The sequence below is a fragment of the Mustela nigripes genome, chromosome 5, assembly GCF_022355385.1.
Source record: "Mustela nigripes isolate SB6536 chromosome 5, MUSNIG.SB6536, whole genome shotgun sequence".
NCBI classification, from domain to species: domain Eukaryota; kingdom Metazoa; phylum Chordata; class Mammalia; order Carnivora; family Mustelidae; genus Mustela; species Mustela nigripes.
The window spans coordinates 10683946-10827478 of NC_081561.1; the positions used below are offsets into that span (position 1 = coordinate 10683946).

At 41.4% G+C, this 143533-nt stretch overlaps 5 protein-coding genes across 6 annotated transcripts; 2 read left to right on the forward strand and 3 right to left on the reverse strand.

The window, feature by feature from the left end:
* Nucleotides 1-2598: 2598 nt before the first annotated feature.
* C5H6orf52 (chromosome 5 C6orf52 homolog) lies at nt 2599-10967 on the reverse strand. Its single transcript, XM_059401497.1, has 4 exons — nt 10897-10967; nt 10489-10666; nt 6444-6489; nt 2599-2756 (listed from the first exon to the last, which is right to left on the reverse strand). Exons 1-4 carry the CDS (start codon nt 10965-10967, stop codon nt 2599-2601), a joined length of 453 nt encoding a protein of 150 aa, XP_059257480.1.
* Nucleotides 10968-15264: 4297 nt separating this feature from the next.
* PAK1IP1 (PAK1 interacting protein 1) lies at nt 15265-32039 on the forward strand. The gene is made up of 10 exons (XM_059399430.1): nt 15265-16587; nt 20047-20212; nt 23707-23827; nt 23904-23978; nt 24505-24557; nt 25129-25274; nt 25369-25466; nt 30030-30129; nt 31276-31399; nt 31547-32039. Exons 1-10 carry the CDS (start codon nt 16501-16503, stop codon nt 31759-31761), a joined length of 1185 nt encoding a protein of 394 aa, XP_059255413.1. The 5' UTR covers nt 15265-16500; the 3' UTR covers nt 31762-32039.
* A 6299-nt stretch (nt 32040-38338) lies between these two features.
* On the forward strand, nt 38339-46379 carry LOC132017599 (transmembrane protein 14C). Of its 2 annotated transcripts, none has more exons than XM_059399431.1 (6): nt 38339-38447; nt 39455-39521; nt 39841-39917; nt 40762-40863; nt 44876-44963; nt 45864-46379. In XM_059399431.1, the coding sequence occupies exons 2-6, from the start codon at nt 39499-39501 to the stop codon at nt 45916-45918; spliced, it is 345 nt and encodes a 114-aa protein (XP_059255414.1). In that variant the 5' UTR covers nt 38339-38447; nt 39455-39498; the 3' UTR covers nt 45919-46379. The 2 variants fall into 2 exon arrangements, with proteins under 2 accessions (XP_059255414.1, XP_059255415.1); XM_059399432.1 differs by having other exon boundaries at nt 38341-38442.
* A 5978-nt stretch (nt 46380-52357) lies between these two features.
* On the reverse strand, nt 52358-109689 carry MAK (male germ cell associated kinase). The gene is made up of 15 exons (XM_059399433.1): nt 109661-109689; nt 103568-103906; nt 92203-92257; nt 91405-91526; nt 87731-87810; nt 84647-84779; nt 81094-81265; nt 80041-80208; nt 77130-77441; nt 71887-72059; nt 68931-69079; nt 62268-62399; nt 60513-60587; nt 57958-58077; nt 52358-53955 (listed from the first exon to the last, which is right to left on the reverse strand). The coding sequence occupies exons 2-15, from the start codon at nt 103666-103668 to the stop codon at nt 53801-53803; spliced, it is 1947 nt and encodes a 648-aa protein (XP_059255416.1). The 5' UTR covers nt 103669-103906; nt 109661-109689; the 3' UTR covers nt 52358-53800.
* A 26559-nt stretch (nt 109690-136248) lies between these two features.
* GCM2 (glial cells missing transcription factor 2) lies at nt 136249-143036 on the reverse strand. The gene is made up of 6 exons (XM_059401498.1): nt 142989-143036; nt 142499-142624; nt 138839-139091; nt 138598-138710; nt 138012-138137; nt 136249-137193 (listed from the first exon to the last, which is right to left on the reverse strand). Exons 1-6 carry the CDS (start codon nt 143034-143036, stop codon nt 136249-136251), a joined length of 1611 nt encoding a protein of 536 aa, XP_059257481.1.
* Between the last annotated feature and the right edge of the window lie 497 nt (nt 143037-143533).

Sequence of the window (143533 nt, forward strand, 5' to 3'; positions counted from 1 at the left end):
GGATAAAGAAGATGTGGTATATAAATACAATGGAATATTATGCAGCCATCAAGAAGAGAAATCTTGCCATTTGCAATGACATGGATAGAACTAGAGAGTATTATGCTAAGCGAAATAAGTCAATCAGAGAAAGACAATCACCATATGATCTCACTGATATGTAGAATTTAAGAAACCAGGCAGAGATTCATAGGGGAGGAGAGGAAAAAAATGAAACAAGATGAAACCAGAGAGGGAGACAAATCATAAGACTCTTAATCTCAGGAAACAAACTAAGGGGTGCTGGAGGGGAAGGGGATGAGAGGGATAGGGTGGCTAAGAGATGGACTTTGGAGAGGGTATGTGTTGTAGGAAGTGCTGTGTATTGTGTGAGACTGATGAATCACAGGCCTATACCCCTGAAACAATACATTATATGTTAATAACTTAAAAAAAGAGGATAGGAAAGACCTCATCAGAATCCAAGATTGAGGAGCACCTGACTCTTGGTTTCAGCTCAGGCCATGATCTCAGGGTTGTGGGGATGGCCCTACGTTGGACTCTGAGCTCAGTGTGGAGTTTGCTTGAGATTCTCTCTCCTTCTCTCTCTTCCCCTCCCACTCATGCATGCTCTCTCTCTTTGACTCTCTTTCTCTCAATTAAATAAACCTTAAAAGAAGAAGGAGGAGGAGGAAGAGAAGGAGGAGGAAGAAGGGGAAGGAAGAGGAGAAGGAGAATCCCAAGATTTGAGTCAGAAAAACATTTCCTAGAAAATAAAACTAAATGTCCGCCATACAACATGCAGACTGTTGAGGCAGGGGCCTGCTTACCAAAGGTACAGCGGGTAAAGGAAACAATGATGTCAGCCACGTCCCCTCTCCCTCTTGACAGGTCACATCTCAGTGACTCTAGGACTCCTGTTGGCATGCAGACTCCTGTTTAAACTCCACTGGGGTTTAAACCCACTGGGGTTTCACTCAGGGAAAACTGAAGCTCACCATGAGGTCTTAAAACACCCTAGAACAATCAATGGACAACACCACGGGTCCACACCATGGTCAGCTCGCAGCATTTCCTCCCTCTTCCGTCACAAGGAAGAGTCCCATCCCCCTAGCCCCCATCTCCAAGATGGCTACTTGATCAGAAGCAAGAGTCCATAGGTCCACACAATTCTAAAGTTGCCTCATCAGACACTGGAGAGCCATCCCGTTGGCACAACGGTTTTCTTGTTCTTTGGTAAAACATAGCTACGCCAGAAATTAAAGCATTTTTCCAAGCATTCCGGTCATTACTAGGTGAGCACAAGGTTCCATCTTTGGTTTTCTTAGTTCTCTGCTTGCAGCACTGCCCGTCCTTGCTCTTAGGTACTCATTTGCATGGACACAAGAACCATAAGCAGAATTGCAAAGTCAAAGTTGATTATCTAGGACCCAACATAGGGTCCCAATGAGGGTTATCACAACGAATTAAGTCACTGTTAACTCTCAACAGAAGGACTTGAATAGGTCTGAGGCCTTCCTGGGGCCACACCAACCAGTGACCGATGACCACTGTTACCCAGAACTTTCCTAGAGGCATCCAACCACACCAGCCCCTAATATTTATAAACAATGTCAACAGTGTAAACATCTGTGTTTTTGTCCATTTTCCCCTGTTTAGAATTGAGAGCTCCTACCCCTTTTGCAGCTGTCACTCATTCCAGTTGGCAGCAATCATTGCTTTTCATACTGCGTCTCCACAATCTGGTTACTATCAGGAGAGGAGTCCTCTGCTCGCACTTGACTTTGACCCTATCATCACTAACCTGAAAATTCTGAAGAATCGTTGATCTCCAACAGAAATAGCTGGTCATTCTTGCTTTCTGTGCTCCACAACCCAGCATTTGCTACCTCCATGTTACCCACATCCCATCTGGTAATAGACAATGTGAAGACATTCTCATGCTTAAGCTGATGTTTACTCTTTTGTAGGACTAATAACAAGAAGCAGAAGGAGATCAGAGGCAACGCAGGCTATTCCAGCAACAGGGCAGGATTCTTACCAACATATACATTTATGCTGATGCTTTCATTCTTTCACTTAGTTCTTCTTTTATTCTAAATCTAGACCTTAATCAAATATTCTCAATTTCTGCGTGGGGCAGGATATATACTGCCCCACCAAACTGAGTTTCAATTACAAAACTGCCCCAAACTTTAAAGCATCATCATTCACTTGCTAACTTAATTAAGTTAATTACTATTAATCACTGCTATTAATTCCCATCAAACCAGATGATGTGACACCATACTCTTTATTTATTTATATGTCTATCCATTCATGCCCCAACCAGTTCGGGTCAGGCCCATTTTCCTATTAGACCTATTTTTAAATGTCTTCTAGTTCAGCTTGGTCTACCAGGATAGCTGTGGGATGTCTTTGGGCACTTACTTAATATAACACACTTCCAGAAATGGATGTGCTGGTAAAGTTTATTTACAACACATTTTATCAAGTCAGTCACATTCAAGTCCCAGAAATCTGCATTTACATATAGCATCCAGTACCTTCCCGGAAGAATTTTTTTTTTTTTTTTTCCCAAAAACAACAGGTGGCAATCAATAGAATAGTGGTGTAAGCTTAGTGACCGTCATGCTTCTCTGGGGGCTCATGGGGGATTTCGGAGTGAACTGTATCCAAAGGCTGCCAGTGGCAACTCATGAGAGAGTCGTAGAGCTCCTCACTTTTCACCATAAACTCCTTGTTTAATTCCTCAATATTCACATGAAGGTTTGGATCTGCGAAGGCAATACAAAAAAGTTTTACAGAACACATATTGGCAATGGCTTAAAAATTAGAGTTTCCCAAAAAAAGGAGCAGGAAAATATTGCAGACATTTTGTGTTAGAATTTTTATTTATTTTTTATTTTTTTTTTAAAGATTTTATTTATTTATTTGACAGAGAGAGATTACAAGTAGGCAGAGAGGCAGGCAGAGATAGAGAGGAGGAAGCAGGCTCCCTGCTGAGCAGAGAGCCGGATGTGGGACTCGATCCCAGGACCCTGAGATCATGACCTGAGCCGAAGGCAGCGGCTTAACCCACTGAGCCATCCAGGTGCCCCAATGTGTTAGAATTTTTAAATTGCATGCTTTCTTTCCATAAGATTTGAAAGTAGAGGGCGCCTGGGTGGCTCAGTGGGTTAAGCCGCTGCCTTCGGCTCAGGTCATGATCTCAGGGTCCTGGGATCGAGTCCCGCATCGGGCTCTCTGCTCAGCAGGGAGCCTGCTTCCCTCTCTCTCTCTCTCTGCCTGCCTCTCTATCTACTTGTGATTTCTCTCTGTCAAATAAATAAATAAAAAATCTTTAAAAAAAAAAAAAAAAGATTTGAAAGTAGAAATTAAAGCTGGAAAATCACCACTACCAGACTCAAAGGGGATCTGCGTGGTGGAAGAGATGGAGGTGAGGGCTGGAATCGAGCGAGGTTTGGAAAAGGAGTGGACAGGATTTGGAAATGGACTCACACTGGGGCCAAAGAGAAAAGGAGGGTCAAGGATGAGCCCGGAGCTTCTAGTATGAGCACCCAGGGGGACACAGAGCCTGGGAGCCCAGACCAAATCCATAGGACGGGGCTTTGAAACAATAAACATGCTGCTTTATTTGCTTAACTAACAGATTGATGTGAATGATACAAACTATCTAAAGCAATTAATTCAGAAACAGAGGGAAGCCTGGACTTCCTTCTTTAAAACCTGGAACTCAGGGTGCCTGGGTGGCTCAGTGGGTTGGGCCTCTGCCCTTGGCTCAGGTCATGATCTCGAGGTCCTTGGATCAAGCCCCATGTCAGGCTTTCTGCTCGGCAGGAGGCCTGCTTCTCCCCCCTCTCTCTCTGCCTGCCTCTCTGCCTGCTTGTGATCTCTGTCTTTCAAATAAATAAAATCTTTTTTAAAAATAAATAAATAAAAATTAAAAAAAAAACCTGGAACTCTGTGATCAGGTGGTGTTAAGTTATCGTGAAAACATCAGACCTAAATCTTCCTCCCAAGTTGCCGGGTTTCCAAGGTTTTTAATACCACCTCTTGTTTTCTCTCCTTGTACTTGAACATAACCAAAGAAGCCCTCTCGTATTCCTTTCTAATTTTTGCAAACCTTAGCTCATTCAGGACCGTAATTCTTCTACTTCCAAATACTCACATGGGATCATGATACCCATTTGTATTTACATGTGTTAGGGGCTAAATGTTTGTGTCCCCCTCACATTCATATGTTGAAACACTTCCAACGCACAAACGTGATGGTGTTTGGAGATGGGACCTTTGGGAGATACTTAGGGTTCGTTGAGCTCTGAGGGTTGGGCCCTAGTCTGATGGGATTAGTGCCCTTATAAAAAAGGACACCTTATAAAAAAGGACACCAGTGCTGGGGCACTCTCTTTCCCCCTGCCTGGTGGAGATATAATGAGAAGGTAGCCATCTGCCAGCCAGGAAGAGAGCTCTCATCAGGCAGGCACTGAATCAACTGGCACCTTAATCTCGGATTTCTTAGTATCCAGAACTATGAGAAATAACTTTGTTATTCAAGCCCAGTCTGTGGCATTTTGTGAGAGCAGCCCCAGCTGACTAACGTCCTTCTATACTTATTTTAGAACCAAGATCATCAAGTAACTCTAATGCATCTTGTACGTTTCATGAGCCACTTCCCACTTTCTTCACTGGAGTCATTCGTGACTATATGGTCTATGTGGCCTAGAAAACAGATGTAGTGTGGTCAGCTAAGAATCCCAGACGAATGATCTAGGCCCTTCCAGTGACGTTGGCCCTAGTGATAAAGAAACATACAAAAGACAAGCTCATTACAGCTTCCCTAAACCCGGGGGCCCTCAAAACCAAGCTGTCCACCACAGCAGACACTCGTCCCCTGTGGTTACTGAGCTCTTGAAATGAGACTAGTCCTCACGGAGATGTGATGTAATATACACTGCATTTTAAAAACTTGCTATTAAGATTTAAAAAAAAATATCTCATTCATTTTTATATTCATTACATGTTTAATGAAATATTTGGGGTATGTTAGGTTATAAGTATTGAAATTAATTTAATCTGTATGTCTCTTTTTAGCTTTTGTTTTTTTATTTAAATTGGAAAATTTAGAACTGTCTACATGGGTGGATTGGTATATCAAGTCATTTTCCCTGAACAGAGCTTCTCCAGCTCTCCCAAGAGCTTACACTAACCGCTGAAGGGGCTATTCCCTGCCAGATATTGTTAAAGCACTTCCAAGCACTTCAGAGCTACTGTCCTCACACTTTCTAGGAGGTCGATTTTAACATCCCATTTTACAGTTGGGGATCCTGACGCCCTGGAGAGGAGTTTGTCTGGAATTACAGCGCTCGTAAGAGAGATTTGAACCCTGGAAGTCTGCACCCCGAAAGCACACTCTTTGTAGGTTTTTCTTTAATCTTTACACTGTCTGCGGGACTGATGCAAGCAGGGAGATTTGACTTATGCTCACGTGTCAATCAAACATATCTTAATAAAACCAGAACTGCCCCATAGCATTGAAAGATTGGAACAACAGTTGCATTTCATTTGAACACTGAGCACGGCTCACCTGTGGCTACAAAGTCACAAGGTCATGGGTGGGTTTGGTCTGGTGGGGGTGTCCTGGGGATGGGAAAAGTGTGAAGAAGTAGCCAAAGGTCTTATCTCTGCCTGTCTTTTTCACTTCCCTTTCCTATAACTTAAGCAAAATAAGCCAGACATTTTCTTCCCTTCCTGGAAGACACAGTCAGAAACAGCTTCTGCTCTGAACAGATGCACTTTGTTCATACACATCAAGAACCACAAGGGGCACTGCCTGACACCACAGACAGGGCCTGTGACAGACCTCCTCCAGGAGCCAATAACCCCGAGGGAAGCTAGGAAACCAGGCCACAGTGATCACTTCAGATCTCTCCCCTTAGCAATCAAAATTAAAGAAAAATTAAGGGGTACCTGGGTGGCCCAGTCAGTTAAGGCTCTGCCTTCAGCTCAGGGTTCTAGGATTGAGCCCCACATCAGACTCCCTGCTCAATGTGGAGACTGCTTCTCCCTCTTCCTCTGCTGCTCCCCCTGCTTGTGTGTTGGCCCTCTGTGTGTGTGTGTGTGTTTCAAATAAATAAATAAATAACTTATTTTTTAAAATAAAGCAGAATTAATCCCAAAGTTTACATTTATGGAGGAAACGGATCTTAAAAACAACTTCTTATTTTCCCATTTGGAAATGCCCCCATTTCCTAGTCCCTCAGAAAGACCCAAACAGGTGGCTTTACTCAAGCTTCCCACAGAAGCAGTTTCCCAAGACCAGACAAAATGCTGAAGAAAATAGCTTACGGGACCTACGTGGGAATTTTCCAGTGGAATCTCTCAGCTCCTAGCCAGCTGAGTAATGAGTAACCTGGAAATGGGTTAGCTTTCTTTTCAACCATGGCACACAGGGTTTCTGTTACCTTCCAGTGGCTCTTCATCTTGCTTCTCTGCCAGTGCTGTGCTTTCCTGCAAGGAAATCAGGATGTTGAGAAAAAAAAAATCATTTTTTTCTTAAAGGTTTACTATCAACATATGCTTTTAAAGAAAACATTAGCTGTCAAAATTATGAAGGACTAGGGGCACCTGGGTGGCTCGGTCATTAAGCATCTGCCTTTCGCTCAGGTCATGATCCCAGGGTCCTGGGATTCAGTCCCGCATCAGGCTCCCTGCTCAGCACGAAGCCTGCTTTCCCTCCCCTAATCTCTCTGCTTGTGTTTCTGCTCTTGCTGTCTCTCTCTCTCTGTCAAATAAATAAAATCTTCAAAAAACATTATGAAGGACTATACTTATGAAATAGGTGAATGAAGTCAAAGGAAGAAAAAAATCATCAAGGAGGAGCATGCCTGACAAAGACCTCAGGGATCTCTGAAGCTTCTGGGAACTAACTGGTCTTCCAGGGCCTCCCATGAACTGGACACCAGGGACCCAGGCATCCAGACTCCACAGTCCCTGCACTAAATGCCCAACTCTCTCCTGGGGGCTCTGCCCTTCCTTCCAGGTGACAATCTACAAAATCTTCATGGGTATATTCTCCCTGTAGCCTTCTAATCACACCCCAAGCCCACAGCTCAGCTAAGGACCAGGATGGTACGTGCTTAAGCAGATAAAGAGACCATAGAAAAGCAAACCAGTCAATCAGAGAAGTAAATTCCAGAAGCACTCCCCAGATGAGTCTTGGTTGGTTAACCCAGATTCTACTGACCCTCCTGGGACAGTTAAGTTTTTATGATTCCTCTCCACAGGCACCTGTTGAGAACTGTCTTTGTCAAGGATGTACAGCTGTTTCAAGGAACCCAGCCCACCCAGTAAGAGCCCTGGTAGCTCCTGGCACCAAAAAAACTCAATTAAGCCTCCCTTGCTGACACTGATGAGATTATATTGAAAGCCAAAGACCCCCTAGCTCTTCTTTTTAATCTATCCGAAAGTATGCTTCCCTTCTCTTCAGAAATAGATCCCGGTTTGGGAAATAAATTATATGGTTACTGTAAGTTTAATCTCACCATTGGCATATTTTTCCTATGTAGAAAGGACAAAGACAGCCAGAATCTGTGTTTGAATGAGGCCTTTCTTAGGATACAATATTTCCAAATAACGTCACATTTCCTCTTTTTCAATACGTGTTCTGGTAAATGTGGATCCTACACTACCAGGCTGCGGGGAACAGATGCTCTCTAGAGACAGTTTCTCTGTGTGAGGGGCACCTGGGCACTGCCCGGTATACTTGGAGAAGGGCACTTCTAGAAACCTTCTTCCTCTGCTAGCGGGAGTTTGGGACAGATGCACCGATGGAGCCCAAAGACCTGAGAATCATTTTGAAGACATCCACTTCCTCTGATCTTAAAACACACTGTGAAAAGGCAGGGGGCTCTTGGGAGGCTGAGCTCTTGGAGAAAGAAGAGCTAAGAACACAGGTGTGCTATATAGTAGGGGAAATAGGCAATAAACTGTGACATCTGGCAGAGGTCACGCTTCCTTAGGCAAGACTAAAGCAAGGGCATGTAATTGAAAGAGACCCACCCACACAGCTTTACCACCTGGAATCTTGACGATCTGCTCCTAACCAAAACCCGCCCAGGAAAGCAGGCAGGTGGCACAAGGGTGCTCACCACAGCCACCAAAGAGAATATATTTATAATTCTTGAAATTGCATGTCATAGTAGTAATTTGCATGGAGAGTGGGCTGAAAATCCCAGAAGGTGTCAACAAAAATGGAGAGAAGAAAGTGGGGGGTGGGGTGGACAAGAAGAGAAAAAGAAGAGTTAATTTCTTTTTAAAATGTTACTTATGTTTCTTTGTTCTTTCATTGTTCTTGTTGCTGTTTCTCTCTGTCTTTTATTTCTCTGTCTGGTGTTAATTTCTTCATTTTCTCAGAGTTCACAGAAATCAGGAAATACTTTTGTTTCTGAAGTTGCTGATCTACTCAAACCTACACTTTTCTATTTAAGATAAAGTTAACCACCAGAAGACACATAGACCATTTGCCAAAAGGTCAAAAGAACTGAAGGCGTGGAAAGAAAAAAAAAATGTGCTAAAACCTCAGGCAATGTAGCAAAAGTTTCTTTTTGTTGTTGTTTGTTTTGTTTTTTAAGTGATGCAATATCAAATGTCTGCTAAAAGGGTAAAACCTGATTTGGGTTTAAAAAGAAAAACGCCAAGAAATCTAACAAGGTATTTTCTATAGAAGAAGGCACACCTAAAACAGGCTTGAAAAACTGAAAATGAAAAGTTTGGAAGAAAACAAACCACAAACAAATGCAAGTGTTAAAAACTATTAACTATTAAAAAACTAAAAACTATTAACTATTAAATTTAACTCTGGGTTTAAGGCACAGGCCATCCCACAAGGAGGACATTACCGAACAGATTGGAGACAAAGCTAACACCTCGAAGGCTATGTGCTAATTTCCATAATATCTAAGTATCTAAACAGTGAGAAGAAAGGTGGCGCGCCTGGGTGGCTCAGTGGGTTAAGAGTGGGTTAAGTCTTCGGCTTGGGTCATGATCTCAGGGTCCTGGGATCGAGCTCTACATCAGGCTCTCTGCTTGGCGGGGAGTGTGCTTCCTCCTCTCTCTCTGCCTGACTCTCTGCCTACTTGTGATCTCTCTGTCAAATAAATAAATAAAAATCTTAAAAAAAAAAAAAGAAGAAGAAAGGGGCACCACCAATGAGGGAAAAAAAGATGCACAAAAGACATCGAGGAGGTCACCAAACACAGATACCAAGAAACAGTTTAAAAGGTCTTTGCTCTCAATAGGCAAATGGCTTCCGCACCTGTCACACTGGTTAATCACACACAGAAACAGAGAGGCATGCATCCCCACAGCAACCATGAAACGTGTAAACTTAGGAAAGCTTTTTGTGTGTAATTTGCTGTCTGAAATTCGAAATGTTCTATCTTTGATCCAGACCTTCCACTTACAGAATTGTTTAAAGATCGATTCGGGAGAGGGAGAGAGAGAGAGAGAGAGCGCACACGTGCAAATGTACGAGTAGGGGGAGGAGAGAGAGAGAGAGAACCTCAAGCAGACTCCTCACCGAGCCCAGAGCCCAATGCAGGGCTTGGTCTCGCAACCCTGAGATCATGACTGAGCCAAAATCAAGAGTTGGGACCCTTAACCAACTGAACCACCCAGGTGCCCCTCTAGAAATTTATTCTTAGCCAAAAAACATTCAAATACTCAGAGATAGGTGGAAGTTAGTTGAAGCACTGAGAACATTCAAAGTGTTAGTCAATAAGGGATGAGCCAATATCACAGCACATCCAAATGGGCAACTTTTAAAGAAAGCTCTTTATTAAAAAGGCCATCTTTGGGGGATGGGGAGGGGACCCCTCCTAAGGCAACCTATAAGCAGAAGCAAGCAAAGAGTATACCAGTATGTACTACTCAGTCTGTTCTTGCTCAAGTCTCCCCTCTCTCCCTAAATAAAGCCCAATTGTGCTGATTTAAGAAGAACAGAAGAGAAAAATATAGAGAACACAGATGCACTTGAACAAGACTTTCTTCTAAGTGGGTAGGAGATGGCGAAGAGAGAAAGCATGGGGAGAAGCCAGAGGGCAGCTTTCCCTTCCTTACTCTAGCACTCCTGTGTGATTTTAGAAATTGCTTACTTTAGTAACCAAAATATCAGAATATCTTTGAAAAGCATGTTAATGTTTTCTGCTCTTGCAAAACAAAACTACCTCCACTCCTATTTTGAGTAAAATGGAATGATAAACTAAAATTTAGTAGTAAAAATTTGGGCACACATGTCACCAGCCTAGGATTTTTGTTTTGGGAAGATAGTCATGACTTAAATTGCCAAATTTCTCTAGTCATCAGCTTTTACTCTCTGGTTTTAAAATGGGGAGCAAAAGCCAGGTCTGTGGGAATTAGAAGGAGAGCATCTGGGGGCGTGAAGTTAGGAAAAAGATGCTTCTAGGTTGGGTACGTGGACGATCTAGGAATCATTTCAGGGAGGGATACCTTAGGCGTGATCAGAATTCCAGCTGGGGGTCCAGAGGTCTCTGGCACAGAAAGGTTAACTCCATTTCCTTGCGCAGCACAGCCATAGCCATAGACAGAAAGGGAGTAACCGCTGTGCTGTTGCTCAAACCAGTTGCCGGAGTGGTAAGCCTGGCAAGGCTGGAGCATTGGCTTCCCCCTAACAGTGGAGGAGAAACAACAGGAATGACATCACCAACCGAGGCAGACTCATGCAGAACCCCAGGTCTCTTTCTTCTTTCCCAGGGGCTAAGGGGTAAGAGTAAGGATGATTTCCGCATTAACTGTTTAGAAACACCTATTTCCAAAGTGATAGTTTGTAAATTGCCAAACATCATGTAAGAAAGTACGGATGGCCTTCATTGTCAGAGTAGGGAGAAAACAGCTTACCTTTGCCAGTACCAGTAATAATGATTTTGTTGAGCTAGGCCAAAACCTGCAAAACTCTCCTGTCCCGCCATTTATCCAGAAACTTGACAAAATGAGACCAGGTTCTCCACGGTTTTTATTCCTGCATCAGTAATTCCAGGTCAGGGGACTACCCGCTCTCCTGCCTGCAAATACCTCTCCCAGATGCCAGAGAACAGTAATCACACTTAGTGACAATTCCTGCTAGGCAATGAATGGCTTGACTTTCACTGCAATGGGGTTAAGGTGTGGCTGGGGCAGGCGTCCATAGGGGTCACCTGGTAGGGACTCTGCAAAGTAAGGAGCTGGCTTTCATCCTGCTAGCCCTCATCTCCCAACTGCTGGCCCCAGGGAAGGCAGCCAGAAGGCAGCGGAGAAAAGGAGGGTGTGTTTGAGGGACCAGCTGAAGTTTCCATCCCACTCCCTACAATAATTAGTCATTTGTAATAACTAAAACCTTAAGACAAAAACCACAAATTGATGTTTCCTTCCTCAGCTCTGCTATCTGCTAACTATTTGAACCAGCAATTAATGGACTTTTTTTTTTTTTAATGGCCCATACAGGTTGAAATCATTATGCTGACCAGCTGGTGGAAAGAATGTGTATTAGGAAAACACACACACACACACACACACACACACACACACACACACACACATCATATCCACCCCCTCAAAGCCAGTACAAGAAAACATTTTAAAGAATATTTCTGTGGTTCGGCATTATTTTTAAAAACACAGTAAAGTAAAAAACAAAACAAAAACACAGTAAAGTATGCCTTCCCAAATTTCAGTGTGCTGTAGGAATTACTTGGGTGTGTTTACAATGTAGGGCCCAATTTAGTAGATTTGGATTAGACCTCAGTCAGATTCTGCTTTTCTAAGTAGCAAGCATCAAAATGTTAAGAAGGTAACTTTTGAGTACACATGGAGGCACTTCGGGTCTGGCCGTTTCCCTGCAGCTTATTAATAAGTGCTTGATGTAGTCTATATTCAACCAGAATGTAAAAAATCATCATCGTGAATTCAAATCATTCATTCACCCATTATTTACTGAACCCCTCCTTACACAAAGCCGGGTTGTATCTCTAGATCTCCCCATTTTTCCTGGGAGATGATATTGATGGACAGCTGGGGGCCATATTGCTAGGGCTACGGACTATTCAGATTTTTCTTCCTTAATAACAGAACCCTGACTTGATTTGGACGCAGAGATAGGCTTCCCTAGAAGACATTTCCCAGCTCTCCCTGCACAGCTAACTAACTGCCCGTGCGCTGACTGACCAAAGTCTAGCTAGTAAGATGTAAATAGAATGATGATAAGAGGATTGAGGAAAGCTGGGTGGGGGTTTGTGTAGCTGGAAGGAAACCTCTTGTTCTCGGCCCTTTCCCCAGGCAGAGTGCTGAGATCGTAGATACGATGGCTGGAACCCAAACTCTGCAAGTAGTTTGGCCTATGAGGTGACATCATGTAGGAAGTCATCCACAAGAATATAGGATCTGAAAGAGAAAACAGGTCTGGGTCCCTGATGAATGTGGGCTCTTGGTACCAGCACTACCTCAGATTTCTCCTAATCAAGAGATCAATGTCTTATTGAAGCCACAGCTGTTTTAGGTTGCTATATATAGTTAAACACAGTTCCTAACTCCTCTAGCAGCTTGGCCATCAAATAAAACATACCAGTTAAGGATTCTTTTTGTAAAACGTTAATGAGTTTTCTGTTCCTTCTCTTATTTTAGGGCTGTATTTCATAAAAGGAAAATCAGAATTTTTGCTCTGAATGGGTGAGAGATGAAGCTGTAGTTCGAAAGGAAAGGAGAAGCTAGACATCGGTAAGAAGGTGGTAAGGACGCTGAGGAAGAGAGGTCGGTGTTGCATGTTGAAATCACTCAGCATGAAGACGGGAGCTGGGTGCAGAGGACCCTGAGCCGAGTTCCAAAGAGGATGGAACATTCAGGGGCTTTGTTGATGACAATGACAAGGAAGGATTCATATTGTTTTCTTCTCTTAAAAGCCCCAAATGATGACTTCTCATATTTCACCTGCATTATTCCCATGAAGCAGGTGAAGCGCAAGTTTATCCCAGGGCAGACCATTGGCCAGTGTCCAGGGGAGGTAACGCGCACTCAGCTTCCCTTAGCTGTGTGTGCAAAGGAGACCAAAATCCTCCAGCAAGATGAAGCACCTCTGTCGTCCTACGCGTCGACACTTGCTGCCTGCCACCGGAGAAAGGAGGGTAATTGAGCAGGAATATTAGACTCTCATCTTTGTAACAAAGCTGATTTTTCCCTGCTATTCCCAGCTTTTAGCCCAGTATATCCGCCTTACCAACCGCTGCCCGCACCCTCCCCCAAAACAAACTGGCTGTTTTTCCTTTAGCCAACCAAATAAAGCCAGGCTCTCAATAAATATTTGTTGAATGAATGAATAAATCAATGCATGGCTCAAGTGTAGAAAGCTTTTCAATCAATAATTTAAAAGCAAAACAACAACAAAAAAATCCTGTTGTGCTTTAGAGTTAATAAACTCTTAACAGTTGGTGTTTCTTGGCAACTGTAGTTTTCCCAAGAATGAGATTAAATGGCTTTTTGCATCCTGCGTTTGGAAAGAGAACAGGACGTTTGCAGGAAGTATGCTCAGTTTGAATCCAGTTGAACAAGTATGTGATTCTGTATTGTTTCTCTTTAGACAGTGAAAAATTGTTTTCTTCTTCTTTAAGAGAAAGTTTGAGCCCAAGGAAATGTAAAAAGCAGGGTCACCTGGGTGGCTCAGTCATTAAGTGGGTGCCTTTGGTTTAGGTCAGAGATCAAGCCCTGCATCCGGGCTCCCTGCTCCACAGGAAGCCTGCTTCTCCCTCGCTCCCAGCCCCCGCCCCACCCCCTGCCCCCGTCTCTGCCACTTGTGTTCCCTCCCTCACTGTGTCTCTGTCAAATATTAAAAAAAAATATATATATATATATATATATATATAAAGCAGCAGCATTAGGCCTGTTACTTAGCTGTGTTGTTCTGAAAGTTACTTTTCTAGACTAATTTCACATTTATAACCTCATACTGGACAAGTGTATATTAACTGTAGAGGGATTAATCCTTCTGAAAATGTAATGAACTTTTATCAGTGCTCTCTGCCAAAAAGATACATACACAATTTTGCATATAATTTCAGGGGAGTCAAAGCCTCCAGAACTTATCCATAAACTCCCTTAGGTGGGGATCACCTGGATAAATGCTTTTTAAGGTCTTCTGAGCTCTGCACCTGGTTCCAGTAATTTCTAACAGTTAAAAAAAAAAAGTACAGCACTTTGAGTTATGTTTATGTTTTTTACACTATGACTTTCATTCTAGAATCAGCTATATTCTAAAAGATTCCTAGTTGGAGCAAAAGACTTTTTCTAGCCATAGTATTCTTTAAAATGTGACAAGCAGGTAAAAGTGTGACAATCTGGTAATAGGTGCTGAATATAGTTAATTATCCTGTTACAGTGCTAAAATTAATTAAAAAAATGTACTGAATGAGTACTAATTCTTATCAAACAGTAGTTGAGATTTCCCTGGAGGTAAAGAGGCAGAGCCCCAGGGGCTTTCCAGAGACAACACAGAAAAGATTAAAAAAAAATTATTTATTTCTCAGAGAGAGACACCACATTCAAGCATGCACAAGCAAGGGGAGCAGGCAGGCAGAAGCAGACTCCCCACTGAGCAGGGAACCCGACGCTGTACTCCATCCCAGGACCCTGGGATTGTAATGGGAGCTGAAGGCAGACGCCCCTTTGAAACAGGTTTGTTCAAAGATTGTTTTCTTTTTGGATGAGAGAATATCACTTTTACATGAAAATAAATGGATATATCATGAAGTCTAATGCAGTAAGTCAAATTTTTCAAGATAAAATATGAGACCTCAAAAAAATGTCCTGCTTACTCTTTGTCCCATGCCCAGGGAACATGCACTGCAGCAACGCACTCTTTCACTTGAGCGGTTCTCCAGTGGCAACAGTCAAGAAGCAGTCAACAGAAAATAAATAGTAGTAGAACTTGACCTTTTGTAGGTAACTAGCACAAAGTGAAGGCATTAGGTAAAACAGTGAACAGCTATGCGTTTCCAAGACCTGGAGTTAAGACTACAGCGTTTTCAATGCCTGAGGAGGGCTTTCAGGTGGAGTCGCCAAAGTGTGCAGAAGACAGGCCCTTCCTTGCACTCAAGGGCGGCCAAAGCACGCAAAATCATTTCTGCAACACTCAGACCAGTCAATGAAAATAAACACGAGTTAGGTACGTAGTGGCAATTCACAATCCCAGAGAACGAATATTCTTTTCTAGATTTTATTTATTTGACAGAGATCACAAGTAAGCAGAGAGGCAGGAAGAGGAGGAAGCATGCTCCCCGCTGAGCAGAGAGAGAGCTCGATGGGGGGGGTCGATGCAGGCCGATCCCAGGATCCTGGGACCATGACCTGAGCCGAAGGCAGAGGCTTTAACCCACTGAGCCACCCAGGCGCCCCGAGAACAACTATTCTTGAAAAACAAAAGGGTCAAAGTGCTACAGATCAGCAACGTGGCTGAGAAACTGACACTGCGGTGCCATCTACCTCCTGCTTGTCGAATGCACCTGCTGTGGCATTTAAGACACAAATTAGGACGCCAGATGGTCCCCCATGAGGTTTGTGCAAAGCTGCCATTTCTAACAGACTCCGAATCTCCACACTTTATGAAAATCTAAAACGTCAACCAAGGCAGTCTTTGGTTTCACGAACGTTTGGTTTTGCACCCGAACCGGGAGGTGGCGGAAAGTGAACCGGGAGATTTCCTTCCGGAACCTTCACGTGGGATTGACTGCGCGCTTCTCCCTCCATCAGTCCGTCGTTACACCTTTCAAGGAAGGCGTCCTCCTCCCTCCCAGGGGTCTGCCGCAACGCAGGCCAATGGGACCCCCGAATCCGACTGGCAATCCAGCGGGAAGGAAAGGGGCGCAAGGCGGGATTCTCCCGGCGGGCAGACAGAAGCGCACGAAGCGGAGCTCCGGGGCTGACTTCGCGGTCTGCTCTAGAAACCGCTAGCCCTGAACGCCCCCCTCCTCTTTGCCCTATTGCGAGAGAACGGGAGAAAGGCTCGTTCGTGCTTCCGGCGAAAAAAGGAAACCCAATTCCTGACCCCCCGTCTCACAGCCCACAGGTGAGGTGCCTCCACACCAACAACCGGGAACTGCGAGAAGCCCCGCCCAGACTGGAAGAGGCCCCGCCCCCTCCGTGACGTTACGGAAATGAGGGGCTTCCGCAGAGGATGTCCCGCCCTACTCCCCTTAGACGTGCCTAGCTCGCAGCCACCTGGGATATGCCTGCTTGTCCTTAACTTTTTTTCTCCTCGTCATGAGAACTTCCTCATGTGGCGTCCTTCTTTATTCTCATCTTGGAAGCTCCGCGTGATCCTCAAGTGCTGAAACCGTTTCCAGGGAGGCAGGCGCCCTAAAGGCAGCCTGAAATCGTGACGTCATTTGAGCGCCGAAGCAGGAAGGACCTTACTGCCTCTGGCATCCGCTTTCGTCACTCTCAGCTGAGCGAGGCTCTTGGAAGGGGCACGTGTGCTGCTGAATGGAGCTGGTGGCTGGTTGCTACGAACAGGTCCTTTTTGGGTTCGCTATACACCCGGAGCCGGATACAGGCGGCGACCCCAAAGAGGTAAGAAGGTGCGCGGGTAAATCTGGTCGGGTTCCGTCACGGTGGAGGGAGGCACATCATCAGAGGTAAGTGAACGCATTGATCTCTTGGGGATTAATGGATGAATCAAACTCAAATGTGTAATCTAGTTTTTAAAACACAGAGTAGGCGTTTCCTAAAACGAGATCATGTCTATTGGTTTTAGTAGACTTTCTGAGCATGGTACAAGAAGGCAGCTGGCATTCCAGCCAACAGGCCAATGAGTCATAGGTTATGGATTTACGCCTCGCTCCCGTAAGTTGACAGCCAGTTTTACGTGCTCAGGACTTAATGGAAGAACAATTCGCCCTTTCACTGAGTTTTGTCTTGGAATTTTACCAAATATTACAGCAGGTCAGGATAAACCCTTCATTGATAAAAAGAAAAAAAAAAGTGTTCCGATTCATTCAGTACTTTGGACCTTTTACCCTAGTGCCATTAATTGGCAGTGGAGGTACAAAGAAGCCAAAGGAATGGATCCAGCTTGCAAACGTAAGGAGAAGAGCAGAGGAGACAAATGCATGGACAAAATGACAACAAAATATAAGTATTTTCACTAGATGTGTGAGAAAAAAGGTCAAGTAAATTGTCATTAGTGAAATAGGTAGTTAGGACATATCCAGGACTAGAAATAAGATCTTTTAACTTTTAAGCCAGTAATATTTTTCCCTAAGGAAATCCAAGTATCTCTTAGAAATCTATTTTTTCAGTATTTCTTTATGAAGTCAAGGTGTCAGTCTTGAATGAACCAGAAAACTGGAAGTATATAACTTGACTAATTACTTTTGTTTATTTTGTTTCTATCTGGTTATTAATCTGCTTTTGGCTGAAAGGTGACATCTCTTGTGTGCTTAAAGATGATGCTATTGTGTTACTCATTGTAAAAAAGTTGCTCCGTTGTTTCAGACACACAGTAGTCTGCACAGCAACCTCCTGAGTTATCCCTGTTTTATAGATGAGGAACCTGAAGTTGAGATCTATTGTGTGACCTGCTCAAGGCCACACAGCTAATAATCAGGAGACCTGGGACTCAAGTCCCCAGGTGTCTCTGAAACACAAAGTTCTTACACTGTTCACTACTGCTGCTAAATCTAGACAGACAATAGCTCAGATAATCAACATTCCTTCTATAATATGCACAAGCAAAGGTTATTTTTTGATTTCTGGCTGTAACAGCCCCACAGGAATATTGTGCTGTTACTCAAGGAGGCTCCCTTGATCCTGGTTGATGGAAGCAATGTTTGTTGCTGTAGTTCTTTAGAATTACTTTGCAGTAACCCTTCTTAAGTGTGTTTAGAGAGGTCTGATGGTTTTTTTCTTCTTTGGTTTGCTTTGCTAATACTTTTGATGCATTTCCTTCAGTTTGAAGTGTGTCTATGCATTCAGCTGTCAGTCATTCTTTGCACTCAATCAGTCTCACTTATTCAATCCAAAAGTTGCATATCAGTAAGCATAGAGTTCTTGAGACCTAATCATTGGTCATTCTAATCATTTATATTGGTACTAATGGAAGGAAACATAATCTTTATCCCATTTATTTTTCTTTATAAGACTTGTCATTATACTCATCAGCATGCGACATCCTATTTGTTTACTGTTTGTCTCTCCCACGGGGATGGGAGATGGCAGTTCAATTAGAACTGAATAGATGGCAGTTCTATTAGAATAAGGACTTTTCACCCTCAACTCTATGATCAACTCATCCTCAACAAAGCAGGAAAAAATGTCCAATGGAAAAAAGACAGCTTCTTCAATAAATGGTATTGGGAAAATTGGACAGCCATATGCAGAAAAATGAAATTGGACCATTTCCTTACACCACACATGAAAATAGACTCAAAATGGATGAAGGACCTCAATGTGAGAAAGGAATCCATCAAAATCCTTGAGGAGAACACAGGCAGCAACCTCTTCGACCTCAGCCGCAGCAACATCTTCCTAGGAACAACGCCAAAGGCAAGGGAAGCAAGGGCAAAAATGAACTACTGGGATTTCATCAAGATCAAAAGCTTTTGCACAGCAAAGGAAACAGTTAACAAAATCAAAAGACAACTGAGAGAATGGGAGAAGATATTTGCAAAGGACATATCAGATAAAGGGCTAGTGTCCAAAATCTATAAGGAACTTAGCAAACTCAACACCCAAAGAACAAATAATCCAATCAAGAAATGGGCCAGAGGACATGAACAGACATTTCTGCAAAGAAGACATCCAGATGGCCAACAGACACATGAAAAAGTGCTCCATATCACTCGGCATCAGGGAAATACAAATCAAAACCACAATGAGATATCACCTCACACCAGTCAGAATGGCTAAAATCAACAAGTCAGGAAATGACAGATGCTGGCGAGGATGCAGAGAAAGGGGAACCTTCCTACACTATTGGTGGGAATGCAAGCTGGTGCAACCACTCTGGAAAACAGCATGGAGGTTCCTCAAAATGTTGAGAATAGAACTACCCTATGACCCAGCAATTGCACTACTGGGTATTTACCCTAAAGATACAAACGTAGTGATCCAAAGGGGCACGTGCACCCGAATGTTTATAGCAGCAATGTCCACAATAGCCAAACTATGGAAAGAACCTAGATGTCCATCAACAGATGAATGGATCAAGAAGATGTGGTATATATACACAATGGAATACTATGCAGCCATCAAAAGAAATGAAATCTTGCCATTTTGCGATGACATGGATGGAACTAGAGGGTATCATGCTTAACGAAATAAGTCAAGCGGAGAAAGACAACTATCATATGATCTCCCTGATATGAGGAAGTGGAGATGCAATATGGGGGGTTAAGTGGGTAGGAGAAGAATAAATGAAACAAGATGGGATTGGGATGGAGACAAACCATAAGTGACTCTTAATCTAACAAAACAAACTGAGGGTTGCTGGGGGATGGGGGGGTTGGGAGAAGGGGGTGGGGTTATGGACATTGGGGAGGGTATGTGCTATGGTGAGTGCTGTGAAGTGTGTAAACCTGGCGATTCACAGACCTGTACCCCTGGGGATAAAAATATATGTTTATAAAAAATAAAAAATTAAAAAAAAAAAGAACAAGGACTTTTTTTCACTGCTCTATACCAACTGTCTACACTGATGCCAAGCACACAGTAGTCCTTTAGTATCTGAATGAATGAACAGTATGCAAGTCTCACATATAAGTAAATATAAGCAGTTAAGGATTTGGATAGGACCTTAAAGTAGTCTGGTCTCCATAATTGCTTTGGAGTCATGATACCCAGCATTGCCCTCCCATTTCCTTGCTGCCTGCTTTATTTCTCAGGCTCTTTGTTTTTCTTAATCTGCTATCACTGCATAATTTTTTTCCCTGTTCATAAGTATCTACTGGTAGTTTTCATGAATTCTGAAACCACTTACGTGTTTCTAGAGAACTATGATATGATTGTAACATTGTGTATTTAACTCTCCAGCAAAAATGGACTTCTGCGGCTGACTTCACTCACCATGCCCACACTGCCTCCTTGTCAGCGGTGGCTGTAAATAGTCGTTTTGTAGTCACTGGGAGCAAAGATGAAACAATTCACATATATGACATGAAGAAGAAGATAGACCATGGGGCTCTGGTGCATCACAATGGTGAGAAAATTATATCCTCTAATATGTTAAGGTATCATTACTTTACAATTTGACTTCAGTTGAAGAACTCATTAGGTGTCTACTTTGTAGCAGGTTCTGTGCTAGGAAATACAGAAATGAGAAAAATGTGTTTTTTTTAATCCTTAAATTCTCGTGGTCCATATTGGGAGACAGAGGGGAGGCACTTCACTCACACTGGGGGGAAGAAAACTTCCCCCAAATGACATCTGACTGAATTGTCTTAAAAGAGAAATACCGGTTAGCCAGGCAGGAGAAAGGGCGTTCCAGGCCGAGCAGAAGCATGAGGAGCACGGGAGCAGCCTTGTGTTCATTGCTGACTTTTTTGAGAGAGTATCACGTGCCCAGCAATGCGCCAAGAAGCTACAGTTGTACCTTCTGTTCATAGAAGAGAAAACCGGGATTCAAATGTGTTAACTTGATTTGCCCATGGTTATAAAACAAGGGAATAAGAGCTCACACCTAGGTCTAGAGCCCCTGTTTTTAACCTCTGTGTACCTGGGGAACTGTACGCAAGTCGGTATTATAAGAAGGTTAAAACAGAGGGTGGGGTGACTGGAGAAGTAGACTGCCCTGGTCCTGGGTGGTCCTGGGAGGTTAGGGATTGAGTGGGAGGGAGGAGCTGTGCGGGCTTGAGGAAAGTGCTGGCTCCCAAGATGGGAGAGAGATGCTGCCAAGAACAAGCAAAAGACTGAGAAGAGTCTTCCTGATTGAAGCTGGAGGCTCTGGATCAAGTAACATCTTTTTGCAGGAACCTCAGGCATTTTGATAGGAAGCAGAAAGCTACTAAGTGTGTGCAGTAGGTAGATTGATATACAAAGGAATTCAGGATTTTGGTGAAAGAAGAGTTTGTTGGCCTAGAGAAAATAAAGTGTCAAGAGTCTGCAGATCTCTGAAATAAAGGAACAAGTGGTCTGTGAATGAAGGGGGCCATGAATGGGCTGGCAAGTGGTGAGATTGTAGGCAGGGATGAGGCTCAGGAGTTGCAGTGTGGAGCAGGTCTAGGTGGTAACTAGGTCTGGGGTATAAGGCGTGAGAAGCAAAACCAGAGAGGAGGCAAAGCCACTAGAGTTGAGGTCAGTATTGGTGATTCTCAAGTTCAAGTCCTGCCTGGGTTTTCCACAGCTATGGTGAAGTTGTCCAGGATGGTGTTATGTGTGTGTGTTTGGTTTTTGGTTTTTTTTTCCTGAATAGGTGTGTGTTTTTTGTTTTTTTGTTTTTTCCCCAGCATTGAACATTACGGTGTTTTTATTTTATTTTCCCAGGGATACTCTGCTAAGGATGTTGGTTTCCTGCAGTTAAAGGCAGATGAGGCCACCACGCATTGGTTGTAGCAGTATATTTGGAGTGGTTGGTGTCTTTTTTAGGGCCTTTGCTACTTTGACAAGCATTCTCCTTTTTGAAGATTTTTTTTTTCTTTTTATTTGACAGAGACAGGTCACAAGTAGGCAGAGAGACTGGCAAAGAGAGAGCGCCGGAAGTCGGCTCCCTGCTGAGCAAAGAGCCCGATACGGGCCTCTATCCAGGACCCTGAGATCATAACCTGAGCTGAAGGCAGAGGCTTAACCCACCGAGCCACCCAGGCACTCGAATTCTCCTTAGAATTCTCCTTTTCAACAGAAGCTAGGCTTTGAGTGAATTCAACGGATGTTCCTTTTCCATTCTGTCTCCTGATCCCAGTTCACACAAGAAAGTTTCTCTGTTCCTTGGGCATGGAGGAAATAAGTAAAATAAGTCTGGTCTGCCTAAAGCCAGTGGTTCAGGTGTTCCCCAACAGGAAAAGGAGTGACTGAGAAGGAGTTTGGATGGGGATGAAGTATGGTTCCTGATTTCTTTCATTCCTTTCATAACTCCTGTTTGTTTGGATTTTTAAAAGATTTTTATTTATTTACTAGTACATGAGGTGGGGGAGAGGCAGAGGGAAAGGGAGAAACAGACTCCCCCGTGAGAGGGGAACCCAGTGTGGGGCTCCATCCCAGGATCCTGACCTGAGCCGAAGGTAGATGCTTAACCAACTGAGCTCCCCAGGCACCCCCAGCTCCTGTTTTTCTAATAGTTGGTATTAGAACAGCTCCTTTCCAAAGTAGGAAATAGGATAATAGGAGAGAGGAAAACAGGGGCAAAGATGGCTAAAGACTCTCGCTTTGATAAAGTTGTAGGTAACCCCATATATTATTAGTGCTTTTGGGGGTGGAGGGGTGCAGAATTATTCATCAGAGATCTTTGACTCTTTCAAAATAAAGGACAACATAAAGGGTTGAGTAGGATGTTCAGATGAACAACAGTGACCCCAGGGTTCATACCCTTATTCTGAAAAGGACAAAAAAGTAAATTTAGGCTTTGTGTCTGTGTTTTCGGTATTATTTGGCTCTGCTTTTGCAGTGTAAAAACAGCCATAGACATATTGGAACTGAACAAGTGAATCTGTGTTTCACTAAAACTGCATTTATGAAAACAGGCCACCAGCCAGGTGTGACTTACTGACAATAGTCTATTGACCACTGAGCTATAGGGCAGTTAAGTTGGGTGACAGGCTTCAAAGGACAGGGAATTTGACTTGAAGAAAGATGTATAATGGTGTGCATTGCTTTGGGGAGTTAAAAGAATGCTGGCTTCTTCTATCACCTCATCCTTACAGCGAGGTTAATATTTGAGGACAGTGAATAAGGTATGTCTTCCAGTTCCAAGAGCTGTAGGAGAAATTCATGGGAGATGCAGGCTTTAGTCTGGGCAGAGGGGAGTGGAGTGTGTTGTGAAGTTGAAAAGATAAAGGAAACTTTGTGAACCACAGAGGGAGATTACAGAGGGCATAGTTGAATAGTGGAACAACTTATAAAATAGTTCTAGTAAATCCTTTTTTAAAGATTAAAATTTTTTTTAAAATTACAATTTTAAAAAATTTTTAACTAATCTCTACACCCATCGTGGGGCTCAAACTCAGAACCCCGAGATCAAGAGTCATACGCTCTACCAACTGAGCCAGCCAGCAGCCCTCTAATAAATTCTTATGATAGTGAATGAGAACTATGTACAAATCAAAAGCAGGTCTGGAGGCATAGTTATTGGACTGTGGATGATTAGGTCACTAACTCACTGTTTGGAAAGTAGAAGGTTGTAGGTTGTACATCTTGGTTTTTTCCCCAGATTAGCTGGTTTACCAGTTGGTTTTGTTTGACTTCTGATCAAACAGTCCTCACCAGCCATCTCCTAAATTTATGATTGTGGAGATATAGAGCCAGAAAGTGAACTGATTTGCTGTTTATATACAACTAGCAAAATTCTGCTGAAAATATTTGCATAGCCTTGAAACTGTATGTTCTTATATATTTAAAAAAAAAAAAAAGGATCTCTTCACCTAAGACTTTAAGGTATATTTCAGTAGTACTAAGACATTAGATGTTTACTTACTTTCAAACCAGAAATGGAGTTTGCATTCAAGATGACTATTAAGTTTGCCTTTCTTGGTCTTTCCACAGGCACAATAACTTGCCTGAAATTCTATGGCAACAGGCACTTAATCAGTGGAGGAGAAGATGGACTCCTTTGTGTGTGGGATGCAAAGAAGTGGGAGTGCCTCAAGTCCATTAAAGCTCACAAGTGAGTCTGGCCCTTTCCCCATTGGTGGTCGCTAGGAGCCAGTCACATTGGGGACTAACTGTTGGTTTCCTTGTAGAGGACATGTGACCTTCTTTTCTATTCACCCGTCCGGCAAGTTGGCCCTGTCTGTGGGTACGGATAAGACGTTAAGGTAAGTGGTTAATGCCGAGAGCATCTTTTCTAAGTTGTGGTCTTTGTTGTCCAGGGGCAACAGGAAGCTACCATCAGGGTATATTTTAGTCCAATCATTAGATTCATTTTTTTGTCTCATCTCATGGCTCTCAGCTATTGGAAGGTAATGCAGTACACGAAAAGGTGCAAAGCTGGTGAACCTTTTCACAATGGTAGAGAGAAAATGACAAGCTCCGTGTTCACATGTACACTGTACGTTCCAGTCACTGCGAGCCGTGAAATGAAGAGGATGGGGGTCCTAAAAACAAATGTTATAGGAGGTGAAATATTTGGAAAATATATTAAACATTTTAAATATGTGACAGGGGTCTAGGAATGGCTGAGTTAATCTTGCTTGATAGTATATATTTCAGTGTTGCTGTAAGAAACACGATCATTCTAACTAGCTGCCTATGTAGTACATTGTCGTTTGAGTCGGTCTTCATCTTGTTTCCTTTACACCTGGTAAAAGTGATCATGCCATAAGTGAGCTTCCTTTTTTGCAGAACGTGGAATCTTGTGGAAGGCAGATCAGCATTCATAAAAAATATAAAACAAAGTGAGTACTTTAATTTAGAATATTTTTTATAACTTCATAGAATATGATAATATATACTTTACATATATACCTTTATTTCCCTTCATGATGGTGGTTATCTCCTAGGGCAATGCTTTAGGTTATTTTCTTTTCCCATTTTAAGAGTATATATTTATTTGAGAGAGCACAAGCAGGGGGAGTGGCATGCAGAGGGAGCGGGGGAAACAGGCTCCCCACTGATCAGGGAGCCCAATATGGCACTCGATCCCAGGACCCCCCTAGATCATGACCTGAGCTGAAGGCAGACGCTTAACCAACTAAGCTACCCAGGCGCACCCCATTCCTTTCCCATTGTAGATGGAATTCTTGTCATGACTGTCACCTACCAGTTCTATGACTTAATGATTCTTTTGAACCCAGTTCATTTTCTAAAACTTAACTTGCAAAATATATACCAGAAGTTCATTGTGAAGGTTAAATAGGATATTGGATGGAAAAATGCACAGTGCAACTATTTGCTCTTTTTATTACTACTCTGATCATTTCGTTTTTTGTTTATGAAATCAAAAAGCTTTGTGTTTTTAATTTCCAGATGCTCACATAGTGGAATGGTCCCCAAGAGGAGAGAAATACATAGTCGTCATATTGAATAAAATAGATGTCTATCAGCTTGACACTGCGTCTGTTAGTGGCACCATCACAAATGAAAAGAGAATATCTTCTGTTACGTTTCTTTCAGTAAGTGATCAGAAATCAGTGCTGGAATCTTCGTGTCTGTGGTGATGGTTGGAATTGATGATGACATTCTGGATATTCTTTTTCTCTCTGCTAGGAGTCTGTCCTTGCAGTGGCTGGAGATGAAGAAGTCGTACGGTTTTTTGACTGTGATTCACTAATGTGCCTCTGTGAGTTTAAAGCTCACGAAAACAGGTATTTTTTTTTTTTTTTTGCCAGTCTCTGTGTGTATGTATGTGTAGAGTCTTCAATAAATGTTACATATGTAGTAGTTTCATAAAGCAGGGTACATGTTTTCTCATGAACAAATACGGAGATAGACTTTCTACATAGATGCGATTTCTGGTGTGTGAGAGGATGGTGGAAATGTCTTCTTGGCATTAAGTGATGCAAAAGTGGGGAAGTTGGCACCAAGCCTGGTGATCGCACAAGATCTTTTCCCACTAATATTATTAAACTTGGGGCCTGAAATCAACCAAATCTGAAGAGGAACAAAATCAGGCAGTTGAGCTTTGCCAGGACCTCTCTTGTCCTTTTACTCTATTCCCCTTGTCCACTTCTTCCCCCTTTGTACACTCGTCGCTCTTCCCACAGGAGAAATATGTGACAGTACGGACTTCTGTTTCGTGCTGGTCTTTCTTAACCTGTTACTGCTCACTGTATTTCTAGGGGGAGACACTGATTCTCAGAGTAAACAGCTAAGTGGCTTGGCCAAGATTACCCCACTGTTAGGTGAGGGACCTGGGACCCAAACCCAGTTCTGTCTGCCTCTGCTTTTTCTACTGTTTTAGAAAAGGTGATAATATACAGTTACACTGTAATATGTTTCATTTATGTGTTCTTCTGTGTCTTAAATAAGTTCTAGTTTTTATTTTCTAAATAACTCTTTTTGAATACTCTGAATACTACAGCCAGTGAGTGTACAGGCCCTGGTTTTTCCCTGCATTGGGAAGTGTTTGTTCAAGGCCATTTCAAATGTACTGTTAAGACTAGAACTCTTAAAGTAACCCTTCATCCACTCATTTAATAGGTGTTCGTGAGCATCCGTTTAGAGCTGAACTAAGTTTTTAAATGATGAACAAAAAAGACAGGGGCTTGTATTTGTGTTTCTTGTAGTGGAGCAGCAGGTGATAAACAAGTAAGCAGACAATTATAACAGGAAGGAAACAGAAAGGTGTGCCTTAAGAGTAATAGCAGTAATTTGTATGATCGGGGAAGGGAGAGGGTCGGACTTCACAGATGAAGAGAGTTGTTTCCCAAGGGAGGAGAGAACCAAAGGCATAGTGTGCCCGAGGGAGGAAAGAGCTGGGCGTATTTTTGCAACAGATGAAAGAGCGTTGTGACTAGACCAGAAAGAGCCAAATGCTGCATGGCCTTGTAAATGGGTGAGGAGTTTAGATTTTATACCAAGGGCCTTTGTAGATTTTGTTCTGTTTATTTCTCACTGTGGAAAAATTGAAAGGCAGACCAGTTTAAGGAAGCGACCCCCATAGACCCACCACCCAGCTTCAGCAGTTGTCCGTTTATGGCCAGACTTGCTTTTTATATACGTCCCCAGCCCCTTCCTCCTTCCTGTGTTTTTTGTTTGTTTTTTTTTTTTTTTAAAAGATTTTACTTATTTGACAGAGACACAGTGAGAGAGGGAACATAAGCAGGGGGAGTGGGGGAGGAAGAAGCAGGCTTCCTGCCGAGCAGGGAGCCCAGTGCGGGACTTGATCCCAGGACCCTGGGAGCATGATCTGAGCCGAAGGCAGAGGCTTAACGACTAAGCCATGCAGGCACCCCGCCCTGTGTTATTTTTTAAAGGATCCTAGTTTTGCAGGATTTTAAACCTGGGAATAACATGATTTGATTCATGATGTTAGCCAGTTAGGCTACCCAGTGGTCCAGAAAAACAATGGCAGTAGCTTGGATGAGGGTTGGTGGCACTGGAGGTGAAAGAAATGGATATGTAAGAGGAAGCCATGTTTTATCTCTCTTGTCCTACTTGTCTCTTCATCCTGAACTTGGAGACTCTTGAGGTTAGGGACTTAAATATCTTTATTTCCTTTACGATAACATAATTATAGTTATGATCATCCCGTTGACTCTTTTTAAAACATTTTTAAATTTAAATTCAGTTAATTAACATACAACGTGTTATTGGTTTCAGAGGTACAGGCCTGTGATTCATCAGTCTTATATAATACCCAGCGCTCCATTACATCACATGTCCTCCTTAATGTCCATTACCTAGTTACCCCATTTGTTTCCTATGCATAAGAATCTCTTACGGCTTGTCTTCCCCTCTGGTTCTTCTTGTTTTATTTTTTCTTCTCCTCCCCTATAATCCTATTTTGTTTCTTAAATTCCACATATGAGTGAGATCATATCATAATTGTCTTTCTCTGATTGATTTATTTTGCTTACCACAATATCGTCTAGTTCCAGCCATGTCATTGCAAATGATAAGATTTCATTGTTTGTTTGTTTGTTTGTTTGTTTTTTAATGGCTGTGTAATATATACCACATGTTCTTTATCCATTCATCTGTGGATGGATATCTGGGCTTTTTCCATAGTTTGGCTATTATGGACATTGCTGCTATAAATATTGGGGTGCACGTGCCCCTTCAGATCACTACGTTTGTATCTTTGGGTTAAATACCCAGTAGTGCAATTGCTGGATTGTAGGGTAGCTCTGTTTTCAGCTTTTTGAAGAACCTCCATAATGTTTTCCAGAGTGGCTGCACAAGCTTGCATTCCCACGTCTGTCATTTCCTGACTTGTTAATTATAGCGATTCTGACTGGTTTGAGGTGGTACTGCATTGTGGTTTTGATTTGTATTTCCCTGGTGACAAGTGATGTGGAGCATTTCTTCATGCATCAGTTGGCCGTTTGGAAGTCTTTGGAGAAATGTCTGTTTAGGTCTTCTGCCCATTTCTTTTTTCTTTTTTTTTTTTTTAAGATTTTATTTATTTATTTGACAGAGGGAGATCACAAGTAGGCAGAGAGGCAGGCAGAGAGAGAGAGGAGGAAGCAGGCTCCCCACTGAGCAGAGAGCCCGACGTGGGACTCGATCCCAGGACCCTGAGATCACGACCTGAGCCGAAGGCAGCGGCTTAACCCACTGAGCCACCCAGGCGCCCTTCTGCCCATTTCTTGATTGGATTATTTGTTCCCTGGTGTTAAGTTTGATAAGTTCCTAATAGATTTGGATACTAGCCCTTTATGTGATTTGTCATTTACAAATATCTTTTTCCATTCTGTCTGTTGTCTTTTGGTTTTGTTGACTATTTCCTTTGCTGCGCTAAAGCTTTTGATCTTGATGAAGTCCCAATAGTTCATTTTTGCCTTTGTTTCCTTTGCCTTTGGAGACCTATCTAGCAAGATGTTGCTGCGGTCAAGGTCGAAGAGGTTGCTGCCTTTGTTCTCCTCTAGGATTTTATGGATTCCTTTCTCATATTTAGGTCTTCCATCCATTTTGAGTCTGTTTTTGTGTATGGTGTTAAGGAAGTGGTCCAGTTTTATTTTTCACGTGACTGTTTACAGTTTTCCCAACACCATTTGTTGAAGAAACTTTTTCCATTGGTATTCTTTCCTGTTTTGTCAAAGATTAGCTGACCATAGAGTTGAGGGTCCAATTCGGTGTTTTCTGTTGTATTGCATTGATCTATATGTCTATTTTTATGGGAGTACCATATAGTCTTGATGATGACAGCTTTGTAATAGAGCTTTAAGTCCAGAATTGTGATGGTACCAGCTTTGGTTTTCTTTTTAAACATTTCTTTGGCTAGTTGGGGTCTTTTGTGGCTCCATACACATTTTAGGATTATTCCAGCTCTGCGAAAAATGCTGATGGTATTTCGATAGGGATTGCACTGAATGTATAGATTGCTCTAGGTAGCATAGAGTTTTGTTGTTGTTGTTGTTGAAGATTTTACTTTGACAGAGTGCTCACAAGCAGGGGAAACAGTAGGCAGAGGCAGAGGGAGAAGCAGGCTCCCTACAGAGCAAGGAGCCCGATGTGAGGCTCGATCTCAGGACCCTGGGTCATGACCTGAGCTGAAGGCAGACACTTAACCGATTGAGCCACCGAGGTGCCTCTAGGTTGCATAGACGTTTTAGCAACGTTTTGTTGTACCAGTCCATGAGCATGGAACATTTTTCTATTTCTTTGTCTTCCTCTATTTCTTTCCATTAGTTTTCTGAGTACAGATCCTTTGCCTCTTTGGTTAGGTTCATCCCTAGTTGTCTTATGGCTTTGGGTGCAATTGGAAATGGGATTGGCTCCCTAATTTCTCGTTTTTTCTGTCTCATTGTTAGTGTATAGGAATGCAACGGATTTCTGTGCATTGATTTTATATCCTGCCACTTTGCTGAATTTCTGTATGCGTTCTGGTGATTTGGGGTGGAGTCCTGGGTTTTCCACATAGAGTATCATGTTCTCTGCGAAGAGTGAGAATTTGATTTCTTTGCCAATTCGGGTGCCTTTATTTCTTTTTGTTGTCTGATTGTGGAGGTTAGGACTTCTAGTACTATGTTGAACAGCAGCAGTGATAGTGGTTGACAGTCCATTTTATCTTGGAATTTGGACCCTGAAAAGGACTTAACTGACTCATGGGAATGTGAAGCATAGTTAGATTTTAGTCCCATTCCTTATGCAGTTTGGAAGCACTTGGAACACTGAAAAATCAAGAGATGTGCATAGAAGCTTTATGACAATATCATACTATCTGGGAGAAAGGAGACTTTATGGTGTTCATATTTCTATTCTAGGGTAAAAGACATGTTCAGTTTTGAAGTTCCAGAGCATCATGTTATTGTTACAGCCTCGAGTGACGGTTTCATCAAAATGTGGAAGCTTAAGCAGGATAAGGTCAGTGTCTTAACACAGTATAAATCAGTATAAATGCACTTTAATGCAAGTCTTACTATCAAGGTTGCTTTGAATTAAGGGAGGCAGAATAATTTTCAGGGCAGAAATCTTTAAAGAAACTTAGTCTCTTCCATGCATGTTTGATTGTCATAGTTTTAAAGTTGGGCTTTGAGAGCTACCTGGGTGGTTAGTGTTGGTGAGTCTGAGCTGGCTAGGTACCAGAACTCCTGCTTTTGCAGGCAGAGAAGTGCTACTTTTTTCTCTTATTTTTTCTATTTTTTATTTTTTTAAAGATTTTATTTATTTGTCAGAGAGAGAGAGAGGAAGAGAGAGTGAGCACAGGCAGACAAAATGGCAGGCAAAGGCAGAGGGAGAAGCAGGCTCCCTGCCGAGCAAGTAGCCCGATGTGGGACTCGATCCCAAGACGCTGGGATCATGACCTGAGCCGAAGGCAGCTGCTTAACCAACTGAGCTACCCAGGCGTCTCTCTCTTATATTTGTATATCGATATTCTCTGAAGATTTTGTTAGTTAAAAATACTGCCATTACTAAAAATTTGAAAATTACCGATTGATAATGGAACTAACCGTACTAAAAATTTGAAAATTACTGATTGATAATGGAACTAACCATAACTAACCATAGATAATTGGACAATTAAATTCCCTTTAGTAGTCCACTCTTGCAGATCCTCTTGGTTTATTATTTTTGATTGTCCTATAAACACATTCTGTGAATGTGGTTTGTTGCGTGTCTGTGCAGGGTTCTCCGTTAAAACCTAGAAATGAACAAGACATAGTCCTTTTCCTTAATGAATTTACAGTTTCTGAATAGTCAGAAACATGCTCTGTGAAGGACACAGCCAAACCAAATGTGAGTCAAGATAATAGATTTCTTCTAAGCAGCATGTTTTATTCTTAAGAAAATACTCTAACTTTTAAATAAAAAACTTAAAATTCTGATTGGCTGGCTCAGAAAAGTATGCAACTTTTGATCTTGGGGTTGTAAGTTCAAGCCCCACATTGGGTGTAGATAGGGGTTACTTAAAAAAACGAAATCTTAAGAAAATGATAAGTTCACTTGCTAAAGGAAAAAAAAATTATTGAAAATTCCCCTATATTATCATGAATTCTTCTTCTGTTTTAGAAAGTTCCCCCATCTTTACTCTGTGAAGTAAAAACTAATGCCAGGCTAACATGTCTTGGAGTGTGGCTAGACAGAGTGACAGACACACAAAAAAGCCTTCCTTCAACTGCAGAGCCTTCTCCTGGTAAGTGAAAGTCAACATTTTTAGAAAATTTGTTAGCTCTTGAATTGTTGAAATGGAGGAGATTCAGGTAACTTCACTTTATTATCAACCTTGTTTATTTGAAGAGGGGAAAAGTGGTCTTTACATGTACTATCTCTTATGTTTTAGTAAGTAAAAAACAGCCCAAAATCAACAAAAAGGAAGCTGGCGATGTCGTGCAGGAAGAAGAAAGACAATCCATACCTGACTCAAAGAAATGTGGTTTAACTGGTGACAGTAATAAGCCAATGAAAGCAAATACTCCACTGTCAACCAAGAAGAGGAAAATGGTAGGAATGTTGGAAAAACAGAAGAGAAAAAAGAAGAAAATACGAATGACATAGTGAATCCCACATTTCTCCTATGAGAAAAACTTCTTAGATGGAATCCTTTTCAGATACCCCTGCCCCAAGTAAAAGCTAGAAATTTCTTCTTTTGGAGAAAATGTACAGCTTTAAACACACACACACACACACTTTAATGTGCTTATTTTTAACAGTGGCAAAACTATTTTTGGTAGGCAACATTTTATTAATTATATGTCATGGTGATATATACTATGTCAATGTGTAATATATTATTTTTTACTGTTGTAAAAAGCAAATAAAGATCTTTTCATACACAGGTTTTGGGTTTGTTTTTTTTTTTATTTGAGATTTTACTTATTCACCTGAGAGAGAAAGCAAGCAAGCATGAGTAGGGGGAGCTGGAGAGGGAGATGGAGAAGCAGGCTCCCCGCTGAGCAGGGAGCCCGACACGGGGCTCCATCGCAGGACCCTGAGATCACAACCCAAGCCAAAAGCAGACACTTAACTGACTGAGTCACCCAGGTGCCCCTAAAGTATACACAGTTAACTTTGAATACATTCTTTACCAGAGATGGGTAAGAGTTGTTTTTCAGGTTTTCCTCCTAAATGGGGGAAATATGATAATGCCTTGCTTTGGCTTGTTCAAATGGCTCTAATAATTTCAATGCAGATTTTGTTCATTTTGTTAACAACTGTATAAAAAGATTTTCTTTCCAGGAGGCAATTTAAGACAAACTTAAAAATCATGGACACATGAAACATATATGTATAAAGCATATGTTTAAACTTAGAGCTGTGTACATAACAAAGTTATGAGGGAGATTACCAAACCTCATTAAATTACTTGGCTTCCAAGCTGTGGATGACAAGATAAGTGAAGGGTCAGAAAATGACATTTTCAGGATTTTTTTCATCTGTTTCAAGCCAACAAAAAACATTCACTTAGTTAATCTAGCAAAAGTAGTCTTAAATTCAGCCTGTTGATTATAATCTTGTCGTCTCTTACTGTATCCTCCAGTGGATTCTTGGGTGATTTGAAAAGACACATTTATAGAGGATTCGTAGATTTGAGCTGACCGGCTGCCAAATACCTGAGGTCAGCAGGGAATCCTTCCTGCTCAGGCAAAATGAGACCTCTGACATTTGGAGACTGAATTAATGCTCCCTTCACAGGAAGGAAATCTAGGAAATGAGCCAAATTCTGTGTTCTGACATGTCAGTCCACTTCTTTGTTACCTTTAGGCCTACCAGCAAAGATGAATAAGGTTTTGGGGTATTTGTTATGTTTTCCTTTAATAATTTTTTAGAACACCTTGAGGTTTCTAACAAAATTGAGAGGAATGCACAGAGATGTCCTGTATGCTCCCTGCCTCTACACACGCCCAGCCGCCCCCATGATCAACATCATTCCTAAGAATGGTACACTTTTTACCAAGGATGAATGTACATCGGTGTATCCTAACCACCCAAAGTTCGTAATTGACCTTAGGGATCACTCTTGGTGTGTACACTGTAGGGACAAATGTATAATGACATACTAATATGATCCAGACTATTTCCTCTGCCCTGAAACACCTCTTGTGTTCTGCCTGTTCATTTCTCCCCCACCGACTTCTCATAATCACTGATCTTTTCCTTGCCTCCATAGTTTTGCCTTTTCCAGAATGTCATGTGGTTAATCAGAGTATTGTAGCCTTTTCAGATTGGCTTCTTTCACTTGGTAACCTGCATTTTCTTCCGGCTTGATGAGTCATTTCTTCTTAATGCTCAATAGTATTCCATGGTCTGTGTGTACCACAGTTTACCCTTCACCTACTGGGGGACATCTTGGTGGCCTCCATGTTTTGGCAGTTGTGGTAAACATCCATGCCTAAGTTTTTGGATGGACAGGTTTTCAACTCCTTTGGGTAAATACTAAGTAGTGTGATTGATGGGCTGTATGGTAAGAGCATGTGTACTTTGCTAAGAAGCTACCACACTGTCTTCCCAAATGGCTGTGCCGTGTTTCATTCCTGCCACCAATGTCTGAGGGTACCTGTTGCTCCACATCCTCACCCAGCATCAGGTGTTGTCAGCGTTCTGGATTTTGGCCAGTTTGTGTGTAGCGGTACCTCATTTTCATTTGCATTTCCCTGAGGACATATGTGGAACATCTTTCCATATGCTTATGTGCCATCTGTATGTCTTTGGTAAGGTGTCAAAATATCTGGCTTTTTTTTTAAATAAAACTGTTTTCTTACTAATTGAGTTTTAAGAGTTCTTTGTATTTTCGATAGCAATCCTTTATCAGCTGTGGCATGGCTGGGATGGAATGGGTGCTGGTTGGGAGTGTCCCAGTGCATGAGGTATTGGGGCATTCCTGGTGAAATGCTAAAGTCAGGTGCAGGCCTGTTGGGTCCCAGAACCCCCTGTGCTAGGACCACCTTGGTGGACCGTTGGAGTTGGGGTGTTAGGAGTCCAGGGCTCACTGGAGCAACCCAAGCAGGTGAGCTAGAGCGCCCGGACCCTGCTCCCTGCCATGCTATCCAGGTGGAGGGGGAATGTAAACCAAGGCTCTCACTGGCATCTCCTACCCCAGAGAATTCCAGTAGTTCTCCCACCATTTGGTAGACATTCTAGGGTTAATATATTTCCTTTACTTAATAGTTTAGTTGCCTTTAAACTGTTGGGGCTTTTTGTTTGTTTGTTTAAGATTTTATTTGATATGGGGTGCCTGGGTGGCTCAGTGGCTTAAAGCCTCTGCCTCCGGCTCAAGTCATGACCTCAGGGTCCTGGGATCAAGCCCCACATCGGGCTCTCTGCTCAGCAGGGAGCCTGCTTCCCCCTCTCTCTGCCTGCCTCTCTGCCTACTTGAGATCTCTGTCTGTCAAATAAATAAAATCTTTAAAAAAAAAAAAAAAGATTTTATTTGATAAAGTATGGGGAAGAGAGTGCGAATATAAATGTTTGGAGGAAGGGCAGAGGGAGTGGGAGAAGCAGGCTTCCCACACAGTGGGGAGTCTGATGTGGGGCTCAATCCTGGGACCTTGGGATCATGACCTGAGCTGAAGGCAGATGCTTAACCAACTGAGCCTCCCAGGCGCCCGAATTACTGGGTTTTTGCAATGCTCTAGGGATGACGAAACCCACATGTGAGTTCCTCAGTGATATTACTCCCTGCTGCAGGTTGTTGCTTTGGTGGTGTGGTCTCATTGTTACCATGTTTCTGTCTCTTCTGCCCTTCTCTATGTGGTCCTTCTATTCATCATGCAGAAGCTATTCAATCACATTAGATCTTCAGAACTAATTCTGTGCATGTAGGTGTAGATTCAGCGTGTCCATGGGGTAAAGTGAATGCAGGGTCTTCCTATGGCGCCATCTTGAGCCACCTCTCTCCTCCTCATGTTGTAAATTGATTGAATAAACCATGTGATTCAAGCATTTTAGGTTAGTCTATGAGCCTTGCTGCTCAGTGGCCTCTGGCAGAACTTCCCTGGTAGTATCCTTGGAAGCCTTTATATTGACAACAGGTCCTATAAAACTGTGTAATATATTTGGGGGAATTCATGTTCATTCTGTTTCTTTTTTCCAAGTAGAAATGTATAGTCTGCATATAGTCTTCACCATCTAAATGTTGAATTGTCTACTTTGGTACTTGTGTGTGAGCAGATTCTCATCACAAATTCACTCCTTCCCAATTTAGACTGTGTCATGTGACCTAGACCTCCGCCCTCCTTTGTTTATTCCGTAGCCGTGTATGTGTTCATCATGTGCCAGGCACTACCTTAGGAAGGCAAAGTGTGATCCCCGCCCAAAGGACAAACGTTTTGGTAAATGTTTCATCTTTTATGAACCAAACTAATTCTATCTTGGACAAATCCGCCATGATGACTGTTTTGTGACCTGAAACCTTCCTGAGTACAGGTCCCCCCATTCTTTCCTTTTATTTAACCACACCCTTAAGTATACCCTCAGGGCATAGCATCCTTGATCTGCCCTGGAGACAGGAGACACGTGCAAGTCTACCTGTACTGTGGCAGCCAAAGAAACACTCTGTCCCCCTAATAAGTCATTACTTGCCAAGCTAGACTTGTTAGCCTTAACCCTCTCGGGTCTAATGACTTCTTTGACCTTTGGTGGTCCTTTTGCATACACCTCCTTTCACAGAACACATATAATGGCCTGGGATAGTCAGGGGCAGCTTGACTGATGACTTTTTAATAAAAAATGAGATTGAGGGGGCGCCTGGGTGGCTCAGTGGGTTAAAGCCTCTGCCTTCAGCTCAGGTCATGGTCTCAGGGTCCTGGGATTGAGCCCTGCATCAGTCTCTGCTCAGCGGGGAGCCTACTTCCTCCTCTCTGCCTGCCTCTCTGCCTACCTGCGATCTTTGTCTGTCAAATAAATAAATTTTTAAAAATGAGATTGAATTTTTAGACAAGGATAAAAATGTATTTCTGGCAAAAGAAATGGGGTGCTATCTCAGCTAAAAGAGACATTTAACTGCAAGAAACGAAGAGCAACTCTGTTTATTCCAAACTTCAACAGAGGGCATGGGGATGGATTTATAACAGACACAGGTGCGTCTGACAGAAGCTAGGGTAGAAAGAGAACCAGAGCTCAGAAAGGGACAGGGTGTGATCAGGGCAATCTCTCCCTCTTGTCTTCTTCTCTCTCTGCATATTGTCTTCATTCTGCTTTCTGCAGACCGGCCTCTCCTTTTATTCCACATCTGCTCATTCATTCAACACATGCTTACTGAGCATCCACTGTGTGTGCCAAGCACTATTCTAAGTGCTGCATAAACACCCTCATTCTCTAGGAACTTACATACTAGGGTGGGGAGATGATTTTATAATTAGTAAGTTATACAGCACTAAATATGGAGGTAAGTGCCATGGAGGAAAATACGCTGAGAATTGCATATGCATTGCAATTTCATTTTAGTTAATTTTTGAAGATTTATTTATTTGCAAGAGAGCACAAGCAGGAGGCAGAGGAAGAGGGACAAGGAGGCTCCCCACTGAGCAGGGAGCTGGATGCAGGTCTTGATCCCAGCACCCTGAGATCACAACCTGAGCCAAAGGAGACACTTCACCACTTCACCAAATGAGCCACCTGTTTTAAACCAGATGATCCAGGAACGCCTCACTGAGGAAGTGACAGCTGAATAAAGGCATAAAGGAGACCAGGTGGTGACCTGGGAGATTATCTGGGAAGTGCTGAGCAGATGAAGAAACAGGTGCAAATGCTCAGAGGCAGGGACAGGGAGGCTGAAGCATGAGCAAAGTCGGGATGAAAGTGAGCTGAGGGCAGGGAGGTAGATGTATAGGATTTCACAGGCCATTGCATGAGAAAGGGGGCCACTGGGTTTTGGTTGAGGAATGACATAGAGACAACACAAGTGAGGTCAAGGGTGTAGATTTTGAAATACCTTACTTCAAAATAACAGTTCCAGCCAGGATGAGGTTTGTAGGTAACTTACCTAATTCTCTGTGGTTCAATTTCTTTAAGTCTAAAGGACAGGAGTAAGATCACAGTGGTTAAAACTAAGGTTTAAGTTTACACCTGAATAGGGAGGAAGGCATCCCCAAATCCGTTCTGAGCTAGTTTTAAGTCCCATTGTTGGTTGTTCAGCATCTTCAGTAACTCAGTGAGGGTCTGGCATACTGGAATGACTCAAGTTCTTCTTAGTCCTTTTCTGATTTCCCTGGTTAGAATTAGGTACGGTAAACACAGGCTTCAGTTTTGGTATCTCAAAGGCAGGAACTGCTGTAATTGTAAAAGTTTTTGTTTGGGTGTATGCATGAGCTGCAGTTTCCTTCTTTCACTCAAGATTGTATTTATAAGATTTATCTACATTGATTCTTGTAGGAGATTAAGGAGAAAGAGAGACTTATCAAGGATAAACACCCCAATTTTTCTGTACAGCAATCGAGTTAGTGGTCCTGCAGGAAACGCGAGGAAGAGAAGCCGATCTGTAGCGGAATGGAGATTACGTTTTGTGGACACTAGGGCGTACAGAGGTAGTGGGAAATTATATTTAACTCATCCTCTCTCCTCCTCTAAGATGCTGCTCAAGTAAACACCCAGGTTTGCGGTCACCATCTCTGCAGGAAGAAAATACTTACCACTGTAGGCAAAAAACGCGATCTGGCTAGAGCACGCCACCGGTATACATCAGGTAAACCACAAGTCCCTCCACTAAAAGGGCCTTTCAGAGTCCATCCTCAGGTGCCCTTCTCTCGTATCCGTGGCCCCGCACCTCAGGCAGCGCCCAACTCGCGATGCCTCTTGCAAGAGCCGACTCAAATTCTGGGTTTCAGGAGGCTTTTGGAGAGCGGAGCTTCAAAGGTCGTCCGCCCCGCGGGGTCTGCGGCACTGGGACCCAGGGGGCGTAGCACAACTCCCCGCCTCAGGTCCCGCCCCGCCTCCGGGATGCAGTGCTCGCGCCTCCACGCCTCCCCTCAAGCCCCGCCCCATACGTCTCTCTTTCCTGGGACTCCTGCGCGCTCTGTGACTCCTCCCCTCGAGCCCCGCCCGATGCGTCTCCTGTTCCCGAGACGCCTGCGCGCGGCGCGACTCCACCCCTCCCCAAGCCCCGCTCTAGGCTTTGCCCCGCCCCACGCTCCGCCTTACCGCCGGGGCGCAGAGCGCGCGGCGTCGCTTCCGGCGGGACCAGTGCAGTCCGCCCCTCGGCTTGTGCGCCTGGGAAGGCCGGTGTGGACCTACGGCAAAGCGGTTCGGTACTTGGGAATTGTTATTATTCTATACCTTTGTGACTTTGGGGGGATTGCAGGAGAGGCTTTGCTCCCGCCCACTCTTCGTCCCTCAGACCCAGGCAGGAGCGTTAGGCTGCGTCATAGTTGCCTTTCTGGTCGCGCATTTTGTGCTTCCCTGAAAAACTGTGTGAACCTTGCAGAATCCCTGTGCTCTTGAGACAAATGCTTACCGATGTAGCGCGGTGGTGACTCGTTCCCTGTGGATTTTATTGCTCCAGCTCCTTGAGAGTCTCAGTAACTCGGCGCTACTTGGAATTAATCCCTGGCATTCCCCTGCCCCACAATTAAAAGTTTAAAACAAAACAGGTATGAATTGCTTCCAGGCTTTAAAACTCATTGGATGCCAAACGCATTTCTTTAAGAAGGTAGGAGTTACACCCTGCGAAGTGTCCCACGTTAACTAGGACTTGGGCTTTCCAGTATTTTACCCCCTCGCCGAGCTCAGTCTAACGAGCTGTGATTTGGATGCAAGAGTAAATAACCGTCCAAAAGTTTTGCAGATGTTGAGTGTTGCAATAATTGAATCCTTGGGGCAAGGGCAGAAAGGGGCAATTAAAGTAGCTCGATTAAGGACACAGGGGATACTTAGTTTCTGATTGAGTAATAAACTGGTTAGCTGAGGAGAAGGTAAACTCATCTGTACAGAGCTGGTCAGTGAATTGCGTTCCATTTCCTGTAGGCGTGTGTTATTAGAGTGGAGGTTATTACCAAAACGGTTGGTATCTGCTCAGCATTTTACTACGTGCTAAGCACTTTTCCTATTACCCTGTTTAATGCTCACAGGAGCCCTGGGAAATTTCTACCATTCTTACCCTTCTGTACAGTGAGGGAAGCTGAGGCTAAGAGAGTTTAGTAGCTTGACTGCTACTTCTTAGTTACTGAGGGGTGGAGCTGGAACTTAGGTCCATTTCCTTCTGACTGCTAGAGAGCCCTGCAGTTAACCATCTCTGACCTAGTCCCCGTCTCCGCAGGTGCTGGCCTGGTGTACTCTGTCTGGTGAGAGTGAAAGAGAGCAATGCAGAAGGACTCTGGCCCACTGTAAGTACACTGAATGGGAGAGGAATAGCCAGCAACTTCTCAAAACCAGAGCTAGCTTCCTTATCTGGAAAGGACCGTGAGAATAGGCTGCTGGAGAGCACCAGGGTATGTGAGAGGGTGGACATGTAGGTGCAGGGACCTGGGTTTGAGTTCCAGCTCTGTCACCAGCTACAGCAAGTCATCTGATCTCTGGGATTTATGTTCATTTGTACAGTCCTATCACTGTTCTGGAATGATGTTTTAATCCCATCCTGTAATTTTTTTTTCTTATTTTTTTAAGCCACAATTGGACACTGATTTCTTATGCTCTCATTTTCAGAGTGCCTTTACATTGGATTGGCTTTGGCTATGCAGCCCTGGTTGCTTCTGGTGGCATTATTGGCTATGCAAAAGCAGGTATGATTTGTAGCCGCTTAAACCTCCTAAGATTTTCACATTGTGGCTGGTAAAGAGTGAGTCCCTGAAGTGCGATCTCCTTTGAGTCAAGTTTGCTTTAAGGCCTCTAGCTTGAGGGCGGGCTTATTATCTGTATAGCTGCTCTTGCACTCGCTTTTCCATTATCTGGTTGACCTAAGTCAGGCTTCTTGTCTACTCACTTGTCCTTCAGTTCTTTATCTAAAGCTGCTGGGCAGGGGTGGTAGTAGGTTGTTATTATCACTGACTACCACACATCAGCCTTGACCCCCAGAGTGTCATCTCTGTGCTAAGTAGGAAGAAACCTCTTTTCTTTCCCTGCTCATTTTTTTGAAGTCTCCGCTTTAGACATAGGTCTGTCAGTAACTGTGCTGTTTCTACCTCAGTTCTAGCCTGCGTCTCCACCCCAACACACACACAGAATTCTTATTCTCCAGTTATGTTTTGTTTTTTATTTGTTTGTTTGTTTGTTTTTTAACTCCCTTCCCTTATATCCCTCTCCTTTGGGGGATTTGCCTGAGTTCTAACTACAGACAGTTCCAGCCCTTGACAGGTTAGTCAGGCCTGGTTAGGAGCCCTTCTTTTCACTCCAGATGGAAGTATCTGTCTAGTTAAAAAGAGGATTAGTGTGCTATTACCCTGCCTTTTCTGTAAAATAGCAAACTCCCCCAAACGTTTTCCTGCCTGAGAGCTCCTTGGTTATGAACTGTGTTGAGAAAAAAAAAATTTTTTTTTTTGCAGTAAAAGGTAAAGGAAATCTTGTGAATTCTGTTAATGAAATGAGTGGCTGACATTATAATGCAGGACTCTGTTTGCTTTCTTGTAGGTAGTGTCCCGTCACTGGCTGCTGGGCTGCTTTTTGGTAGCTTAGCAGGCCTGGGTGCTTATCAGCTGTCTCAGGATCCGAGGAACATTTGGGTGTTCCTAGGTATGTCAGTGTCACTGTCTCCGTTGTACAATTATGTATCCAGAGTCCTCTACCAAGAGGCTCTGGTTTGGTGGAATTTGGCAGGTTCTTCACATGAAGACAGTTTTACTACTTCTGCCAAGTTCTAGGGGAGTTTTAAAATGGGGGGGTGGGGGGAGTTGTGCTGGTTTCTGTTTGTTTTCTAAGTACAGAATATGGAAAGGTTTTCATGCCTCATGAATTTAGATTTAGCCAATGAAATTAATAATAAAGCTGTGCAAGGGCAAGTATAGGTCTCTTAATCATTATGATGGCCCACTGAAGACTGTGCTTGAGCATTCGCAGAGGATCACATGTCAGGCTTAGGTTTGCATCAATATTTTTCACATTTGAAAATATTAGCCCTTTAGCACTGAGCTAAATGTATGGCAGAGGCCTTGCCTTCAAGGAGCCTTTACCTTGACTGACATGAAACCATCTGCGGGGCTGCCGAAGTGCCCTGTGAGCTGCACAGAGAGTGAGGAGTGCCGGAAAGGGAAGATTACTGCTTACCAGGGGGCCTTTGGGGGCATTTTTATTTTATTGAGCTGCACCCATGCTCTGCGCTAGAACTGTGGGCATCTCACGGTCTCCACAAATCCGCAGAGATGGGAAATTTATAGTTCTAGCCTTTAAAAGTATAGTGGGGAGAACAAGCATGTTAACGGAGTGGTTTGCACGAGTTGCCATGGGCTGGGCAGTAGAGATCAGCAATGGCCAATGTGGGGGTGTGCTGCAAAAGGAGGAGGTGCCCAGCTCTCGGGCTGCCTCACAGCTCCCTCACTCAGGTTCCTGAAAGACGTTCAGACTTCTTTCCATTTTTTTTTTTTTTTTAAAGATTTTATTTATCTGAGAGAGAATGAGAGGGGGGAGGTCAGCAGGCGCAGCAGACACCTTGATGAGCAGGGAGCCCGACATGGGACTTGATCCTGGGACTCCAGGATCGTGACCTGAGTCAAAGGCAGTCGCTTAACCAATAGAGCCACCCAGGCGCCCAAAGAATTTATCTATCTATCTATCTATCTATCAGAGAGCGAGCAACTGCACAAGCAGGGGGAATAGCAGGCAGAGCAGGCAGAGGGAGAAGCAGGCTCCCTGCGGATAAAGGAGCCCAATGTAGGACTCGATCCTAGGACCCTGGGATCATGACCTAAGCTGAAGGCAGACGCTTAACCAACTGGGCCATCCATGTGGCTCACTTTTTCCCCATTTCTGATTCCACTCCTCCACTCTTGGCACTGCCCACCTAAAGAAGAGCAGCAGTCATCACATGGGGGCTCCAGCGTGCCGTCAGCAACCATACCTCCCGCTGTGCTGTTTCTCTTCTCTCCAAGGCCAGTCTCTCCACCCAGCCTTTGGGTCTCTTCTCCCTGACCTTCTGGAGTGTTATTCTGCCACAGATGCCATCTCTTACTTGATTCCACCATGCCGATGGCTCCCTCCTGCCTGTGTTCACGTGTGTCCTCTCTCACCCAATGAAGAAAAAAGGACCTCTTGTGACCCCACTTCCTTCTCCAAGTTGATGCCCTTCTTCCCCTTTAGAAACTTCTCTTAAACAGTGTGTTAAACTGCTCGTTTTTACTTTTAACCCTTTCACATTCTCGACCCACTCAGTCTTTTGCTTTTGTCTCCTTTGTCCATGGAAATAGTTTTCCCTGATTGTGCCAGTGACCTGAATTTTTCAGAATCCAGTTTTGTTTTTTTTTTTAAGATGTTCATTTGAGAGAGAGAGTGGGCGTGGCACTCATGAGATGGGGGAGGGGCAGAGGGAGAGAGAATCTTGGGCAGACTCCCCACTGCGCACGGAGGAGCCCTTCACGGGACTCAATCCCAGGACCCTGAGATCAGGACCTCAGTCAAAATCAAAGTTGGATGCTTAACTCACTGAACCACGCACATGTCCTTGCAGTATACGTTTTTTAATCCTTATTCTAGTGGCCTGTTAGCTTTCTTAGCATAATAGACCAATACATTTTCCACTCTCCTCTTTTCCTTTTTATTTACTTGTTCTCTCTTTTTTTTTAAACATTTTCTTTTTTTTTTTTTTTTAAGATTTTTATTTATTTGTTATAGAGAGAGAGAGATACAGAGCGCAAGCACAGGCAGACAGCTCCCTGCCGAGCAAGGAGCCTGATGTGGGACTCGATCCCAGGACGCTGGGATCATGACCTGAGCTGAAGGCAGCCGCCTAACCAACTGAGCCACCCAGGTGTCCCTACTTGTTCTCTTTTGTTAACCCATCTTCCTTTTGGCAATTACATGTTGAAGTTCTTAAGACCTGGCTCTTTTTAAATTTTTTTTCTTAAGACCTATTTACATATTAGAAAGCTCAAGTGAGCAGGGGGAGGGGCAGAAGGAGAGGGAAAGAATCCCAAACTGACTCCCTGCTGAGCACGGAGCCTAATGTGGTGCTCAATCTCAGGACCCTGAGATCATGACCTGAGTCAGTATCAAGAGTTGACTGCTTAACTGACTGAGCCACCCAGGTGCCCCAAGACCTGGCTCTTTTTGTATTCTTTATACCATCTTGCTTGGCTCATTGGAGCCCAGGCCTTAAATTACTATTAAAACAGGTCATTGATTCACAAATGGGTTTCTCCTCCAAGCTTTACTCTTAGGTATACAGTTACGTGCTTAAAATATTTTGTTAGTTGTCTCAAGGCATCTACCCAAATCTGACCTCTTGTTCTCCCATAACCTTGGTCTTCTGGTGTTCTCCATCCTTTTGGGTCTTGCTCTCCTGCCTTCCATCTTTCTGTCTCATTCACCAAGAAGTCCTCTTGACACCACCTCCAGCACATATCCTGAATTGTCTCCTTTGTCCCCATGACCACTGTCCCCATCCCAGTAATCCCTGTATTTTGCCTGCATTCCTGAGGAAGTGTCTTAATTGGTAACCCTACATGCCCTGATTTCGCCGCAGTTCTCCATGGAACAGCTAGAATTTTGTTTTTACAGCTCTCTTCTGCTCGTGTATCCCTCTGCTTGATATCTTTAAATGACTTCTCATTTCTCTGAGGATGAAGACCATGGTCCCTGGTATGGCTCTCGAGGTTCTGTGGTCTGGCCCTTCTTCCTTGCTAGTTGTAGTTTAGCTTCAGTTCCCTCTCACCGCAAGGCCCTGGATGTATTATTCCCACCTCATGGAATGTGCTTTCTTCCCCTTTTAGTTCATTCACTCCTACTTTTTAGATCTTTGCTTGATCTTTACTTCCTCGGCAAGTCCTTTCCTGATCTTCCCATATAGGCTGGACCCACTGTTTAGAGACCTTTTCTTTTTTTTTAAGATTTTATTTATTTATTTGATAGAGCATGAGCAGGGTGAGAGACAGAAGGAGAAGCAGACTCCCACTGAGCAGGGAGCCCAATGCGGGGCTCCATCCCAGGACTTCAGGATCATGACCTGAGCCACCCAGATACCCCTGTTTAAATACCTTTTTTGATGGGGCACCTGGGTGGCTCAGTGGGTTAAAGCCTATGCCTTCGGCTCAGGTCATGATCCCAGAGTCCTGGGATTAAGCCTCGCATCGGGCTCTCAGAGAGCCTGCTTCCTCCTCTCTCTCTCTCTCTGCCTACTTGTAATGTCTGTCAAATAAATAAATAAAATCTTTTTTAAAAAAATATCTTTTTTGATGATAGTTTTGTCCTCCATCCCTTAGTGCAGTGCATGGCATATAATAGGTGTTTTAACAGATGTTGACAAGAAGAGCATGCAGTATAAATACATCAGCCAGGATAGGAAAAAAAGATCTGTGGCAAATTTGGAGAAAACTGTGGCTGAAGAGTGGTAGGAGGTAAGGCCAAGAAGGCCGTTTGGCTCAGCCTGTGAGGACCTTCCATTCCAGTATTTGTTCTTAGCCCCATAGAGCGTGGGTGGCCATGGGAAGGAGATGATAGTATAAGATGGGGTCTGGCCCTTGAAAGATGGGTGGGACATCCGTTCTCCCGCATATAAGATGTAATGATCTTTGATTCTTTTTCTCTTTCCCATCAGCTACATCTGGAATCTTAGCTGGCATTATGGGAATGAGATTCTACCACTCGGGAAAATTTATGCCTGCGGGCTTAATTGCCGGTGCCAGGTATTTTCTTTTCTCTTGCTGTTCTTCACCAGTATGGAGTTTAGTTTCATACCCCCCAAGATTTTGTGCATTCAAAGACTTAACTATTGCTGTGCCTGATGCTGGATATCAATTGAAGTGATGTAATTTACACACAAATAGGGAAGGCTGCAGAAACATTAGTTGATTTAATGCCAGAACGAAGTAAGTGCGTTCATGAATTGGCTCTCACATAATGCGTTTTGGTCTGTCCTGGCTCCTGCCTACAGTGGGAGGAGCTTCATGCAAAGCCATGACCGCAGCTCTTTCTGGGACTTTCAGCATGAGTTCCATATTTCTGAGTCGTGTGGGCATCCGTTATTATTAAAAATTTTCCTACAAGGGAATTTTGATTAAATCCTATTGTCTCAAACCAGATTATTTAAAAAATAAAAATATTCCTTAAGTATAATACAGATACTCTGAGAACAGAATTTTTAAATATCTGCAAAAAGATCTCTTACCTCACTTTGATCATAGTTATGATGCTGTCAAGCATAATGCTTTATAGTCAGTGTAGACCAAGGTCAGGAGTGGTGAACTGGGAGACTGGAAGTGTACCGTGATCCAGCTCTGTGACCCTGGATAGACCTTGGTCTTCCCAGGCTTCCGTTTGCTCATCTCTTTGAATTATTGGCTGTTAGATGAGAAGCTCCTGAATTCACATGTACTGTTTTAAGGCAAGTGGGGTGCAAGACTGCCCCTTGGCATGTTACTCCTTTGGTACTTCCAGGATTGGAGGTTCACCTGTGCCTGCTCTGCCTTGGCATCTCCTCACCATGTGGTTTTGAAGGATGTGCAGTTTTAGTTCTTGTAAAAATAGTCAAGTGCCTGTTCTGTCCTTTACCTGATGTTTTTTGTTTATGTGTTTCTTTTGAACAGTTTGCTGATGGTCGCCAAACTTGGAGTTAGTTTTTTGAGTAGACCCCATCAGTAGTAGCCATGTCCCGCTTGGACTCATGAAGAATTTAAAAACTTCCACTATTTTTAGTGTATTGAGAGAAACAAATGCAGCATTTTAACATATTCTGACATTTTACTTAATGAAACAGAATAAAAATAATACTGAACTTTCCAGAAGAAATCAGTCATTATCATTACAACCCTAAAGAGGTGGGTGATATGTAACCCAAGAGCTTCTTATATATTCTCGTACAGTTTGATTATTGAACATGGTGTTCTCTCTTCTTCATGTATCTGTGGGTAAAGCCTCAAGGGGTAAAATGTTAGGTATCAACTTTGGGAGCCTTGAAACCCCATGCCCTACTCAGAACAGTATGAAAAAAGTGTCTTAAGAGCTTTAGGATTTTTGTTCTTTGGCTCATCCTAGAGCACAGACCTACTTTGGAATTATGTCAAATGAAATATCAATGAAAATAAAGTTTACTGTAAGAAATACTTCCTATGGTGTCTTCGTTGCCAGAGCTGTCTAGGTGTAGAATGAGATCTGGGTAACAGGAAACTATAGCAATGTGAAAGTGTTCTGTTAATATTTTATTTAGTAGTTACCTATTTTGAATAAGGACCAAGGAAAGTTAGTTATAATTTGATTATACATTGCACTGCTGCTCGTTTTAGAACTGATCCCTTAATAAGGATTTCTAAGACTGTGTAACCAAAAAAAAGAAGAAGAAAAATGAAAATGTGGTTAACTAGCTATTTAAAATATGAAACTAAAACACCTGATACTTGAATTACCAGGTTTGGTCTCTACAACATTGAGCGGACACTGACACGTATCCACCTCACTTTCTTTTGTTTTCAGCACTGAGCATTAACTCATTCTGGTACTCTTTGCTTTAGTTTTCTCCATTTTCAAAAGACAAGGGATATTTGCTACTTACCTCCTCCCTAACTGGTATCGGTTGGATCTATAGTATAATTTAGGCTCTTATTAATCAAGTTTATGTTTTCTTAAACTTTTTGAAAGGAGTCCTGGCTTTCTCATCCTCGTTTAATGTGACGTGGTTTTTTGACATGTCTACTAGGGCCCATTCTTAAACAGGTAATGCCCAGAGCTCTGCACAAGATGGTTGTGACTGGGTAGTGTATTCTAGACTACACATTTCTGTCAATACAGCTGGGATCAAAATCCGATTTTTGGATAGCCTCATCACAGCAATAACTCATTAAACTTATGACCTACTGAGACTTCATGTCTTTTTCTTGCACACACTATTAATAATAACTACTCCTAAATAGGAAAGGGTTGGCGCTTATTGTCATATACTTGTGAATGCTTGATTAAATAAAAAATGTTCCGTGGTTCCTGGTGTAGTCAGTAGTCGCCTTTTTATCATGTAGTTATACCAGATTCATGGTTTAAATTATAAGGACAGATCCATTTATAAATAGCTAATTGGTCTGTGGTATGACTTCATGCCCTGGTGAATCAGATTATTGTGAACTTCTCAAACATTAGTCCTGTACAGTCTAAAGGAAAATGGATAAAAAATCAAGTAGGCAGAACATTGCATGATCTTCTTGATATTTTAAAAACTGATTCTTAATGGACATGTGTTTGGGAAAAAAATAACTGGATATAGGTAGTGTTACAAAGGTCAGAATGCCATAGGTGGCCCAGGTGTTCTCTTGAGCAATGATGACCAGTCTGTGTATTATCCTTGTTCACAGAGCTAACCTTTATGCTTCCTACCCCCCCCCCCCGCCAAACCCTGCTGTGTGCGGGAACTTCTTGTTCCCCAGGTGTTTCAGTCATACGAACTAGAAGAGCAGAGGCACAGAAAAAAATTAAATAAAAAGGCAGTACTTATATATTAATTGATCAGATACATTTTGGGTTCTAAGCTAGCCTTTCCGTGATTGTCTTGACATTTAGGTTGCTTGCATATCTTAGCTATTATAAATAGTGGTGCAGTGAACATAGGGGTACATAAATCTCTTTAGATTGGGGTTTTTGTGTAAGTACCCAGAAGTGGAATTGCAGGGTTGCATGGTAGTTCTATTTTTTTTTTTTAAGATTTTATTTATTTATTTGACAGAGATTAGAAGTAGGCAGAGAGGCAGGCAGAGGGAGAGGAAGGGAAGCAGGCTCCCTGCTGAGCAGAGAGCCTGATGCAGGGCTCGATCCCAGGACTCTGGGATCATTAACTGAGCCGAAGGCAGTGGCTTAACCCACTGAGCCACCCAGGCGCCCCAAGGTAGTTCTATTTTTAATTTTTTGAGGAACCTCCATACTGTTTCTCACAGTGGCTGTACTAGTTTACATTTTGACCTCCTCACCAACACTTATTTTTTTCTTTTTAACATGAGCCCTCCTGACTGGTATCATATTTCATTGTGATTTCGATTTGCACGGCCCTGATGATTACTGCTGTTGAGGATTATTTCCCTCCTTCTGCTAACTTTGGGCTTTTTTGTTGTTGTTCTTTTTCTAGTTCTTTTAGGTGTAAAGTTAGATTATTTATTTGAGATTTTTATTTCTTGCTTATTTTTATAAACTTTTCCCTTAAAGTTGCTTTTTCTGTGTCCCGTAGATTTTGGAAAGTCTAGTTTCCATTTTCATTTGTCTTAAGGTATTTTTTGATTTTCTCTTTTTCTGTTGACCCCTTGGTTGGTTAGTAGCATACTGTTTAGTCTCCATGTCTTGTGGGTTTTTTGTTTTCAATTTTATTTTTTATTTATTTTTTTAAAAGACTTTATTTATTTGACAGACAGATCACAAGTAGGCAGAGAGGCAGGCAGAGAGGAGGGGGGGAGAAGCAGGCTCCCTGCTGAGCAGAGAGCCCGATGAGGGGCTTGATTCCAGGACCTTGAGATCATGACCTAAGCTGAAGGCAGAGGCTTAACCCAGTGAGCCACCCAGGCACTCCTGGGTGAACACATATGAACACATATGAAATTGTATACTGGCAAACTATGATTTTATTTTTATAATTTTATTTTATTATTTTATTATTATTTATTTTATTATTTTATTTTTATAATTGATTTCTAGCTTTATTGTGCTTAGAAAAGATGTTTGCAATGATTTAAGTCTTAAATTTATTGAGACTTGTTTTGTGGTCTCATGAGATCATACTGTGATCCTGGAGAATGTTTAATGTGCACTTGAAAAGAATGTGTATTCTGCAGCTTGAAGATTAAATGTTCTGTGTATATCTAATAAGTCTCTTTGGTTTGATCTGTCACTTGAGGACAGTTTTTCCTTATTTACTTTTGACTTTTTTGTCTTGATAATCTATTAATGTAAGTGGGCTATTAAAGTCTTCCATTATTACTGTATTATTGTTAGTTACCCTCTTTATGTCTGTTAAAATATTTGCTTTACATATTTAGGTACTTCTGTGTTAGGTATGTAAATATTTGCAAATGTTCTATCCTCTTCTTGGATTGACCCTTTTATCATTATGTAATAACACTTGTTGCAGTCTTTGCTTTAAAAGTTTTGTCTGGTAGGTATTGCTCCTCTAGCTTTTTCTTTCCATTTGCATGGAATTTCTTTTCCATCTCCACTTTAAGTCTGCATGTGTCTTTAGATCTGAAGTGAGTCTCTTGTAGACAGTATGGTGGGTCTTTTTTTTTTTTTTTTTTAATCCATTCAGCCACCCTGTGTGGTTTGTTGTTGTTGTTGTTCATTTAATCTTTTCACCTTGTGTGTTTTGATTGGAGCATTAAGGTCAATTAAAGTAACTTAAAGTAATTATTGATACATACTTGTTACCATTTTATATATTGTTTTCTGGTTGTTAGTTTTGTTTCTAATGTCTTCATATTTTAGAGTTACATTCATTTAGTTTTTTTGTATTTCTGTTAAGATTGTAGGATATTTTAGCTTTTGTGACTATGATGAATGGAACCTTTTTCATATGTATTTTTAAATTAGGTAACAGGTCTGAGCAAAATTAATTTGACAGTAATGTAAGTACTTTTTGACTCACTCGAGCATATTATGTGCCTTAGGTTCTTATTAGCTACCATTTATTTAGTCTTGTGGCTTTATGTTAAAGTTAAAAATAATCATATATTTGCTGCTACTGACAAGATCAACATTGTTCTAGAGACACCAGACAAAACATGAGAAATAAATAAGTATAAATGCTGGAAAAATCAAGAAATTAAACATTTTAAACAGTTAATATATTTATCTATCTCGAAAACCCAAGACAAGCAGTTAAAAGCATACTGAACTAATGAACTTCTATAAAGCAGCAAGAAAGAGTAATACTAAAACCCAGTAGCTTTCTATTAACAGTCATAATTAACTCTGCTCCATATTGTTGCCAATACCTAAGTCTAAGCCTCACCATTTTTTAATTTTCTAGTGGGACTCCTTGTTTTCATGGTTTCGCTCAACAGTTCTTTCTCTACCCAGCAGGTGAGGCATATTTCAAGTATATTTTGACTCCTACACTTAAAACCATTCAGTTGTCTCTCAACATTTAGATTTCTTCTTTAGTCTCCCTAATGTCCTGTCTTTTTTTTTCTTAACCCCATCATGGTTTGCCCGTATACAATTTCATATGTGTTCATTTAATGTCTACCTCCAGAATATATTTCTATGAGGTGAGAGAAAATGACCATTTTGTCACTACTATATATACTATACTTAGTACTTAGTAGGCATTTAGTAAATATTGCTGAATTTATAAATTGATCAAATCTTCTTTTTAAAAATACACTTTTTAGGATCATTTTGAGAAGACAGTACAGAGTTCCCACATATCCCACACCTAGTTTTCCCTATCATTAATATCTTAGGTTAGCATGAAATAATTGTTTGAACTTACGAACCAATATTGGTAAATTAATTGAAGTCCATATTTTATTCAGATTTTCTAAGTTCTTAAAAACTGATACTGTTTTTCTTTTATGGGATCTCACGTAGGATCCCATGTTACAATTAGATGTCATGTCTCCTTAAGCTCTCTTGGCTATAACTGTTTCTCAGATTTGCCTTTTTTTTGATGACTCTGATAGTTTTGAGGAGTACAGACCAAGTCTTTTGTAGAATGCTTTTCTGTTAGAATTTGTTTAGTGTTTCCCTTATGGTTAGTCTGGAGTTAGGAAATTTTAGAAGACTACAGAGGTAAAATGCTGTTTTCATCACATAATATTAAGGTTAACATATATGAACGTGGTATTATTGTTGATGTTGACCTTGATCATCTGGCTTCAGGTAGTATTCAGTCAGGCTTCCCCACTGTGAAGTTGTTCCTCTTCCCCCCTTCCCATACTGCACTCTTTGAAAGGAAGTCACTGTGCACATTCTGTACTTAAGGACTGGGGAGTTGTACTCTTCCTCCTTGAGGGCAGAGTGTCTACATAAATTATTTGGGATTCTGCATAGGAGATTTGTCTCTTTTCCCTACTCAGTTATTTACTTACTTATATCAGTATGCACTCCAGGATATGTATTTCCCACTTTGGGTTATAATACAATTACTTCTTCATTTTCTTTCTCAAATTGTTGCAGTTTGGGCCATTAGGAGCTCGCTCTTTAGGAGCTCTTTCACCTAGCCCATCAATGTGGGTGACTTCTGCTTGTTGGCTTTTTGTTTTTATTTTTTATTTTTGTTTTTTGTAACTGGTACTTTCTAGCACTATAAGATCTCCAGTATCAGCTTGGGTATTTCATGCTCAGTACTAGAATCGGCCATCTCTCCAGAAAGCCCTGGTTCCTTTTACTGGACAGTGGTGTTAGGATTCGAGATCTGGATGCTAGATTGCTACTGGGGTGAGCAGCTTTATTCATAATTGCCCAGACTTGAAAACAAGATGTTCTTCAGTAGGTGAATGGATAAACAAACTGTGGTGCATATATACCTTGAAATATTAGTTAGAAATAAACAGATATGAGCTATCGAGCTAAGAAAAGACATAGAAGAAACTTAGATGCGTCTTGCTCAGTGAGAGAAGCTGGTGTATGATTCCAGCTATGTGACATTCTGGAACAGGAGCACAGTGGAGATGAAAAGATTGGTGGGTTGCTAGAGGTTTGAGGGGTGGGAGAGAAGGGTGAATGGGTGGAGCATGGGATTTTTAGGACAATGAAACTAATCTCTAAGGATACTGTAACGGTGGATACATGCCATGCATTTTGGCAAAACCCACAGAATATACAGCACAAAGCATGAACCTTAATGTCAACTGTAGAGACTAAAGTTGTACTGATACTGGCTCATCAGTTCCAGCAAATGTCCCACTAGATGCTAGATGTTAGTAATAGTGCTAGATGTTAATAATAAGGATAATTTGGGGAAGGGCCTGAAGGGGGGTATATGGAAGCTCTGTACTTTGCAGAGAATTTTTCCATAAACCTAAAACTGCTAGAAAAACAAAAGTCTATAATGAAAATGACAAATAGCCCTCAGAGTGTAAGTATGAAGTTTAAAAGAATAAAGAAAACATACCAGTTAACCATATTTATTTTAATATCTATTGAGAAGTATAAAAGCTTCCCAGTAACACAAAATAATTTTTTTAGCTTTGAGACATTAATTAGAACTGTACAAATATATATAACCATTACCATCAACATAAATAACTCTTCAGATTATAACATTTTTCAACAAGGTGAGCTGCATCTTCTATACAAAAATACCATATTACTATCATTTTTTGATGTCTTTGGATAATGTCCACAAGATGATACCAATTACATTAGCATTTGTTACAAAGTCAGAAAATACATAAAAATAGCAGTTGATAACATTATTATTCTTTAAAAAGAATATACAGTACTGATGTCCAGTCCATAAAGTGGCAGGTTTAAATAGAGTAGTCCCTAGTTCAAAATGTGTATTTTAAGTACCAGTTTAGAAATTAAAGGGAAAAAAAAAAATTGTACTAAGTGAAATCACTGCTATAGCAACTGAATGCATTTGCTCTTCAGAGTAAATGTCAAGGTCAGAGCCAGGTCAGTGATCTGCAGCAGCAACAGTTTGCTTTGGGGGACAGGCTGGCACACCTCATTTTTGTGTCTAGTAGGAACATGGAAGCAAAGTATTTTGAAAGTGAACTTTCAAATATATATGAATATATGAAATATATGAAAAAAACTTTAAAAGTATGGTGAACATATGTCACAGTTTCAAGAACTTTCTTGATGTGAAGATGAGAGAACCTTGACTTGGTTGATCCGGGAGTCTTCAAGCCATTGGGTTTGATAGTCACCATGGATTCATGGGAGTTGTGTTGGTCAAAATCAAACAACAGACTCTCCACTAAAATTGGGTGACATAATTTTGAGATCTTTATTATTAAAGATAAATTTATTCCTAGGAAAGATATCCTGCTCAAGATGGAATTAACCATCGCTTCCATAATTTCAAAGTAGAAAAGCATATGATAAATGAGCGTCTTTTGCCATTGCCAAACTGGTAGGGTAGAGCCTTAGCCAGATAAGAACCATAACTGACAGCCCACAGAAGTCTACCTAATTGCTGTTAAAAAAACAAATCTTTGAGGCCAACTGATGAAATATTAAATTAGTTTAGCAAATAACAGATGAAACACTCTAAACACTTTCTGAAGGCCTTTAAAAAAAAAAAAAGATTCTTATCATACTTAGTAACTATTAATTTGTAGATCAAATACTTGATACTTTGGCAAATAGTTTATTCAATACTTTGTAAAGTCCTACCCGTATATCAGCACTGTGGGCAAACGATGCTAAGAATATGCATTTCATTTCTAGGAAAGAAAATAGGAGATGGTTTTTGCTCTTCAAAGTACCCACTAATGCGTATTTCTTCCAGAACTCAGTCGAAATAGACATGACATCTGTAGACATTTCCTAGGGTCGGGGGACTTGCAGGGCTCCTTGGAGCAGTGCTGTGTGGCTTCACACGAGATTCCTACCGGTGGCTGCCATACTTGGCCACCCAATCTGTCCTTCCATGCACCGAGGGAACCGGCTGTGCACGGTTCACAATATTTAGATTCTTGGCCGTAGGATGGTAAGTAGGTCCTGAAAACTGCCCCCGACCAGGTTTTGTGTTCCAGGTATATTCTGGAAGAAATAAGAATTGGAAGTTGGAATTTTATTCATTTCATTAACAAATTTAAAATCAAGCAATTTATCTTTTTTATTTTATGGGGGAATCCAGAGTTTATCTTTAAAAGATTAGTTCAGTGGTCTCTAAGATTTTTTTTAAATATTAAAACTAAAATTCTAGTATACTTTTATGTTGATACAGAATTCTTAGTAGCTTAAGAGCCAATATTTCTGGTTTACAGTTCTGATACTGCTGGTGCTTCTTTTCTGGGTTTACTCAAATGCCTTAACACATGTAGGTAGGCAGCATCAACCAGGATGACCAAGAAATTCTGGGTTCACGTTCAACAGGTAGTACCCACAGTGTCAGTGACTTTGTAAAGTCACACAGTGGTTACATCTGACTAATACTCAAATGTAATACCCAGTACAGAAAATTTATTTGTAATTATGAATCCTATAAGTCTCTGGCTTCATGGAGCTACAGGGATGGGATCCCATTGTAGATTTCTTTTAAACATGAAAATGGGGTCTTTAGAGGCAAGAAACTTCATTTTTTTAATTGGGAAAATGATGAAAACAATTCCTTTAAAAGGTGAGCCATTCCTAAGATCCCAAACCTCTGTGAAATTTTAATTTGTTAAATATTTGTTGTTACCTGAACAATTTACAAGCTAAACTTGCTTAAACATCTCAAATGACAAAGCAGTAAATCATTTTGTAGAGAACCTCAGTCCCTTCTCCAGGCCTTCCCTCACCCACTCTCACTTCCCATTTACAGCGGGTTATCAGGTGTTCTCTCTCAAGAGGATGTTTGATCTGTCCATTTGAGATTTAAGTATCTTTTCACACTGTGTGGTGGCTGTCACACTTGGATTAAACTCCTAACTGTCAATTTTGAAATGAGTCTAACCCTTTTGTACACCTAGCACTATACCATATTCACGTACATGGTTTCCCTGTTTTTGTTGTTGTTTAGTCTATACTTTCTCTAAACGTGGGAGTGGAGGGAACATTATAGGAGCAGTATGGGTCCATTGTCCCTCTGACCGCCGCTCAATGGGGAATAGCATTAAGTGAGGAACTGCCCAGGGAACAACCTGTCCTGTCCTCTCACTCTTACCAGGTTTAAAGTTCTCCAGGTTAAAGCCAACAGAAAGCTATCTAATGAAGCAGGGACAAAGTGTTTAGAAGAGCCAGTCAACCCTTAACTGTTAAGGAAAAACTGATTAAACCACTAACCAAGTTTTCCAGGAATGGCCCTTTACTTCTAACCCATGGGTGTGTAGAAAAGCGCCAGTGTGTTAAATTTGTGAACCCAAACCCGAGGTCTATAGGCCAAAATGGTACTGGGCATGGATGATAGATAGCACTGATGGGAGGGGAGGGGGGGAGGGAGACAGACCATAAGCCCTGGTGATTCAGAGAAACCCTTCGGCTAATAGGGTGAGGCCCTTGGGGTACAAAATGAGGGATCTGGGGAGTAACAGCTTTTTCTGCAGGTCATGACATAGCTACGTCAAATCCTAAATGAATTTGAAACTGTGTCCAGGCAGATACTTTTAAAACCTTCTTGGAAGAGGGGATTGTTTTGCCAAGAAGGGTATAGTGTTGACATTTAGATTTCTACCTGAAAGATAATAGTTTTAGGATTCAAGCACCATTGCTGAAGAACTTAGGGCCTGACAAAGGATCCGACATCTCGAGGGAGGGCAAGAAATGCTTTTGTGTCATTGCCAGACCGGACCCCGCACACCCTGAGCATGGGGCAGACAAAGCCTCAAAGGTTTGCTGTGCATTTAAGAACTACATGTGTCTTATCAGGGGCATTTAACTTCTTGTAAAAATAAAGTGTGCTGAAGGAAAGATGTTCACCTGTAGTTAAGAATTTAATCAGTGCCACCACTGTGTCACTTTTAGCAAGAAACAGAACCTCTGTAAAACAGATCATGATAATAGTACTTTCTGTGGTCAAGTTAATGAATGTAGCGCACTTAGATCAGGGCCCTCCCCGCCCTCATAAAGGGTGGCTGTCCAGGAAAGAAGCCCTCCTTAAAGTCCTTGTTACCATCAGAGCAAGGGGAGGAGGTGGCGTTAGGAAGTCTGGGATGACAGATTACATGGGAAAGCTGGAAGAAATTAATTTGCATTTTCTTCTCAAAACATGAGAGTGAGGACAAGGAGGAGCAGAGAGGGAGGCAGGCTACATGAGAAGGGGAAATAGTTGAGTAAAAAAGGTAATGACCTGGTTTTGTTTTCTTGTGGGAAACTGCCACCCAGATGGGAGTGCTGGAGGACTCATCTCTTACAGAACAGTGGTTCCCTAAGCATTTGCCTTGACCACGAGAATGATTAATATTTACTTCTTTTTTATACCTATCTTCCTACCACCATCTGTAGGAAAATCTGATGAGCAGAGTAAATGAAGAGATAAAAAGTTATGAGAAAGCATTTACTAAAAAAATGTAGATAGGACTATGCATGCTAATCTGACAGAAAACATGTGAAGGCCTTCAGTATCTTATAAAAATAGTCTTTTTAAAAAATATATTTTATTTATTTATTTGTCATAATAAAGGATAGAGAGAGAGCATACAAGCAGGCAGAGAGGTGGGCAGAGGCGGAGAGAGAAGCAGGTTCCCATGCAGGACTCGATCCCAGGACCCTGGGATCATGACTTGAGCCGAAGGCAGCGGTTTAACCTACTGAGCCACCCAGGCGTGCCTAAAAATAGTCTTAAAGACACCTACTTTCTCTTTGTAAGAGCAGGTACTCAGATAACAAAATAATTTGATACATTATGATTTTCTGCTTTTATTTTAAAAATTGCTATTAAGCCATGGCTGGTGACTTACCATAAGGTTGGCTTAAAATACCTGAGGCTTTGAAAAAAAAACAAAAACGCAGCTGTATATCAAGTGTTCACTTACATATTTTGTTTCAGCAGAGGGATAAAAGGAAGCAATTCTTCACAGATAAGGTAACTGAGTACTATTTATTTCTACTCTGTGTTAAAGGAGAGTAAATTATAGATGTCCAGTGCTTTTTACAGTTTTAGCTTCAACAGTGTGACTTTTAAAGACTGGCAGCTTGGATCAGGAGTTCTAAGATAAGCCCCTGGCTAGGACACACCCCAAGATTACTTTTCAAGTGAACTTCGCTATTACACTACAACTTCGTATCTTACCAAACTTCTATCTGCCTTCACCTTTAGGCACTTTCATGAGGATCTCTATTTTAGATTAGAATAATTTCAAGAATGTTCACAGCCAGATCTAGTCAAGCTCAAGTACAGAATCATGACCCTGGTCTCTGGCCATACCACCCTGAACGCACCCCATCTCGTCTGATCTCGGAAGCTAAGCAGGGTCGGGCCTGGTTAGTGCTTGGATGGGAGAATCACGACCCTGACGATCAAGGGCATACCCCTGAACGTGGCTGTCCTGCCACGCTACCGAGGAATCAGCCCTTCACCACTCACTGTTGCAAAGCCAGTGTGTGTGGAAGTCCCGCCACCATTCGGTTCAGTACAGTGGAACTGCAGAGGAAATGGCACACGGACAATGTCTCCGCATTGGTTACACTTCCCCTCTGGGCTAGGTGCCAGGTGGGAAGCTCTGAAGGATGCCATCTTCCATGTCGTTGGCTAGCACAGCATGTTCCCTGAAACTACCCAGACCCAGATGCTGTCCCGGCCGCACTGTTGACCCGCTGTGTGGCCCTAGGTAAACTGCTTCATGTCAGTTTCCTCCTCTGTAGAAGGGCTCCCTCGTCCAGTCTTGTGAAGAGTAAATGGCATAATGTGTGCCTGGCAGAGGAGCCATTGAAGCAGAGGGAGCACTTAGGACAGACCCTCAGACCACAGCTTCAGAAGAAGAAAGGACATTTTGCCAAAACCGATTAGAACTGTGTTAATGAGACTAATTTAAAAGTCTTCACTTGGGGAAACTGATGATATAAACTTCGAAAGAGCTCCTTTCTGATCAGAAATCTCAAAAACTATAAAGTTGTTCTTACCTGAAGTTGTTGCACTGAGAGGTGCTAAATGTATCCTCTGGCCAGCTGAGCCCACTTCTTTTTTGAGAAAGGAAGGAATATATCCTGACTGATTATAAGTAGCATAGCTTCCAAGATTTCCTGGTGACGCATCATAAAGTTTCATAGTCAGAAGGTGAATATTTTAAAGCACCAGAGAGTAACAAATACTACACCCCTCCCAATTCTGGATTCCGTTTTTCGAGTATTGACTCTATTCAAAGCGCTGCATAAAGGCTTTGCAGATAATCCTGTTGCGTCCGTATAATGCCCCTTTACAAGCCTATTTTATCCACACCTTGTGGCTCTTAGAACCTGCCTAAATGATCACCATAAGTGACCAAGCTAGAATGTGAACCCAAGGCTGTCGCCCTGAACATTCCAGTTGTGGGTTTTTTGTTTGTTTGTTTGTTTGTTTGTTTGTTTTTAAATGACTTCTTTCTTAACCTGAGTGTGTTTCCTGCCAGGAGGCCCCCGGCCTTCCTGTGCTCTCTGCTTTTCTTCATTCTGTAAAATCACTATAGTAACTGTACCTGTTCTCATAGGGTTGCTGTAGAGAGTGAATGAAATGTATGCAAAGCACTTAGCATAGAATCCGATGTTCAGTAAATGTCAGCTGTCATCAGCCTCGGCCTCATCACTGTTAGTGAATGATTGGCCTTGGGACAGTAGAGTGATGGGCTGAAGGGGGAACAGCTAAAGGCAGAAGACAGGAGGTCAGCTCGAGCTGAAATGAGAGTCTGAACTAAGGGAGTCACAAAGGCAATGGAGAAGAGAACGAAGTGGGTGTACGGGATAGGCGGGGTAGGGAAAGAGGACTACAAACCCCTCCGTTTGTATCTTAGGTGACTAGGAACAGCAACAGGTTTGTTGGAAAGACATGGTGCCTGTGGGATACCGGAGTTGTGGTTGAACGGGCCCGGAGACGGAATTAGCCAGGTATGGCGGTTATGGGGCTACGGCTTGGCGGAGCCAGCTCGGAGGGCTTGTGGGATGTGCAAACGTCCGGAACAGAGGCCCAGGAACACCAGCATTAAGAGACAGGAAAGAAGAGGACCCGCAGAGGAGAGGAAGAGAGAGGGTGGTGGATGTTAGGAGGAGCAGGGTCTGAACGTCCAGGAGCACACAGTGTGCGGAGAGAGGAGGAAGACCGGAGGAGGCCGAGACCTGACGGGATTAGCCGGGCTGTGGGATCTGGCCACTAGGATCATGTCAGGACCTGGCAGGAGCGGTTGCAGTGGCCTGAGTCCACGTGAGGACAGACCACAGTGAGCTGAGAAGCAAACTGGAAAAAAGAGGCAAAGGAATACAATTTTCTTTCAAGGAGCCTCGCTATGCAGGAAAGGAGACACACTTGTCAGCAAGGAGGTGGACCGGGACTCTGACGGTGACGGTGAGCTATGACTGAAGCATCTCTTACAGCGCTACTGGTTCACAGGTCTGGCCTCTGAACCTCTTGTCCCTGACGTCTGTCACAGCGCTCTGCACAGGAGGCCCTCAGTAAGTGTGTGCTCTGGACCCAACAATTGCCAAGCAGCAGCGTCACCGCAGAAGTGAGACTTCAGATAGTGAACAAGTCAGTTTGTAGTTTTTAACACTACTGAATTCTGCATATGCACAATTTGCATATGCCTAATTTGACCTTTCTTTTAGTTCCCAGTACCCATTTCTGAATCCCTAATCAGCCTTTTACGTCAAAAGATTTTTGAAAGGCAGTTCACGGCAGGGATCCCATTCAAAGGCCGCTTCAGAACACTGCTCCGGCTCTCTTCCACCTCCTCCGAGCAGACGCTACATGCTCACGGTGACAACAATCCTAGGGATGGCTATATAGTAATACCCTGGTAAATCTCATGTCCTTCATTTTCCACACAGGGAAACTGACTGACTTGTCCACAATCACAGGGCTACTGAGTGACAGAATGGGGATGGAATATGTCAGATTCTAAAAGCCAAGTGCTGAGCAGGTAATGGGCTGTAGGGAGAAAGTTGCTAAGGAAAAATGAACAAAAAATTCATTATTTTGGCTTATTTAGAAGTACTTTGTGAGCTTCAAAGTTTCAGGCTGAAGCCCACAGTTGGCACTGTTCAAACCAGCAACAGGGACTCTCTAGGAAATCCACCATTTCTATTAACCTGGTTAACTTTTAAGCGATTGTTCGTGCGTAAGAAATGAGTTTCAGAACTTTAAAAAAGATTTTCCAGGAATACTGATTACAGATTAGAAAATATTCTTTTAATTCTTATTCTCAGTAGATTTGCTTCATTTATATAAAGTGTCATCATTAATTTAAGAAGATGAGCCTAGAGCTGTAAGAGCAAGTTAGTCTAGAATCCTGACTGTTGAAGAACGGTATTCTTGACAGACATGGAACGCTTTTCTTTCTCCCGGCCCTGGTCTAACTTCTAAAAGCAGGTGACCTTGGTTGGCCTTCCTAGTGGCCTTGTATGACAGGATTCAGGGAAAATGTGGAAAAGAAAATTGGACAAGATATTCAAAGAACAAGTTGTACTCATCTACAATGCCCAGAAATTACCTTGTGGGTCCTCTAATTTTTCAGGAAAACTTTCATTGCATGATAGTTTTTCAATTGGTTTAATTATGCTTTCCTCTGATGAGAAGGCAAGTGGAAAGAAAGAATGAAGAAGAAGAATGTTTTAGGAAAAGCAGAGAAACAATCGTTAGATGATTAATGAAAAAAATCAGAAGGACATAAGAAACTGTTCTCACATGTGGTCACAGCTTTCCTTTGATGCCAGCCAATTTTGTATTCCCCCAAGACGCAAAGTTGTAGTGGGATCATTTAAACTCATTTGTACTTAACCAGCTGGTTCAGTGAATATTATTTTAAAATAGTGGAAAAGAATAAGTAAATTAGTCCTGCAGTGTCTGATACCTCAGCACTATTAAATAAATAAATTGAGTCCTCAGAGCATCTGGAAAACTTAAAATGTCCAGAGTGTCTTGTCACATCTCAGAACACTCCAGAGGACTACTCACTTGCCGCATCATTGATCTCAGATATTTTTGGATCCAGTTCTCTATCTATCTATATTAAGAACTCTACTTCTTCACACACTTTAAACTGTTACGTAAATTTTTCATTGTAAGATTGATAGTGCGTAAAGTTGTCATTTGTGGGATATTATAGACATTTCAAAATAAAACTATTACATCTCTAATTTAACTTTAAGCAATGGGAGTTAAATACCATGGTGATTTTATGCCTACCAATACTGACTTAAAAATACATAAATACATTCCTTTTAACTGTTGGAAATTTCACTTTAATCCCATTTCTCTCTAAAATTTTATTTTCATTCATGTCAGCTCCCAAATTTTATCCAAATATAGTTTTAGGCTTAAAAGTCTTTAAGTTGACCGCTGAAAAGTATGTGTCAGTTGAAACCTTAAAAAAAGTTTTTATAGCCATAAGTATGTTAAAATACTTTTTTTTCTAGATTAGGTTCGTTAATAATTACAACAATTCATTGTATATAATTAATAAAAAAGATGAATACTATAAATTTTGATTACTGAACTTTGAAAGGTATTGTCTTTTGGAGAAATTCATCTCACTGAGAAAGATGTCACCTTTTCAGGCTGTCCTTGTATCCACAAATGAGTATTGCTTATTGCTAAAATCAGGTTTTAGCACCAGTTCTGTTCCTTTTTCTCTTGTTCCTTTTTGGAGATGGAAGCACTGAGACACCTTGTTTAACGTAAACAGATAGTTGGGAATGAAAGGTGTTCTGTTACAGCTTTGTCACAACAGTCTTTGAACTCTATTCAGAGTTCTAGACCAAAAATCATACAGTGATTTGATAATGAGTTTTCATTATCTGTCAGCTGATAATTCAATTAGGCTAAGAACTGGAAGCCACGTGACTTAAACAGGATTTGTTCCCCAGCCATCAAAAGTTACTCACTTTCTCAACATTGACCCCGACATATGAAACTGTGTCTTTGGCTGGCACCCCAGAGATTTTTATTCTTTAGGGAAATAGGAAACATATCCTAGTAAACAGAATTTGTCTTTTCTTTTGTAAAGTCAGAGAATAGAGACCCATTGTTCAGAAAAATGCATTTTTTAGGACAGAACCCATATGGAAGTTGAGATCTGGCAAATGATTGCCTTTAAATGATCTGTGCTGAAGTACCAGTTAGAAAGCTTTTGTGTACCCCCAAAATTATCTCCATTGGAAGAAGGCAGCTTGCAATGTAGTTAAAAGTAAAAATCTGCAGAAGGAAAGCAATGTAAAATCATACTTTAAATGTATTTTTGCTTTACCTGCATTACTCCTTTTGAAAGCAAGTTCTGCCCCCACGTGTCCCAATGACTTGGGAAATAACTGATTACTCCAAGTATATGCGTTTATATCCTTTCCACTGGCTCCCAAGGACACATTCTTGGGATTGACACCTTAGAAGAGCAAAATAGTCATTTCAGAGGTTAGCGTGTGAGCATTAACTTGAAGGAAAAATATATAATACATTTCAGATGAAGACCAGAAATAACATGGAGAAGGAGAATGGAAATAAATGTATGTTGCAATGTAGCAGATAATTGCCTTAACCTGAAATACTTCCAATAACCTGGAATCCTCAGAGTGTATTTTATAAACATAAGATGTTTTCTGTCATACAAGAAGCAATAGGTTCAACATTACCAAATATCTTACAAAAATGGAGATGGTAACATTTTCTTCAAAAGGATACTTTCTTGTCATTTACTTGTTTTCAGTATGGACTCTGGGCCAGACCCTGGAGGAACAGTAAGTGTGGCCAGGGAAACAGACCTGTGACCAAGAACTCAGGGGAATTTAAAGTTTGGAAGCAGATATGTCAGCATCTATCTATGAGGCTTATTTGTATATGAGACCTAGTAAAATTTAAACAAAGTAGTTCTGATTTTCTGAAATCTGAGAAATGTGGAGTCAACTTTGTACTCTGATACTAGTGGTCAAAGGGTGGTGTTTCAACTTTTTAAGAGATTTGGAAGTTTCCTGAACTTGCTGCTTTTTACTGACCATAAATTGGATGTAACATACAGGACGGTAAAGACCTCACACCATTGAAGCCTCTGGGTTGTACATGAGTGTTTTCTTCAGCTAATGCAAGAAAAATCCTCACTGGGAACTACCAATAATGTAGGAAATTAGCAATTTTTTCCAGGTGAGACAATCTCTTGCTTTTCAGAGTGAACTCCTTAGCAAAGTTTCCCATTTATGAGGCATATAATAATATCCCTAGTTCTGAAGACAGAAAAAAACCAGGTTGCTTTGTACCTCAAGGTTACTGGTCACCAGTTCTCTAATGAAACACTCCGCCAGGTAAATAATTTGCCTTTCTTATGGCATATAGCTCTGTATGGATTTTGGTTTCTAATAAAACACTTACAAACTGAACTACAGCAGGCAATTACCTGACAATAAAGAAGATGTACTTTCTAAAGAAGATAGCAATACCTCATGAGAAAATCTTCACACACACACACCAAAAAATCATTCTTTTCTTTTTTTTTTTTTCTTTTTTTGCTTGCTTGCCCTGAAAGAAAGGGCAAGGTAGGGGGGACAAACTAAAAACCACCTTAAATGACCTGTTTTCATAAGTGTAGTTCAAAAAGAATGGGCTCTTGAGTACCTCAATTATTTTTTTTAATCAAGTTAGTCTTGTGATATCCCTAGGTTTTTTTTTTTTTTTTAAAGCAAATATATTCATGAGCAAAGAAAATTGCTTTATTGCTGTCTTTTTTAAGATTCCAGATTTCTTGGAAGTAGACACAATCTAGACTGTTAAGTCATTTACATCTTAGTTGACAAGCTTTTACTGGGCACCTTCTGTATAGCAAACACTAGGATAGAGGTAGAAATGAGCACACCATCATCCCTTGCCTCAGAGAGAATTGGATCAGTTAGCAAATATTTAGTGAGCACCTATCACATGCCGGGCCGTGTGTATGGCACTGGACGAAAAGTGGTGAACACGGCACACTAGTTTCTACTCTTGTGGCTCTTATAATTTAATGGGAAGGGAGACATTAAAAGTTATAAATAGATAATTAGTGGTATAGAAATTGTTTAAAAGAATCTGGTGCTGAGGGGGGCACGTAAATAACAGAAGCAAGTTTCTTTAAAAGTTCTATCACTCTTGGGGCGCCTGGGTGGCTCAGTGGGTTAAAGCCTCTGCCTTCAGCTCAGGTCGTGATCCCAGGGTCCTGGGATCGAGCCCCACATCGGGCTCTCTGCTCAGCAGGGAGCCTGCCTCCCCCTCTCTCTCTGCCTGCCTCTCTGCCTACTTGTGATCTCTGTCTGTCAAATAAATAAATAAAATCTTTTTTTTAAAAAAAAAGTTCTATCACTCTTTCTTTAAAAAATTGGATATTTTAAGGTGAACTGTGAATCTGATTGGGGGTCGGCAAAGACCACAGTGTAGGCTGGGGACCCGAGATGGGGAAGCCCTGGGAGAGAGTCGGTGGACGAAGGAAGACCAGGGACTGGCACAAAATGAGGCTGGAGAGGGGAGCAGGGGTCAAGTCACATAGGGATGTGTGTGTCCTGTGAAGACATTTAAAACACGGTAGGAAAGGCAAGTGTAGAAATGACATGGGACTTTGAAGACAAGGCCAGGGGGGCAGGAAGGAGGAACAGAAGTAATAAAGGGACTCGAGAAGGAGCAGGGTTTCAAAAGTGCTGTGGAGGGAGCCGGTCTCCTGGCCACGTGGCTGCGTCCGCGCATGCAGGCTGGAGTCCTGGTGCTGGGAGCTGGACAGAGACCAGAAGGCACCTCCGAGAGATGCTTTGCGCTTGCATCGCGCACTCTACTGCAACTACCTTGCTATCGTTAAATACGTAAGGCTTACAGGGTGAGCTGAGCGATGACTGCAGTCCCATTGTAAGTAACAGAAAACAGAATCTCAAAGTCTTGCTCCAGTACACAGCCGGTCAGTAGCAGGTCAGTAACTATGACTCTTGCGTCTCTCTCCCTGAAGGCCAGTGTCACAGATCTGCCAATTCTTGTATAATGTCATGCTGCCCTGAAAGTATATGGTACATTTCTAGAGCTCCCATGATCCTAAAAAAGTTGATGCTTAATAAAACCTTTTATGTTTGGATTTATAATTATTTTTAAATTATATTTATATTATAATTATTTTTTAATTATAATTATTTTTTTAATCCTGAAGATACTCAATTATAAAAATAACTTTGGATCACATATGTCAAGAATTACTTCTTATTGCAGTTTCTATCCTCTACAGTTGCTGGGTCATGATAGGTGCTCAATAAATGTTTGTCCAGGTAATTGAACTGAGCTCAGTTCTAGTTTCAAACCTCATCCAGCTCTAGAGGGGCATCCTCAAGACAAAAAAAGGCCAACAGGGGAATAGTAAAGCTCAAGTGGAGCCTGAGCACTACTAATTTCAAGTCTGTTTATTTAAAGTTTCGATTATAGCTATGCTTATGAACCACAGTAATTTGTGAAACTGTTACATCTCTCTTTTAAGAAGGAAGTGATCTGACTAGTCTCAGATACCCAAAATATGTCCCAGAAGACCACTTTAGGGAGCAGAAATATGAAAACGGTACCTTGCATCCCTTTATGCGAACAAAAATTTACAGTTGCCTTTCCCACCACCAGAGGGCTCCCTTGTATAGATAAAAATACCAATTTGCTGAGTGATTTTTGGTTTTTTTCCCCAAAAGGAAGAGTATCCCCCATGAATTTGTGTTCTGGGAACTTTGCTACATCCCTACTTTTGCAGTCAGATCAGAACTCCCTCACAGTGCCAACACCAACATTTACAAACCTCCAGGCATCTAGATAGAGATTACAAGGGAAGTGCCTTTGTTGCTTTCAAAAGTGCCCCCATGTTTTATGGTCTTAATTCCAACTCTTCTCCCCTTCCTAAGGACTTCAGTCCCTCAGGCATCCCCCTCCCCTCCGGCATGACTAATGCCTCCCTCTGTAAGCCATCATTCCTGTCCACATGTGATGAGCTCTAAAGACCCAGAATCCCCACCACTGATGTGCTCCCTGAGCCGGCTCCAGAGTGGCTCTGTTTCCTAAGCTCTTCGCAGCAGAACGTCTTCAAAGAGTAGTACGCCTGTTCAGTCGCTACTTTCTCACTTCTCATCACTTTTCAACCCATTCCAGCCTACTTCTCCCTCACCATTCCAGACTGAAACTGCGCGCCCAGGGTCATCAGGGACCTCTCCATTGTCAAATTTGATTGGACGTTTCTTTCCCTTCTTAGAACCGCTCAGCAGTAAACTCTTTCAGGTAAACGCTCCCTTCTTGGCCTCTGGAAACCATCGGTGCCTGGTCTCCCCATCATCTGCCTGGTTCTTTCCTATTTCTCAGCTCCGTCTCCTCTACCGCTACCATGGTTCCCATTCCCAATCTCTCTACAGGTGATCCTCGTCAGTCCACGGACGTAGTACTGTCTGGGGGTTGCCGCGGACTCCTGCATCTGTTCTCCTTTGCCCAGGTTCCTCCTCCGCATTCCTGGTTCTTCCCTCCTTCCATCGGAGTGGCCTCTCCACACCGACATGTTTCACAAGCATCTCAAAAGCAACAGCCCACGCACAGGACTGTCTACCTCGTCCCCACCCACTCTTGTTCCTCCTCGGTCTCCCCCCATCTCAGAGCACGGCACCACCACCCAGCTCAGATTCAAGCTCCAAACTCCCTTTTCCCTTCTTTTCTACCAACATCCATCAGCAAGTCCACTTCCAAAATCCATCAAGAGGTCGTCATTATCTTTCCCTCTAAGTCATCACCAACAACAAGTCCCTGTAGGCCATTGTCATCTTTCCCCTGGAGGACTGCGGTAGCTTCCAGCTGGCCTCCCTGCCTTGCCCTGTTGCAATCCGTCCTTTATGCAGTCTTTCTAACACGTATCGTGTGTCACTCACCTCCTGAGATTCCTTCAAAGGCCTCCATGGGACCTGGAACAAACCCCAGACTCCTTCCCCTGCCCTCAAGGTGCTGCCTCATCTGAACCCTGCGGCTCCCCCGCCCCCACTGCTCTCCCCTTAGCCCTTTAAGCTCCAGATAGGCAGCCTCGTTCCCTCCACCTAAATCCCTTCTCTCAGCAATCCCCGTGATTGCCTCCTCCTCCTCCTCCTCCTGGCATCAAGTCAGAGGTGAAGGGATCGGGGAGTGCCCCCCACAGCCACACTCCAGGTCATCTCTCTGCTTCCACAACACTCATCACCACCTGTGAATTTGCCTTTTCTCTCTGCACTAGAACTTAAGCTCCTAGAGAGCACGGACCTTGCATGTCTTGTTCAGTGCTATACAGATATCTCAGTGCCTAGATCATTATGTTCCTGGCACATATTAAGAGCTGCATATATATTGCTGAGTAAATGAATAAAACAAAGAAATCGAGAGCATCCATGAATGAATGTGTGTGCTATCCACAGGTCTCACAATATCTTGCCCTTACATCCACACGGAGACCTGCTGCTCATCCACTAACGACCTGCTGGGCCACCCCCTCTCTAAAGGCTAAAACAAAACAGACTGAAGCCACAGATCTCCAAATGCCCAGGCTTATAGTGTTAGCTCCTTCCTGGATAACTTCATGCCAATCTCTTCAGTCTCTCTTGGATAGGACAGTATCTTCCTTCTTACTACCCAGCAGAGAAGTGCAGTCTGAATGCTGGTCCTGTTCTCCCTCCCTTTATCTCAACTTCTTTGACATGGGTGTCTAAACCTACACAGCCATCATGCCTCTTTTTTCTCTCCTGTCCATTTCTAAAGCCTTTCTGCAATTTCATTTTTTTTTCCTTTCAATTATTGACAGTAGGAGTGGATCTCTACTGGATTCCTAAAACTGAAATTTACACGGTCGCCTAAAAGATAAATGGAAAGATGTCACGCCACAATGGCTTGCTAACGATCCAGTCTCGCCCTGGTCTCTGGTCTTCCTTATTCCTCATCCCGAATTCCTGGGAGATGAAAACCATTACTTGCTCCTGGAGACTTCCTCACGTGAACCCAGTGGCCTTTTTACTACCTGCAGAAAGCTGTAAATAGCCATGACTAAAATATCTCTCCATAGATACACAGTCAATTAAAATTGATTCCCGTTTAAACTTCATTAAACTTTTCTTTTTCAAATGGATTTTCAGGAGAAAAATGCTGCTTGTAGGCCCAACATAAACTCCCCACCATCTGTCTAGATCTTTCTCTCAAGCTCCAGGTTCAAATATTCAGTCGTCTTAGATAGATCAACTCAGATGTTTGCTAGGCATCCCAACCTCAACTCCAGTTTCTCACTTCCATACCTCCTGTTCTTTCCTCTTCTTCCCTTTCTCAGCTGAAGTCACCACCACCACCCCCACCCCCAGGCATTGCCACATCAAAAGCCCAGAAGCCAACACTAATTCCTGCTGTTTTCTACCGTCATCCATGCTGGTCTGTCAGCAAGTCTTATTTTCCACTATTGACATACACGGAACTTTTACCCATTTTTCTGTCTCCACATTTGCCACTCCAGAGCAAGCCATTACTGTCTATCCAGACACAAGCAGTGGGCTCTTAACCAACCTTCTTGCCCCTCTGGAGTGTATAGTATGCTCAACCCACCTTGATCTTTCAAAACCATAATCCAGACCATTTAGGAAACACATTTTATGAAATGGTGTAACGGTGGTACAGAATTTAGCACTTACTTAAAGGCATAGCTTTGGTGGGCGAGAGTGGTATTTTTTTGAACCCTGTTCTCATCTTGATTTTTGACTAAGCATTTCTTGCGCAGACTTGACAGAGGCAAGAGACTGAGAAAAGTCCTTGGAGACAAGTCCTGCCTGGCAAGGCAGAGCCAGCCAAGAGCACTGATTATACCTGTTATCTTACTGGTGCCCTTCCTACAAAGATTCCAAGACACTTGAGCCTGACCTGTCTTCTAGTAGGCAGCAAACCTTTCATTTCCGCTGCTTACCTGGAAGGTATCTTGATTGCCTCAAGTAGTACTGTTTAGCTGTTGAGGCAGTTGACAGTTCAGAATCAGATTTTAGGGGAAAAGCAGCAGGTAAGCTCTTGTTTTCCCCTGCAGAGTGGTGGGAGCCAGAGGGGACAGAGTCTGGAAGCCTTAAAAATCAACATAAAGCAGCATTACAATATGAAAACATGTGAGGATGACAGCTACCGTGTTCTCACCCACCCCCTGCTCATCTTTTCAAGGGCAAGGTCACCTCACTTAAATGGTTTCCATCAGCGTCCTTTTGCTGACCGGGAAACGAAATGACAACTTCTTCCCCAACAGATACTGGGCTGTCCACACAATCCTTTTTGATACTAAACATTATGTGACAGATAGCTGTATATCTGAGCAGCACATTGCCTGTGTGTAATGTTTCTAGCTTTCCGGCCACTGCTACAGTTGTGGATTTATGACAGGGGAGGCCGGCACGTTGAAAGGGAAGACAATCATAGCCCCCGTCACCTGTCTATGAAAGCAACGTCTGTCAGTAAGGTTGTCTGGGACTCCCTCGGACTGACCCTGTCTTGGTTGGCCCTTTGATCTTCTGGCTGCCCAACCTGCTCTGGGGTAGCCCTAGACAAAAGTGGGACCCTTTCATTCAAAACACCCTCACTCGTTTCTGGCTCCCTTTCCCTCTCCCTCAGCCCACCGTAGACCTACCAACGGCTGAAATCCTACCCGTTTTCAAAACTGCTCTTACCAAAAAGACTTTGCTGTCCTCCACAAAGTGATCTGCCCATGAACAGAACTCTGGAGCTCCTTAGAGCTCCTTTATTAGCAGAACCTAATACATGTTCTGTTCTTGTGGTACATATTTCCACTGCTATACATTCGATGGGATGAAGACAGACTACATCCTGTTCCTACCTTTGCTTAATACCATCTAGGTGTTTAGTTAACTGTCTACCGCGCATGCATACAAGTGTAAGTATAAATATCTTGCTTTCGTTTTGTTTGCTAAAAAAAAAAAAAAAAAGACAACCTAATAAGTGAAACTTTCACACTTTAGTATTTGATCCGTTGTATTCTTTTTGAGTCAGCCTATGCAGAGAGTAGCAGAGCGCATTCAATTCACCAAGTATTGTACAGAAGAGAGGCAGACATCTCGATAAGTTTTGAATTAGGCCTCATCTGACTTTAGGCGACCTGTTTATCCAACCTGTCTGACTCTCAGTATTCTGTTCTACACTATTTTTACTGGAGCATGAAGATTACAAATTAAAATTTAGGTAGGCACTTAATATATGCTAGTATATTAATAATAATTATTGTTATATGTCTAAATTATATAAAGCCATTTGAAGATACTAAAAAGTGAAAATGGAATACACATTAAGAATTCATTGTCATACAGTTTTTCTAAAGACTTTCAAGAGAAAAGGAATAAATGTTATTGAAGACATTCACCCATTGTTCCCTTGCCAGAATTAAGCATATGGACTACAAACTTGATTTTAACTATAGATTTTGATTCAAATCTCTTCACCTAACACATGATAAAATTCAGCTGGAATTGAGATGACATAGGTTTAAAAAAAAAGTTTTCAAGTCATCTACACAGTACATCAATGCAGATGCAAATAATTATTTTTTTAAAAAAGCAACTATGTAGCTTAACTTGACATCTATAAGTTTTTATCATAAATTAAGTCATTTTATTTCTTATTTCTTAATAGTAGATAGAAAACAGTAAACAATTCACAAGATGAAATATGAAGATTACCTATAATTAAGTATTTCATGGTGTGAGCTGATAAAGTTCTAAGTACCTTATTCCATAAAACCCTGAATCTTCAAAAAATTATGTATAACATATATCTGTAGGTTCTGAAAAAAGTCACAGTTTCACAGAACATTCTAGTACATTTAAAAGAATAGACATCATTAGGCTCTAGTGCTTTAGTGGTTCTGAATTCCCATGCTTTCCAACACTGGCTAACATACCCGATTTCTAATGTGGGGTCTTCTTTCCCCTAAGAGAAATACGTATAGGACAACAAAGCCTTCTGAGCTGAAGATGGCAGTCTTCTGACCTGTCCCTTTGTCTATCATCTCAAAGGTTGTTATGCATTCATGCCACTCCAGATTCGAAATGCTGAGAGGAGTGACCCTCTGGCATAAAGTGGGAGGGGGATTAAGCATGTTTGTTCTCAAGTTCGTGTACTTTACGGAAGAGTACCTATGGAACTTGAGCATCTGGAAACCTACTGACAAAGAATTATCCAAGCGTAAGTCCTCCTGACAGAACCTTCCATGTACTTCAGAGACATGTGTGTCCCAAGATAAATGCCAACTAGCTATTAGATAAAATTCTCTGCCTCCTGCCAATATTTTTCTCCCTCTTTTGTTCCAAAGAGAGAGGAAAAAAAAAAAAGACAGTATTTTTCCAAGCTTTTGTTCATAAAATTTAAACCACCCTCACCTCAAAGTTGAAAAGTGCACTAATGATGACTTAACTTAGATAAGGGACTGCGGGAGATAGGAAACTTCCAGAAAAAGTTTAAGAAATGATCAAAAGAGTTTAGAATAGCAAATAAATTAGCGAATCTGAGCACCATCAGAGGAAACCTTTACTTTTATAGATTGTGCTTTGCTTTTCTTCAAATAGGCATACAGATTTCAAATGGGAATGATGGCGATCATAATTCAGTAGGGCACACTAACAACTTCACAAGAACTCTTCCTCTCCCCCTGACCCGCCGGACACACACAACACTCAGCCATTAATTCTAAGAATCATTACCACGAGAAGTCAAGATTCTTACCTTCCCAGAGGTATGCGTAGAGATCTGGGGTATGTGGAAGAAAACAATGGTAAGCTACTTATTGTCTTTTAACATCTTCAGTTATACATAATGAGTAATATAAGTTGATGTATGATAAAAATATATTTTCCTGGAATGTGAAATCTTACCGAAATGGAGAATCTTTTTTCCTCTTTTCTTTGAATACGTTCATGCTTGGCTTCTTGGAATGGGAGGCTCCGAGATCACAGTCCTCAAATTCTTCCCAGCTGTCTCCAGACTTGAACACAGTCTGACCCCAACGCCTCCTAGCACTTTTATGACCCAGTGTGCCATTTGGCTTCTGTGGTGGAAAATCAGTCATCATCACCTGTAGTCATTTGCTGAGTTCCTTTTATGCGTACACTATTCTAGCTGATACCCAAAGTACCCATTCTCAAGGAGGATTCCATAAAGTTAAGAAGATACATATATACAGGTTGAAAAGTATTGACAAAAACAGGTAGCACATGCTAAAAATATGATAGGAGTTCAGAGGGAGGAAAGATCTCTGGATTTGGGCTGGGGTGAGACTTTATTCAGGATCAGAATTGACTCCTCACTGATGTATAATTTGGAAAAGTTTCATGTGTGACTGTGTCTCTTTGGACAAGTGACTTCTTAAAGCCTTGTTTTCTTCCTCCTTAAATGGAGATATGCAGTATTTCTCTAATTAGTGTTTCTGAATTTAATATAAAATATCTTGAAAGTCCTTAGGATATGGCCTAACATATAACGAGAGTTATACTAAGGTTAGGTGGTATGGTTGTTATTACTATTCTTGTTGTTCCAGAGTTTGGAAGAGGAAATATACAGAGTATGACTTTTTAATAGAAGAGTGCCAGGGGCACCTGAGTGGCCCAGTCAGTGAACATTCAGCTCTTAATCTTAGCTCAGGTCTTGATCTCAGGGTTGTGAGTCTGAGCCCCACAATATGTTGGGCTCCATATTGGGCCATGGAGCCTACTTTAAAAAAAAGGGGGGGAGCGTGGGGGGAAGAAAGAAAAAAGAGAAAAGTGCCAGAGTTTGTTCCAGGAAGAAAGTATAGACCAAGCTTATCAAAGCAGATGGTTGGTGCTGGAAGTTGTGGAGGATGGGGCTGCAAAGACAGACTGATGCCAGTGTTTGAAGGCCTTCAGTGTGTCTAATGCGTTGCAGCTCTCCCGTGGGCAGTAAAGAACACTGGATGTCTTTGAGCTAAAAAGTTGTGAGATAAAGGCAGCATTCTAGAAGGCCAAGCTCTTCAAATAGGAAGTCTTTACAGTTATACTGGCATGGTCATGAAAGAATACATTTGCTCTTAATAAGGAATAAAAGGACGGAACTTTGCATCTCCCTGAACAGAGGTCAGAGGAGAGTGTGGCACACACTGCCAGGTTGCCCACTCAGTAGCCATTCTTCCCATCTTCCTTTCAATATACCTCCTTAAAATACATGAAATCCCAGCCTCCTTTGCAGTTCTATGTAGCCATGTGACACAATCTAGCCAATGAGTTGTCAGTTTAATTGTACAGGAGGGACTTCCAGGAGAGCTATTTTTGGACTCCCTTGGCATGCCAGTGGCTTTCACTCTTCCCTCTTCTAAAATGCAGAAGCTACCCCAAAGGAGCAGCAGCCATCTTGTGGCCAGAGGAATGAAAGCAGCCTGCTAAGTATGGCGGAACAGGAAGACCGAAGCAGTCTGGTGGTGCCTTCTATAATCTGCACCAGCCCTGGTTTGGCCCACCATCTGACTTCTTGTTATGCAAGCAAAAGCCCATTATTGTTTGAGCCTCAGTGGTCCGTTTTCCATCATAAGTCACAGAAGAGTATAATCCTAATGGATGCAGACAGGAAGGGCAGGCATGACTAAAAGTTTCAGCCTGCTTGTTTCGGGACACTGGCTCTATCGATAAAAATAAGGAATGAGGAAGAAAACCTGCCCTGGACCACAGAGTGGTTTTATTCAAATTTACCTGGGGCAGTTGGGGTGGTACATAAATGGGAAAATCCAAAAGGCAATTGAAAATCAAGGAATTTGGAGGCATATACAGCTAAGTTCGGGCAAGAAGATGTTTAAAGAATGGATATGCTATTGCTTGGAGCCCGTGGTGCCTTAGTGATGGCTGATGACAGAAATAGTGTTTGCTGACCTCTATTATACTGTTGTTTTCTTTGCCAGGGAAAATTAACTCTAGACTAAGGAGAATGAAACAATCTAAGATCCCAGATGAGTAGAGCTAATCAAAGGTTATAGTTAGCGGAGCGAGACCTCTTATTTCTGTTGAGTTGTTCTTCCGGGCGCTGATGCTCTAGGCTGCTGGATCATGTCAGTAATATCAAAATGTCTGAGAAGACTGGAAAGGGGCAAATATAAATAATGTTTTAAAATAGAAGGTGGATTTTTGCAAATTACACTTTAATATGTTTGGTATAGGATAAGGGCAAAGACTCTGAATTCAGTTATTAAAGGGAAAGTTTTTGAGCACTGAGGGAAAAAATGTGGGTAGATTGTATAGGCCACCATTTTTTCTACAAAGCAAACTGAATATATGTGGTCTCTGTGGCCTTCAACAGAGTAGCTGACAAAGTCTTTGATTCATTTCATTTGAAATGAAGTGACAAAAGGACAACAAAGGTGGGTCAGTACTGTTACAGACTCAATGTTTATTTTCCCCCCAAATTTATATGTTGACATTTGTACACACACACACACCCCAAATTTATACCCCAAATCTAATGTGATGGTATTTGGACAAGTGGCCTCTGGGAGGTAACTAGAGATTAGATGAGGTCATGAGGATGAGACCCTCATGATGGGATTAGGGCCCTCATGAAAGAGATCACAGAGAGTTTGCTTTCTCTCTCTGCCATGTAAGGACAAGGTGAGAAGGCATTTTATTTTTTTTTTATTTTTTTTTTTTAAAGATTTTATTTATTTACTTGAGAGAGAGACAATGAACGAGGAGAAGGTCAGAGAGAGAAACAGACTCCCATGGAGCTGGGAGTCCGATGTGGGACTCGATCCCGGGACTCCAGGATCATGACCTGAGCCGGAGGCAGTCGTCCAACCAACTGAGCCACCCAGGCGTCCCGAGAAGGCATTTTATACAAACCAGGAAGAAGGTCCTCACTGGGAATCAAATTGGCTAATACTCTGATCTTGGACTTCCCGGCATCTAGAAAATAAATTTCCGGCTTAAAGCCTCCCAGTCTATGATATTTTGTTACAGCAGCCCAAGCACACAAAGTATATTATTCAGTAGTCTGACCAAGAGGACTCTCAGTGGGTCAGTGTCACTGTACAAGAAAGTCCTGGTGGCCTGCCCAAGGGCTCACTGCCCTTCTGTTCATCTTGAAGATATAGGAGGAAAAAAAGCAAATGAACAACTGAACTAATGCATAGTTAGTGACATGCTAGGTAGAATGGTTGAACTGACAAGACAAAAATAATTTAGAAATTGCAAAGGTAAAAGTAAGGTCTTGCAATTTTTTGAATCCTAGATATCATACTTTGTAATTTGCAAAAATCTCATACACAAGAAAGAAGTAAAGAATGTGTGATTTAGCAAAAGCACTTGTGGAAAATAGACTTGGGAATTTTAGTTGACAGAATGTTCAATCCCTTCTCTGGAAACTATTAGCTATCTAAAAATTGAGCACTAGGATACTGGGTCGATAACTTCGTGAATGCATACAAGGCCTTAGCATAATACATGGCACTTAGCAGATATTCAATAAATATTCATTTCTTTTCTTTTCCTCTCAGTATGAGTCAACGTTTGATGTACCTCCCAAGAGAAAAAACAAAAAAACAAAAATGTAATCTTTGGTGACACAAGTGCACATATGGTTCTGGAATGTTGGAGGTGATTCACCCATGATTTATACTCCCTGCCCATGGTTTGCCTCTACTTCTGGCAGCCTCTTTCTAAATGGGAAGCAGGATGGAGAGGGGACTCAAAGTCTCCTTCCGACACAGGAACGAAGGATTACTCAGTCATTGGTGAATGATGTCATGTGTGGAGTGCGAGGGAACTTGGGATGTTTCTTCTAGAGAAGAGGACAGGTAATATAAGGTCTATTTTTAGAGACCTGAATGGCTGCCTTTGGGGAAGAGTGATAAACTTTTATTAAAAGCTACAGAAGGGACACTTGGGTGGCTCAGTCGGTTAAGCGTCTGCCTTTGGCTCAGGTCATGATCTCAGGGTCCTGAGGCTCTATCCGTGGGGTGTCTGCTTCTCCTCTGGCTCTCCCTTATGCTTGCGTGTGCTCTCTCTCTCAAATAAATAAAATCTTAAAAAAAAAAAAAGCTACAGAAAACCAGATGTTAGCTCAGTATAAGAAAGAACTTCTGAATAGTCAGAAATGTCCCAAAGAGGGGGTGCCTGGGTGGTGCAGTTGGTTAAGCGTCCAACTCTTGGTGTCGGCTCAGGTAGTGATTTCAAGGTTGTGAGACAGCCCTGTGTTGGGCTCCACACTCAGTGTGGAGTCTGCTTGAGAATCTCTCCCTCTGCCTCTCCTGCTCATGTGCTCTCTGTCTCTCTAAAATAAATCAATCCTATTAAAAAATAGAGAAAAGAAATGCCCCTAGATGATGTAGACTCCTAGATGTAGTGTGAACAATTAATTCATCTGTTCAATGGGTAAACTGAGAAGCCAACCACGTAACAGGCACCATTCTGGGTTCAGGGCCTGTACTGATAAACAGACAAACATTCCTGAGCTCTTGGAGCCTACATTCTATAGGAAGAGCCAGATAATAAACAGGACAGATAAGAACCAGGCAATTAATAGTACAGTAGAATAGGATTAGTGCTACAGGGAGCAGGGCTTCTTATATAAGGACGGCGGAAGGGGATAAGGAATTAGACAGTATTCGTTGAGATCTCTCAGTCCTTAAAGTGCCCATGATGCAAATGCATTTGGGAGTGTATATCTTGAGGATACAGCTCATGTGGCCCCCGACAGAGCTCCCTGAACTGAACAAAAGAAGTAGGAAGAGAAAGTCTTAGACGATGCCTGATACTTAAAAAACCCATTCTGTTCATGTTCATTAGTATTTAAAAACAGTATAAAATTACTGTTCAAATCCTTAAGATTTAGGATCAGCTCTCTCGAGTCCCAGAGTCTATTAAGTTCTTTGAGTTCTTTTGCATCTGAGTAACTGTTAAAGAAAAGTCTGTAGCATCCAAACTTCATCACATTTATTTTGGCTGTTTTTCTTTTCATAAACCGTATTAGGATTTCAGGTTATCTCTTGCAAAGCTCCTGCTAGAGGAAGCAGGGACTTTAACATGAGTTATCTTTTATATCTTCTCCCACATTTTTAGGAATAAAATCCTAACTGAGCCTAGAAACTATTGCATCCAAAGTGTCGTTATGGGCTACTTACGGTCGGCATGGTTCGGACAATACTTGGAAACAGTGTTTGTGGCGGTTTCTGCTGTCCCGGCTGCTTTGGCGCTGGCTGGACACTCGTGTTCTGGGGCAGCTGGATGGACTCCAGTGGCTGGTGGCTGTTCTTCAGTTGGGGCTGTCTGACCATCTGGTCATTTATGTCTGGCAGGGGCTTCAATTCTAGATCCCCTAAAGATGGCTTCGATTCTAGTGGTTGCACCTGCTTATTTAAAGATTGTTTCGATTCCAGATGATGTGAGGAAGGGCCTAATACTTGACCAACTTGAAAATACGAGTGTTTCAATGCCTACAAAAGCATGGAAATAAGAAATGGAAAACAGTTGCACCTAAATTTACTGCACATAAATGACTGACAGCAGGCTTGGCATACAGCACTAGCCTAGATCAGCTTCAAAGACTTAGAAAGCATCCAGTTTTCCCCTTCTGCTACCTTCAAAAAGGTAACCAGCAGATGATGATTTAGGACATAAATTTCATTGAAAAAATAAGGTACAACATAGTAGGGAGAATGTAAAACTCACGGGTAATGTCCAGGCAAAGCAACTGTTGTATTTGTATGAAAATAAAATCCAGCTTATAAACACGGGCTAAATTTGATGTGATTAATTCAAACTAAAATGCTAGATACTGAGCATGGTTTTAGAGTCCCTCCAAAGCCATTCGGGAATGAGTTAAGAAAACCTTCTAAGGAGTTCATGTTAAATGATTAACTAGAACATATAAAATTCAGGGCCACTCTTAGCCTGAGGATAGCTACATGCCTACCAGCAGTAAGAAAAATTCTAGGAAAGGAGATTACAAGTGGATATGTGTTAGAGCTTACTATAGTAATGTATCAGCAAAGAGAAGTTATTTCTGGGAAGAAAATATAATAATAATAAAAAACGATCACTGTTTGGGTTTTAACCAGATCAGCCAACCAACTACTGCTGCAGCATGGAGGTGGTGGGCTGGAGGGGTGGGCCCCTGACGACCGTCTGGCCACAGGAGTCTACAGGAGTGGTTCTCCCGTGGGTGGGAGGTACGACTGGCATCTAGACATGCTACTAAGGGTGCTGCTGAATATCCTACAATAACAGGATGGTCCACACAACAAAGAAGGATCTAATCCAAATGTCACAATGGCCAAAGTTGATGACAATTGGTCTAGGGGATATCTGAAGCCTTCTGTGCGGCTCAGCTGTGGATACTGATCCCTTTACCCAGTAATCATATGCCTGGATTAAAGGAGGAAAGTTCCCAGGTTTGCAGTTTGTGTTTGTATGCATGGGGGGAGGGGAGGGAGGGCACCTTAAGGTAGCCAAGCCCAACTACCCTGCACATCCTGCATGAAGCCGGTTCCCACTGATGTGTGAGCACAGCTCTGACCCACAGTTAACAGCAAGGGCAGTTTTTGAGGGGACAGAAGTAGCCTTGTACATGGCTCCTGTATTCTGTAAGTTCACGTCTCCTAACTCAGTCTTCTTGTTTCCACTAAAAAGCAGGGCTATGACATAGTGGGCAAGAAAGAGGTTAAGGGTGGGAGGTATATTTCAGCAGCTGTAGAAAGAGCCTTTATTCTGAGATGTCCCCTACCGCAACCGATGTATGTGTTAATTACACTGACGTTTCTAAGTGGAGCTCTACAAATACAGGCAATTTAAATACATCAGTACCTGGCGCACAGAAAGCACTCAGTTTCTTAATTAAGTCCTATTAATTAGTATGTCAATACTCCTAAATTAAAACTGTACTATTTTGGAGCTAGAAACTTTAAAAGTGTGATTTGCAACTTCAAGGCTTCATCTGTAACAATTTTTCCTCTTTAAGATATCAGCTACCATCCTTCAAGAAGAGGTGAGTCTTTAAGAAGGAACTTGTTTTTTCTTGCTTACTCGGGGAATATTTGATCATAGCATAGAGTAAGGATGTATGGAAAATTCTCGGGAAGAAATTAAAATAATCTGCAATGCCAACATCAGGAAAAAAGTATTGCTCACATTTTGATGTTTTGCTTTTTTGCACTTCTTTCTAGTCATGTAATATTTTTATATATATTTATTTTTAATAAAATCATGTTGTATGTATAATAGCCTAGCCTACATTTAAACTTAGCATTTGGGCTTGAGAACTCTCCAAAATGGTTACTTTATTTTAAAAATTCCATTTTTAATGGGAGCAAAGTAGTCTATGTTAGGGATATATATACCTCCAATGCGCAGTTTTTAATGAACTTTGAACATCTGTGGCATAAATCATTATCCAACTTTCTGATTGCTTTCAACGTTCCTGATATACTACATTGCAAAACTTTTTCCATTACTTAGAGAAATAGCCTTTTAGCTGTTTTTTGTTGGTTTGTTGTTTTTGCATTTTACCATAATGAACAATGACTACACATTTAAAAACAATAGTTTTTGGTAATTTTTACTTCTTTTTCTGGTTTTTAAAAAATGTCTCATGCCCACTTCTTTTTTAGGTAAGAGTTAAAGACTTTTATTATATATTTATTACAAAAGTTAACAAATATTTAGAAACAGAAAATGTTAAAATTAGAAAATGTCTCATTTGTTGAAAAGAATTCTTGCTGTTTGTCTTCCAACCTTAGGATTTTTATAAGAGAAAAAAATTTAATTTTTATGTGACCAAATCTGAGTTTTTCCTACAGAGAACAAACTGATGGTTACAAGAGGGGAGGTGGCTGGGGGTGTGGGGGAAATGGGCGATGTGGCCTGAGGAGTACACTTACGATGATGAAAAAAAAAAATCTGAGTTTTCCCTTTGTGGTTTCTTCTGTTACTTTTATACTCATCTATCTCTTATCTTGAGATTAAATACTCATGTATACTTTCTTTAGTATAAAGAAAAACCACTAAAAACCACTGTAACAGAGGGATTCCTCTTACCTGACTTGCTGTTGGTCGCTTCTTCGGATCCCAATTCAACATTTCAGTCATAAGCTGAATCGCTTCATTACTGGCATTGGGAATAAGAGTTTTTAGGTTTATAGGAACACACTGGGGAAACCGGAAGTTCATAGAGGATGCAAGCTGGTACCCTTCTGGCCAGTCACTCTGTTTAAGGCATATATAAGTGGGTGGGACAGGAGAGCAAAAACGAAATGGTTTTTAGTGATCAATTTAAAAACACAGGTATAATATAACAATCACTGGTGGTTTAGTGTTGATTTATAGAAACAGAATGAAATATCAGACCTACAACTCAGTGCTATATGTAGTATAGAAAGAATATTAAACTCTTGTCCGTGTTTTAGATCTTAATGATGATACCCAGCCGACTTAGAATAAATAAGGCACAAGTGGTTTATACAAACAGCTGATCATTCCAAAGTCCCTCATAATGTTAGACATTGCATCCACTGTTAGAAACTGCACATAGTTAGGAAATAACAAATTACACGAAGCTTTAATTACTTGTCTAATTTTAACTACAAGGCACATACTAACATAATTAGGCTGTAATTAAATGTACTTATTAAGTACATATCAGAGAGTAAGGTCTGGCTGAATGTGGTAGTTAATTGAGAAGTACTCAGGTCGAGGAATCAAATACCCGAGGCAGAGGTATGTAAAATGAAACAGGAAAGGTTAAGAGAAAATGGTCCAGGAACCTGGGATTCTAGAATTGATGCCAATGAATATTCGCAGAGTAAATGGGAAAGAGTCTAAGCGAGGATGGCCACGAGGTCTTCAACTGGTCATGAACCCAAAGTAAATATACAGAATTCTAAATAGAATGTTCCCTTAAGTTCTTAAAGGTAAGAACCCTTTTTTCTTCAGTCTTGAAGGATTCTGGCTTCTTATTCCACCCAATTAAAAAAAAAAAAGGATAAGAAAAATAACCATTAAAGCATATGCCTATTTGAAAATGAAAATATCAGATAGCTAGGTAAAAATCATAATCAAAAGTTATAACAACTTAAGGACATGAGTACTCACTTTTTTGGGAGTCCCTAAAACTTGGCAAATCTTAAAGATTTCATCGACCTCACTTGTTCCTGGGAAAAGTGGTCTTAATGTATATAGTTCAGCCATTATACTCCCAACAGCCCATATATCAATGGGAGAGCTGTATACTGAAGATCTTAGTAAAACTTCAGGGGCGCGATACCTATGGAAATAGAAAACAAATCAAAACGGGCCATTTTGGTTGGAGTTGGAAAGATGGAAAAATGGCGGGGTTTCATTATACATTTCAATCAAGGAACCAGTGCTAAGTGGCTTCTATGTATTTGGCATTTGCATAGCATGGTGGGGCTCAGTTGGACATAACACATTTTCCCTGACTACAAACAGTTGGTGGAGTTGGAGACAAACATAAATGAAATGTCCAAGTGGGCTAAGTTAGGAACTCAAATGAATCAATATGGAAATAAGTCCTGTAAGACAGGGTTGGGGGGGATCTGAACAGAAGCAGAGGTATTCTTAATGAGAACAGTAGCATAATTTATAAAATATATCCATGAAGTATTTATATGAAGGATAGAAAACAAAAGATGAACAAAGACTATCTCTAAGTAGTGGGGTTTTCCTCTTCTTTTTACTTATCAGATTGAAAGTGCTGATTCCTTCAGTGGACTCAGTTCCCGCAACTGACAATATCTTCAGTGCAGAAAAATACCCTATTTATGAGAGCAAAGGTACCTGGTGGAAAAGTAGTCTCAATTCTAACTCCTTTTTTCACACTTAAATGTGTAGATTTAGCAGCCCAGATATTTCACAGTATTGCCTTTTTGCTTCTGTTCCGAGTACCTTTCTTTGACAGGTTTATTGAGATATAGTTTGAATAACATACAGCATATCCATTTAGAAGCGTATGCCTCAGGGGCTTTAAATATATTCAGTGAGTGTGTAATCCATTATCACATTCAATTTTGAATATTTTCATTGGCCCCAAAAGAAACTTCACACCTCTCCAATGTCCCTGTACCCCCAGCGCTAGTCTACTTTCTGCCTCTAGACATTTGCCTATTGTGTGTACTTCACACCAGTGGAACCATATTCTGTCCAATCCTTGTGGACTGGCTTCTTCCACTTAGCATGGCTTTTTTTTTTTCTTTTTAAGATTTTATTTATTTATTTGACAGAGAGAGAGAGAGAGAACACATAAATAGGCAGAGGGGCAGGCAGAGGGGGAGGGAGAAGCAGGCTCTCCACTGGGCAGGGAGTCCGACTCAGGGCTCGATCCCAGGACTCTGGGATCATGACCTGAGCCAAAGGCAGTCGTTCAACCGACTGAGCCACCCAGGCGCCCCACTTAATGTGTTTTCTCGGTGCATCCAGGTTGTATTGTAGCACCTATCAGTACTTCATTCTTTTTACCACCAAATAATATTCCATTATATGGCTGTTGCACACTTTAGTTATCCATTCATCAGTGGATGGGCACTTGGGTTGTTTCCAATTTTTGGCTATTATAAGGAATGCTGTTGTGAACATTCATATATAAGTTTTTGTGTGGGTGTGTGTTTTCCTTTCTCTGAGGTGCAGAGGTATGGAATTTCAGATCCCACGGGAACTATATGCTAAACCACCAAGGAGCTCTGGACTCTCCCGTGCATTTTACATTCACCCCAGCAACGTATGACGGATCCAGTTTCTCTGTGTCCTTGCCAGTACTTGATATTTTTATGAGATAAAACTAATAGTTTTGAAAGTCTTGCCAAGTTTAGATGTTGAAAACAAGTCTTCTCAATTGCATTCCATTTCAGTATAGCGTCTGTATTTACCCAGTTGAAAATAGATACCAAAAACGGAACTGTGCTTCTTCCCCCAAGAAGCTCCCCAGTATTCCCCATCTCAATTAGTGCTGACACCATCCTTCCAGCTGCTCAGTAAACAAAGCAAAACAAAATAAAAACCCCCTTAGAATCATCGACTCCTTTATCTTATACCGCACATCTGACTCATCAGGAAATCCTGGCTGCCCTACTTTAAAAATAGCACCTCCATGGCCACCAGATCCAAGTCACTGTCATTCCCTGCCAGTGTAACAGTCTCCTACCTGGTCTCCCTGCTTCTTCCCTTGCTCTTCTAAAATCTGTTTTTAACCTACCAGTGAGAGTGATACTTTGAAGACCTGGCAGACCCCATCACACCTCTTCTCAGCATTCTCCAGGGGCTCCCCAGTTCACTAAGTTTAACAAGGCATCACAGTCCTTACGATGACCTATAAGGACCTGAGATCTTGCCCCATTTCCTTCTGCAGAATTCACACATGGCTTTCCTGTCTCAAGGCCTCTACACTCAGCATTTTCTTTGCCTGAAGTCTCCGTGCCTTGGCATCTCCTTCTCAGAGAGACCCTCTGTTTGAAATAGCAGCATGCACTTTCCCTCCCCTAGCCCTCCTCCCTGTCCGTTTCCATATTTTATTCTTCTCCATAATAATGTATCATCATCTGATATACAGATATTCTTGTTTTTATTGGAATGTAATACACATGCAGAAAAATGCATGTATCGTAAGAGGACAACTTGATGAATTGTCACAAATAGAATATACCCATTGACCCAGCGCCAAGATCAAGAAACTGGATGTTATCAGCATCCCAGGAGGACCCTCTCTTGCACTCTGGCAGTCACTACTCAAGTAACTGCTACCCTGACTTCTAACAGCAGAGATTAGTTTTCTGTTTTTGTATGTAGAAATGGAATCATACCATATGTACTTTTTTTTTTTTTTTTTTTTTTTTTTTTTTGTCTGTTTGGCCTCTTAATCTCAGCATTATATCTGAGAGACTCGGTCATGTTGTTGCATGTAGTAACTTTGGTTCACTTTGCTGTAAGGCATCCCACTGGATGAATATATATTATGCTGCATGTGATGGACATTTGGGTAGTTTGGAGTTTGAGACATAAACATGTGAATGTCTTTCTGTAACTCGTGATATTTTTAGCTTATTTGGGTTTTTCTGGTTTTATTTTGTTTTAATATTTTATTTATTTATTTGACAGACAGAGGGAGAGAGAGAGAGCACAACCAGGGGAGCAGCAGGCAAAGGGAGAGGGAGAAGCAGGCTCCCCACTGAGCAGGGAACCTGATGTAGGGGTCGGTCCCAGAACCCTGGGATCATGACCTGAGCCAAAGGCAGACGCTTAATGACTGAGCCACCCAGGCACCCTAACTTGCTTATTTATATATGGGATGTCATGTAAGCAGCATGAGATCGATGGTTTTTCTGTTTCTGTTTTTCTGTTTCGTTCACTTCTGTGTTCTGTGTTCACTATTTCATTCCTGAAATAGTGCCTAGCACATAGTAGGTGTTCAACAAGTGTTTGTTGAATGAACGAATGAATGAATGAATGAAATCTCTTTTCCTTCAGAATAGTTGTGACCCAGTCTTTCTCTCTCCACAGAATGCAAAATTCAGTTTAATATTTTGTTTTAAATACTCAAAATGGAACCTCTAGAAAGCTATGTTAATGACACACTATAGTAAAGCTTCAACATAGACTTACTTCTGCCTCTACAGAGTTGCATAAAGGTACTCACCATCTGGTAGATACATAATCAGTATATGGTGGCTGTGATCTTAATTCTCTTGCAAGTCCAAAATCAGCAATTTTCACAAGTTCTGGACCCATACAAAGCAAGTTTTCTGGTTTCATATCCCTATGAAAAAAACCTTGGTAACGTAGAGAGGAAAAACAGTAATTGAGCATTATGTCTAAACACATTTGACTTCTCAACAAAATATAACTGAGCCTCTCTGTTGGAATTAGGGATGTGAACTTGGGGAGAAAAATCCATATTTATTATCTTAAAACTGATGGAGGTGGGAACCCTGCTTTCAAAATTTGATAAGGAAGTTTACACAGTATATGAGGCCACTTAAAATACCCACTTAACACATATTTCTGTTTGTGAATCCAGTAAATTCAAGCACTTGGGCTAGATACTGCCACATTCCAATTATCTCCAGTAATATGCACAACTTGAAGGAGGTATTATGGTCACTATTGTGTAGTAAATGAGGAGGGAGACGCCCAGAGAAAAGAAACCTAATTAAAGCCCCAGCATTAGGGGCTTTACCATAATTAGGCTTACATCACTTGTTTGAAAAGTCCATTAAACAAAAATAGAACTCCACACATTTTATCCAGTTCCTTCATTTACAATTACTTTATTTAATAGCTCAGTTCTCCCCTGGCAGCTGCCTTATTGAAAAATGCAATTATTTACCAATTCAGTATGTAAAATAAATGGTTACTGAAGCTGAGAGGCAGGGCAATGAAACTGAGGCAGAAAATGCAGCAAGAAGAACATGAAAGCCCTCTTGTACATTTCTTTCTTTTTTTTTTTTTAAGATTTTATTTATGTATTTGACAGAGAGAGATCACAAGTAGGCAGAGAGGCAGGCAGAGAGAGAGAGAGAGGAAGAAGCAGGCTCCCCACTGGGCAGAGAGCCTGATGCGGGGCTCTATCCCAGGACCCTGAGATCATGACCTGAGCCAAAGGCAGACGCTTAACCCACTGAGCCACCCAGGTGCCCCTCTTCATGTATTTCTAAGGGGGATCTAAAGTTTGCTGGCTATAGACAGATGGCCTGTCTTCCAGTGACCTTGCAAGGTGAGAGAATCCAGAAGGGTCCTGGTCATCAGTTGTAGTCATCGTCGTGAGGGGGTTTTCATGTAGTTGTAGCCTAAAGATTTTAAGTCAAATCTTAAGCCCGAGCTTTTTGATTCCTGCTAAGCCTGTGTGGACTTTATGTATGTGACATCTACAACAGTTTTGTCCTCAGTTTATCTGGGACTTCTTACTCAAACTAGTTGTTGAGATCCATTTCACAAACTTTCAAGGGAAATACACTGCACTTTTGTAACATGAAGACCAGAACAGGAGCACACGTGGTGGTGAGTAAAGCAACATAAAATCATACAGAATGACACCAGTTGTGTATCTGCACAGTTGACATTTCCCCCATTCTCACAAATATATCAGTAACTTGGTCCTTATTTTAACTAAAATAATAGTCTTGTTTTTAGTTAGCTACTATTTAAAAATATTTACTCAAAATATTACATCTGAGATCTTCTCCACTACAGCAAGAATAATGTAGCATTCGTAACACTATCTGTTGTTCTTGGGATCTGGTGTCCCCAATCACTGCATCATCGGTTGTATAACCAACCATACGTTATTCATATTATTTACTTGTAACAGCAGTTTTTAACCCCCAAAGTAACTTCTTCCTTCAACCACTTTCACTCTGAGGTTGCTGGTAGTTCATATATATATATATATATATATATCCAAGGAATATATCATATATATCATATATATATATCCAAGGAATGGAAACCAGTTTTATCACTAACCTGAAAAATATCAATTATCACAAAGTTGTTTCCAAAATCAAATAATTCATAATGCTTTTGGTTTTTCCACACTACACTTGTTTCTACTGGCATAAATTAACTCCGGCAAATATCATGAGTTACCATGCTGGCCAGTGTTTGAAAATAGGCTGAATATCAAAAATTCATTATGAACAATTAAAATAGAATATATCTTTGTTTCCATGTGATTAATAAATGACTTTAACCAATGGATTGTAGTATATCATCATAGGCCTTAGACTTTCTATTTTTAACATCTTCCTTCTTTTTCTTTTTTAAAACTTAAATTCAATTAGCCAACATCATGAGTTTCAGATGTAGAATTCCATAATTCATCAGTTGCTTATAACATCCAGTGCTCATCACATCTCATGTCCTTCTTAATTAGGGTTTAGACTTTTAAAGGACAAAAAAAGTGGGGTTCAGGAATATTCTGACAATGCTTATATGGAACAAATGATTAAAATAGAGTTTTTAGAAAATAAATTACTTCCTGTAACAGTTAAAGGGAAAAGGAGAAAATATGGGATGAAACATGAAAACATGCTAACGATGGGGATTTTCAAATGCCTCTGTTCATAATACAGTGATAATCTGGCATAAACTCTTTCCATTTAATATCTAAACATCTAGGGATTCTAAACAAATGTTTGCCAAATATTTTCAGAATAATCATGTTAACTTTTTGGATGAATTATTTTGGTTTGATAGATACATAAAAAACTTATAAATGAAGATCACATAAATAGAATTTCATAGAAACAAGAACAAGCACTGTAATTTCACTCAAAGAACAGAAACTAAATGTAAATACTAAGAAAACTATAAAATATCATAGCACTGGTGCTTTAAACTGTTTAAATGTTGATAAGTGGTCATGTGATCAAAGCATTCCAATCTTTTCCAAAAGAAGGGCATTTTGTTTGTTTTGTTTTCATTTCCATGGTAAAATTGGGGAATGAGGTTGTGGGATGGGTGTATGATAACTGAGAGCAAAGGCTGATGATCAAAGTGTTAACAAATTTTGCTATAGAGGAAGATAGTTAAAGAGTACAGAAATTCTGTTATATGGAATTATAGAAATTCTAGGTTTTTAAAAATAAAATTGTCAGTGTGTACAGCCCATACTCCAAATCTGTAGTTATTCAGTATAACACTATTTAACAGATTATATATGATTTCTGTGCATGACCTTGACAGTAATCTAAAGAGGCAAGGAAAGGAAATTTAAACTTACCATGTTTATGGATAAATGCCAGCCCCTGCAATATTTGATACATAATATTTCTGATGACTGACTCAGGGAACAGCTTGTTTCTGTAAAGACAGGAACAAATAAACAGTCATGTAATTCTGTTAGCCAACCAACCAAAAGAAGAGAGCAGATGTTCCTCCTCCCTTGGAACCCCTGTTGGTTTCATGATCATGGTTAAGGGTGTGATTTATAGCTTTATAGTTGTTAAGGTTACACATTTAAAACATGACAATTAAAATTTTTGTCTGTTTTGATGTTTGATAAAAACTCAAATCCAGTAATGGATGTGTTGCACAGATACTCAGCTAAATTTTAAACTGTCCTGAGAGGAGCAAAGTAAATTGGAAAACTGATATCCATCAGATAAGCCAAGTGGTGGGCGCGTGGATGGTTCAGAGGTTAAAGCCCCTGCCTTCGGCTCAGGTCATGATCCCAGGGTCCTGGGATCGCCGCCGCCTCCTCTCTCTCTCTCTCTGCCTGCCTCTCTGTCTACTTGTGATCTGTCTGTCAAATAAATAAAAATCTTAAAAAAAAAAAAAGAGTTTTAGGGGCATAAATGCTTCCGTTCTATATTGTCTACTAGTACTATCCAGTGGAAATATAGTAAGAGCCACAAATGAGAACCACTTATGTATTTAAATTTTTTCTAGTAACCACATTAAAAAAAATACAAATGAAATGTGAAATTAATTTTTGGGGCGCCTGGGTGGCTCAGTGGTTTGGGCTGCTGCCTTCGGCTCGAGTCATGATCTCAGGGTCCTGGGATCGAGCCCCGCATCGGGCTCTCTGCTCCGCAGGAAGCCTGCTTCCCTCTTTCTCTCTCTCTCTCTCTGCCTGCCTTTCTGCCTACTTGTGATCTCTGTCTGTCAAATAAATAAATAAAATCTTTAAAAAAAAAAAAAAAAACCAACGTTCGGGAAGTTAAGCTACCAAAAACAAGGTGTAAAAATACCACTTAACCTCAGATAGCTCTTTACCATGTACAATTGTTAATTGTTAAATTTATACCTTTGACATTAAATAATATTCAAACAATATCATTTTTAGTTCCAGTTAATTTAGAAATCTGGAATTGAATCACGAAATTCCAAAGTTGATCCTTTTTAGTGTTCATTTACTATTGCACTAAGCATGTCTAATAACAGATATATATATCTATATAAATATACATGGATCTATATTATTTTATATATATATAAATAAAATCTTAAGGAAAAAAATACACACATATATATATATCTTAAGGAAAAATAAGATATATATCTTGAGGAAGAAAACACACACACACACACATATATATTTTTATATTTTTAAATTTTATATATATATACATATTTAAGTAATCTCTACATCCAGAGTAGGGCTCTAGCTTACAACCCCGAGATCAAGAGTCATACGCTCTACTGACTGAGCCAGCTAGGTGCCCCTTATATATTTTTTAAATCAGATAAAAGTATAACATTTCAAATATTTATATTTACTTAATTACATAATTTCTTTTTCTTCAACACATATATCTTAATATATATTACACATAAGTTTATCACTCCATACATTTTACTTATTTTATGTTTTTAAAGATTTTATTTATTTTCTCGACAGCGAGAGAGACAAAGAAAGAACAAGCAGGGGGAGCGGCAGGGAGAGGGAGAAGCTGACTGCCCATGCATCAGGGAGCCCGGGATCATGACCTGAGCCAAAGGTAGCCGCTTAGCCGACTGAGCCACCCAGATGCCCCACTCCATACATTTCAAAGAGCATAATTATTAGAAGCCAAAAATTTAAGATTGCCCGTCACCTGATTAAGAAACTATTCGGATTTTTCAGTGTTCTAACCCAGTCCTAATGCATTTACATGTATAACTTTTATATTAAGTATCAGTGTCAAATAATTATGATTTTGATTTCTGTTTTTTATCCACTCAGGCATTTTCATAATCTTCATAGCTGTCACCTTTAATGGCTACAAAATAATTCCATCAATATTATAAACTATAATTACCAATCTATTCTCCTAATCGTTACTTCTTTTAAGAAGTTTAAAGAGATCGGGCGCCTGGGTGGCTCAGTGGGTTAAAACCTCTTCCTTTGCCTCAGGTCATGATCCCAGGGTCCTGGGATGGAGCCCCGCATCGCATAGGGCTCTCTGCTCAGCAGGGAACTTGCTTCTTCCTCTCTCTCTGCCTGCCTCTCTGCCTACTTGTGATCTCTGTCTGTCAAATAAATAAATAAAATCTTAAAAAAAAAAGTTTAAAGAGATAAGTGAAGCATGCTATAGTCATTTAGCAGAACATACTAACTATAGTAACTGTGAAGATTATGTATCAGCATAACAAAATGCTTGTAAGTCAATCAATCAAATTAAAAAATGATCACCATTAAAATTGCAACTATGTAAAAAAAATTGCAACTATGTAAAAAAAAATGGCTGGGATCAAGGGCTAGAAAGAACTCTAGAAAAACAAACACTGATTTGAGGGGCAAAATTTTTTTTTAATTTTAACTGCTATTAATGTTTTAATGATAGCTTGTGGAACCTAGTATTTTTTGAAAAAGGAAAAAAATGATTAAAGAAAATTTCACTCACCAGCCCTAAGGATTACTTTGAGTGTGTACATGATGTGTATATGAAAGAAATAGAGAGACAGCAGTCATCGTTCCACTGGGAAGTTTATTTCTAAAGTATTTTAGGATCTTCTGTTGAACAACTCTGGCTTTAAAAGCAGGTAAAATGGTCATTAATCTCCCACATGTGACCATCAGTTACCACCAAAATATTAGCCTCCCCAAGCTCAAGGCAGATACCTGAAGCTCTCTTTAGAGATTCTGTTCATGGGTTTAAAAATGAAAATGAGGGGCGCCTGGGTGGCTCAGTGGGTTAAGCCGCTGCCTTCGGCTCAGGTCATGATCTCAGGGTCCTGGGATCGAGTCCCGCATCGGGCTCTCTGCTGAGTGGAGAGCCTGCTTTCCTCTCTCTCTCTCTGCCTGTCTCTCTGTCTACTTGTGCTCTCTCTCTGTCAAATAAATAAAATCTTAAAAAAAAAAAATGAAAATGAGAATTTCTTTGCGATTGGTAACACATTAAGTTTTATCGTTCACTTAAACATTCTAACAAATGAACTTATTAGATCCCTTCACGAAAACTGCCTCCCTTTTTTCATTCACCTTTCACAATTTGCTTGCGAGAGCAATGAAGGTAATCTCAATTTTGTTCACGTCTGGCTTTATTAGTATTAAAACTATAGAAGGATTTTGGGGGTGCCTGATTGACTCATTTGGTTTAAGGGTCTGACTCTTGATCTCAGCTCAGGTCTTCATCTCAGGGTCATGAGTGCAAGCCCCATGTTGGGCTCCACTGGGCAAAGAGCCTACTTAAAAAACAAACCAATAAGCCAAACTATAGATAGATTTTTTTTCAAAAGTATAGATAGATAATGTGGTGAAAATGGTCAGAAAAATGATGACTATGAAAAATGGTGACTATGTCATCGCTGGTTCTTCTTCAAGGTTATAAAGGTAACAGCTGATTAATTTACATCCACCTCTTGGAGTGCTAAATCTGTACACTGTTAAGTGTAACATATTGAAGGGTTCCAAGGAGCTCACAGAGGAGATAACAGGGAAAACATTATAGTTTTTATAAAATAAAGACATACCTGTCTTTCATTAATTGATAGAGGTTTTCTTTCATATATTCAAATATAAAATAGAGATGGTCATTTTCTCTGATAACTTCTTTAAGTTTAATCACATTGGCATGATTGAGTTTCTTCAGAGACTGTAACACAGCAAATCAGCATTAAAATTCTTAAAACAAAGTTATTGAAGTCAGCAAAGTCTCATCAATCTCTATGATAATTACCTTAAGTAATCTTCCATTTCTTCTGCATTCATGAGTGAATTAAGTTTTAATGTCTATAGAACATCTTAGAATACCAATTTTAAAGAAAGCAGTAATTGTTTTAAATAATGAATGTAAGTACAAAAATAAACCAAGCCAATAATACCTGCCAAACATTTCAATCTGTCACTTTTTTTTCTCAGTCTATTCACTCGGCCTAAGTTTTTTCTGACTTAACTATGTGAAGTTCCATACAAAGGTATCCAGAAATTTATGCACATAAAATATACAAAAACATACAACATAAAATAGAAATGGTATGTAGTAATTAAAAGTTGTCTTTCCTTTGATAACATGAATTAAAATGCTCTTAAAAGTGAGTATACATTGAAATATCAGTGTATAGTTTTTTCTGTTGTCCTCTACTGACATTCGGGAAAGAAATGAGAAATTACTTTGGAAGATAAAGAAAAAAAAACATAAGAAATACAATTATCTTTGGAACGTTTCCTACAAAGAACAGAACAATCCCTTTAGCTACCGTCCTCATAAATAAGACAGGGTGAGGCAGAGAGAAGGCCTCCTAGGGTTCTTTATACCTGTAGGATCTTACCTTAACTTCTCTCAAGTTCATACATTCATCCCAAGAATAGAACTTTCTCTTCATTCTGAAATCAAACAAAAAAAACCTAATGTACAGGGACAGAGGATTTGAAACACAACTTATGCTGTTGGCTTTCTTACACTAGTATTCACTTTGGGTAACTGTGATCTTCCCTCCTCCTTAAAAGGAAGTCCCCTCTCTTCTGTATATCTCAAGGCAGTTTGGTACAGGTGCACGATTATGTTCTATCTGAAATTCTGCTTTAAACACAATGGTGAAAGGATTACCATTAATCTTCCTTTCTGGGTGCCTTCCCATATTTCCCTCATCAGTTTAATTGTGCTTTTCTAAAAGGTCCCCTTCCAAATTTTCTCTTTCTAGAACTTAACAGATAAATATGAAACACTAAAGTGGAAAGGGGAAGAAAATCACAAACACTGTTAGCAAATTTAGTGATGTAACTTGAACTGAGGATTTCTATATCATTACCTCTGCTTTAAACAAGCAGCCCATAAAGTTAAGTGATTCAGGTCAACAAAAATTCAGAAGCAGCCAAACTTTAGAAATAGTTCTTTTTAAAATTTTTTTTCTTAATTTTTATTATTGAAGTTTAGCTGACATACAATGTTACATTAGTTTTAGGTATATAACATAGTGATTCAACAGTTATGTACTTTATGAAATGCTCGCCATGGTAAGTGTAGTCACCATCTGATATTATTACAATATTATTTACTCTATTCCCTTTGCTCTACTTTTTGTCTCTGTGATTTATTTATTTCATGACTGGAAGTTTGTACCTCATAATCCCCTTTACCTATTTCTTTCATCTACCCCCCCCCACCCTGCAACCACAAGTTTGTTCTCTTTATTTGAGTCTATTTTTTTATTCATTTATTTTATTTTTTTTTACCTTTTAGATTCCACATATACATGAAAGCATATGGTATTTGTTCTTCTCTGACTTGTTTCACATAGCATAGTACTCTAGGCGCATCCATGTTATCATAAATGGCAAGATTTCTTTCTTTTTTATAGCCGGATAATATTCCATTGTATATATATATACCAGATCTTCATCATCTTTATTTTTTTTTTAGTTTTTATTTAAATTACAGTTAGTTAACATATAGAGGATATTAGTTTCAGGTGTACAGTAGAGTGATTCAACGCTTCCATACATCACCCAGTGCTCATCATGACAAGCACCTTCCTTAATCACCCCATCATCTGTTTCTCCCATCCCCCACTGCCCCCCTCTGATAATCATCAGTTTGTTCTCTATAGTTAAGAGTCTGTTTCTTGGTTTGCCCCCTCTCTCTCTTCCCCACCCCCATTGCTTGTTTGTTTTGTTTCTTAAATTCCACATATGAGGGAAATCATATGGTATTTGTCTTTCTCTGACTGACTTATTTCACTTAGCAGAATACTCTCTAGCTCCACCCATGTCATTGCAAATGGCAAGATTTCATTCTTTTTATGGCTAATACTCCTTTATATGTATCCTTTATACACCTACACACACACACACCCCACATCTTCTTTACCCATTCATCTATTAATGGATACTTGAATTGCTTTCATATCTTGGATATTGTAAATAATGCTGCAGTGAATATAGGGGTGCATATATCTTGTCAAATTAGTGTTTTTTCACTTTGGGGGAGTAATTAGTCAGTAATAGAATTCCTAGATCATGTGGCAGTTCTATTTTTAATTTTTTGAAGAACCTCCATACTGTTTTCCATAATAGTTGTACCAATTTATAATCCCAGTGCACAAGGGTTCCCTTTTCTCCACATCCTTAACAATGCTTGTTATTTCTTGTCTTTTTAATTTTAGTTATTCTGACTAATGTGAGGTGATATCTCATTGTGTATTTGATTCACATTTCCCTGATGATTAGGGACACTGAACATCTTTTCATGTGTCTGTTGGTCATATGTATTTCTCTTTGGAAAAATGTTTGTTCAGGTACTCATCCATTTTTTAATTAGATTATTTGTGGTTTTTGGTGTTGAGTTGTAGAAGTTCTTTATATATTTTGGATACTAATCCCCCATCAGGTATATTATTTGCAAATATCTTCTTCCATTTAGGAGGTTGCTTTCCTGAATTCTGTTCTCTATTTTCCCTCTTCGATCCCAATGTTACCATTAGAGATAAATATACCAAAAGTAATAAAGGTAACAAAATAATTCCACTAAACACCACAAATAGAGGTTTGTTTTTTTTTTATGAACATTTTTTTAGTCACCATGCAAAATGAGAGACAAGAAAAAAGAGGATTTATGTTCTAAAAAATATTTCTTCAAGTAAAGAAATAACAAAGCTGGATTATGAAAACAAGGACCCTACAAGCACCTGGGTGACTCAGTCAGTTAAGCATCTGACTCATGATTTCTGCTCAGGTCATGATCAGGTCATGATCTCAGGGTGGTGGGATCTAGCCCTGCCTCAGGCTGCACACTCAGTAGGAGTCTGCTTGAAATCCTCTTCCTCTCCTTCTCCTCCCTTCCCCCCATCACATGCTCTCTCTCTCTCTCTCAAATTTTTAAAAAATATTTTAAAAATTCCTATGTGCCCTACTGTTTTCACTTAGTAGTATAATCTCCTATTGAGGGGTTCTAGAAGATTCTCAGGAAGCTTAAAGTTATCTTTATTGATTAAACTAATTCCTATAGGAATTATTCAGAGTCCCTTCAACAGTGTAATACACAAGGGTAAGGAAATGAGTAAAGGAATGGCAGCACAAAGAACTGGCAGCATGCCATGGTCATTACCAATGTGGGCTGTGGAACTGCCTGCTGGCTCCAAACCCTTGCTTAGTGACTCACTGAGGTATGACCTTGTACAGGTTCCCCATTGACCGTTCTGTGCCTCAAATTCCATAGTTACAAGTAGAAATTACTGCATATGAAGAGCCTATTGCAAATTGCTTAATTCAGTGCTCAGTAAATACTGGTTGTTCTTGTTCTTACCAGTATCAATGATCAGTTATGACAGACATGAAGGGCATCACTGCTCTTATTTCTAAAGCATCCTTAGTGAATGAGAATTTCATTTATTCTCATTAAGGTGCTAGAAATTTATGGAGGTTTAAGAAATTGATGGTTTACAAGTTACTTACCAAAAGATACATTTCTATGCTATAGATTTATAAATATCTTGCTAATTTGATAAGGCAAATCTAGCACAATGTTAAATTTAAATGTCAATTTAAAAAAAACTCAATTCAAATATAGTATATAAGAGAAGTTTAAGAAAATGATCAAATCCATCCAGAACTGTGCATATGATGTTATTATTCTTATAAATTATAAGATTTTTAAAAATCTATTTTTGAGACACTAGATAATATATTCCTTCTTCAATTTCATAAAAATTGGAATTTTTATTCTATTTGAAACTTTGTACTAGCTGCATCCACATATTCTAATATTCTAATATTCATTTCTTCCCATCAATTACTACTACTCATCAATACTGCCCTAAGGCAAGGTAAGTGTCTATATGCAACAAATACTGAAGTTTCCTTATAAAACAATTATCTAATTTCTTCAACCAATGTGAAGAACCTAATTTTAAGAAATTAAGCCAGTTTGTTAGAATGATAGGAAAAGGCACCTCCTTTTAAATGTCCTGCATTTTTCTCTTTCATTTATTCATTCATTCAACAATTACTACATGCCAGGGTAAGGTACAAATGAGAACCAGAGACGGTTATCATGGCACCTCCCATTAACACAAAATAGGCTTTAGACTAGTGAACACAAAACAGACAAATTATATTAAAAAATATAATGGCCTGGCCTTTTTGATAAAGCGGTATGTCAGTTGTGACCCGAAAAACAGAGGGTACCAGCAGGGGAAAAACTGAAAGACTGAAAAAATAGAAGTTTTACCCAGACAGACAGAGCTAGAAAGAGCTGGCTGGTCAAGGAAATAAAAGACCATTTCAGGCTGATCCTTGTTAGTAATTCCCTGAGCTAATTTTCCTATCTATTCCCAGCTAGTGATCTGAAGAAAAGGATAGTACTTTCCTAGGTCACTGTTTCTGCTCTGCTTTTTCTCCATAGCACTTACCATCTCTAACGTCCTCCTCCTCCTCAAATGTAAGCTCCTTGAAGACACCCCTACATGCTACACCAATTTTTGGCATATAGTAAGTCCTCAATAAGTATTTACTAAATGACAGGATGAATTTCTATACCCACAGTTGGACTCATGAGGAACTATCCCACAAACAGGAGACCCTCCAAAATAGAATTGCCTTCCAAGTCCTTAAAGAGCAGAGAGCTTAATAAATATTTTAAATTTAATGAGATAAGAGGATCTTACTACCATCCACTAGAATGAATTGTTACAGCCTTTTTTTGTTTGTTTGTTTTTGATGGCAGCAGATACAAGGTTTCTTGCCAGAGATAAGTTAAAATTTCAAAAAGAAGATTTTCAAAAAGTACCTTTTATCTTTTTCTTTATAGTGTTCTCCCAACTTCTAACCACTCATTGCCAACTCATCCAAGCCAGTTTGAGGGCATTTCAAGACTGCTCAGAAGGCTTGCCCACTGCTTACTGAATCAAGTACAGACTTTCTTCCCATGTTCATGTCTGAAATTATAACACTCTGACATCTACCAGCTACCATGCCACACCCTGGTTTCTCCAGGCTATCTCCCTACTGTGCTAGTGCTCAGACTCTTCTCCATTTCACTCCTCAAACTTCATTCTTCTGATTCTTCTGCTTAAAAGGCTTTCAGAATGAAAAATACCTTCGCCCAGATAATGCTTCCCTTCAAGAGGACATGCTTCTTGCTCTTTGAGGATTAACGATAATGCAGCTCTTCACCTGCTACACAAAATGTATTCAACATGGAATTCTTCATCCAACTTGGATGGATTTAAAGTGTTATTCCTACAATATTTGTGGTCTGAATTCTCAGTGCCTTAAGTTTTAGGCCACGAAGCACAAGATGATGGTCCTGATCGGATATTATGGAATGTAGGTTGTTTTGGTAACAAATAGGGATACATTGAGAATGGAGAATACAGGGTCTAATACTTCAAGCCAAGTTTATTGCTTTGCCTCAGACTTGAGAGAAATGGCATAGTCTTCTGTATGACTCTTGCAGGTCAAAAACCATCCTAAAATTATGTCTGGTCAAGAATTTTAGGAGTAATGAGTGAACATTCATATTGATAAGCCTGCTGGTAGCCTGTCTTCATTGTTCTTCACTCCAAAGAGCTGCTCCCTTCTATATATAAACACCTTGCTGTCATGAGGAATGGTTCTACCCTCTAAGATCTCAGCCTTTCAGACTTCACACTCTGACCACATCCTCCTGTCTTTTCTCCATCATTACCATTGGATAAAATGTATGTGTCTACTTGTTCCACACTTGGCTTTGCCTGCCTCCTCCTCTAGCTTGGATCCCATGGTCAGCCTTCCCACTCACTGTCCCCCTCAAGAGCACCTATATATTCTGATACCCCCCCCCCCATTCTACTACTCCTGCCCTGCCATCCTTCAGTCTCTGCTCTCCATACAAATCCGTGAAGACTCTGTACAAAGTCACGTACATGCTGCCAGTAGCTCTATTTTAGTATTCATCGCATGTACTCAGGGATTCTGAGAGTGGGTTCTTTTTTTTTTATTTTTTTTTAAGATTATTTATTTATTTATTTGATAGAGATCACAAGTAGGCAGAGAGGCAGGCAGAGAGAGAGAGAGAAAGAGAGAGAAAGAGGAGGAGGAAGAAAGCTCCCGGCTGAGCAGAGAGCCTGACATGGGGCTTGATCCCAGGACTCTGGGATCATGGCCTGAGCCGAAGGCAGAGGCTTTAACCCTCTGAGCCACCCAGGCACCCTGAGAGTGGATTCTGAGAGTACTGAGAAAAACCTTCTGTGACTTTTTTTAGCAACTAAGTGACACGTACTCCATGACTATTCAAAGTTCAGTGCCTCTACTACCCCCATTTTTTACTACTCCTTGCCCTGCATTCTGGCTTATCTCCTCTTCGATTTCACTAGAACAGCTCTCACCACAGCCACTAATTATACCATGTTCTCCAAGTCCAAAGAACACCAATATTGGTTTGGGTACCAGAAAGCCATTTCTAGCTTCCTCCCGTTTGCCTCCTAGTATAGAAGCTGGAAGAGTAGATTCTCACCTCTCAGCCTCTCTTGTACATAAGGGAGACCATCTGATCCATTTCTAGCCAATAAGATGTAAGGGGAAGTCATCATGGGGCTTCTGGGAAACAAGTTTACCTAGAATTTGAGAGAAGGGTTTGCTGGTATCATTCTCCCTTCTTCACACCCTGAACCACACATGTAATGCCTGGAAATGAAGTAGTCATAATGCGACCACTAAGTTACATGCTTGAGGGCAAATAAATGCTAACAGCACAGTATGAATAAGATGGAAAAGACCTAGATACAGTTCACTGGAGTCATCAAAATCCAGATTTCCTGATATGGAAGAAAAATAATCTACTTATTTAAGCCATTGGTTCCATCACTTGCTATTAATTTACATACTTGTCACTTAAAGCAAGAAAGATTCCTAACTAACTTAAATGCTTTTCAGTCATTAGTTTTTAGTTGTCTTCTAGTTGAGCACTTCTTTATATTTTTCCCTTGGTTCCATATATTTTCTACACTCTCCTGGTCTTCTCCCTACTTCTCTGGTGGCTTTTTTTCAGGCTTCTCTACAAACACCTACCTCTTCCAAGGCCCATTTCTTTTTTCTTTTCCCCCAAGGCCCATTTTTATATGCTGGGATTCCTGAGTGTTCCCTATGAAGAGCTCTTTTCTTTTCCTTCTATATAGCTTCAATTAGCATCTGTAGACTAACAATTCCCAAATCACCAGCCCAGACCTGTTTTGAATGCAAATATTCAGTTACCTGTGGGCCTCTTAAAGTCATCATGTCCAAAAGTGTATCCCTAAGCCTGGGGTCTCCCCTGTCATGGTGAATGGCACCACCAACATGCACTTAAGAATCCCAGGAGTTAGTCTGGACTCTTGCACATGCTTTACTCCCTTCCCTCCAAGCTCAGTGACCAGGCCCTACAGAGCCTATCTCCGAAATGTCCCTTGAGTACTTTCACTTATGTCCATACTCAATGCAGTTTTTCTAGATTAGGTCACTGCCACCTCTAACCAAGATGGCTGCTTCAGTCTCCTGACTGGTCACCTTTGATCAAGTATCCACTCTTTTGCTAAAGAGACCATTCTGAAGCAATATTTGATCACACCAACAACTCTCCTGCTTAAAATCCCTCATCACCTTCTAGTCAAGATAGACAAACTCTTTAACCTGGCTTCATGGCTTCCCTCTTTGGCACCAGGTCCTTCCTCTGTCCCACTCAGAATCTATACTCCAGCTCCTACTTCAGTTCCTCAGCCCCAGGCAAGCCTTCACATTCTCTCACATTCTTCACATTCTCTCATCCGGGCCTACATACATATTATCCTTGCTGCTTAGAACATTCTTTTCCATCCTTTTTTTTTTTCCTAATTAAAAAAAAAAAAATCTTATTTATTTATTGGAGGGGAGGGGCAGAGGGATGGAGAGAATCTCAAGCAGACTCTACGCTGAGTGCAGAGCCAGACTCGGGGCTCAGTCCCACGACCCTGACGTGACCTGAGCCGAAACTAAGAGCTGGATGCTCAACCGGCTGAGCAACCAGGTGCCCCACCTCCTCTTTTTCTTGATACTCTTTTCTCATTCTTGAGATTTCTCGTTCTACGGGAAGTCTTCCAGCATACTTCTTCGGCATCATTTCTCTGTCTCCACTAGGACCGTTATTCCCACATCATCATAGGACTTAATGGTATTTTGTATTGTAACTTGTCTAATTTGTCAGTCTTCCTCCCACATTGTAACTCCTCTGTCTCCTTCCCATTTTGTCCTGAGCACCAGAGTAGGAGCTTCACAAGTGTGTGCTGAATGAATATGGAAATTTTCTTCAAGTCTTCCCCATGATCCCTCCCCTTCTCATTCATTTTTGCTGCATCCTTCCTGAAGTTAGGAACGCCATCTGGCAGACTCTGAGTTGACTATCCAAAGCCACTCTTCTCTTTGTCTTTATGATCCCAGCTTCTCTACAGGGAAACAAACGCCCAGCTAAGTACTCAGTCTCCCAGCCTCCCTTATAGCCAGGTGAGCTGTGTGACACACTTCCGGCCAATGACAAGTAACCAGAAGTCTTCTGGAGAGGGGTGAGGCAGCTATGTTTTGAAGACAGAAGAACCTAGGTCTGGGTTAACAGCATGGACAAGGTACTGGCCCTGGGCTGCCTCCTTCAAGACTTTTTCTTATGTGTGAAAAATCCCCGTCTAAGTAACTTTTGGTTAGGGTTTCTATTTCACATACCAAAACATTCCTAAATTATATACTTATGGCTTCTTCTCAGCCCTCAGACCTCTTACCCTTTTGGACCCTTCAGTACTTTCAAGGTTTTATCTAGGTCTATGCTGGTATTCCCTGTCTTGTGAAATGGAACAGTGAGACAAACACATGATTTTGCCATCCACAAGGAATAATGTGCATTTTGTTAAACAAAATGGAACAATGGTAATAACCTTACATGATTCCACCAGACCTAACCTCATTCTCATTTTTTTACCCCTTCCCCAGAAGCCACAGCTTTCATGAATTATATGTGTGTCTTTCTAGTTCTTTAAAAACATTTATATATAGTGCTTGCTTCAGCAACACATATACTAAAAATATTTATATGTATACATTTATTTATGCATAATGAAGTATTTGCATGAGTTTATACAATGATTTAATTTATAAATAAAGATGGTATCATCTCATTTTGGCTAATACTGATGCCTCCTTTTTTTTCTCTTATGGCATTCATTAGGATCACCAAAGCAATCTTAATTAGTAGGAATATAGCAGGCAGTCTGGTCTTAAAACCAACTTTACCAGCAGTCCTTCTAATATTTCACATAAAGATGATGAATGTTTGAGTCTTACCAGGTTAGGGAAGCTTCTTTTTATTCCTGTTTGCTAAGAGCATTCTTCCCCCAGTCACGAGTGGGTATTGAATTTTATTAAGCCCATTCAGTAAATACTTCATTTCAGTTATGGCACATTGTACATTTATTTGACAATAATGGCTATTGACAATATTTTATAAAGTTATTTCCTTGTATGTGTAATGCTTTAGATCGTTTTTCAAAGTGTTTAACATTTGGAGAGCATTTGTTAAAGCATTTTAAATTTTAGGTGGTATTATGGACATTGGGGAGGGTATGTGTTTTGGTGAGTGCTGTGAAGTGTGTAAACCTGGTGATTCACAGACCTGTACCCCTGGGGATAAAAATATATGTTTATAAAAAATAAAAAATTATATTAAAAAAAATTTTAGACTGTCATCATTTGGTTGATGTGGTAATCAGTCTCCAGGACTCATTCTGGAAGAATCCAACTGCCATGGCATTAGAGGACTCACACAACCCTCCGTGGAAGCCTTTGTGAACAGGCCACTTGTCAACCATGTGAGTGAGTGTTGTGTTGTGGGCTAACCTGTGTCCCCCTCCTGACTACACACACAAATTCATATGCTGAAGTCCTAACCCCCAGTACCTCAGAATGTGACCTAATTTAGAGACAGGGTCTTTACAGAGGCAGTGAATTTAAAATGAAATTAAGGTGAACCTGAATCCAGTATGACTGTTATTATAAAAAAGGTAAATTTGGATACAGAGAAAAGCACAGAGGAAGACCATGTAGAAGAGATATGGAGGGTGCCTGGGTGGCTCAGTGGGTTAAAGCCTCTGCCTTCAGCTCAGGTCATGATCCCAGGGTCCTGGGATCAAGCCCCCCATTGGGCTCTCTGCTCAGTGGGGAGCCTGCTTCCCCCCGCCCCCGCCCCGTCTGCCTCTCTGCCTATTTGTGTTCTCTCTCTGTGTCAAATAAATAAATAAAATCTAAAAAAAAAAAAAAGAAGAAGAAGAAGAAGAGATATGGAGACACATGGAGAGAAAATGCCATCCGTCAGCCAAGGAGAAAGACCTAGAACAGATCCGCAGAAGGAAACAACCATGCTGACACCTCGATCTTAGACTTGTAGCCTCCAGAACTGTAGATCTGTAAGTTGGCCTGGTTGAAGCCACACACAGTCTGTGGCTGATACCTTGTTACAACAGCCTGTTCTTGGCTAAACTGCCCCCACCAAATCCATACGTTGAAGTTATAAATATCCGAGTGTGATTATATTTAGAGACAGACTCTAAAGAATCAATTAAGGTTCCATGAGGTCTTTAGGGTGGGTCCTCATCCTCTATTACTCGTGTTCTTAAAGAAGAAGAGATTAGGCCACAGACTAGCACACAGCAGAAGATCCTGTGAGGACACAGGGAGAAGACAGCCATCTACGAGTCACAGAGAGAGGCCACAGAAGAAATACCCCCTGCTGAAAGCTCATCTGTGACCACGAACCTGTCAGAACCATGAAGAAAGAAATCTCTGTGTAAGCCACCCATCTGTGGTACTTCGTTACAGCAGCCCAAGTTCACTAACCCAGGGAGCCACCTTCCAGGGGATGCTGTGGTCCCTGGCCGGCCTGCAGCTGACTGCCACCTCAGCAGACACCTGGAGCCAAAACCATCCGGCTGAGCTACTCCTAAATTCCTGATCCCCCAGAACCTGGGAGTTCAGAACGGGTTGTTTCCATTTTAAATCACCAAGCCTTGAGGGGACGCCTGGGTGGCTCAATGGGTTAAGCCCCTGCCTTTGGCTCAGGTTATGATCCCAGAGTCCTGAGATCGAGTCCCACATCAGGCTCCTTGCTCCGCAGGGAGCCTGCTTCTCTCTCAGCCTCTGCCTGCCTCTCTGCCTGCTTGTGTGCTTGTGCGCTCTCTCTCTCTCTCTCCTTCTCTCTGACAAATAAATAAAATCTTAAATCAGCAAGCCTTGGGGAAATTTATTAATGTATAATAGATAACAAATACTGTAGATTCAGAAGAAGTAACTAAGTTAATAATAGTTAATTCTATTTCATTGGTAAGCTTAGGAGAAGAGCACATACCCTCCAGAACTCAGTTTCATATATGAACACCATTTGATTTTGAGGCCCGTCATTTAAAGGAAATAACAAACTCTACTCTGCACTCAACTTTAAATTCTAAACAATCTCCAAACATGAGCTTCCGTTTCGGCTCCTAATTGTAGAGCCGGACAAACCAGAAAACTCAATCCATGTATGTGGGGACAAGCAGAACTCCCTCCTGGCAGTGTCCCTCCAGAATGGCATTCCCCCATCAGCTAAACAAGCGCGGGGGCTACACCAGAACTCTTTCTAAAGGAAAGGAAAGATCAGAGCTCCAAGCTCGGCAGCGTCGCACACGGTACCTCTTGATGGCCACCAGCTCCCCAGATTCGTTACTCTTGCCCATCAGCACGCTCCCGTAGGTGCCGTCCCCCAGCTGTCTCATGGTCGTGTATCGGTTCATCTTGGAAACACAGTGCAACAGAGGTTGTCGGTTGAAATGACTTCTTTGTTGAATATAAATGCAAACGCTTCTTTATTTTGGGTCTTTTTTTTGTTTCTTCCCCTCAGACTGCTGTTGCTACACCGGTGACAGGTTTGTCATCCTTAGACACAAGATCTTCCCCAGGATTACAAAGGTTCATGAGATAGAGAGATATGGAATCTGGCAAGGAAACAGTGCTTCCATTCCTACGAACACCCTATTAAAAACAAAACAAAACAAAACAAAAAACAGAGCAAGAAGAGAGAATTTCATTAAAGAAATTTCATTTCATTAACTGGTAACCTAGGCACAGGGAAGAATTATAATATGCATACCGGTAGGTTAAACATTTGTCAGTAAGTCCTTTGTGCTATGTGGAATGGGGTTCACATATAACAGACTGATAATGTTCATTTATGACTGCTTCATTTACGTGGTGCCTGCTATTTATGCCATTATATTCAGTAAATACAGGCTTAATGATTTGTAGGATTCCTTTTACACTGAATATAATCTGTATTATTCCAAGTCAGACATTGGAGAATCAGACAACTATAATATCTATTCCTTGAATCACTTTTTGCATTACGTTTAATTTGGCCCATGATCCCTTATATGTGAAAGCCCTGGGCCAGATGTGTTTGGAATCCAGGAATCCGTACATTTTAAGAAAAGTAATATGGTGGATATAGCATAGGTCATGTAACACCTCCCAAGCAGCATCTTAATGTAGCTGCAGAAAACTGTTGAAAGTCCACAAAGTAAAATAAAATTAAGGGATGTCCACAAAGTAAAAAATAAACGCTGGCATCACAGCTTGTAGTTCATGTTACGCTGTATTGTTGCACAAATTTATTTTAAAATGGTCATTGTTCAGAGCTTTGTGAATTTTGAAACAGATGAGGGACTGTGGGTCCGAATGTATTAGAAAGGTACAGGTTTCGGTAGGTCCTGATTGTATTACTGCAACTGAAGAAAAACAGAACACAGTGCTGGCTTTCCTGTGTGCCCCATTACGACGACAATAAGTAGTTTCCTCCCGTTATTCCCTCTTACATCTGTTTCAAGGAGCTGCTTCTCATTTCATTCTTACACTGCTTTTAAACATCGCTGTCATTCTGTTACAAGGTTTTATGGGTGAGTTCCAGATGGTAACAAAATGCTCGGCACCATTCAAATAATTTGTTTTATAATTTGATGCTTCATTCAAAGATTGCTTTGCCTTCACTGTAGTACTGTTTCATTGCCACCAAATAAAATTATAGAAACTGTTTCTCTATTATATGCAGAAATTTCAGACCCACAGGATATCAAAGTACCTATGACTTCCAAAAGCAGGCTTTCAGGAGGAAGAAGCAAAAAGTGCAAGGAAGGACAATAAAACTGTGTTGTTGCCTATTACAGAGTGGGTTCATCCACAGGAAAGGTTGGAAGAACCCTGTGGGACTTTTAAGGAACAGGGTGGGGGTGTATTAGGGTTTCATTTACTTTACTTCATATAGATAATACCCCCTTGAAAGTTATGTGTGAATTAATTTAGGCTGTGATAACTGTGGCCAGGATCTTAAAAAAGAGGTCACAATAGTAGATTCCGTATCTATTTGGGTATTCTTTTTCAGCTTAAATCTGACTGACGGATGCCAGCAAATGATTCCCCATTTGCCTGTAAATCGAGTTTTCTGTAAGTGATCTTTACAATCTACATACACATGGAATCGAAATATTAAGGCATTTATAGAAAGGAAGTCAACGCCCCTTCCCTATGGTTCCTGACCCACACATGTATTTGTTTTTCTTAATTTTTTCCTTTTTCTGCATAAGGAAATTTATTTTTGAAAGATCTTCCGGGTTTTTTTTTTTTTAGATTTTATTTTTAAATAATCTCTACATCCAACATGGGGCCTGAACTCATGACCCCATGAGGTCACGTGCTCTTCCAACTGGGCACCTCTGGGTTGTTTTTTGTACTATGTGTTATGATTAAACAAAACACGGACTAAAATGCACTTATCCTTATTTAGAATTTTATTAAATCAATATTTTGCCATTTGTTATCGACAGTGTTTAATTGTTTGACCTCTTTTCTAGCTTGTCTCACTTAAGGTGGCATACACCTCCCTTTTAAGGAAAAGTGCTGTCTACAGGTTTACTGATCCTTTCTGGATAAGTAACAATACAGAGAATATATTTGTCTGTAAGGCCACAGTGTTCATCGTATCAGTAGGATTGTAATCTATAATATAATGTGTCGATAATCAATCAGAGAATCAATGATGGAGTCAGTCTAGTACTTCATTAGGTTTGAGGCTGCTTGTTTTTTGTAGGGTAGTCCCCAACTTCTAAAGAACCCATTCGTACTGGCTTTTACAATCACTGATGAAGCCAAAGGAACTGCCCCCACCCCCCAATTTCCCTCAAAACCATGCAGAGTCTGCCCCACAATGAAACCTACCCCCCCACCTCCACTTAAAGATTCCTAACCCATTTCCTTACCCTAAAATACCAAGATGCTAATGACCAAATGGAAATTGCAAATGTTACTCCTTACCCGTACTAGACCCCCAAGGCTGTATCTGGCTCTATACCCCGAAGAACACTATAAAAATAATAGGCCAGAAACAGTGGAGGGGAAGAAAGTAGTGCAGGAGGAAGGGAGGAAGTAGAGCTAAGACAACTAATTTCTTAATTCAGAAATTCAGTAGGATAATAGCATCATCTTTTCTTTCATGTTAATACCTAACTGAGGACTACCACTGAGGGTCTGATAGTCAGGAAGTAATGTAGGCAATTCTGGAAAAGGACATTTTGCTTGAGAAGGGAATGAAAGAGGGAGCTGGCCAGGTGGGAACCCAACAGCAGAGGTGAGAGGCTGCAAGAAACAGTCCAATTTTACCTCGCAGTGACTTAGCCTCTAAAAGTGGAATTAATTATCTCTTTATCTTCCACTGTTAGGACCCTCAAGCACCACCATCACCAGTATTATCAGCACTACAGATCATTCACTCATTGATGACTTTCGCATTGGCCTGGAAACCCAACCATTTTTGGAGAGGAAATTATAAAAACTTCATGCCTAGCCTAACCAACCACTTTCCAAATAAACCTGGAAATACAGTTCGTTTCAAGTGAGGGTGACTACAGCATAAGGTCTACTTATATCCAGGGAAGAATAAACAGGGGACCCAGCCATTTCTCAGCTTGTGTCATTTAAGGGGTGGCGTGATGAAGATTATAGATTTTAAAAAGGTCTAATTTGGGGCTCTCAGAGAATCTGTCCAGTTTAAGCCTACCTAACCTTTAAGTAAAATAAGTTTACATACTATACTCCCAAGCAAAAACCTTAGAGAGGACTCTTTTGAGTCATATTAATTACAAAACAGTTTTCCAGGGTTAGAAGCTGACCGTTTCAGCTGTCCCTGTATCCTCTGGATAATATAAAGACAAGAGCCTCATGTAAAGAGGCACAGATATCCAGGTGAAGACTTTGTTTATTTTTTAATCATAATTCCCATGTTTCAATTCACACAAAGAACTACTTTAACCGGTGTACCATAGCAAACTGCTAAACTAATTACTAGTCCAAAGCAATAGATGTAAGTTAAGAAAACAGAGGCTGCCTACAGGTCCTCAGTTCACACACAATAATATTTCTCTACAGGTTACATTTATTCTTCTCTGTTGATCTACAGAAGACAAATTATGATGAACAGAGATGTAGTAACATGACCTCTTATGTATGTGACTATTTCCATCTCTACAGCTGACTCTTGAACAACATGGGCTTCAACTGTACAGGTCCTTTTATATGCGGATTTCTTCCAGATTGATACCAGACAGTACTGTAAATGTATTTTCTCTCTGATTTTAATAACATGTTCTTTTGTCTAGCTTACTTTATTGGAAGAATACAGCACATAATACATATACAGAATATGTGTTAATTAACTGTTTATGCCATCAGTAAGGTTTCTCGTGGACAGTGGGCTATTAGGTTTTTGGTGAGTCAAAAATTATACTGGAATTTTTGACCATGTGGAGGTTCACACTCCTAATCCCTGTGTTGTTCAAGGGTCAAATGTCTGTATATTTCCATTTATACGTTCACACATACAACAAGGTAGGACAGAAGTCAATGTAATACAACTATGATCTTTAATTTAGCAGAACTGTTAGGAACTTGGAGTTTTCTACAATTAACCTACAATATTTAGTGACTCTCCTATGGCTAAACAACGTTATAGTTTGATTTAAAGAAAAGAGATTTAGAGCCTCAACTATAGACCTACATTAAACAAATACCCTTATAATTTCTCTCCCATTATAGTTTTCTTGTTTTTATCTAAGTGCACGAGTACCATGTATTTAAATGCGCAATTACTGTAAACTTAAACTGTATTCTCAAGGGCTTCTGCCAGCTAAAAGGGATTTAGACAGGATTAAAGAAGATTAACACAGAGGACAAATGGAGGGTAAAACTTGCCTCTGCCAATCACTGAACAGATTACCTTTGGAACTCTTCAGCTCCTCTTTGCAGATCCTACTGGAACGATATCACTCCAACGCTGGCATTAACGTTTTTAAAAAATAATAACGTTTTAAAAATCACTAAGTTGTTTAAGAGCAAAACAAATAAAGATCTCAAAGTCACCAAGACGCATGTTTTACAGAAATTGAAAGGAGAGCTTTTAGAGTGGAACAACAAAGATTGCTTGTTTAAAAGAATACCGGCATTGTGCTTCGTGCTAACATTCACACATTATTCTGAAACGAAACAAAATAAAAAACCACCCCAACGAAGAGATGAAACAACTTTGTGCACGGCCAGCTTTGCACAGGCAGTTAAGGGGCCGCCTTGGGGGCTGGGGGGTTGGTGTGGGGGTCTCCCTTCCCCAGACGCTGCGGTGAATTGGGGCATGGTGGACGTAAAATTAAGTCCGAAGGCTGGAGAGTAAATTGTTAATTTGGTTCAAAGAATTTCGTTATCATTAGGACAGATGTGTGCTCTTTTAAAATTATTATCTAAATATAATTAATCTCCTTAAGAACTGAAATTACAAGCCCCTAAAATCAGTTTTATTGCTCCCCACTTCCCTGCCCCCTCCAGACTCTGTCCCTAAATTAAAATATCTTATCTGCGGTAAGAAAGTTTTCATCACGCCGGCTGTCTCATCCTTTTTCCGCAAACTAAGGCCCTTTAAAAGACTCCTGGGGCCGGGGTCCTGCCGATGTACCGGAACGGGTCGTCCCCGGGCCCTGCGGGTGATCCCCTGGCACCCCGGCAGCCGGCAGCCGGCAGCCGTATTGGCGGGGTTACTGCTGGGAGCCCCTCAAGGCCATCCTGCGCCGGGATTCCCTTGGGAGTCATTTGGGATGCACGAATGAGGGCAGAATTTAGACCCAGTTTTCTTTCTTTTCCTTCCTTTTTTATTTTGCAGTGGTTCTGAACTCAATTCCGCTACCTGCCCGGGACGCGATCCCGCTTCTGACTCTTCACTCCTAAAGTAGTTTCTCCCTCACTCCTGTCACTCCCAACTCCCGGCAGTAGAGCGAGCGGTGGACGTGAGGGTGGAGGGGAAAGGGCGAGGGGCGTAGGGGGATCACAACGGAGAGGGTCCGGGGCGGGGGTCCTCACACTGAGGGATGCCCGCCGTCTTCCTCCCGCCCGGAATCTACCCTACGATCAAGGAACACGGAAAAGTGGCCCAGGAGACGTCGGAGAGCAAGAACGAGGTGGGCGCAGAAGGACCCCTCCCCACGCTTCGCCCTCGCCCCCCGCCCCGGTCCTTCTCCCCCCAGTCCCTCCCCCTACCAGTGTCCAGAGCCCTTCTCTCGGCGGAGGTTGGCCCTGGTAGGACGCGGCACCGAGGGGACATGCCGGGCGGGCCTCTCTGGACAGGCTCGGGCTGGATCGGACGGAGGGTGGCAGCCCCGCAGCCCGCAAGGGATTACCTGCCCAGCACCCGCCGCTTACCTCTTTCGCTCCCTTGTGAAGCTCCGGCGTCTTGTGTGTTTCGTCTCCTAGGAAACGGCGGGGGCGTGCGCAGGCTTCCGCGCTTCCTGCCGGCTTACACCCCGCCCACTGCGGGCGTGGTCAACCCGGACATATCCCGCCCCGTTTCGCAAGCCCCGCCTCCCTCAGGGCAGGGCTTCCGTTGACACCCGGGCGCCTAGAGAGCTGGCGTTCTTTGTATTTGGGGCTTGGGAAAAGTCTTGGTTACCTTTACAGATTTTTTTGTTAGAAGTTGGTTTGTTTGCCCTTTATTCTGTTTTGGTTTTGCTTGGATTCGTTCTACAAAAGAATTTGATTCGTTAAATCTGGTTTGCAGACTTGGAAAGGGCAGAAGAAAGATACACATGTTGACCCGTACTTAATTTGCTTATGCATATACCACCTGGGGGAAATTTGCTCTCGGTTTGCAGTCCCTTGTGTCAGTCAACTATTCAGGTATGTGTTACCTCCTAGGCCACACTTCTAAGTTTGTTTTCATTTATTCATTCAGAGAACCTACTAAGTACCAGTTAGTTGGTAATTCCAAGATAAACTAATGTCTTTGTGTAAATAAATGAGTAAATAGTAACTAGTCTAGAGTTGTGAGAGGAGGAAGAAACTTGTGTTACTGCAAAAAAAAAAAATGTCCAGATTGCCTAGCGAGAGGGTCCATGAATCAGAAGCATGAGAGATGAGGCAATGATGTATCCGTTTAGTAATCATCTATGAGGTATCCACCCTGGGCTTGGCACCAGAATAATGCCAAAGCAAACGAGACAGTTATGCTCATGGCCCTCTTGCAGTATAAAGAAAAATAGGCAGAAAAGTAAAAAGCTTTTAAAGTTTACATCATGGAGGTCTTATATGCCTAATTATGAAGTCTAGGACTTACCATGCATTGATGGGGGAACTGATGGAGATTTTCCACAGAGGAGTGACGTGTTCATATCTGTATTTCAGAAGATCACAAAAGCAACAGTGGGCAGGGCAAATTTCAGCAGCGAGTCTGGAGGCAAGAGAAGGAAAGGCAGGTGGTGGCAATTGATCAGGAAGAAATGATGAGGTTCTGACTGCAGCAGGGATGATGGAAACAGAAGAGAAAGGGACAGAATTTAAGGGATATTTAGGGGTTTTGTTTGTTTGTTTGTTTTTGACAGGCCCATCCAGCTTAGGTGAGTGGTGGACAGTGGTCTCCAAAACTGAGTTGGGAAATATTGGAAGAGAAGCAGATGTGTAGGTGCTGTATGGGAGAGATCATAAGGGAACTTGCGAAAATTTTGAATTTGAGGAAAATCCAAATGGAGGTTAAGAGAGGGTAATTTGAAACAGATTTATAATTTAGGGTTGGAAGGGCTGGAAACACTGGAACTATAGCTAAAGTCCAAGGGTGTGGGTGAGATAAACTAAGAAGAAGGGAAAACTGGGATTCTGGAAAACTCTTTAAATACTTTAAAGGGTGGAAAAGGAAAATGGAGATGTGGGAGAAAGAAGGACTGGAAAAGAAAATTCAGAGAAGTAGTAGGATGGTCCTGAAAAAAAAAAAGATGTTTCAGAATGAAAACAGGTAGGTTAAAAAAAAAAAAAACAAGCATAGAGGAAATCAAGAAGAGGATATAATGGTAGACTAGATCCTTTGAAGAGCCCTTTAGATTTGAAACAACTCCATCATGCTTAAGGCAAGGTTTTTAAACTCGTTGTTTCATTAGGAAGAACAGATCTCCAAACACCCCCAACTCCTGATACACAAATAAGAACAATAAACATATGTGAAAGGCAAAACGGGCCCAAAGGCAAATCTACCTTCAGCACAGCAATAAGAAGACAAAGCCCTGGACCAGTGACCATGGGCTGAACCAAAGGCTAGAAAATTAACCAGACATACTGGGAAGGGACCAGAATGGTCTCAGGGCAGTAGTGCCATCCAAATCCCAGAAGAATACAAATCATCTCTGGAGAAAGCATCTTTAATTTAGGCACCCAGGTTTTTCACAAAATATCAGCTCATAACCACATGAAAAATGAACCCCCTCAAATGAGAATTAGCAGAAAAAGCAATATGTTTAGACCTTTGAGGGTTTCAGAAATTGGCAATATCAGTTTGAATATAAAATAATTATGTATGGAAAGTATACAGGAAAGGATACAAAATCACAAAAATGAACAAAGATTGATGAGGAATATTAGAAAAAACTGCTGAAAGTGAACATAATAATCACTAATGTACATTTTTTGAAGCAGCAAGTAAGTTCAACAGTGTATCAGAACTAAAGAAAGAATTGGGAAACTGGCATGAAATCTGCAAAAATCACTTAGAATGTAGCACAAAGACATGAGGTAGGAGATGGTCGTGACAGACTAAGAGATATGATGGAAAAGACAAGAAAGTCTAATATATATGTAAGTAGATTGAGAATAAAGAGATTGAAGGAGAGGCAGTTTTTGCAAAATCAGGGCTGAGTACTTTCTAGGATGGATTCAAGATAAAAATCCACAGATAAAGAAGGGACAATGAATGCCAAGCAGGGCAAGTTAAAAGGTAATCACATTGAGACACAAAGTAGCAAAACTGCAGAATGCCAAAGACAAAGCAAACTTAAAAGCAGCCAGGGAGAAAAGAGAAATGATCTATAAGAGAAGAGCAATTAGACTGAGGGCAGACCTGTCCATACTAAAAATGAAAGCTGGAAGAGGACATGAAAATTCCCCTTCAAGAGGCACCTGGGTGGCTCTGTCCAACTCTTGATTTCAGCTCAGGTCATGATCTCGAGGTCATGAGATCAAGCCCTGCCTAACGGCTCTACATGTAATAGGGAATCTGCTTGAGATTCTCTCTCTCTCCCTCCCTCTGCCCCCCCCCTCTGCTTGTGCTCTTGCTCTCTCTAAAATTAAATAAATAAATCTTTGTTGTTTTTTTTTAAAGATCTTATTTATTCGAGCGAGTGAGGGAGAGAGAGTATGAGAGAAGGGAGGGACAGAGGGACAAGCAGACTCCCCTCTGAGCAGGGAGCCTGATGTGGGGCTCAGTCCTGGGATTCCAGGGTCATGACCTGAGCCAAAGGCAGTCACTTATCCACACAGGCATCCCTTTCCACTTTATTTTTAAAACAAAAGTTTTATTATAGAATAAAAGCTGGTATCAGTGAAGAAACTAGTTCCTGAAACAGTTTCCACTCTAAACGAAGAAAACTACTCTATGTAAGTATTTTCCACAAAAGCAAGAATATGTGTGAGTGAGTTGTGTTTTTTGGTTTTGTTGTTGCTGTTTTGGTTTGGGTTGTTTTCTTTCAGGTGTGTTGGTTTTTACCAACATTGACCACTTGTAGCTTTTTGCCAAGGAAGGATATCAGTGTCCCTCGGTGTTAACGGTGGTTAAACGTGGTCCCCGTGCTGGGACCCTCTGCACCTTCCTCAGGGAGGTCCCAGAGGTTTGAAGGGAGGGTCCATATCTAGGAGATCAAAAGACATTAAACACAAACACTGGATTGGAGCTTCAGATGCAAAACATCCCTGTGGGTGACCGGAACTGGCTTGAAGGGCTACAGGGCAGGTTCGGGAACTTGAGATCTGGCCGGTCTGTCAAGAAGCAGTCACTGCACAGCATTATGTTTAAACAAACTCTTCAGTTCACTTCATCTCTGTCACAAATAAGTCTAGAGCCTGTCCTGCTTCGGAGGAAGTCATAAATTATATCATTTCAAGTATGTTTGCTTCTGTCAAGCTGATTCGTGGACCAGATCTTTATCAATATGTTTCTAGGTCCAGCAACTTTGTTTGTATGTTTTATTCACTGACTTAGAAGATTTTACTTTAAGATGATAGATCATCAAGGTCTTGCCCCAAATAAAGTTTAAAACCTCTGAAATAAAATCTTTAAAGTACTAGTGGGACATCATCAAGACAAGCAACTATCAAAATTCCAAATTTCATTCCCAGCTTTTTTGATTTCTTAAGATGCATACTTCTTGATTTGGGTCACATTTGGGGCAGATCATGTCAAAATAAAAAAAAAAAACCCTCAAGAAATCAATGCAGCTTTTTTAGGCACAGGAGGTAAATTTAAGCTTCACAGTTTAAAAATAGCACACAAGTCTTTGGTAGTTTCTAACCAGCTTCCTGCAGAAATTTTAGAGGTATTTAATTTGATATGTGTTTATTTAAGTTCTAAGACTTAGAGCTTTTTAATAGAAAGGGTTTTTTAGTTCTAAATCAAAAGTTAGACTTAGCTCAATCCACTTGGTAATTTCTATACTGATTTATTTTTGAAAAAGATTTTGACAGTGAGTGCAAGAGATTACAGCAGGGGGAGCAGCAGAGGGAGAAGCACATTCCCCACTGAGCAGAGAGCCGGATGTGGGACTTGATCCCAGAAACCTGAGATCCTGACCTGGGCTGAAGGCAGAGGCTTAAGGCACTGAGCCACCCAGGCACCCCTAAACCCATGCTTTAGAAATATGGTAACGCCGGAAGATAAACTTTGAAGATTTGAAAGTGGTGCCTCAGGATGCTGAGAACCAGATAGCCCATGGACTGTTAGGCTTCTTATATGTGTTAAATATTAGTATATTAATATTGTATACATACTGGTATATATAATAAAGTAATATAATGCATAATATAATATACATAATATAATACACATAATATAGTATATATGTATTCTCTCTCCCTCTCTCTACATATATTTTATGTATTATATACATGTTTTATATATACATATAAAATAACATGTATTTTAAAATATATATGTACATAAAATACATATACATAATATTAATACATATACATAAAATACACATATTTTATATATGGAATATATAAAGAAAAAAGTAATTGGAGAAATAAATTAAAAGTAGTTTCAGAATGAAATGTTTTCCCGGTCACATTGCCTATTTCAGTGGGGATTTGGTTATGTCAAAATACCAATTCTAAAAAAAAAAAAAAAAATACCAATTCTAAGGATTCTTTATGTTGTCTGGCTTCTTAGTGAATCATCTTAGAGCCCGCTGAAATATGCTTAGATTTTGAAAACTGGAAATATTTGCTGCTGAACTAAGACTAAACTGTTTCTGCTAGCCAACCATGATTATACAATAAAGCAAAGTTGGCCCACAATAACTTATGAGAAATGGCAGCTTTGAAAGGATGTTGCTGTTGTTTTTATTAGAAACGAAGAATGCAAACAGTTCAACAGCTCCCCCTCCCCCACCTTGACAAACACAGTTCCAGACTTTTAACTTTGGGGCAACTTGAATTCTATCAACCATTGCTTCGTTTTCATGTTCACTTTGTAAATGGGGATTTAATTTATGCTTGAAGCCAAAGACAGGTTTGTTTTAGTTTTGCCATTAGTTTTAGGGGAAATGCTTTAGAACTAGGATATAACCTTTATTCCTTGTGGCCCTTGTAGGGTTTTGGTGGAAAGCCAATTGTTTACCAGACCCTTCCAACTTGGTCAGATGCAATCTCCAAATTTTGTCTTCCGTGCAGTGGACGGCAGAGAATTTACTGCTCAGCCTTTACAAGTTTCCAGCTACTGCTTTTTGTGGATCCGCTTGCTGTCTTGTCTAGGCAAGCACAGTTCAGGGTTCAGGTGAGAATTTAATGTTAGTTTGTACAGATTTGGGGCATACTCTCTGTGGCTCCTGATTTTCCAAGACTCTGCCCTCAGTTTCCAGCTGCTTTGCCAGCCTCACAATCCATCCCCTAACAAGCCAAAAACACTGCAGTGTTACCTTCTAGTTCTAGCTGCTCCTGGTCTTGGAGACTAGAAGGTGCTCCCAGGAGAGGAGCTGTATTAACATGAACTACAGGGCAGCATGGTTCCTTTCTCTTAAGGGTCCAATGCCCTCTGATACCTGCCTAAAGTTGGTGACTTTCCAGGACCTTCAAATAATTAAACTTCCTATTTTCCCAGAGTTTAGAACTGTTACCTAAGAGTGAGTCCAACACAAGCCACCCCACTGTGTCCAGAACAAAAGATTCAAGAATTTGCATTTAAGTATTGCTACTTCAAAAATTTCAGAACAATATTGTATTTTCTGATCCCCAAATGTCTATTTGTATTTTTATGATTTGATTTGTAGATATCTAATAGCAAAATGGCAAAAATATATATCCTGATTCTCAACTGAAATCAAGATTTCCGTGATTTTATAGAATCATTATTCTTGGAATTCCCCCATAGACTCTCATTCTTGTGTTTTGCATTTTTGTTTTATCCTTAAGTCATCCTCTTTTCAATGGTTAAATCTTAGTATAGGTTTCTTTCCATTTTTTTCATGGGCTAGAATGTTCGAAAGTTGTGTACATTTTTAACTACCAGCATATTTCTTATCAAAGACTGGCGGCATATCCTTCGGTATGTGATTACTATCAAGACAGTGGCTCATCGAGCAGCTTCATGCTTCTTTAAGACTGTGCATTTCACATTTGAGCTTTTCAGTCCCTAGGAAGATAAGGATTTTTGGAGAGGTTGGCATTATAGGGCCATCTCAGAACTTCCAAGCTTGCAACTTGGAACTCAGAACTTCCAACTTGCAAACCTAAAGCTAATTGTGAATCTCCGAACCTCTTAATATTTAATTAAGATCAGCAATAAAGTAGTTGAGAAGTAGAGCAAGAAAAACTTAACACTTGCATATGCCCTATTTTCCAGGAAGGAAAAAAAAAAAGTGTTCTCTTAAAAAAAAGAAAAAAAACTTTTAAAAAGTATCTTTGGTGATCCAGAGGAGTAGTGGGGCATTGCTATTATGTTATATTCATGAATAATGGCTAGGTAACAATGCCATATATTGGAATAGCATTTTACAATCTATGAATGCCAAGTATTAGTATATGCCAGCGATTCCCAAATTTGTCTCCCCAGCCCGTGCCTCCAACCTTAACTCTAGGCTCATATACCCAACTGCCCATTTAATGCTTCACTTAGAAACCTAAAAGCTGGAACTTAACATGTTCAAAACTGAGCTCCTGATATTCTCTCCTTTGACATTTGCCCAAAGTGCTCCTCCATCAGCCTTTTCCGTCTCAGCTAATGGCAACACCATGATTTCAGTTGTCAAATTAAATAGTTGGTGTGTCATCCTCGAATCTTCTGTCTCCTCCCCTTCACAGCAGAATCCATAGGCTTTACCTTTGTGATTTGCCCTGAACCTGACCATGTCTCACCACGCCCGCTGCCCACAACCCTGGTCCAAACCGCCATCATCTCTCACCCATGTCATGGCAATCACCCTCCAACCACTTGCCTTGCATCTACCCTTACCCATCTTCAGTCTATTCCCAACACAAACGACCAGAGCAATTCTGCTAAAACATGGATTAGATGAGGACCCTCTGCTCAAAAGCCTCCAGTGTTTTCTTCTGTCAATCCTATGTCACAGTTCTTTTTTTTTTTTTTTTAAGATTTTATTTATTTATTTGACAGAGAGAAATTACAAGTACACTGAGAGGCAGGCAGAGAGAGAGAGAGAAGGAAGCAGGCTCCCTGCTGAGCAGAGAGCCCGATGCGGGACTCGATCCCAGGACCCTGAGATCATGACCTGAGCCGAAGGCAGCGGCTTAACCCACTGAGCCACCCAGGCGCCCCTATGTCACAGTTCTTATTAAGACCTACAAGGCCCAACCTTATCTGTACTACCCTCCCCTTATTAATCCAGGTACAGCAAACATTCTGTTCCAAACATGCGGAGCACTGGCTAGTCCCTCTACTGGAATGCTCCTACCCCCTTTAACTACATGACCAGCTTTTGCATTTTCTTCGGATTTTAACCCAAAGGGCTCATTCTTTGTGGCCTCTCCATCTAAATGTGCATATATCCTACCAACACATGATTTCCTATCTCCTTTCTGCTCTGTTTCCTTGCTTAGCAGTTATCACTCTAGGCCATACTGTATATTTTCTTTTAAATATTTTATTTATTTATTTGACAGAGATCACAAGTAGGCAGAGAGGCAGGCAGAGAGAGAGAGGAGGAAGCAGGCTCCCCACGGAGCAGAGAGCCCGATGTGGGGCTTGATCCCAGGATCCTGGGATCATGACCTGAGCCGAAGGCAGAGGTTTTAAGCCACTGAGCCACCCAGGCACGCCATATTGTATATTTTCATATTAAGTTCTCCTGCATCATCAGTCTGCATGATGGGAATGTAACCTCAGTGAGGGCAAGAATTTGAGCTCGTTGTCCTCTGCTCTATCTCCAGGGTCAAGGCAATGTCTAGCACTGTAGGATCTCCAAACATATTTGTTGAATGAATATGTATAGCATTTCCATAGCTGATCCTTACAACAACTCTATCTCCATCGTACTAATGCAGAAAGTACATTCAAGGTGATCACGTGCTCAGTCTAAGGCACATAGCCAATTTCAAAGACCATAATTATATACAGTTTTGGTTTTTTTTTAAATTCTGGGTTCAGAGGTAATTCCATAGCACTATACTGCTCCACGCCGAATTCGAGACCAGTGTACTACTTAATCATCTGAATTCAATCAGTAAATGTAGGTGTTGTTTTTATAAACCAATAAGAGAAAGATTTTTAGGTGTCTTTATTTACATATTATTGTAATACCTCCTCTGAACTTGTAACACAGGTTTTTTAAAAAATTGAGCTGATATTTACGTAATATAAATTAGCCATTTTAAAGTAACAATTCAGTGACATTTAATACATTCACAATGTTATGCAACCACCACCTCTAGAAATACAAGATTTTAATCCTTCCTTCCTTCCTCTGCAATCCCTCCCCCTGTCCCTCCCTTCTTCCCTTCCTCCTCTCCTCTCTCTTTCTCTATTTCCTTTTTTTTAAAAAAAGATTTTATTTATTTATTTGACAGACAGAGATCACAAGTAGGCAGAGAGGCAGGTGGAGAGAGAGGAGGAAGCAGGCTCCCTGCTGAGCAGAGAGCCCGATGCGGGGCTCAATCCCAGGACCCTGGGATCACGACCTGAGCCAAAGGCAGAGGCTTAACCCGCTGAGCCACCCAGGCGCCCCATCTCTATTTCTTTTTTCAGATTGTGCTATGACAAATGTAGAGAATAAAGTCAGAAGAAACTTAGAGAACCCAAATTCTTTTCTGTGAATCAGTTTCTTCTTCTCTAAACACAGTTATTTTTCTGTTGTGTTCACTGGTCTATTTCTAGGCTCTAGTACTCTCAGGGCTTTAGAAGAAAAATATCATATAAATAACACAGTGATATACATAGATTTGATGTGTAGTTAGTTATTACTATTCACAGCATCTTCTTGATACTTATATTAGAAGTCCCATAGAACTTAGTTCACATTATCTGATGTCTGCTAAGATCTGGGCTCTCTGTCGTCTGTAGGCTTTCTGTAAAACTCTAATTTTGCATTACAAAGTCTATTTTTATAATTTAATTAATTACACATTATATAACATATTGGGATTTCATATAAATGCCATCTTTTCTTATGAGTTTGTCTCAAGAACATGCCATGCTCTATCCCATTTGGTGGCCTCTTAGGGGCTCACTTTCCCCCAAAACTTTCTCTGTTCCATCGGTCAAATTCTCTCCACACCCCAAGGCCCAGGCTTCCTTCTTCTATGAGGTTCTTACCAGCAACTCAAAGTGCCCCTGATTTTCTTAGTCCTCTGAATTTGTTTTACTGCTCTTCTAGTCCGCAGCACATGATCGATCACTCACATTCTCTTCCGTCTTGTTCATTATCATTTCATCACTGGCTAAGCTGGGGCCCCACTGCATTTTCCATCAACAGAGAGGATGAGACTGGATGTCCTTGAAACTTTCCTCCAGCCTGGAAAATTCTGAATATGTGTCACAGTTTTTTTTCTTCTTGGATTCTCAACTTCTTGAGACAGGTACATGTATTTTAAAATCCCAAAATGTACTGTGCTGAGCATAGACAAGTATTGTGTAAATTTCTAGTCACCATCAAGGGGCGTGTTTCTGTGTATAGGAGTGTGATACGACTTCTAAGACGTGCTAATGATCCATTAGGTCAAATTAATAGAGTTATAATGTGCAGGACTTGGAAGTGGCAGTCTCGCTACTTGTGCTGCTCACAACATGCCTAGGATAACATGTCCCACTCTGGCAGTCTTGCCTTAAAGAAGCAATCTTTCACAACATGCCCACAATAACACGTCCCACTCTGGCAGTCTTGCCTTAAGGAAGCAATCTTTCATTTGGATACAAACAAATTCGGGGAGACTCTGGAAACCATACTATAGGAGGAACTGAAGGCATTTAGCCTGGATAGGAAACAACTAGTAGGAGCCAAAAATACTGTATTCAAATGCTTAAAGATGCAGAATGAGAAAAAGAATTATTTGGGGAGGTCTGAAAGATAAATCCAGGACAAATGGATGGCTTTTCATATAGAGGTGATTTCAGGTTAGCGTAAGTAACAACATTTTCGTTAAGTTTCTTATAAATTAGCTATTTAACCATAGGATGGGTTATGTGCCTCACTGGCTCTATTGATTAACTGTACAGATATTGACTGACTACCTGCTCTATGCCAGGACTGTTGTGGACAAGAGCAAATGACAAACGAGATAGTCATGGACCTGCTGTGATAAACCATACATTCTGGTGGGACAGAGAAACAGTAAGAAAAAAAAAAACTCCACTAAGAAAATAAAATGTCCATGAAGAAAATGAAATGGTGCGTGGGGATAGAAAGAAGAGAGGTGGAAACGGAACTGGATAAGAACAGATGGTCACGGCAGCACCTGTGAAGACAACATTTGAACTGAGACCGAAATGGCCAGAAGAACCAGCCATGTGAGTGTCTCAGGGAAGGGCATTCCAGGAACTTGGTACAACAAGGGTGGATGTTGGTTAAGGGCCAAACAGCCATGGGAGCGTCTCAGGGAGGGGTGTTCCAGGAGGTTGGTACAACAAGAGTGGACACTGGAAAGCCCTCAGCCCATGACCCTGTGATGGTTCATATGTATGTGTCCACTGGGCTAGACTAGACTCTGATGCCCAGTTGTTTAGTCAAACACTAACCGGGATATGCTGTGAAGATAATTTGTAGATGTGATTAACATTCACAATCAGTTAACCTTGAAGGAGATTACCCTCCAAAAGTGGAGTGGGTCTCGTCTAATTAGTTGAATGCCTTCAGAGCAAAAACAAGTTTCTCTGACAAGAAGGAGTTCTACCTCAAGACTACTGAGATAGAATAAAATCTTTTTTGAGTTTCCAGCCAGTTTCCAGTCCAGTTTCCAGCTGGACTACTCTACAGATTTCAGACTTGCTGGCCTCCACATCACACAAGGCAGTCCCTTAAAGTAAATGTGTGTGTGTGTGTGTGTGTGTGTGTGTGTGTGTGCGCGCTCGTGCATGTGTGTAGTACCTACATTCATATATATACACACATATACACATTGGGAACCTATTGGTTCTGTTTCTCTGGAGAGCTCTGGCTTACACAGACCACTTCACAGGAGCTTCTGCCTATCTTGGCACTCCACAGCTGGTGGGGTGGGAGTGAAGAGTAGACTCTAACCCGTTATGATGCCAGAATTATTTAGGGACCCAATAAGCTGTGAATGCAACTTTTAGAAAGTATTCCTACTTCACAAATATCTCTGCTGTCTATTGAATCCTTTAGCATGGGTCGCCTACCATTACAAATGTCCAATAAAAGAATGGAGATTTCAACACTTAATCTATTTTTACATTTTAGAATTGACTTCTTACTTTAGAATTTCCCTTGGAAAACAATTTAAAGAATAAGAGGTAGTTGTAGGAGTTTGAATTAGATTTTTCCATGCTTTCCTGGATTAAAATAGACATATCTATGTCTTTTGAGAGCTTCCATATCTACAGTCCAAAGAATACTCTAGAAGTTCAAGGTGAAGTGCATGATGTTATCAGCCAGCAGCCATTTCTGATTTGTAATCTATTACCAGAGAAATCACCTTGAAATTATTTTCCTGGCATTTGCACAACTGATACAGGTCCCTGATAGCATTTCTTATTCTGTCACCTCTTAGTACTCCCTTCAGACTCAGCAAATGGCTCATTTCACAGACTCAAGACAGCTTTCTCACCAGGGAACTGAAACTCCAGGGTCTTCTGGGCATAGCTAAAATCACAGATGTGTCTCCAGTATTTTCCACCAGCAGTGCAGAGTGTAGAAGAATGTCACTGGCTACCAGATAGCTAGTAGCAGGGTAAGAATTACAGATTACTATGGTAAACTTATCAATTTGATGAGTAGACAAAGCCTTTTATATTACCTTTGCATAGTGTTCGTCCTCTTTTCTTCTCCATATAAAATATGTTTTCGTTTTTAGCATGCCTATTCTTACCAAACTTACATTATGCTAATTAAATTTTGTCAAAATACATCCAAACTTCAAAGCATAAGTATTCGAAGCTGTGTTTTATAGGTAGACAGTTTGTAAGTTGGAGCTGAGCTCTTGTCCTGAATGAGTCATAAAGGAATATAAAACCGGGGATGTGTGATGAAAATCGACATTTGAAATGTTGGCGTCTCCCCTCCCGTCTCCCTCTAGGGATGTGCTGAGTCGCAAGTTCAGAGGCGGAGCTTGATGCACAGATTCCAAGGCCTGCGGAAAAGGGTCTATGATAACAAAATACTTTTGCTTAATCAGATGCATTTTTCTCCAGTCTTTTCCTCTTTACCTCCAATGGGTTAGTTCTGCGGAAAGTTCTAGAAGACATCCTGTTTTCTGTCCCAGTCTTACTTTTTTCAGATTGTAAAGCTCATATTTCCTAGGCTGCCCTACAAGTCTTCCAAGTAACTTAGGACGTTTGTCTATAAGCAAAAAGGAGAGATTCCAGGTACCTCGAGGGAAAGGAGCCGCAGCTCTCCAGTGTTCCCCAAAATCTTCACAGTGCACAAAAGTGCTGGGCCCAACACCAGCACCCCCCTCCCCCCAAACAGCTGTGCAAGTGTGGGCAGCGTCCTTTCTTATGCTCACTATTTGCAGCTTTGTGGAAGACCATGCCCCTAAACTCTAGTACTTAATCCCATCTCTGCATGACATTACATCTAAGTCTTTCTAGACTTTATCATGTCCTACGTTTTTCTTCTAGTAAATATCCCAGGTCCCTCGAATCCATCTTTATCAAATGTGATGGTTAATTTTGTGAATAGTTTGGCTTGGCTGTGGTCCCCTGTTGTTCGGTCAAAAATTATTCTAAATGTATCTGTGAAGATATTTAGAGATGTGATGAACTTTAAATCAGTAGACTTAAATCAGTAAAGCACGTTAACCCTCTACCAGGTGAATGGGCCTCAACCAGTTCGGTGAAGGCCTTAAGAGGAAAGACTGAGGTTGCCCAAAGATGCAAGTCTGCCTCAAAATTGTAGCATAGAAACCCTGCCTGAGTTTCAAGCCTGCTACTCTGTGGGATTTGGACTCAAGCTGATCACAACATCGGCTTTTGCCAGAATTTCCAGCCTGTGGTACTGCTTGACGGATTTCTAATCTGTAGGCCCTGCAGTCCTGTTGGCCAATTTCCTAAAATCTCTCCCTCTCGTTCTCTCTCTCTTTCTCACATTCTCTCTCTTGCTTATATATTTCTAGAAATCTATCTATTGGCTCTGTTTCTCTGAGGCGTCGTATTACACCAAACAACAATCTATGTTCCTTTCCCCATCCCTCCTCATTATTTTCTGAAAATGTCCAGGTTGCAATTACCCCACCTGACATACTCCAGGTGTGATGAGCCCCAGGCAGAGCACGACTAGTCTGCCTTATCCTCGCTCTGGGGTCAGTTAGCATGAATAACTCACTGCTTAAGAACAGAGCCTTGGCATCAGAGAGAGCTGGATTTAAGCCCCCGTCTTAAAGAAAACTCTCCTTCAGGGATGCCTGGGTGGTTCAGTGGGTTAAGCCTCTGCCTTTGGCTCAGGTCATGATTCCAGGGTCCTGGGATCGAGTCTCACATTGGGCTCCTTGCTCGGCAGGGAGCCTGCTTCTCTCTCCGCCTCTGCCTGCCACTCTGCCTGCTTGTGCGCTTGCACGGGCACGTTCTCTCTCTCTCTCTCACAAATAAGTAAAATCTTTAAAAAATTTTTTTAAAATAAAAAAATAATAATAATAAAAGGATAACCCTCCTTTAAGGAGAGTAGCCGTCATTCTGTGGCTTTAGCAACAGGTAATCCTAATTGATCAATGACAACCTGCTACAATAGCCAGTAGACAAATCAGTGAGAGATCACACTTCTCAAAAACAGCCCATCATCCGCGGCCCCTCAGCAATGACTGTACTTCCGAAGGTCAGCCAGCCAGCAACTGTCTTAGTGAATTTCTCTGTCTCCAGACTTAAATAACAACCCATCCCTGAGACCTCTTCTTCTGAACATGCACAGTCCCTGAACTTGACGTCTGCCCAAGCCAGTGCAGTGCAACTCTCAGCCTTGCTCTGAGACTGTGCGGTTGATAAGCACCGCTCTCCCTTGTTCAGCAATAATTTCAGCTTTTTGTTTTAGGTCATTGAGTGGTGGTCGTGTCTATTTTTTTTTTTTTTAAAGATTTATTTATTTGAAAGAGACAGAGAGAGAAAGAAACAGGAGGAGAGAGCACAAGCAGGAGAGTCAGGGAGAGGAAGAGAGACTCTCAAGCACATTCCATGATGAGCACAGAGCCTAGGGGCCACGTCTTTTAACAGAGGATAAAAGGTCATATGTGAAAAGTATTGAGCATAGGGCCTGACATGGAAGAATCACTTAAGAAATGTCATTAGCTTTGGGGCGCCTGGGTGGCTCAGTGGGTTAAGCCGCTGCCTTCGGCTCAGGTCATGATCTCAGGGTCCTGGGATCGATCCCCGCATTGGGCTCTCTGCTCAGAGGGAGCCTGCTTTCCTCTCTCTCTCTCTCTGCCTGCTTCTCCGTCTACTTGTGATTTCTCTCTGTCAAATAAATAAATAAAATCTTAAAAAAAAAAAAAAAGAAATGTCATTAGCTTGACTTGAGTGTGTGATTCTATTCACATCCTCTACGGTTGCTCTGGCTTCTTCAATAGCAAAGGCCGTCAGCCTCAGAATAACATTTTGGTTGTTTGGGGTGCCACCCCCCCAGAATGGGCCTATCTGGGGCATGCCCAACATGCTACTGGGCCGCAAAGTGACAAGATAGAGGAGTGTCCACCCAGGGAGGATGGTCGGGACAATAGTGGCTCATTGTAACCATGGCGGCATCTTGTCCAGCCATGCTCTTGTCTGCTTCCCAAGCTGCTGTCACGTAGTAGCCTTTCACACTGTTGACTCACTGTGCCAACTAAACTCCAGAGTTCCTTCAACAGGGGCTGCTGATAACCCACCAGTTCCAACATGCATTCCTCTGTTTGGTGGACTCCCAACCAGCAGGGTGAGACCTGTGCCACTTTAAATTTCATCTTGCTAAATCTGGTCCAGTGCCCTAGTCTGATCAAAATCCTAGATGGGAAAATGCCTTCAAATACACACTGAAGTGGGAAATAATAAGGTCTTAGACACATAACAAAGGATATTTTGCCCTTCTAGTGAAAGGCTCTGCTCTATCATTCCTTTGTACATGAGATTCTGCTGTCAAAGGTGGGATCCAGGAGGAAGTGTTTATTTTATACTTAATGTAGAACTTAGTTTTTATTTATTTTTTTTAAAAGATTTTATTTATTTATTTGACAGAGAGATCACAAGTAGAGAGGCAGGCAGAGAGAGAGAGAGAAAGAAGCAGGCTCCCTGCTGAGCAGAGATGCTGATGTGGGGCTCAATCCCAGGACCCTGAGATCATGATCTGAGCCGAAGGTAGAGGCTTAACCCACTGAGCCACCCAGGCACCCCTAGAACTTAGTTTTTAGAACAGCCTTAGAGTTACAGAATTATTGAGGAAATAGTGTAGAGTTCACATATGCCAACACCCAGTTTCCCTTATTTTTATTTTAAAGATTTTATTTATTTATTTGAAAGAGAGAGAGCATGATGAGCAGGGGGGAGGGGCAGAGAGAGAGGGAGAAGTAGACTCCCCACTGAGCAGACAGCCCGTCCTGGGGCTCAATCCCAGAACTCTAGGATCATGACCTGAACTGAAGGCAGACACTTAACTGACTGAGCCACCCAGGCGCCCTCAGTTTCCTGTATTATTAACATCTTACACAAGTGTGGTACATTTGTTATACTTAATTGATACATTATTATTAACTAAAGTTCATACTTTATTCAGACTTCCTTAACTTTTACCCAGTGTCTTACTGTGTTTTTTTTTTTCTTGAATGCCATCCAGAATGCCATATTATGTTTACTTGTCATTTTCTTCAGATTCTTCTAGATGGTGAGCTTCTTAAACTGTCCTTATTTTGATGACCTTGACATTTTTGAGGGATACTGGTCAGGTATTTTGTACAATGCCCCTCATCTGTTGTTTTTCTAATGATTAGATAGAGTTCTGATTTGGGGAGGAGGAAAAAGCACAGAAGTGAAGTGACATCTTCATCACATCACATCAAGGGCACATGGTATCAACATGACTTCTTGCTCTTGATGTTGGCCTCGTTCACCTGCCTGAGAGAGAGTTCGTCAGTCTTTCACACCGTTAAGCTACTCTTTTTCCCTTTCTGTGTAGTATTCTTTGGAAGGAAATCACAATGCATGACATGTAGTTAAGGAATGGGGAGTTACGCCTCATCTTCTTGAGTGTGTAGTAGCTACGTAAATTATTTGGAATTATTCTGGACATGTTTCTCTTCTCCCCCATTTGAATTAGTTTATTTATTTATTCAATTGTATCTTTATATCAGGATGGACTCATGGATTTGTAAAAATATTTTGCATTATAATACAGGACTATGTTTAAAAAAAATAATCATTCCAGCTTTGGCCATTGGGACCCCTTTCAACTGACTTTTGTGTTCTTTTGACATGAACCCATAGTTACGGAGTTTTGTTGTTCGTGATTGGTTTCAACCACCATGAAATGCTCCAGGCTCATCTTGTCCACCTGGAAGTGGAAGGGGAGCTGTTTTCCAAAGCTGTGTAAGACCCTGGTACCTGGGCAGCAGGCTAAGATCCCCTTCACCAAGTTCAACAGCATGGCTGAGAGGCTCTCCTCTACCTCCAGACTGACCATGGGAATCCTTTAGTGGTCTCCTTTCTCTTCTCCTTTTTGCAAAGCAAGTTCTCAAGTGTCTCACCTTCAACTTGAGGTGGGTGCCTAGTAATGTCCAGTCTAAACTTAGCAAGGGAAAATTCTTAGAGACATTATTGTTTAAATTTCTAAGATATTATAAATGCCTGCGATAATGTAGCCTTGGCCACGATGTAACAGGCTATTTGATGTGTCTTATTTCTCTTGCTTACTAGAAAATTTCTTGAAGGCAGAGACCACATTTTGTGCTTCTTCATTTAATTCCTATACTGAGCACTTAGCATACATCTGGTGAATGGCTATATTCTGTTGAATATGTCAAAAAATTTTTTCAATCATTTTTACAGATATGTCCTCTAAGATGAACTTGATTTTTTTAATCACAAAATCAAAACTTTAAGGTCATACCTTTATTTTAAAGGCTCTGTTAGAGTTCCATGATGAGTGCGATATTCTTGTAACAAGGATAGTGACACCCAAAGCAGAAATGGATGGATCTCTGTTCAGAAGCCTGCAGGGCTAGCAACTGAGCCTGAGGACAGAGACCTCTACTGATGACTTCTGTACATCCCTTTCTGGTGTCGTAATTCTGGGTGCTCGCTCTTGAACTAAGGAGTTTTAGTGTTCCATCTTGGCAATCGCCAGAGAAGATCTTTAAAAGCATAGTGCTTAGGGTGGTTAAGAGAAGGAATTCAGGTGACTTATGGAAACCTGGATCAGTAATACAGTCTAGTAAAAGGCCCACCAGGGAACACAAGGCTTTTTCAATTGCTGTTTTTAAAACCTCACCCTGAAGAGTCATGAGGAGAGAGAATGTTTTATTTTCCACATGCAGAGGTCTCCACACGCAGCCAGGTGGCATTTTTACGTAGTAGGGCCTTTCTGGTACATCAGTCGGGAGGGTCACAGGTGGCTACAGTCAGAGATGGGCTTCTTCAACCTCGTCTCTCCACACCACAGCCCCCGGATGCCTCATGTTTCAAAAGACTTGTCAGACACACCATAAAACACAAAGTCGTAGGGGTGGCTCAGCTGTCTGAGAGAGGATCAGGAGATCCAGCTCTAATGGGCCGATTCATGGAAAGCCATTACTGATGTAGAATAGGGAGGATATTTTTTTGCTTTAGCCAAGTGGTATGGAAATATGAACAGATAGGGTGACTCTCAGCAGAAGAAGTTAGGGGTAAGAACTCTGGTTGTCCGTTCTGTGTGGTTTGTAAATAGAGATGTTAAAGGGTGATTTTTTGGTTTTTGAAGTGTTTACTCTGAAGTTTATTTATGACATTTATACCTTAAAAGATAATAAAAATATATTCTCTCCCATTAAGTAGACTACACAGTTAAAATAAAATTTTTTTTCCTTGTAGAAGCTCAACAAATGAAATCATTTTATGTAAAGACTTTTATTTTATTTTAATTTTAATTTTTTAAAAAGATTTTTATTTATTTATTTGAGAGAGACAGAGAGCAATCAGGAGAGAAGCAGAGGGAGAGGGACAAAGAGGCTCCGAGTTGAATGAGAAGCATGACATGGGGCTTGATCCCACAACCCTGAGATCATGACCTGAACTAAAACCAAGAGTCAGATGCTTAACTGACTGAGCCACCCAGGCACCATTCAATATAGCTTTTAATAAAACACACTGGCTTTCATTTACACTGTGAAATCAAGTTTACATGACCCACGGGGTAGACATGTTACATCCGACTCCTTGAAACTCATTGGCTCAAAGCCCATTTCAACACACCTCCTAGAGCCCCACCCCACCCCAGAAACAGCTTTTGCCATGGTCACCAATGATTTCCATGTTGTCGGATCCAAAGACTTTTCTGTCCTCATCTTTGACTTCTGTGACCCCCCTTCTCTATCCTGGTTTTCTCCCTATCTGACCACTAATTCTCATTCCTCTGTCAGATCCTCCTACCCATACTACCAATTGGGAATTCCTTATGGTGCATACCGATTCCCCTTTCTTCTTCTTCTGTACCAACACTGTCTGATAGAAATTTGTGTGAGGATGGAAATACCCAAGTATGCACTTACCTGTGCAGCAGCCACTAGCTACACATGGCTGCAGAGGAAATGTGGTCAGTATGACTTGGGAACTGAATTTTTAATTCTAGTCCATTAATATTTATTGCCACATAAAGCCAGTGGCTGCTATTGGGCAGCACAACTTCAGACTATCTTACAAGGTGAGCTATTAAAAAGCAGCTTCAGAATTGCAATTTCCTGGGTTTTCTCTGTAGCTCAGATCTCCCCACAGAGCTGTAGGATTAGAGTTATCTGAGAACTCAGATGACTCATAAGCACTGACTGATTGTAACTGTTCCTTCCTCAGCTGCTACTATTCGGAGAACAGCACCAGCCACTTGGTTGGCCGAACCTAGAAAATGAGAGTTGTTCCTGATTTTTTTCCTTTTCCTTCCTATCTCACATCTAAACTGTAAGTAACTTCTATCGATTTTACCTCCAATTTGCATTTTGAACCTGTCCACTTCCGACCACCCAATACAAACCATCATCATGCCATGCCTGAATGACTTGCAATTGTCACCCTCTCTTTTGAACCCCCCTTCAGCCCATTATCTACATAGTTTCAATATTGTCCTCTCAAAACATGACTTAGATCATGTTGCTTTTCTGCTTACGATTCTTGCATGTTTCGCCATTGCTTTTGGAATAAAATGTCAATTTCTTGTTTTGGACTTCAAGAATCTGGACCCCACTCTCCCTTCCAACCCATTTTATATATTGTGTTTCCTCTTGTCCATTTGCACTAAACCTTCTGGGACGTGTGCTCTGCTGCCCCAGGACCTTTGCACTTGCTGTTTATCATCTGCAGTCTCTTCCCAAGTTATTGACCTGGACAGATTTCTTACTCTTTGGTTCTTAACTCAGTACTTCAGGGAGGTCTCCCCTAACCACTTATCCCAGTGAGTTTGCTTCTATTTCCTTATTCTCCACATCAGCGTAGAGACTGGTTTCTCCTTTACGTTGTGTGCTTGTCTCTTTAATGTTTATGTAGCATACCAGCCTATGAGCTCCCAGAGGACAGAGGCTTCTGTGTAACTCCCCACATTTATCTAATAGTAGCACATCACTGATACATAGTAGAACTTGATAAATATTTGTTGAATGAATGAATGAAGGAATAAGCTCATGCTTTGACTTGTAGGCAGAGTATTATATCTTATTTTATTGTTTTTAAAATTCAATTTTTAGGGGCACCTGGGTGGCTCAGTCGGTTCAGTGCCTGCCTTCAGCTTGCATCATGATACCAGGGTCCTGGGATCATTGTTGGGCTGGGATATTGTTGGGCTCCTTGCTCAGCAGGGAGTCTGCTTCTCCCTCTCCCTCTGCCCACCTGCTTGCCACTCCCCCTGCTTGTGCTCTCTTTCTCTCACTAGCCCTCTCTCTGTGTCAAATAAATAAATAAAATCTTTAAATAAATAAATAAAATTCAATTTTTAATTTGTATTTTAAATAGCAACAAGTGGATGACTTGGTTCCTGCCAGCATCTTCTCTTCTTCCGTTCTTCATTAAACGAACCCAACAATGGCATCCAGGGAAAATTCGAAGATAATAAAGATAAATTACACTGAGAATAGTGTCTTTCTTTTAAGTCTCCACACAGCATATTGCTTTCAGCTTCCTAGAACTACATATACTAACAAGGTTTCCAGTACTATTCTGACAAATCATAGACACTGGTTGCACTTTGGAATTATCTGGGAAACTTTAAAATATGCCGGTTGGGTCTCATCCCTATACATTCTGCTTTAATTGGCCTGAGGTGCATCCTGCCTGCTAGGACTATTGCAGTTGCCCAGGAGATTCTAACGTACAGCTACGGTTGCCTATCACAGAGGGAAGTTGTAGCCCAAAGAAGGATGGGTGTGGTGAGAAACTGTCTTTCAACTCATTTTGTCAGTTGTGAGTTCTGTTTGCCATGATGTTCTTAATGTAGCAACTCACAGATAAGTTAATAGTGTTTTATAAGATGTTTAATCATGAAAACAGCCCATTTGCTTTTCTGACAAATGTTCCATTGAAACTGTCAGAGGTTGGATTCAATACTCTAAGATTTCTCCAGATAAGTCCACTTCCAGACTGTGAACTAGAAGGATGAATCATTAGCAAGTGAATAATTTGTGTTTCTGTTGAGTGTCCCTTGGCACTGGTTAAGTCTCCCTGTGGTCCTCTGCTTGAACCAAAGGTGTCAGCTACAAGCCTGGCCTCACCTCTTTTGCTTTTTCTCCCCCTGTGCTCAACAGCTGGTGTTGTCATGGGTCTCGCTCTAGGCTTGGGCCCCTCCCAGTTCATCAGCTGAGCAGAGCAAAGTGTGTCAGAAACTCTGGCTGCTCTAACTTATGCTCCCCATATTTGAAAGCTACTAATAAACTCGCAAGTAGAGAGCTATAAATAACTAGCATTCATAATCAGTATTTCATATTAATCACAATATGGCGGTCAATATGGTGGCTAGGCCTTTATAGGTTTTCTACTTCCATGCATTCCCCACAAAACTTGGTACTCCCTAACCAATCAGTTTTCTAAGCAGTAAATACGATCCAGAGTCTACATGTCCGGTGCCTTCCTCAGCTGGCCCAGTTCACAAGAACCGATCTGTGCTACACAGCCACCCTGCTCTGTATCCTGGCTCCTTGAAGGATGGCATTGCTGCAGGGCCCCTGGCTGATACTTGAGGTATGTCTCTTCACCAGCCTCTCCTGGGATGGACTCACACACCCTGGCTCCTGCGTACTGCCCACTGTCTAGACTCTTCAGCGCTGTGGTTAAACTTGCAGAGGCCAAAAGTCCCATGTGTGTTTGTTTCCCTCATTGGCTCCCACTTTCTACAAGCTCACTGTCATCACCATTGACTCTTTCTACCTGAGCCACCCACTGTCCCCTGGCTCCGGGAATATGTGTCTCACTAGTCAGTAGTGCTCACCCATTTTGATCCATTTTAATCACTCTTTGGAATTTCCTTGCAACCTGTGCACTATTGGTTGCATAATATCTCTTTGTAAGTTGCCTTGCCTTCCAACAAACATCCCCATACTCTCTTGCTTTGTCTAGGCAAGAATATTTTGAAATCATCAGTTTGATGTGTTACTTATTATTACTTCTTTATTACACATTAACATAAATCCGTAATGATTCACGTAAAATATCTACAGATTATTTAGAATCACCCTGTAACCAGGGCACCCTTTGTACCATACTTTGGGAAACGTCTGCCTCAGGGCCTCCACCCCGAGTGTATTCACTCCCCTCCCTGCTCTGCTCTATTCTGCCTGTCCTATGTGGATGCCGCAGGTCCCACACAGGGACATATATACTTAGGACTCCCTGCTTGGTGCCAAGGACATGTGTGCTAAGTGTAAATGGAATTTCAGCGATAAATGACTCCAGTCAAAGCTAACATCATATTCTAGACATCTAGATTCTGGAGGTGACCTGACTTCCGATCCCAGCTCTGTGTAAGTTACTGCACGTCTCTCAGATAGTTCAGAGAACAGCTGGGAGGGTTAAAAACATTAGCGTATGTCCAAAACTTAGAACAGTTTCTGGCCCCTGCCGGTGTCATATAAGTGTTAGACATTACTACAAGCTGTGTGTTCAGGCAACAGAAATCGAAAGAAAAAAGTAGTCCATGAATGTGCTGGGCAGCCTTTCCTTAAAGAAAGAGTTAGCTAAGGACTCTTGGGAGTGTATTCATATTTATTTAATCTGGAGACCAGGACTCAATGTATTTATTACATCCGGGTATTAGGGCTTTAATGAACCTGATAAAAAGTATATAACACTCAATAATTTAAAATGGCGTCTGACTTGATGTCATTTAGTTATGCAGGTTGAGTATTCTATGGAAATTCCATTTCATTCCATTCCATTCTCAAAAGAAATTTATGCACTTTGTAGTAATTTGAAAACCGAGTGATTTTAGTAAATACCAGGAGCTGTGCAAAAATGTGAGTGTGTATGTGGTGGACTCTGAATTTTTTTAATAGGCGTTTTCTTATTAGTATAGCAAATAATTCTTCTAAAATAAGCCACTGAAATACCTAGAAATAAATTTAACTGAGAAAGCGAAAGGCTTGACCTGCACACTAAAAACTAACTGTAAGACATTAATGAAACAAATCGGAGAAGTCACAAATAAGTGGAAATACCGAGCTCATGAATCAGAATAATTCTTATTGCTAAAATATACATATTACTCAATGCAATCTACAGATTCATTCCAAAATTCTTACCAAGATTCCAATGGGATTTTCCGCAGAAATAGAGAAAAAAAAAAAAAAACTCTAAAATGTGTGTGGAAACACAAGAGACCACAAAAGCCAAAGCGATCTTGGAAAAGAGGAACAGGGGCACCTGGGTGGCTCAGTAGTTAAGCTAAGCATCTGCATTCGGCACAGGTCATGATCCCAGAGTCCTGGAATGGAGCCCTGCATCGGGCTCCCTGCTCATCTGGAAGCCTGCTTCTCCCTCCCCCACTCTCCTTGCTTGTGTTCCCTCTTACTGTGTCTCTCTCTGTCAAATAAATAAATAAAATCTAAAAAAAAAAAAAAAAAAAAGAAAGAAAGAAAAAGAAGAACAAAGCTGAAGGCATTGTGCTCTCTGATTTCAAATTGTATTTCAAAGCTGTAAGAAACAAACAGTATGGTAGTGGCATTAAAAACAGACACATAAACCAATGGAACAGAACAGAGAGCCCAGAAGTAAATCCATACATGTATGGGCAACTAACTTATAACAAATCAGCCAAGAATATACAATGGGGAAAGAACAGTCTCTTCAATAAATCATACTGGGACAGCTAGTTGCAAAAGAATGAAACCAGACCACTGTCTTATACCATACACAAAAATTAACTCAAGGAGATTTGGAACTTAAATGTAAGGCCTGAAACTACAAAATTCCTAGGAAAAAAACAGAGGCAACAAACTCCTTGACATTCATCTTGGTGATGATTTTTTGGATTTGACACCAAAAACAAAAATAAGTGAAATGACATCAAACTAAAAGGTTTTGGCACAGCAGGGGTGATCATCAACACAAGGAAAAGGGAACTTACTAAGTGGGAGAGAACATTTACAAGTCCTATATCTAAAAAGTGGTTAATATCCAAAACACATAAAAAACTCACACAAGTCAATAGCAAAAAAACAATCCAATTAAAAACAGGGGCAGAGTATCTGAATGGACATTTCTAAAGAAGACACATAAATGACCAATAGGTACATGAAAAGATGCTCAGCATCACCCACCAATCATCAGGGAAATATAAACCAAAACCACAGTGAGGTATCAGCTCACACCTTCAGAATGGCTATTACTAAGAAGACAAAAAATAACACGTGCTGGCAAGGATGTGGAGAACAGGGAGCCCTTGTGCACCATTGGGAGGAATGTAAACTGGTACAATTATTGTGGAAAACAGCATGGAGGTTCCTCAAAATTTTTAAAATAGAACTACATGTAGGGACACCTGGGTGGCTCAGTGGGTTAAGCCGCTGCCTTCGGCTCAGGTCATGGTCTCAGGGTCCTGGGATTGAGCCCCGCATCGGGCTCTCTGCTCCGCAGGGAGCCTGGTTCCCCTTCTCTCTCTGCCTGCTGCTCTGCCTACTTGTGATCTCTCTCTCTCTGTCAAATAAATAAATAAAATATTTTTTAAAAAATAGAACTACATGTGATTCAGCAATTCCTGTGCTGGGTATCCATCCTGAGAAAATGAAAACACTACTTTGAAAAGCTATATGCACCCCCATGTTCATTGTAGCACATTTACAATAGCCAAGTCCCGGAAATGACCCAAATATTTGTCTCCCTATGGATGAATGGATAAAGTAAACATGGCGTATAGATACAATGGGATATTATTCAATCATAAGAAGGAATGAAGTCTTGCTATTTGTGACACCATGGGTGGATCTTGGGGGCATTATGCTAAATAAGTCAGACAGGGAAAGACAAATACCGTATGATCTTACTTACATGTGGAATCTAAAGTAACAAAAGATGGGTGTTCATGGGAGAACAGATCGGTGGTTGCCAGAGGTGAGGGAGGGGAGTGGACAGAATGGGTGAATGGGTGAAGGGGGTCAAAAGGTACAAAAAATAAAATGAAATAAACTATAATATTGTTAAGTGAATCTATATGTTTTTGTATATTAAAGCAACAGTTTCCCAGGTCATAATATGAACAAAATTTTTCTTATTTTTAAAAAGATTTTATGTATTTATTTGACAGAGAGATCACGAGTAGGCAGAGAGGCAGGCGGTGGGGCAGGAAGTAGGCTCCCTGCTGAGCAGAGAGCCTGATGCAGGGCTTGATCTCAGCACCCTGGGATCATGACCTAAGCCAAAGGCAGAGGCTTAACCCACTGAGCCACCCAGGCGCCCCTATTTCTTTTTTGAAATAACTCAAGCATCAGCAATGCTACCTTAAAACATCTTTATTACATTCGATCAAATATTATCAATAACATTTATAAGGAGTAACAAAGGAACAGTAAACCTGTATTTGAATAAAAGATCTCAATTCTAATACTGAAACTTAATCAGAAAAAAACACATTTTAGCACAATAATAATCCATTAAATACATATCATCGTTAGGCTGTTTCTGTTATGAAAACATTCATTGATGTTAAGAAAAGGTATTTAGCTGATACTGGAAAACAAAATTCTCTTAAAAACAATTGCATGTTATCATTCTATTGTAGATTTTTTAAAAGGCTGTAGTTACATGCTTGGAGATAAAATGATCAAATTTATTTCCTGAAGCTCTTGTAATGGATTGTTAATGCTAAATAAAAATTCTGAGAAATCACTTGGGAGTTAAGATTGTAAAGATTTCTTCCTGAAACTATTTTGACAACCTCTAAGGGCCAGATAAGGATTTGTAAAATTCCCTATGGTCAAATGAGAAAGGGTTTAGAATGAGAACCAGCACTCGTGGCTTCTACTCCAGTGATTTTAGCTTATTAATCATCATGCTACCCAACCTGCTTATTTGTTCATTTGGGAGAGTCACATTTCAGACCTGATCCCAAGTTTAGTGCAGCAGGGTTTATTTTTCCCTTGAAGATTTATTTATTTACTTATTTATTTGAGAGGGAGAAAAAGAGAGAATATGAAGCAGACTGTGCGCCGGGTATAGAGGCTGACATGGGGCTTGATCTCACAACCCCAAGATCCTGACCTGAGCCAAAATCATGTTGGAGGTTTAATTGACTGAGGCACCCAGGTACCCCTGTAGGGGTAGGTTTTAAAATGCTGTGCAGAATTTCCCTATACCATCTAAAGATTTCCAACCCACAATTTTCTCAGCTGACCAGCATTGTTCTTATTACATATGTCTGCTAGATCAACTTCCCAGCTCAAACAAGAGATGGCTTCTAGTCCACATTTCACTACACGCATGGACACCACTATTACACTGTGTCCAAGACTATTGTTCAAAAGTCCTCATTGTCATAGCTAAAGAATGGACTAGCCCCATCTGAATAACTGATCGCAGATCCCAACCTCGATGGATACACATCCCAAGTCTCTGTTCCATCTGTCCTGGAGGGAGTGGACTCTTGGGGAAAGGCCAGAGTGGGTCTGATGGCTCTGCAATTGCCTGGAATTTTCAAAGGAAGTGACCCTGCTGGTGAAGCTGCACTGGCTACTGAGGCTGGGGAGTCCAAGCTTTCCGGGTAGATGGGCAGGGGGATGTTTTCAGAAGCATAGTTACACCCTGAAAGGCTCTTCCCTTCCTGTATGCTGTCGCAGTATCTCAGAGCAGGGGGCTGGTAGGCCTGGTAGGACACTTTGGTGGTGGTGGTGATCACGGTCTGTAGGGCTGGAGCACCTGCCGGGGGAGTCGAGAGGTACCTGCAGGGAAGCTCTGAGTTATAATACGGGTGAGTGGCCACAGCCTGGAGCTGTCCATGGTCGGGCCTCTCCCCAAGGCCAGGTGTTCCAAGAGCTGATTTCCAGCCATGTTGTTTACTGGTGAAATCAAAGCTTCTCTCAAAGCTGCTGTAGGAATTGACGTTATATTGCAGTGCATTCAGACGAACCCAGTCTGTGTCATTAGGGATGCTGCTGGAATTTGGATAATGGGTGGGATGTGGGCTTGAATTTTTGTAACTAGGACCTGCCAATCCATAGCTGCAAGGTGGCCCAGGCAAAAAAATTCTTGGATTTGGATATTTCTGAAAGGGTGGCATTACATCTCCTTGGAAGGTGGCTAGGTCACAGGTAGCTTTGTAAGCCTCAGAGCTGGGGAATGAAAAGCAAGGCTGCGCTGGAACAGGGAAGCCAGTACCAGTGTCAGCAATTACATCAAACTCTTCTGGATTCTCCAAGGGAGGCATGTTGTTGAAATGTCCACTGTTGTCTTGATTCTCTGCAGCCTTAAAAAAATATATACATTAAAAAAAATATATATATATTTATCTCAGAGCAGCCCCCTGCTCTGAGATACTGCGACAGCATACAGAAAGGGAAGAGCCTTTCAGGGTGTAACTATGCTTCTGAAAACATCCCCCTGCCCATCTACCCGGAAAGCTTGGACTTCCCAGCCTCAGTAGCCAGGGCAGCCTTAAAAAAAAAAAAAACCTGGGTTCAAATTCTGACTCTGTCCCTCAGTAATGGAACCAGTTACTTAACCTCTCTGAACCTCAGATTCCTAATTGTAAAACTTTCAGTAACAACCACCTTCTCTTGTGGCTTTTGTGACCGTTTCATTTGTGAAGCTCTTAGCCCTCACATGCCTGGCACATAGAAAGCACTCGAACACCAGTTTCTCTTATCCCTGGACTATCACGACCAGCTTGGCGTGCTTTGGCTGAAACCAGAGCAAGTTGCCCCAAGAGGTTTTATTCGTTCTGTGTAAATAACGCGAAGGATGGTCTCAAGAAGGCACTGTTAGTGCACTGTTGGTACGCACAAGTTTCTGTCTTTATTAAAACCCAGTACCTGTCCTTGTATCAGGCCGTTGGCACACATCCTCACCATCTCACTGACTGCAGAGATAGTTTGCTTTTTTTTTTAAGAAGAAGAAATTAGGAACTCTATCCAAAATGTGGCTTCAGTGACATTTTGTGGGAGATATAATTTTCACATAAAATAAAACCTAATTGATTTATGACATTCGTATGTTACATAATTAGCAATGTATTTTGTGATGAAAATGAACAAAGACCACAGTGTCATGATAGCTCCCCATTACCTCTGGTTCTCGAATTCTCTTTCTCTGGGATTGGTAAAAAGAGGCCATTTGTCTCTTGTTGGCACTTCTTCTAGCTTCCGTCTCTGATTTGCTTTCTGGTCTTGGGTGATCATGCACTCCCTTGGCCTGCGTTAATAAGGAAATAAATCTTGTTTATTTATTTATTTATAAACTTATTTATAAGCTTTATTTATAAACCTATTCTGCTGAAGGAAGCTGGCGACGTTTGTCAAAAACTGATTGTCTCTCCCAAGATCTCAGGTTGTTTTTTGTTTTTCCAAAATGACAGAGAAAAAATTACTGAACTCATAAAACAGCACAGATAATAGAAATCCTAAAAGATCACCTAACAATCTTTTCCCCATATTCACTAAAATTTGGCTCACTATCTGCTGCCCTTACAGAACACACAGAGGCAGAGCTCATTCCTCAGGTCTGGGTAAGGCTCCGGGAGCCCCAGCCCCGATGTCAGACCACGAAACTCTATTTGGGTTAGTCCGGGCTTCCTAAGGCACACGGCAGGTGGTCTGGTCCCCGTGGTATGATGAAAATACCCACCACAGGCTGTGATGCCCCCCCCACCTACTTGGAAAAATATCGCGTTGCCATCAAGCCGCCAGAAGTTGGTGACGGGGTATCCGCTGTGCCCTCGACAGGGAATCAACTCCAAGGCAGAGTGACAGTTGGGACACACCTTCTCTGCCAAGCCAGCGGGAGAGAAATATTAATAACTCGGACCCCAGGTGCTTGTGAAGGAGGAAAGGGAACATTCCTTGGGAACCGGGAACTCGGGGCCACTAGGCCACCCCACGGGGTCCCCGCCTCACTCTGCTGCTTCAGGCGCGCCTTGTCGCAGATGGCGGGCCGCAGCTGCAGGCGGGAGCCGTCGGGCAGGGCGCAGGCCCGAGCGCACACCACCACACCCAGGCACGACTTCTTGAGGATGTGGCCGTTGTGGTTGTTGGTGTTGCGCATGGCCCAGCCGCTCAGGTGGCGCTGCGCCTTCTTCTCGTCGCTGCGGTAGATGAAGCGCACGTAGCCGTCGGGCCACTCGCAGAAGCGGTCGAAGTGCGCCGGCTCCTGGAAGGACGGGGCGAGCGGGTGAAGCCCAAGCCGGACACCTTGTGCTTTTCATTTTTTCCCAAGCACATTAGAATAAAAACTGATTCTTTTTAATTCCAGCAGTGTCCTAAAACCCACAACTGTGCCATCTCAAAGTGCCACCCGTCCTGTCTGTGCCTGTCCGGTTCTGACCACTGGCTAGTCATGGATGTTTATAATGTTCTTATCTTCTAAATGCTGTCTGTGCACTAGCTCCTCTAGCCTCCATAACTCACACAGACAATAGGAACTACTATAATGGGTAAGTTAATCTGACAGAACACAGAGGTCAAAGAGGTTAACCGACTTGTCCAAGGTACAGAGCTGGTAAGACCTGGTTCTAGGATTTGAGTCCTACCAGTTTGACTCCTGGGCCTGTTCTTACCATCATGGGAGACCACTTCTGGGTACATTTCAGTGTTAATTTGGAAGTGAAAATGTTTTCAAATGAAGCATCAAAGCACCAGGCTAAAAAGTGGTTATAATGCCCTATCGCTGAAATGCGATTCAGTCTGTAAATATCTCGGTTTTGGTCCAGTGCTTTTCCTTCTAAATCTCTTGCCTCTACCTCAAACCTGTTGGTTGCATCAGCAGTGATACCCAGAGCAACATGACAGAGATAAACACAGCTTTCCCTGCTCCTCCCAAATTAGCTCTCCCAGGTTATAGGAGCACCGCGATGAAGGACTTAGCCATCAAGGTCAACCCAAAGCATGGGATGGAACCGGCGAAGTCCTGGACCTCATCCGAGAGCAATGTGATTTTTGCTCTTCTCAACAAAGAGCCGCATGGCTGAAATAGTAAGTTTTATCTAAAACACGCAACACTGCTTCAGCATCCATCATTGGTGGTCTTGCCCAAGATATGTGTTATCTATACCGCAATGTCTCTTTTGTATAGAAGTTTAATATAAAATTGCCCTTTATGAAATGCTTAATATTTAGCCAGTACTCTCTAGCTCAGGGGTCAGCCCTAGGAATCCAGGGCCCAATCCAGCCTGTCTTAGTACGATCCACAAGCTAAGAATTACTTTTATAATTTTTAATGCTTGGGGGGGGGGGAAATCCGAAGAATTTGATTTCATGACACATGGAAATTAATATAAATTCAAATTTCAAGACCCATAAACACAGTTGTATTGGGAAATGAGCGTGCACATTTGTCTGCATATTGGCTAGGGCTATTTTCCATCTATGACAGAATTGGGCTTTTAAAGGCGCTGAGACAGTATGGCCCGCAAAGCCACATTATGGAGTATCTATGATCCCCACGACAACCTTTCATGATGGGCGTCCATACTCTTATTTCATAGATGAGGAAGTGGAAGTTAGAGACAGAACTTTCTAGAGTGGCATAACTGGGATTCAGACAGATCTGTGACAGCCAGGTGCCACTGGCTTTCCTGATATGATAAAGGCTCAGAAGAGTATGATCACTACTTAACAAGCTGTTTGCAACCTCTCTCTCTCCCACCACCCCAAGGGCATTCAATCAAACATTGGCAAAGCAAAATTATTCTCATTTGGACAATTCAGACTTGAATACCTCATTAGTATTATGCATTCTAACAAAAATAGGTAAATGGGTAATTTTGTTTCCCAAACCACAGGGATATGGTTGAAATCATTGTTATTACCAAGAGGCATCATTTACCTTTTCTCAGAAATACTGTAATTGCCATCAATTAATGCATTGACTTAAGGAAAGTCACAAATGAAATATTTAATGATGTACTATTAACTCTAAGTGTAGACTAAATGCTGTTTATAAAGTGAGCATTTCAATCCAAGGATCTTGGCAAAATAGAAAATTTCCCAGAAGAGAATATTTCATCAGTGTCCCCCTGTAAAGGTAGAGAATCCCCCATCCCTCATGTCTCATAACAGCTACTAAGGCAGTGACACTGAAAATGAAGCCACTGAGACCATATTTTTAAGTCAAAGCAAAAAATGGAGGACTCAAGGATTGGGTTGTTTTTGTTCTAAAGTGTCGGCACATGCAGACAAAAATGCACACCCTGAACATGACAGAAAATCTGGCTGATAGCTTGAGATTGTTATCTAGTTCCACCACTAGATGACAGGTCATATTAGCCTGAAACGAAGGCATATTCGGGAACTATCTCAAGGTCATACAACCAGTTTAGCTCTTTCTCCTTCAGTCAGCCGGAGCGAGGCTAGGATCCTGTTTCTCCACTTCTATTTCCCAGTGCACATGCACTTTTGAGATATTACACACATTCTCTGCTTAAGAACCTCTTATGAAGTTTCATGAAGGAAAAGTAACTTACATTTGCTCAGAAAGTCTAGAAAAATGCACAAAAGAGGAGCCATCTTTCCATTATTTGTAAGTGGCTCTTTCCTAAAATGCAAGATTAGACTATTATGAAGATTTTCTGGAGGGAAGTCAGTGCGGATGAGATGTTCTTGCTGTGCTATGGTCTACCTTCCCACAAATGGATGATGGAAGTAGCAGACTTTAAAACAAATAGAACAGATTACTAAACGTATGTACATTAAAAAAAATTGCTGATCTCTTTGAGAGGCTACATGACCTTACTAATGACTTGCTATTTTCTGATTAATATATATGGCATGTGGTAGTCTCTTTCCCAGTTCCAAACATTGCTGGAAGCTCACCTTTGCAAATGTGTGGGAAGCCACTTCTCTCACCTTCTACCTACACTCAGGACTTCAAAGTCACTCCTCAGTTTCTGCCCTAAACCAGTATGACCAAGCATAACTGTCCAGCTCATTCCCTGGACTCGGCTCTACCCTACTTTGTTCCATTAAAACAAAACAAAAATAAAATCACCCTAAAAGGAGGTGATCTCCTTGTCATTCGAGAAGTAAGATCAGAAGTTAGGGTCAAAGTCCAGATTCCAGAGGCTCCCTTGTCGCCTGTGGTCTGGTTAGCATGTCATCCAGGGCAGCCACTGGCGTCTGCATCAGTCACCTCAGTCCCACTATTTAAGATTCGGGCCATGGTGATTTATAGTCGTCTTACAGTTTTGCTGATTAAGAAGCAATGATGTCTACATTCGCTGTACCCTTCTCATAGATTTCAAAGAATGGATGAGAGAATCACCTGGTTTCTAGCTTGGATAAAGGAAAGCAAGCGACAGGTGTCCTGTTCTCACCAGATGACTGAGAACTTGAAGCCTAATTGACAGTTCCCCGGACAATTGGTGTGTTTCAGACAAGGGCAAGGAGAAGACACATCACTAATCCCAACTCTGCGTCTTGTGGCGTCTAACAACTGAGGACTCTCAGGGAGGTGGCAGTTGGAGAGGAGATCTCTCCTCACTTTCTGCAAGAACTTGAACGCCATCAGCCCTGTTTTGGATGGACAGAGCCACCTGCGCGCGCGTACCGGGTTTTACGCACCTGAGGCATCTGCGGATCGTTGATGTCCCAACTGAGCTTCATCCCGTAGGGGCACACGCAGTCCGCCTTCTGCCCCACTTCCGCCAGCATCTGCCCGCACCTTGCCTGCGCTCCCCGCCAACGATCCTGAAAGACAGAAGAAAAAAACCTGGATGGGCAAGGTGATGTTTTCCGTCTTATTGGATGGAGATGGAGAGACAAAGACACACAGAGAGACAGAGAGAGAGAGAATTTATTTAGAAATCCAGAAGGGGTGGAGGAGGGTTACGAGCTCTGTTCTCAGCCACGGCGCTGGAAACCGCAGCTTCGGCTCTGGCCAGCTGCCCGCACGTTTATAAAGACACACCGCCCCCCCACCCCCCACAGGCTCCGCCTTTCCCGTCTCCTCGCCAGCTCCCACCCTCCCCGCACCGGCAAGGAGGGTCACCCCCGCCCGGATAGAGACCTAGGAACGGACGGGGAGGTTGACCTGAGCCCTCGGGAAACTGACCAAGATGTCCGGGGGCGAGGATGGGGGTGGGGAGGTGAAATGTCGCATTTAAGTAGAAAAAAATTTTTTTTTCCCCTAACCTCTCCTCGCCTCTGGGCTTTGGGGTTGTGTTTCGATGGAAGGTTTTTGCGACAGAGGCTTTCCAGCCGATACAATTCCTAGGCACTGTTTGTAAGACTCTGGCCGTCGCGCGCCCAAGTCTGGGTAACTGCGCCCGCGCCCACTGGCTTTGGACTTCTGCTCTCCGGCTTTGTCACAGCTGTTGTGAGTGTCGGGGAGTCTGTGCTTTTCTCCTGGGGGCTGGTGGACTGGCGTCCAAAGGAATGCCAAACGTCCCCGTGAGCTCCCGGGTCTAGGTGCACCTGGGAAGTGGCCCAGTGAGACAACAGTCCCTGAAAGTGAACCTGGAGAAGGAGGGGTGAGATGAGCTACAGGTATCCAGAGGGGGAGGGGAGGAGCGGGGGTGGGGGGCTCTTCGGGCCCAGCGCTCATAAGCAGGACATTCAGCTCTCTCTCCCTCACTCTCTCTCCCCCCCCCCCCGCGT

Coding starts and splice junctions, on each gene's coding strand:
- C5H6orf52 (XM_059401497.1), bottom strand. CDS start 10,967: ATGGCGGGACAGGAGAGTTTTGCAGGTTTTGGCCTAGCTCAACAAAAT. Junction 6,490..10,488: donor GAATTCTGATCACGCCTAAG/GTATCCCTCCCT, acceptor ATTTCCTTGCAG/GAAAGCACAGCACTGGCAGA. Junction 2,757..6,443: donor AGATGAAGAGCCACTGGAAG/GTAACAGAAACC, acceptor TTGCCTTCGCAG/ATCCAAACCTTCATGTGAAT.
- MAK (XM_059399433.1), bottom strand. CDS start 103,668: ATGAACCGATACACGACCATGAGACAGCTGGGGGACGGCACCTACGGG. Junction 80,209..81,093: donor TTTTAGGGACTCCCAAAAAA/GTGAGTACTCAT, acceptor TGCCTTAAACAG/AGTGACTGGCCAGAAGGGTA. Junction 72,060..77,129: donor TTGTCCGAACCATGCCGACC/GTAAGTAGCCCA, acceptor TTTCCACCACAG/AAGCCAAATGGCACACTGGG.
- PAK1IP1 (XM_059399430.1), top strand. CDS start 16,501: ATGGAGCTGGTGGCTGGTTGCTACGAACAGGTCCTTTTTGGGTTCGCT. Junction 20,213..23,706: donor GGCTCTGGTGCATCACAATG/GTGAGAAAATTA, acceptor GTCTTTCCACAG/GCACAATAACTTGCCTGAAA. Junction 31,400..31,546: donor AACTGCAGAGCCTTCTCCTG/GTAAGTGAAAGT, acceptor CTTATGTTTTAG/TAAGTAAAAAACAGCCCAAA.
- LOC132017599 (XM_059399431.1), top strand. CDS start 39,499: ATGCAGAAGGACTCTGGCCCACT. Junction 39,522..39,840: donor CAGAAGGACTCTGGCCCACT/GTAAGTACACTG, acceptor TCTCATTTTCAG/AGTGCCTTTACATTGGATTG. Junction 39,918..40,761: donor TATTGGCTATGCAAAAGCAG/GTATGATTTGTA, acceptor GCTTTCTTGTAG/GTAGTGTCCCGTCACTGGCT.
- GCM2 (XM_059401498.1), bottom strand. CDS start 143,036: ATGCGACATTTCACCTCCCCACCCCCATCCTCGCCCCCGGACATCTTG. Junction 139,092..142,498: donor ACGATCCGCAGATGCCTCAG/GTGCGTAAAACC, acceptor CCGTCCTTCCAG/GAGCCGGCGCACTTCGACCG. Junction 138,711..138,838: donor GGCGCGCCTGAAGCAGCAGA/GTGAGGCGGGGA, acceptor CTGGCTTGGCAG/AGAAGGTGTGTCCCAACTGT.